The following is a 121,999-nucleotide window of genomic DNA, read 5'->3' as shown; positions in this document are numbered from 1 at the left end:
TCTGTAAGTTATTAGTGGCCAATTTTGTATTTCTATTGTTTAGATACTTTTCTGGTACTTAATAGGTTATTTTAACTCTCTCAAACAAAAAGGTTGTTTGTGATCTAAGTCAAGCTAATGTTGCTAGCTTTTGTTTAGTATGTGGTTGTACAATATCTTATAAGTCAATGTGAACACAGCTTTTACTGAACTTAGGTCGTCAGGTTGTACATACAGGTTGTTAAAAGTAAAACAGTAGCTTTTGTTTTACTGTGGAGCTTTGATTTAAGGCTTGCTGAGTTCATGCTCTACTAAATCTAACTAAAGAGGAAAGAGTCGACCTGTTATATTTTTACAGATATTTTGAACAGTATTTTGAACTACTTGTGAATCTGTGCACTGAAACTGCAATTAACTGCAGTATATTCCCCAACCACATGGTGGCAAACTGAATCATTTAAAGATGTAATGTTGTGATTCTTATATCTTGAACTCTGATCACTTCAAGTATTTAAATTCACAGCAATGAGTCTTGGTTTGTTAAATAATGTATTTTATTGAAATTTGCTTGTATGTTCACAGTTTTACAATCAAAAGAGAGGTCTTCAGTAAAGACACTAAGAAGAAAACTGTGTCCTGTTATTCCTGGAACCACCTTCTCTTACTGTTTAGCTCGCTGCATTGGCTGAGTAGCCATACACTCAACCGAGGGCAGAAGACACACACATGTACACACACACAGACACACACATGCACAAACACACACACATACACACACACAGACAGACATGCACATACTACTACTTTTTTTAGGTATATACATAAACACGCAATACAGCCAAATTACTCCACGTCATTTATTTTTGTGGAAAGCCAGTGCAGGCCTGAGCGGCGGTCATATTTTGTACCGCCATGCGGTACATCTAGTTTTGGTAAGACTTCAGAGGGGGTGCTATAATTTTTCACTTCAATAATTTTAATAACCTGCATATATTGCATTTTATTTATTTAACTTTCCATTTTACCTTAAAACTATACATATACAGGGTCACATTTTACTGTGTGCATAGTTATTAAACACTATCATTTTTGATGAAAACTTTTATTATTAGGCTACCTTATTAGCTCTTTGAATCAATAACGTTTTATTTAAACCTGCCGGCTGACAGTCCAATAGACATATAGGCGTCCTTTTGTTATGTATGAATGCAACTGTAAGTGTTAAGTAGGTATCTGGACTGTATTGACTGGTTCTGACTTAATTGGGTTCATCACAGGGCATCAGTAAGAATGCACAAAAGTCCAAGCACAGTTGTTTTAATAGAAAGTTCAAGCCATCTGACATACTCAGTGCGGTGCATTAACAGGTGTACATGTGATATAAGGTGTTGTTTTTTTAAGGTATTTTTTATACAAAATAGGTATCTGTTTTTTTTTTTTTGGGTTAGGTTTTAGGTTTTTTTTTGTCCAAACAATGAAAGTCAGTGTGGTGAGAGTGGGGTCCAATGTTCTTTAAGCAATGTTTTTCAAAATATTTTATTTTGGTCGAGTAAGTGTTGACAGAAGTTTCATTTTGGGATCAACCATTCCTTTAAGTTGCTCTGGTATCTCAATAGCATTTGAAGACAATGACTTACAGTCATAAAACCAACTGTAGGCTACATTGTTCATCTAGGTGTCAGGTATGTGACAGTAGTGAAATACATAGCAATATTTGCATATGATTTAGCAGTTTATTGTCATAAATATCAAAAATATTAAAGGTGTGCATCATACATGAGACCTGGGTGAACAATGTACAGTTGGTTTTATGACTGTAAGTCATTGTCTTTAAATGCTATTGAAGTTAGAAACGTTTATGCCAATGTCGCATGTAATTTTGAGACGGTCCCTAAATATGCGAATATCGAACGTCCAACGTCAAACCAACTTCATGCCAGTTTACACAACAGCATGCACTTTGTTAAATCGCCCTGCAAAAACATATCCGCCAAGAACATAATGTGATTAATAAAAGTAACATTATGCATTGCATACATGTGCAGAGCTATAGAGGTAAAATATATAATTCAACACAGACTGCATTGTAAATCAGGAATTACTTTTAAATGTTATTTGTCACATTAAAACATTGACTGTTTTTTTTTTTTTTTTTAAAACGTAAACCTTTATTTGAAAATAATGCAACAACGCCCTCTACTGTCTATAATGAGTCATTAAAAGCCTACAACTGCGTTGTGTACAGTTCATCTGACAAACAAACCATTAAAATTGAACGTAAATATTCAAATCCAAAGTAAGGATTATAAGGAATAATAATTGCAATAGTTTATGTGATTTGGCACTGACTGTGGTGGAGCAGCTAAGTAAGTTTTGTTATGTGAATAATTTAAAACAATTCTGTGATACAAGCCTCTTTTAAAAAAATATCTATTCTCAATTTTTCAGTTATGTTCCTTTGTAAAACACTCATATTACTAAAAGCACCCCTGCAAAACCGCTGCAATGGTTTATTCCACTGTTGTTTTGACTTGGCAGAGAAAGTCTAATAGGGGAGAAGGGCCACTCAATAAACTTCCGATTGCAGTTCCACTCTTATGAGGGCGCTCACATGACGAGTGCAGAATGAATGGAGGTCTATGGAGCTATACCGCATCAAAATCCACTTTTCTTAGGATATAATTTTTTGTCTAGTAATTTGAATGTTGTTTTCGAAAGGGGATGCAAAGAAATTACACATTGCTTGGTGTTAGATTTTTTAGAGTCACTTATTTGCTTTAAAAAGTCTTTCAAAATGTCAATGACGTCAGAATGCTGACGTCATTAGCAGAATGCTAGCGTGTTATGGGCAACAACAACTCAACCTGTAAGAAATCGAAAAGAAAGTACTCGTTCATTCAACTTTCGATCTATAACCCATGTTGAACTTGCAAAACCTACAATCAAATCTGAGATTTCTCAACGGCAATCGTGTAAGGGAGACAAATTTAGCCGTCTAGCCCCATTGACTCCCATTCATTTTGCACTCATGGCGAGCGCCGCCAGTGGAACTCTGATTGAAACTACAACCAATAGGACTTAATAGGGCGTTGGAGTGAACAGGCTTGGACTTGGTGACGGACTTGGTCAGTTTAGAATGGGATCCATTCCAAGTGTCTCAGCCAAGGATAGAATAAAGGGTGAGTATCAAAGCTAATCCTTAGTCGCAACAGCACGCGTGAAGATAATTGGTAGGTAGCAGTGGCGATTTGTTTAAGACTGCAAGGGATGCTCGGCTTCCCCTATAATGTCAAAAAAATGAACGGTCAAATATGCCATTGTATTAACATTTTATTGACTAAAATGCGTTAGAAAACGTTAATCTCAAAGACGAGTTCGTTCATAATCAGTTACATACAGCAGGTCTGCTGACTCGATTTCCTTCTCATACATTCCCGTAGCGTCGCAGTGCATTTCCCCGTTGAAGCCCAGCTTCCATTGAGTTCTATGGGGCTGCTTCGAACAGTTTTTTTCAGTGCTTCGAAACTAGACGGTCATTGGATAAATGCTGCGATTATGTCCCGCCCATGGAAGCTCAGCTTCTCTGGGGGTGAACGGAGAGTGGGCTGGCCTGGACTCCGGGCTTCCGCGTGATGATTGGAGGGTCTGTCGAAAGGCTGTGTCTCCTTTTGATTGACAGCGATTTCATACAATAAAAAGTCGCTGATGTTGAAGCTGTTCGAGCTCAGTCCCATCGCGGATTTTTCAAAGACAAACTGCTGCAACCTATTTCTTGGTATTTGCTTGTCGAAATTGCTAGCCAATTTTCAATAATGGTGTGTTTAATGAGCTCCAGTAATCCGCAGTGATGGGCAACGGCAAACTCAGTTTATTCATCAGATTGTGTAAGTTACACATTGTGTAAGTAACTTTAAAGCTAACTCTATTCTTCACCCAGTTCACCGGCCACTTACTTTCATGTATTTCGGGAGAAGTGGATGAATTCACGTGCTGTAAATCCAACAGATCCGATTCTCTGAACAGTGGCACAAACTAACATGACGGGACGGCACATATAGCTCAACTAACGCGATCGTTTTAAAGGTGTTTAAACAACATAACACTTCCACTTGCATATATTTGACAATCGGAATATCAAATATTTCATGCCATAGCTAACTTTATTTATTTATTTATTTATTTATAACTTTATAAATTTGTGAATATTTTGAATAAAAAAATTAAATAAAAGCAGATCATTGTCATTCAGCGCGCTGCGGTGTGTCACGTGACAAGCAATGACGCGTCACCATGGAAACAATAAAGCGATCAGTTTTAAATAATGATCGCCTTGAAAACTCACAGGGGTCAGCCAGAATATTTTAAATTTACGTTTAAAAGGGTTAAATATGAATACACAGCCTGTGTTTTTTTATAATACATTTCACACAATTATACATTTATACCTTTATTATATTATTACTTATTGTATTTTTTATATTATTATTATTATTAGGGCTAATCTTAATCTTTGTCTATTTTAACTTTGGGTTTTTTGAGTTTAAATGTTTATTAGCATACATAATTCCCACACACTACATGGTTGTGTAGTGTGTATTACTTGTTTAGACCTATAGTCTGTTCTTTTTAAAAATATTTTTTAGTGCTATTTTTTTCTAAATAAAAAATGACCTTTTATTTATTAGTTATTACATATAACTGAAAATAATCGTGGTAGCACGTTACTATTTATATCAGCAACTCATTAATACTGTCCAATTCGCAACTTTATAAACTCTAAAAACTCACAACAGTCTGAGAAGAACAAACATTAAGCGGCACGCCAGTCTCATGCCGGAATTATGAAAACTGAAAAGAATATATTTACGATATAAGATGCAACTATAACACACACACACACACACACACACACACACATACATACATAAAAGATAAGAATTATGCTGTGTCCTACTAACAAAAGACAATATAGCCTACTTTAGACGTTATTAGTTTTTTTTTTTAAGTTAAAATTATAGTTTATTATCCATTTGTTTTGTTATGTCATAAATTATTAACAGTATAAATTGAACACAGCTTAGCATTTGAACATTTGATTTAATTGAAAAATCTTTTTTTTATATTGACCATTTCACAACTTAACAGTTTTTTTTTTTTTTTTTGTCATAGAACATACACAAAACAATTCTATACTGGACTGAAAAAAAGATTCATTTAAATAAAATGTTTTTTATTTTACTTTTTTCTCTTAAATAGCAGAAGCATCACACTATAGCTGTATCTGCTCCAAATAAATAAATAAAAGTAATTAAATAAAATACAAAATCAAACCAAAGAAAATAAATAAAAATAAACCGTTTCTTTATATATATTTTTTTATTCATGAGGATAGCGCACTTTGGGCATTTCTGTGTATTAACAGGCCGTGCAAAAACCCTGCCTGGCATGTTATGTACGGTGCTGGACTGGTGGCTGATAGGGTCCCAGTAGTCATAGGCTATAGCATGGTCGCGACCCCTGGGACGGTAAATGTTGCACTAGAGGTTGATGGCATTCTGCACGATGAGGGACGCTGCTTCCATTTGAAAACTTCTAAATTATTTTAATAATCATCTCTCTGTAAAACTGTGGCTATGCAGTAGAGACAGTGGAAATGTAATGTTGGTCTGCAGCCCAATCCACATCTGTGAGATGTGAAATATAAAGAAAAAAAATAGTAAACAAACACAGTTCCTGGAGGTCCAGAGAGCTACTCCAACCCTACTCAAACAATCCCTGTTGTGTGTTTGAATGTTTAATGGGATGCGTTCAAAGATATATATATATATATATATATATATATATATATATATATATTATATATATATAAAATTGTTAGATATAGGCTATATAACTGAAGTGTTTGTGTCCATTGTTTGTCTAAACTTTTGACTTCGATGAAGATGAATTAACATTTCAATTCATCAAATCATGCAGAAAATCAACTAATTCCAAAGGGAATACTATTAACAGGTAGCACACGGCCCAAAAAAGAGAGAAAATAAATAAATAAAGACTTAATTATTTGTTCTTATTTTATTACTGACTGCTTATCTTAATGTTTTAAATTAGGCTAGTAGTTTTTGGTGTATCAAAATTGGAATTGAGAATTGTGATATTTCACTGGTATCTAAACATTTGAACTGCTGACCCAATCCTCAGCACTGAGCCCTGCTGAAGCAGCTCTAAATATGCGCTGTGCTAATAAATGAAGGATAAAATATGATAGAGAAATAGAATGAACAGTGAAATACACAAAAGCTCATACAATACATTTCAACAGGCTTAATTAAGCTTGAAAATAACTGAAGAGAAATATATATTTGCTAAACAAATTAAGCCAACTAATATGATTCAAATTATTTTGATTTCTCCACCCAATAAATTTAAAAATTACAATGCAATGAAAATACAAGAATCAGCATTGGCAAGTACCAAAAATATCCTATATTGTCCTCATTATGGAAAAAGTGGTATCAGTGCATCTCAATAGTGTTTACGCAGATTTTTGGGGGGATTAAAATGCCTTTGTACATTGTTGGAGATATACAGTATACAGTATATTGAAAACTGTCATATGATGCTTAAGCAGTGCTGTGTTAAAAAAAGGAAGTTTGTAAATCCTGTTAAAATGATCACACAATCCATGTTTATATGGTCACGATCCAAACCGTAAAAGTGACACTGAAGCAGTGTCAAATGCAGCACTAAAAATATGCAAAAGCTTTTGTAAAACAGTAAAAAAAAAAAAAAATCCCCAACTGTGGCTATACTTCAAAAGTGTGTGTAAAATGATAAAACGTCTGTAAAAAATAAAAAAAAAAAAAATTTATATATAAAAATATATATATTAGGACCACCCATTGGCCCAATGACGGATTCCAACGGCCTGGGCGAAAGAATAATGGGTGTATGTCTTTTCAGCGCTCCAGTGAAGTTCACTTAATTTATTAGAATTTAGTTTCAATATTACTTTAGCTCTATGCTTATTCTGACTCCAATTTCAAATGATGATCAAATTTAGATTGGGTTTCTGATTAGAAAATAATCATAAATATTGATTATGAATTAATTTAGATCTTTGATTATTCTGAGCATCTCATAATTTCAAATATTCGTTCATTAAGGACCCAGTGTCGCTTTGAGACGTCACGTCGCAAATGTGTGGTCACGATCACAAACTAGCCAGTCTGAAATAGTCAGAGCAGAGGGTGCAGTGCAACTATTTTACCCTAAGCGGCCGCTCACTGCTGACTCATAACAAAGGTGTAATTTTTTTAACAACGTGCTAAGTCAGTGATAGTCAGAAATCGTACTTGGTTACCTAATGTAACCTCGGTTCTCTCTAGAAGAGGGAACGAGTATTGCGTAAGTTGCTTACGCTATGGGTAAAGTCATCTTTTCTCGAGATATGAAGCCAAAAAATTATCCTTAATTTTTGTATTTGGGTCAATGACGTGATGCCTAAATTTTCTGTCCGATTGCATTTTTTCTGGCAAAAACGTGTTTAAATGCATAAAAAGATACTGTATATTAGTAGTACCTCTCCCATGTATGTACTCACTTTAACTTTTCAAAAACCTTTACTTTTTTTGTTATTTAAAGTGTCAAAACATCATGTGGTGCGACCGTCCGGCCATAACTTCTGTTTTGAAAACGTCTTTGAAATGATTCTGAATTTATTCAAATTTATTTTCTGCACTATTTGGCATGATTTCCAAAATGTTTTGTAATCCTTTAAAAAAATTCAAAGCATTTGTATTTATATTTCCATCATAATATACAAACAAACTTTGTCCGATGATGTCCATTTTATGAAATATCATGTGGTGCGACCATCAAGGAACTACCATTTTGGGACTTTTATGTTGAAAACCATTCATATACCAATTTACCAAGGACCCATGGAAGCAGCAAGCAGGTTTGTAATTCTCTCAAATTGGAAACAAAATAAACTTTTGTAATGGTTGGTATGTAGTTGCCATATTTGGATGTCATGTGGTATAAAATTTTTAATATTAAAGTTATTTCTACAAATATATATTTTTATTATAAATTTCATAGTGACCTTTTTTGGGAAGCTAGCTTGTTTTGTTTAGGTGGCCAATTCTGTGCCTGTAAATTTTGACTGAATTTGAAAATATCATGTGGTGCGACCAAATATCATGTGGTCCGACCACTGCAGACTGTTTTCCATGATAGATATGTCCTAGATTGGCAGTTTTATGCTTTTATATTCAATTGACGGTTTATATATAAAAAGTACTTTACTTTAGTATCATTTGGAATAGATTTTTATGCAATTTGGGATTTTTTAAATATATTTCAGACAGTTTATGTTTACTCTTTGTACAATATGAGAAAAATGCAACAAAAAAATTAGAGCATGTAATTTCAGTTTAGTAATAACGCATTTATTAGTAGTTTATTTATTATTGCCTATTTATTTATTTAAAACTATTTTAATCTATTTTACCAGATGCCACTGCCAAGCGAAAAAATTACGACCCTGCAGCAAGGGCGGAGTAGGCTACCATGATAGGAGAAGAGTGAAATATTATTACCGTTTAAAATATCTGTTTTCTACGTGAATATATAGTGAACTGTAATCAAAACAATAATCCTGTGATCAAAGCTGAATTTTCAGCATCATTAATCCAGTGTCACATGATCCTTCAGAAATCATTCTAATATGTAATCCTGGACCACAAAACCACTCAATGGTTCAATGTCACATGGGTCAATTTTTTGAACTTGAGATTTATACATAATATGAAAGCTGAATAAATAAGCTTTCCATTGATGTATGATTTGTTAGAATAGAACAGTATTTGGCCGATACAACTGAAAATTTGGAATCTGAGGGTGCTACAAAATCGAAATGAGAAAATCGGCTTTAAAGTTGTTCATTTATGTTTGCGATATTGCTATATTCACTCACAAAAATAAATGTTTTATACATTTACAAAAAATGAAACATTATCTTTATTTAATATCCTAATGATTTTTGTAATAAAAGAAAAATCGATAATTTTGACCCATACAATGTATTGTACATACAATTGCTATTGCCACAAATACCCTGTGCGACTTGTGACTGGTTTTATGATCCAGGGTCACTAATGATTTGCTGCTCAAGAAACATTTCTGATAATTATCAATGTTCATATTGTTGTGGAAACGGTGATACATTTTATATGTCAGGATTATGTGATGAATAGAAAGTTCAAAAGAACAGCATTTATTATAAATAAAAAACCCTACCTAATTACTTCTTGTGGCCTGCATATTCACAATGAGTACAAATAGCGATGCAGATTAACACTAGGCGATTTCCTAGGCAGATATTGACTTATATATTAAGGACTATATTAGGGGGAAGCACAGGCGAAGCACAGTGATATCTCTGCGCCCAAGTAGCAGTGCATCGCCTGTGCTTCCCCCTAATATAGTCCCAAGTCAATATCTGCATAGGAAATCGCCTAGTGTTAATCTGCATTGCTATTTGTACTCATTGTGAATACGCAGGCCACAAGAAGTAATTAGGTGGGGTTTTTTTATTTTTTTATATCACTTTTACTCAGAAAATGCTAGCTGGCAAAAAAGGATTCCATTCATTATGTTAAGCTAAGCTAGCGCTGACCCTGTCAAACTAAAACAATGCATGCACTGAGACAAAAATGCATTTGCCCACCTATCTAAATGTAGGAAAGAAGGTGAATAAGCCCTATTTCAAAAAACGGTGGAGTGTTCCTTTAAAAAAAACGATTGACCCCAAATGTTACCTGTATACAATACTTTTATGAAATAATTTATATCTATAACATTATTATTTGTTAGAAAGAAATTCTAAGTCAAGTTAAATTAAATGGTGCACTTGTTTTTGTGATGTGATTTTTATTAAAAAAAATTTTTATAAAATGTTTATGTTCAGGAAAATTCTGTGAAATTTGTATAAAATCTGGTTTAAATCTAATTTTTTTTGTATAAAATGTATTGTTCATTGATCTCTTTAAATAGATTTTTAACTATATAAGGTCTTCGTGTCATTTGGAGCGGCCACTCATCATGTAGTGCGACCAATAAAAGCAATCACTATATTAAATTTAAAATAAAATATCTTATTTCTGTGGCTGAAATATGAATCACTGATACAGTATGCTTTAGTAAATTATATTTTTAAAACATTTTTATCAGTTTTATGTGATTTACAGGAAAAATAAGTCTGTTAACTAGATTTAAGAAGGCAACTCAGAAATTATAGAACAAAAAATGAGATCATTATTTACAAAAACTCAGAAATGCAAACACTTGGTTTCTAAACACTTTAATTACTAAGAACTTGTAAAAAAATGTTTAAGCATGTTAAGGAAATTAATTAATTTTACGATAAATCATGGTCACACCACATGACATTTTTTAAGGCTAAGGACAATTCATCTAGATGAAAAAAACACTAAAATCACTTAAATTATTTTTTTTAAATGAATTTAGGTGTACACAACATCCTTAATGTTTGAACAATTGCAACAGGTATTTTTTTTTTTTGTATTTTAAAATTGGCCTGTCGAAAATCCTTATACGTCATTGACCCATTTATTGTCAAAGCAGTGCAGCAGCCAGCAGACCTATAGCAGGCTATCTAGCATGCTCATTGGCTGCCCTGCGGCAACTGCAGCAGCCTACCGCTGAGCCCTGCGTGACGTCATGCCCAATGAGGGCGCCCTCATGTGTCACAGCCCGCCAGAATGGGGATGGCTTAGCGTATAAAAGGACGGGTTTGGGGGCTGTTTCCCTGGTTTTCATCGACTGAAGCGAAATAAGCTCATGGCGCGAGCATGGCAGGTTACACAACACTCGTTCCCTCTTCTAGAGAGAACCGAGGTTACATTAGGTAACCGAGTACGTTCTCTTACAAGAGGTTCTCTCGTATTGCGTAAGTTGCTTACGCTACGGGAACCCCTTGTCAATGCCATGCGCGCCAAGCATCCACAACATAAGTCCCAGGGGAAAGCCCGGGGGACGCAGATAAGTGGGAATCAGGCGACCAACAACGCGATCCAGCACATGTACATAAGCACACCGTAGGGGATACAGAGCGGCGCTGCCGGTCCATATGGAAAGAATATCAACCCCTGTAGTGCAGCTCAACCAGGAGAGCTAAAGTCGCGTGAGAGAAGCCTGCGCACGAACAATCTGGGCAGAACATACACTCAACTTAGACTGACAAAAGTCTAGCCTGCAAGGCGGGAACTTCCAGGTTATAAAACCTAACAAATGTAAAGGGAGAGGCCCAGCCCGCCGCCATACAAATGTCATGAATAGAAATCTCGCTGGACCAAGCCCACGATGAGGCCATGCCTCTAGTGGAATGAGCCCTGACGCCCAGCGTCCACTATCCATCTGGACAGGCTATGTTTCGAGGCGGCGAGACCCCTGGTGAACGAAAGGACCTGAAGGCAGACCATTTAGACGCGTAGAGCCTTCTCGTAGAGGGAGCTCTAGAATGCGTGATCGTTTTCACAACCCCTTCTGGCAAGACAACGGGTATCCGGTGATTATCCATACACGCAGAGACCAGCGCTCTGGATGAGGATGCCAAATCGAGCCGCCGGCTTGAGAGAGGAGATCCCTTCTCACCGGAATCGGCCATGGGGCTAAGTCTGACAGCCGCATTAGCTCTGGGAACCAAGTTTGGTTCTCCCATCGCAGGGCTATGAGGAGCACCGAGTGGCGGGCTTCCCTGACTCTCCTGATGACCTGTGGTAACAGTGAGATTGGGGGGAAAGCATGCAGCTGGGCCAAGCTTGGGCCAGCGCGTCCTCATTCTTGGAAAAAAGCCTTGGGCAATGAGCGTTGTCTTTTGACGCAAATAGGTCGACTTTCGCTTTGCCGAAAAGGCGCCACAGCAGCTGGACTGTCTGAGGATGCAGGGACCATTCTCCTGGGGGAACGTTGTCCTTCGACAGTCTGTCTGGGCCGTTGTTCAGGTGGCCAGGCACATGCACGGCTCTGAGCGAGCGCAGAGAGTGCTGAGCCCAAATGAGGAGGCGTTCCGCCAGAGCGCTGAGATTTCTGGATCTGACACCGCCCTGGCGGTTCACGTAGGCCACCACTGACATGTTGTCCGTGTGGACCAGTACGTGGTTGCCCCGCAAGTATGGGAGGAAGTGCTTCAGTGCCTTCTCGACCGCTGTGAAGGCGTTTCTCCCGGTCTGACCGTTGGCCAAAGAGCAGTCTGCCCTCGAAGAGAGCGCCCCAACCTAGGTTGTAGGCGTCTGTTGAGAAAACCGTCCGGTACGAGACAGCTCCCAATGTCACTCCCAGCTGGTATCATTCGGCCGCTATCCAGGGCTCCAGAGCTGAAACGCAGCCCTGAGTCACTCTGATTCGCAGACCGCCGGAAGCCCAGGTTCGGTGAGGCACTCTAGCATTCAGCCAGCGTTGTAGCGGGCGCATACGCAGTAAGCCCAGCTGAAGCACTGCTGCAGCTGAAGCCATACAGCCCAGCATCCTCTGAAACGTTTTCAGGGGAACAACGCTGCCTTTCTGGAAAGACGCAGCCCGGTGTCGAACACGGCGCGCGCGTTGTCGACAAGCGGGCCGTCATAGCCACAGAGTCCAGCTCTATACCCAGAAAAGAGACTGTCTGACTGGGCCATAATGACCTCTTGGTCCGATTGACCGTGAGACCCGAGTTTTCCAGATGGCTGAGAAGCATCGTTCTGTGAGATAGTATCTCTGACTGTGCCAGAATCAACCAATAGTCCAAATAGTTCAGTATTCGCATACCCTGATTTCTTAGGGGAGCGAGAGCCATGTCCATGCACTTCGTAAATGTACGGGTTGCTAAAGACAGGCCGAACGGGAGGACGGTGTATTGATATACCTGACCATCAAAGGCGAATCTCAAGAATGGCCTGTGACGGGGTATTATCTGAATCTGAAAGTAAGCGTCTTTTAGATCGAGAGAGATAAACCAGTCCCTCGGGCGAATTTGCGCGAGGATTTGTCTGGTTGTGAGCATTTTGAATGGTCGCCTCATGAGAGCTTTGTTCAAATATCTCAGATCTAAAATAGGTCATAGGTCTGAGAGCTCTGTCCTTCTTGGGCACGAGGAAGTAACGGCTGTAAAAGCCTGACTCGCTTAAGGAAGGAGGTACTGGTTCTATGGCCCCCTTGCATCCCATACAGAAAAAAAAATATTGAAATACACTACTGGTCAAAAGTTTTAGATCGGTACGATTTTTTATGTTTTTAAAAGAAGTCTTTTCTGCTCACCAAGGCTGCATTTATTTTATAAAAAACAATAAAAACAATAAGTATCATTGTGAAATATTATGAAAATATAAAATGACTGTTTTCTACTTCAATTATTTTAAAATATAATTTATTCCTCAGATGAAAGCTGAATTTTCAACATCATTACTCCAGTCTTCAATGTCACATGATCCTTCAGAAATCATTCTAATATGCTGATTTTATGCTCAAAAAACATTCATTATTATTTTCAATGTTGAAAACAGTTGTGTACATTTTTATTTTTTTTATTTTTTTGATGAATAGAAAGTTCAAAAGAACAGCATTTATTTAAAATAGAATATTTTCTAACATTATAAATGTCTTTACTGTAACGTTTGATCAGTTTAACCCTCAGACGGTCTTCGTTTCGGAGTCACATCCTGGGCCTTCCCGGTCAGAAGTGACCGGAGGCCTAAAAATGAAACTTCCTCCATCCCAGTAAAACCAATGCAATTTATTTTTGTTCGATAATATTTATTCTTTTTAATTTTGTATTTTGAGATCATTTTATTGAATTTATTAATATTTATGCAATATTTATGGTCTATTTTTGCCATTGAAATTAATTTAAAAAAAATATATAAATATATGTTTTTTTATTTTTATTTATTTATGCAGTATTTTAGTTTAATATAGAGTCTAGGTCTTCCAAAAAAAAATGTTTGAAGCAGATTAGCACCATCTGGTGAGAGTATGGAGAGAAAGCGTAGAACCATGGTGTAACCACTAGATGGCATCTACAGTTCTCTATGGAGAGGCATGTGAATTCCCCAGCTGTTTATGGACACATTTACCTTTTTTTTTTACAGAATTTGTAACAAAAAAATGCAATTCATTCAATTATAACACTTTATGTAAAATAATATATTTTTTTTATTATTATTTTTTATTTATTTATTTTTGTCAATTTCCCAGAGAGCGCAGATCACGTGGCGGTCTCTGTAGCTGAGCGGGGCTCTGCGGGTTCGCTTTCTGTATGTAAGAAAGCTGGCCGCGAGCTCGCGACGCACGCGGGGATTCCACCGACTTGCATTCATGAACAGGATCGCATTCCGGTGGTCTCTGCGGGCGGCGCATTTCGGCGCGACCCGAACGAGAGAGGCGGAAGCGTGGTCTGTGATGGAAAAGGCTAGTCGAGCCCGCAGGGTCGACATTAAGCCACAGGAAATGCGAGGCATTTTTGTAAGAAGAAGAGAGAGTGTGTGTCGCAGCGGCGAACATACACTGGCAGAAAAAGGATATTGACGCGGCACGCGGGATAGCAGGCACAAATGGCTGAAGGCGGCGAGAATCGTCCGGCTTCCTCAGACACAGTCTTCTGCTTGCTAGTCGCTTGCTTCGACGGCGGCTTAATGATTTCTGAAAAATGCAGAATAAATCAAGATGTAACATTTATTTGTCAGGTAAAAATGTATCATGCCAATTACACAAGTGATTAAAAGCCAATTCAGAAATAATAAATACATGACATCAGTTACTCAAAGATGACTCTAAAAGTATGCAATGCATTCCTGACAGAGACACACAGTGGTGTGTGAGTGTTTTCCAACAGAAAAACAGCACTGTATGGGGGATGATCCTGGTAAAGGGTCCCAAAGACCGCTCTGTCACCTAGCCTTAAATACCCAGACCAGAACAAAAGGGTTAAACAAATATTGTTTAGAGTTGTTTTGGGTCAATTCCTGTTCCCCAGGGGGTAGCACCAGGTTTTGAGGGAGAGGGGAGAATTATCAGATATCTTGAAGAGATATCACCCAAAGAGGAGAACAGAATTCTCTCAAGATTTCAATCTTTCTCATAATACTAATGACTGCAATTAAATTAAGACCATTTTACCAATCACACTGAGATATTTAAAATGATACCATACATGAAAAGGAAAAACAATAGATTCACAAGATACATCATGATATATAGACAATCTCAGTGAACTTTTAGTGACTTGAGGAGGGAGAGGGGGGATGCATATAAACAAGGAGATAAGTTTGGACAAGACAATTGCTTTATTGCAGGGTGAGTTTTGTCTTAGCAGGAAAATGAGTTCTTACATATACATATATATATATATATATATATATGTGTGTGTGTGTGTGTGTGTGTGTGTGTATAAAATGAAATTCATGTTTTGTGTTTCTGTTTTAAAAAGGAGAAGGACAACAGGAACATTTGCAAATTAAAGATCAAACAGATCAAATTAAACTCACTGGCAAGATGTCGAGGAGAAGAGGAAGCATTGAAAGATTACCTCCTGGAAGTAAGTAATGAGTAATTCATGCTATAATTTATCCAACTATTCATCCATCTATCTATACATTAAAATGTTTGTCATACATGTCATTTACAGTGTCTGGAGGAGGACAAAGAAATGAGAAGGAGGGGTGGGGAATATCAACAGCAGTAGGAGCACTAGGAGCAGCTGGAGTAACAGCATTCATAGCAGCAAGAGTAGCAGGACCACCAGCAGCAGGATTAGGAGCAGCAGCAATAGCAGCAAGAGTAGCAGGACCAGCAGCAGGAGTCGGAGTTTTAGTAATATTAGCAGGAAGGGCAAGTCAGTATTTAAATAAAGTAAATAAAAGAGAACCCTCAAAAAAAGATTAGATTTTTTTTAATTTTGCTGTTTTACCAGTCAATGAAAATGATCTAAGGAAAAAAGCGCTGCTCATTAGCGCTGCTCATTAATCTCTGACTGTTCAGCAAAACAAAATGTTATTTGCAATTTCCCCACATTACGGACAGAACTAGAGTTTGACTACTCACACATGGAAAATATGACTATAACATACAGCACGACTTCACTATCCAGCTAGACTCATCATCAATCACCCCATCAAGGTCGGTCAGAAATCTTGGGGTAACGTTTGATGACCAGCTGACTTTCACAGATCACATTTCAAAAACAGCTCGATCATGCAGGTTTGCACTGCACAACATCAGGAAGATCAGGCCTTTCCTTACTGAGCATGCAACACAACTCCTCGTCCAGGCCCTGGTCATTTCTAGGCTTGACTACTGCAATGCTCTTCTGGCTGGACTTCCATCATGTGCAACTAAACCTCTTCAAATGATCCAGAATGCTGCAGCTCGTCTTGTCTTCAACGAGCCCAAAAGGGCCCACGTCACTCCTCTGTTCATCTCACTGCACTGGCTACCACTCGCTGCTCGCATCAAGTTCAAGGCATTGGCGCTTGCTTACAGATCTATCACAGGCTCAGCTCCCTCCTACTTTCACTCACTCTTACGAGTCTACATCCCTACCAGACGCCTACGATCGGTCAACGAACGACGTCTCGTGGTTCCATCACAGAAAGCCACAAAATCTCTTTCCAGAACATTCTCATTCACAGTTCCATGCTGGTGGAACGCTCTCCCGACCCTCATCCGGAATGCAGAATCCCTGAAAACATTCAAAAGACAACTGAAAACCCATCTCTTCCGTGAGCACTTAACCTCCAAAAAAAAAAAAAAAAAACCTTCCCTTTCCCTTTAAAAAACCTCGCTTATCGGGCTTATGCTACTCTGAATAATGCCTGAACTTCGTATTTTGAGCACTTCTTGCGTTGTTTTTGTCTCTTCATGATGACTCGCTTAACTTAGTCCTAATCTGTAAGTCACTTTGGATAAAAGCGTCTGCTAAATGACTTAATGTAAAAACATTGTAGTGTAATAACATGCACATGAGAACTGTTTTAGCGTGGAATGCCGTGATGAGTTTAACACTCGCAACGTGGGTCACAGCACATATCTGAACCAGAGGAAGTGTGACAGACTGGAACATGTATTCTATGTATTCATTTAAAACATCTACATTTACGTTAATGTTTATAAAATGTGTGGACAAACATGTAATTTTTGTGTGATGTGTGATCAATTAGATTGGCACAATAAAGTGTTCAATCAATTAGTTGTGTTTTGTCGAGCACTAGGGGGATTGATTAACGAAAACAGCCAAACAGGAAGAAGATTAATCTATGAGTAATCTTCCTCCCACTTTTCAGGTATAAAGTTCAATTAGCCTTTCTGTTCATACTGTGTAAAATAATGTTGTGTAGTGTTACATCCCGAGACGTATTTTATTGATATGTGACTTGTGTTTGTTTTCTTTTGTTTTTGTCTTTCCCCATGTCCAGAGAACTTTATTGTGTTCTGTTGCTGACAAGTGCTTATCTTTGGTTCAATTGTGCATTTAGTTGAAGATTTACACATTTGTTCAGAATTTAAGATTTCCTTTTAAGGAAACTTGTAGGGAGGTGGGTGCCATTTTGTTTGAAACTTCTTTTCTCCTGGTTACGTGTAGTCAGTGAGATAGGTGTCAGGGCCGTGCACAGACATTTTGAGGGGCAGTGGCCTAAACCAAAAAAGGGGCACTAAGGGGGTGGTTGCTTGTTAACACAAATTATCCAGTTATTACAAAATATTCAATTAAAAGAGAAGACAGCACATGCTCAAATACATTTTAGACTTTATAGTAGATGTTTTGATAGAACATCACAATTACACATTGCTGATAATAACAGAAACCATTTGCTGTTTTACATTTTTATATTTACCTGTTCCATTTACAGCAACACTTTTTTATTTGGTACCATGTCCTGAAAGATCTTGATAACCTAATTTTTTTATGATTCACAATTACACATTGGTGATAATAAAAGAAACTATTTACCGGTTTACATTTTGGTATTTACCTTTTCCTTTTACAGCAAAACTTGTCTACAAAGTGTGCCAACAACAGAAAATTTAGTTATTTGTATTAGATCTGATCGAGAGTACAATGATTTGATTAGACAAGCAACTAATTCTAAGAACGTGGATATGTTGTACAAGTTGTTAGCACTAGTAGAAGACCAAGAGCAAAACATTACCATAATAAAAAAATAAAAAACCCCAAATGACTAATTTCGCAGATTTCGCAACCACTGTCTTGCATAGCCTACCTGTTAGAGGAACACTCCACTGTTTTTTGAAATGGGGCTTATTCACCTTCTTTCCTACATTTAGATAGGTGGGCAAATGCATTTTTGTCTCAGTGTATGCATTGTTTTAGTTTGACAGGGTCGGCGCTAGCTTAGCTTAGCACAATGAATGGAATCCTTTGTTGCCAGCTAGCATGTCCTGAGTAAAAGTGATTAAAAAAACCCCACCTAATTACTTCTTGTGGCCCGCGTATTCACAAAGAGTACAAATAGCGATGCAGATTAACACTAGGCGATTTCCTAGGCAGATATTGACTTGGGACTATATTAGGGGGAAGCACAGGCGAAGCTCTGCTACTTGGGCGCAGAGATATCACGTAGCACCTGAAATCCCCCAACTTCCGTCAACATACCGGCGTGAATAGTAGCTGGCTATTTTTCCTACAGTACATGAATGGAGATGAACATGGCTGATTTTGTGAGAGACGAAGAGGGTGACTTCTCAGACAGTCAAGAGCCAGAACCATACCTCTATGTTTTCAGAAGATGAGCTGCGTGCTTTGGAAATAGAACGACAGGCGGAGGTTGCGATCGCTCAACAGCCCGAGGACGTGAGGATGAGAGCCAACACGAACTGGTGGTGTGAATGTGGGGGAATATGCCAATCTATCCCGACTGAAATAGTGTCTGGGCTGTGGCGAGTGGGACAAGTTACTGCCATCGATGACCAGGCTCAACGCGTCAGATCAAGATGAGCGTGCCTGCAGTTGTGTCACAGCTACCGAGGATTTCACAACGTTGATCCATCCTGCAGTAACGTTACTCGATTTTTTTTTTCCGGTGTGATAAATTGAACTGGAAAAAACGCCCCACGCTGAATGGACCAAATGGACAGCTGTCCACAGAGTAAGTGATTATTTTAAACATGACGCATGTATAGATCGACCCATATTATACCTGTATTCACATTCACATATTATACCACATATTCACATTTTATGTGTTGCGTGATATCTCTGCGCCCAAGTAACAGTGCTTCGCCTGTGCGGTGGGGGTGGGGAATAGGGGCACCTCATTCGATGAGGGCAGAGGGGCAGTGGCTCTAGCCACCGGGCCACCCCCCTGTGCACGGCCCTGATAGGTGTAAGACTTAAGAAATTAGAAAATGGTTTAATGTGAACAATTATCATACAACACTATACATATCTGGTATCATTTGGAATGTCTCAGTGTGACTGGTACAAAGGTCTCATCCCCAAAGAAGTAAAACAAAATGTAATGAGTTTAGAGATAACTTGCACACAAAGGAGGGTGTGTCTTCCAGGCAAATGACATCCTGCTCTCAAAAGGTGTAAACTCTGAATGCAAATTCCCAGTGTTGGCAAATGTTTCAATGTGAAAGAAGTTTCTGTCTCGGTCTGTGTATTCAAAGCACAAGCACGAGAGGCTCAGGGTGATTTGTAATGAGATCGACCCATATGTAGCCTATTTCCCGAGTCATAGCCTACATCTTTTACTCTTTATCTCTGAGAAATTGATGATATGGTATTGATTATCTTTGAATTGATTATGTAATTGGCATGATACCTTTACCTGACAGAATCAAATTGTAAACATTTGATTTTATTCTGACTTGCTCTGAAATTGTTTTCCCAAGATTAAACGGATTTGTATGTTACCTCAAATCTGTGTCAGATTAGTGAAGACTAATATTAGACACTAATTCAAGTGTACTTGGTTTGTAAAGACAAGAAGTGAGTTTCCGTTAAGGGCAGCAAAAGTGCTTCTTGACATTGGTTAAATTTGGCTGTGTCTTACCTCTGTTTTAACTTAATGTTACTTTAGATAAGTGTACGTGGGAAACCACCGCATGGCCAATCCAAAGCTATTATAAGACACGTAAAATTAGTTGACTTATATCTTCATTCTTCTTTTCAAAAAGAGGATAAAGTGCACATGAAGTCAGTACATGTACCAAAAGGCCATCCAAAATTCACGCCTCCAGTTGAGGTCAGGAAAAAAGTTTACACCTACCTCTTGGATGATAGAAAGAGGTGGCATGCATCGTGTCTCGCACCCGTGTCGACTAATGCAATGGATAATGGACTGAGCACCAACGTTGAGAACTTGATTCGATCTCATGTTCCATTGTCTGGAAATCCAGTGTCTTTTTATGCTTGTCCACAGGAGAAACTTTAAAGACGTCACGTGAGCCAGGTTAGCTAAAGGACTATATCTATTAGTCACAGAAAGTGACATGGACTTTTGCACACACTCACATTCAAGTACTGAATAGTAGTTGAGTAGTTTTGTTCATATTATTTAAATGTGTTGCTTAGTGTATACTTCATCATATTCATGTGCAATTGTTAATACATTACTGGTTTGATGTTCTTTATTTCTATTTTAAGTCCATTTTTGGCTTCAGAAAGAATTCCTTTAACTAAGAGGGGAATACTTGATGTCCTTACATTAATTCACCACTAGATGGCACTCGAACTTCTTGAGTTAGATTTACATGTGAAGTAAGAAAAGAGTGAGAGAAAATGCTGTTTTATGAAAATGTACAGTTATACGTTTCTTTCAATTGGTTTCAATTTCTTTAAATGATTCCAAGAATTTGTAAATTCAGATATAATATACGCACCTCTCTTAACTTTTGATAACCACATTATCAACGCTTTTATAACCTCCAAATTGGACTACTGTAACTCCTTATAGCGGCTTACCCACCAAAGCTATACATCGCCTTCAAATGGTGCAAAACTCTGCTGCTCGAGCCCTTACATATAATAAAAAATCTGCACATAATCATACTCAATGCTTGTGGTCAAAGCGAGATTTCATGACATCCTGACGGGCTGAAACACACTTCTGCAGTTGTTCACTCTGCTGAAGTGGACTGAGGCAAATATTAGACTGTGGGTCCGGGGCTGGTGTCATTTTTAAAGGGGGGGTGGAATGCTATTTCATGCATACTGAGTTTTTTACACTGTTAAAGAGTTAATTTCAAAAATTAAATTGTACGTTTGAAGGAGTATTTCTGTGCCAAAAATTGTCCTTCCGGTTTGTCACAAGTTTCGGAAAGTTTTTTTCGAGTATGGGTCTGCGTGACGTCAGTTGGGGCGGAATTTCCTTATATGGGTCCTAAGGGCACTTCTCCCGGAATAGAGCGGGTGCATCTGTAGACCAGAGCAAGAGAGCGAAAGCAGTACGCCATCAAAGCGCTCTGCTCGGCTTTTGGAGGTCAATGTCACCAAAGAAGTGTGTTTTTGGTTGCCAGGGCAAGACGACCCTGCACAGATTCCCAAAGAACCCAGCGTTAAGGGACCAGTGGATGGAGTGTTTTTTCAGAGCATCATCAACAGAGTTGTGCAAGACTGTTTGTTCCCTGCATTTCGACGATGATTGTTTTATAAAAAAAGCCCAGATCGACGGATTTGCAGATCGTTTAATGCTTAAGATCGAGCAGTCACAATGATAAAGGTTTGCAGTCGCAGGCGGTGAGTAAAACTGCTTCAAATGTCTGTGTTGTTAGCTCGGCACGTTAGCACAGCTTTAGCGTCGCCCACACGGCCCGCCTCCAGCCGCTCGTTTTTTCCGGAAAGACTCGGTACAGCCTCTCTTTATTTTATAAATATAATAAAACTAAAGACTTTTTGGAGACATGAAGGATGCAATACTACTCTATAGGTACTCAAGACTAGCAGGAGATTGAGTGAAAATGAGCATTTCACCCCCCCTTAAATTAAAGTCTGCAAACTGGGTCTGTCCCAGACTGAAATTGTCCACCCTCACTCGATTCAACTGTCCTAGCAAACTTTTGCCCAATTTCAACTTAACCTTTTATTTCCAAGATGTTGGAAAAGATAGTGCTCTTACAACTTCAATGTTTTCGAACTGATAATCTGATTTTTGAAGAATTTCAATCTGGGTTTAAGGCAAGACATATAGTACTGAAACTGCCCTATTAAGAGATCTTAAGGGGTGGTACCTTTTTTTTGTCCATACAATTGTGGCATAAGGGATACACTTAATAGGGCTTAAGCCCAGGCAGTTTGCAGACTACACCACGATGGGACTGTCACCCAAAGAATTAACTAATTTGTTCAACCAAGGCACTCAAGTTCGTGGATGGATAGCCAGAGACAGTGGTCCAGTACAAAAATAGAATTTATTTTCACTTCAACAATGATTGAGATTTCACAACAAACATGCACTGTACACCAAATCAAACAAAACACACACTCAATATTCACTCCACTCACTATACTCTATTCGCAACGCACACATACGAGGGAGGAGGGCAATAGGGCGGAATCTTACCAGTGGGAGGCTAGTGGCTCGAGCAATGAGCATCCATGAAAAACACCCCAATCACACGTGTCAAATTTCATACACACAGCAAGAGATATGACCACACTTGGTGAACACGCAGCCACAGCACACCAAGGGACCCGCCAACGCAAGGGGCACTGCTCCCACTGGCAGTTCTCAGCACCTGGACAATGAACAGACACATAGAAATTAAACAATTACAATACACAAGGTCTAACAAGCCACCCGTTCTAAGGCCCAAGGTGATACTGGGGTCAGCAATATGAACAGAGACTCAGTCACAATAAATCAAAAATAAACAATTAAACGTGAACAGATCACATAAAAAAAACCCAAACAAAAATCAAAATTAGGCCAATCCTCTTGGATATCAACAGCAAGAAAAGGCCTCCATACAAGAGTTAAAAGCAATAAACACAAAAACCAATCAAAATGGTGTCAGTCCAAACACACTCAAACACTGATTCACAACAAAGACAGGAAGAATGATCAAACAGTGTTAAACAGGCAGCGATGTAACACGCTAGCCAGCCGCCTGATAACTTGAGCTAATAATTGAGTTCAATACTCCTTGGTCCAGTGTGAAAAGGCAGCCGGGTACGACAAAAATCCGTGAACATGTAACGTGAAGAATATAAGCAAAGCAGCAGATGTTCAGCGCCGATGTAGCCAACTGGCGGCCGCACCCCCGGTTAAATAGCACTCCCTAAAATGCACAGAATGTCCATTTACGAATATGTCCCACATTAACCATTCAACTATTACTCAGTATAGCAACATATACTTAACAGCGTTGCGTCACAGGCTCCGAGCTCTGATTGCTGATAGCAGGGCGCACACTCAGCTGGTGAAAGGGCTGCTGCCACACCGGGGATTCTATAGCACAAAACACTCCCTATAAGCCCACGTTATAAAGTTAACGAGTAGAAAGAAACGAAACTAACCATACCTGCGGCGCTACGGTAGACAGATAACCAGGCAGATATCAGGTCGCTGCAGGCAAGGGCGTAGATTTGGTTTGAACATTGGGGGGGTTGAAGTTTGGGTATGCCTCCTGATATTGTGATCATGGTATAAATATTGGGGGGGTTGTAATGCATAGATTTAAATATTGGGGGGGTTAAAGTTTCTTATAAACTTCATCTTAATTCCGTCACCATTGCGTGGCTTCATTTGTCAGGTAGTTTGAGGCAAAACTTGTGCTAATATTAGTTTAACGACCTATATGTAATATTTGCAATAGTCTATCTCACTTGTGTATTATAAGAAATATCACTCTATAAAGCCCACAAGCATTAGATAAGGCAATGGGGTTTCACTTTTATGTGTTTTTGCTGTCATGAAAGCTATGTCTACAAAGGTTTTAACCAAATTTGAGTTTCCAGAAATATGATTTCTGAAGTATTTTGTATGCATGGCTTGATGTGTCATATTTTGCAGTGTTAACAATGCACTTAATGCACCGAGTTCAGCAGTGGGTGTCCACGGTGAGGAGGAGCCAGGGGCAACAGCAGCAGCAGCAGGGAGAGGATGGACAGGCTGTTTTCTCTTCTTGAGAGAATGATTGAAAAATATATTTTTTTTCTACATATTCTTGTTTAACTTTTTTTCACTTTTATTTTTTAAAAGTGTGATGGGTGCGTAGCTGACCTCACATAATTAACTCTTCCATGATTTAAATTGGTTATTTTGAAGTTTAATTTTAACATGGTTTGTTACTTTATTTAAATCCCCTTAGTATAGGAAACAAACACAGATACGTTAACAAGTTAAGTTTATTAAAGTTTGAATGTACAGAAGAGTGCACACTTCTTAGATTCTTCTTTGCTGTTTAACTCTACGTGAGTCCTAGATACCTCTGGTCCATGGAGTGAACGGCCACATTCCCTGTGTCAGCAAAGAAAGGGAGAGGTGGGGATCCAGCCTCCAAACATATGCTGTTCCAGAGGAAGTTGGACTGTACCATCATGATCCGATCAGAGAGGGATCTTTTATTTCATTTCATTCAGTTTCATTTTTGGTTTGTTTGTCTGGAGTAGTTTTTGTATTGTGCTTAAAGTATTTGATTGTATTATGTTAGGTACGATACAGTGGATATTTTGTTGTAAATATTATTGTTAATTGGGGAAAGTTTTATTTGATATTTATCTTTATTTTTGTTTGGTAGAGGCTAAAGGAGTTTGTCTAGCAGTGGTGAATATCAGAGGGGAGTCAGATTTGCCCAGCCATAGACATCATGATCTGCTGACCTTAGTGGTTTTTGGTTTGTTTTTATTTTATTTTGTAACAGGGGAGATTTATTTATTTTCTAAGCTAATTTTTGTTAGTTTCAGTTTAACTTCCATCTTAAGTCTTTGATTTTTATATGGACTTTATTTTGGAAATTATTTTCATTACATCTGCCCCTGTTTATAGTGGTGCGCTAATTTTCCCATCAAGTTTGTTTTTATAAATCACAACTTGTGCGTGGGAAGCGCCTCTTTCAGTGCCTGTTTTGTGCATAAGCAATGATTATAAATGAGGCCCCAGGGGTAATTTATTGCACCTTCCCCAAAAAAGTGCATAGGATCCTTACTAATGTGCACCCGAATGCCAAAACTATTCAGACTTATAAAACCGTTCGTACGCCAGAACCTGCGCAGAATTCACTTTATAAATCCCAGTCAGCGAAATATTGTGCGCACATGCATCTCCTCCCCGAAATAACCATATATGGAGCTTACAACGCCTAGTTTTACTATGCATATCATTTGCATATGATTATTCATCCACGTGATAACATGTTTAACAAGACATTAGGAAAATGTGAAATATGGATGGGCCGTCACAACTATTTTTCTCCAGGATGCAGGTACTCTCATTTAAAGACATCAAGAAATCAGAATTAACAATTTTTACATTATTAATACACTTTTATTGTTTCTATTGTGAAAGACTCAGCAGTGGACATCATCAAAAAGTTGCTTGGCTGATGTCACCAAGCACTGTTGTTTGCTGTATTACAGTTCAGTCCAGCTTGAGAGATCAGATTCTCCAGAGCCCAGCTGTGTGTCCATGAAGAGTGACTGGTCAATGGATCATCCACCCGAACTTAAGGATGGAGAGACACGGCCGAATTTAAGGTGGAACCTTTTTTTTCTGCACTGATATTGGGGCAACGTGAAATTTTGGAAATCGGTTTAAATGTGATTGGTTAAACAGAAATGAGAGTACTGCACTGCAATTAGTAACTGAAAGTATTATCAAATTATCCACAATAATTAACAAATATACAGTGGGTGAATAATATGTGTAACTTCATAACTTTCTAATTCTGTGACGTTCTGCAAGAGCAGATTCCACGTGGACCTGCTCATGGGTTCTCATCATAAATGATAAATACAGTAATTAAAAGATTTAAATATAACCTCAGATTTAAGATACCTTAGTTAGGACACAGTGTAATGCACATTATATGTAATTGATTTCAAATGTATCACAGATTAAGTTAAAATAAAATGCAGTAAGTTGACATTAAGAGTGATTTTTGGAACAATTTAAGTGGGACTTTAATACAACTTTATATGCACAATATGCATTCATAATTGCTTCTAATGTCTTTAAAATAGTTAAAGTGCACTGCTCAATGTATGGACAAGAAATTAATGTGAACTAAAATATACTTTAATGTCAGTTAACAATACACTTAAAGGATTAGTTCACTTTCAAATAAAAAAATTACATGATAATTTAGTCACCGCCATGTCATCCATGTCTTTCTTTCTTCAGTCGAAAATAAATTTAGGTTTTTGAGGAAAACATTCCAGGATTTTTCTCCATATAATGGACTTAAATGGCGACCAATGATTTAAAGCTTCAAATGTCAGTCTCAATGCAGCTTGAAAGCAGTGGCGGCTGCTGGTCTTTCAAAGAGAGGAAGCTCATTTTCGGCCTACATCATAAAACTTGTCCATTTATTTATGCGTAAATTCTACGTTCCTTTTCAAGAAAATGCTCTGTGACCCTGTTGTACCAACTAGGCGTCTTTTCCAGTGACTTGACCAGTGTCCTCTCAATGGCCAGCAGAGTTAAATATAATTGTATAAATGTGATAATATAATAAAGGTATAAATAATAATATAATAAAGTATAATAATACTACTACTAATAATATATTTAATTATTTTAATAATTATTTTTTAATTATTACTAATAATAATATAAAATATAATAAGTAATAATGTAATAAAGGTATAAATGTAGAATTGTGTGAAATGTATTATGAAAATTGGCTAGCAATTTCGACAAGCAAATACCAAGAAATAGGTTTCAGCAGTTTGTCTTTCAACTACATTTGAAAAATCCGCGATGGGACTGAGCTTGAATAGCTTCAGCATCAACGACTTTTTATTGTATGAAATCTATAGGCTAAAACACATACACAGAAGAAAGGCTAAAACAATACTACTTAATACACCCTAAGCATGCTCACACACATTGTTGTAGATACAGATGTTTGAAATAAAAGATGGTAACAAAATGTTTATTCCAAATCTCCTCTGTATAACATTTTCAGGGTTCACAATAATTGTGGCACAATTGTCATGTTATAATAGTGATTTTATGTCTAAATATGAATGCAAAAGCAAAACTTGAGAAAATAACTTTATTAGTAAGTAGAATTTACAATTATAATCGTTGGTTTGCACAGTAATCTCCACTAAAAAAAACAGCAATTTTTCCACAGCAACTTCATTAAGCAGGCTTAAACACACACAAAAACATTATTTTAAAAAGAAAAATTGGAATATATATTGGGAAAATATATGTTAATGCTCTATATAAGCATTACACATTACTTTGCAAACTAATTATATAAAACTATTACTAAAAAAACAAGTAATAAAAACTCAGTGAGTGTTTTAGCGCAATTTTCTGACGTCATGGGATCACAACACTAAGAGATAGTAAATCTTTTTAGGTTTTTTTTTTTTTTTTTTTGTGCGTTCCCGAGATTAGACCTTCCTTAACATAATGCCGAAAACCCGAAGTCTCTAGGTGGTCTGGTTGAGGAGGAGATAGAAGTGCAAGATTGGTGCGCACAGACAGAACAGAAATCATGAGTTAACAATCGCAATTTTGTCCGTTGGAAAATTGCGCTAAAAAATAATCAAAATGCTGGAAACTGATTTTTTTTTTTTTTTTTATTCTGCGGGTGTCTCTAGTGGACAACAGTAACATTACAGCCTTAATATTTCAGTTGAAATGAGTGATTGTTTAGAATTTACTGTGAGCTTTCTAGACATCAGAAATCCACAAAACCTGACATTGTTATTTTTTCAAAATGACCTGTTCTCCATATGTAGGCTACACAGTTTTGTGAAGTTTCTACTTTGTGCACAATATGCACAAATTGTCTTGTTTCTCATAATCTTTGATGATTGTTGTTTTGATGTTACATTACTCACAATGGGCCATGCCAGATAACTATAAAAAAAAGTTAATTCGATCAAAATTATTTTGATAACTTTTTGCCATGAGGGTCCCAAGATAATGCATGTCAAGTTTTAACTTTATAGCAAATTGGACAAACAGCCTACGAGAAGTTTGAAAAAGATGTTTCAAATAATTTCAAATATTTAATGAACAATCTGACTGACAGCAGTGGTTCTTGAGGCAAAGTTGTTCAGAATGAGGAGATTTAACCTTCAAACGTTTTGGCATCCCGTCGTGAGCGTGAATCACAGATCGAAATTCTTGCCATGAAAAACTTTTTGCCATGAGGATCTAGATGTCATTCTAGGTGTCAACATGTCAAGTTTCGAGTGAATCAGACAAACGGCGTCGAAAAAGTACATTTTTCTGAAAATTAAAAAATGGCGGAAAAATTTAAATGGTGGAATTGAAATCTGAGATATGTTTTGTTCGTTGATCCGAAATTCCAATGATTTCACTAAATTGAGATCTACCATCTGGGCCAGGTTTCAAGTATCTAGAGGCCTTACGGTTTTGCACAATCAGTTTTCCGGTGGAAGAATAAATATAAAAATCTTAACAATTACAACAGGGTTTCCGCATATTGTGCTTGAACCCCTAAAAATAAAGCTTTTCTGCAATCAACAAAGTCAAATCTTCTAACAAACAATTGTTTTGAAACCACAGAGATATATCAGAATAACCCTGTAAGATCACTTTTCAAAGCGTAACCACAACACACTTATACAGCAAGTCCCAGAGAATGCCTGGACTGATTAAATGTATACTTAAATGCAATGAAATTCGCACTGGATATAAGGATTTGATATAAGGCAAAAAATGTAATCAAGCACTTTCAATATCAGCTGGAATGATCTCACATACTTAAAATTCAGGAAAACAGTGCATATAGGCTAGTTGATCTGATGACCAAAGAGAGAGGAAAAAAAAGGGAGTGAGCATATACCTGAGATACCTAGTTATTACTTTTCCTGTTTCCTGTGGCACAAAAAGAAAAACTTTTTTTTAAATGTGACAGATTAAATCCTTGATATGCATAATTCTTGCATACATATGCCAGGTTATTACTGCTTTGGACAATGCCTTCCTTTAGACAGCTCCATTGCTTCCTGCAATAAGACAGAAGTTGTTAGCCATGAGAACAATTTGCTTGCAATTTGTGACATTTTAAGCAAATCTTGATCTAGTTGTAGTCTCAAACTACTTATAGGATTGTGTGCTATATATTTTACGAATATTTTACAATTAACCTTAAATATAAATATACTGTATAATCAATCACATTTACATTGTACTTTATGATTCAAAACTCATAGTCATTGTACCAAACATCTTTTTTGAGCATCTCTGTTGAAACTGGTGATGACCAAACTACAGCAAGAAAAGTTCACTTTTGTGCAGTGTTGCCACAAATGGACCACTGCTGTGGTATATAAATATATAATAATTGCACATAATGTAATATGTTATCAATAAAATGTTAATGTAATTTCTCAAAACAAAATCTTATTTTATTTTTTATTTTATCCACATAAATAGGCTATTGTATAAGAAAGGTATTACTTCATAAACACTAGCAACTTGTAATAATGGATAAATAAATTAATGTTTACAATAATTATTTTCTGTCTACATAATCATGAGCACAAATCTTTTTTTTTTTGTTAAAATTAAATTATTTTTTATGTCTTAAAGGTGCAATGTGTAATCATTCTAACGATCTATTGACAGAAATGCAATATAAGATCCATAACTATGTTTTCAGTGGTGTATAAAGACCTTACTTAATGAACCGTTATGTTTTTATTACCTTAGAATGAGTCATTTATATCTACATAACCGCCGGCACCCCCTTCTATGAAAGTCGATATATTGTGACGTCATGTTTCTACCGTAGCCTACAGTGAACAAACAGCGCTACAGAGCGTGTTTCGTCACTAACTTGAATGAGAAGCAGAAAAAGACGCAGTAGCTTCTCCTTCAAGTTTGCAAAGGGAGGGATAGGCCGTGAGTGACTGGCTGTTTGCAATTCGCAAACCTCACCACTAGATGCCGCTAAAAAATACACACTGCACCTTTAATCTAATTACCTGAGCTTGTGGATATTGTTTTTCTCAACATGAATGTGTGAAATAACATGAACACGATAACCATATGCACCCTCAAGTGTAGGCTGTATATACATTCTGTATGATAAATGGCGCAGTCTACTTAGCTTTTTTTTTTTTCTCGCCAAATATTCAAATACAATATTTTTGAAAAATGCACATCCCCAGTAAATACAGAGGATTTATGAAAGGAATGATAGGAAAAGATGTGTATGGAGAAGAATGATCTGTATAATATCCTATCATCCGTGAAACATGATGGATGCAGTGTTATGACATGGGCATTATTGATTGGGGTTGGAGCTAAACTCTGCCTGATAGCTCTCTAGGAGCTGGGTTGGCTACCCCATCTTAAATGGTTCATGTAATATATTTTTGTTAAACCCCTTAAATAATAATAATAAATACAGGAATATTTAAATCTACTGCATTTAATATTCAAAAACTAAAATAAAAATGCATCAATGTTTGTTGTGCCTTAAAAAGAATAATTGTTTTGTTATAGAAACTATTACAATTTGACAATGTTTTTGGTGAGTTCATAATGTAATACATTTCCCACAATTTAAAAATCATTATTAATTTGAGCTCCAATAACTAAAAATGATTACATTACAAAACTAAAATTATTACTTTACAAACCTCTTATTCCATCATGTGCCATTATCATTGCTGCTTTGTTATTACATTATGAGCCATATCTTGCACCCAGCGCAATTGACTTTGTACACCGCATGTATCATTCCTATTTTGCACCCGCGCACAGCGGACTTTTCCCTCCACAGACGCACGCCGGTAAACTAGGAGGCGTGTTCCGGCACAAACGTATTTTGCAGGTTTAGAAAACAATTCTGCCACTGACCAGGAAAAACCTAGTCTAAAGTCAGTGGTGCCTTTCGCATGTTATTCATATGCTATTTTAAGGGCGCATGCTTGGCCATAATCAATGTAGCGTGTGCACAACGCGCTTACACTCTGATTCTCTCATCTACACAGAAACAGCAGTTTTCATTTTTGCAAATCATACATTATTACAATAGATAGATAGATAGATAGATAGATAGTTTATTATAAAAGCATAAATCTAGCTTACACATTTACCCAAATTATCATACGTAATGTTGTTTTTGGCGGCCTGTTTTCATTTTAGTTTTAGTCTAGTCTTTGTGTCAAGCTGTCGTTTTAGTTTTTACTCTTTTTAGTCTAGTCTAGTTTTAGTCGACGAAAACTGATGACATTTTAGTCTAGTTTTAGTCAATGAAAATTGTATTTTAGTCTCTTTTTAGTAATGCAATTCTATTTAACCCAGTCAATATAGTATTTCAAAGGTTATCTTATTATATTTAGGGCTGTGACGGTGGCATTTTTTTTTACCACTGCGGTGGTAATGGACCAACTACCGGCAGTGGTTGGGTTTAAAAAAAAAAAAAACAAAACTTGTTTTATATTTCCACACAAAGACGCGTGATATAGCCTACCACTCTGCGCTTTGAGAGGAATGTGGGACACGAGCAGGAAAGAGACCATCGATCTCTTTTCTGATATCTTCATGGTTTCTACTTGATGTAAATTGGTCTGAAGAGCGAATTTTATCCTCCACAAGGGCGAGATATTTAGGCTATGTTTGAGATTGTGAAACTAAAAATCACCCGCGCGTGTGAAACGCGCTTTACAACTAAACTTGACGCGCCTTACCATGTCTAATAACAAACACAAACTGTGTTAAAAAGAATCTGACGTGCAAATACAAATGTAGGCTATCTGTCCTACAGCGTTTTTCTATTTTACCACAGTAAAGAATATGAATATAATAGGCCTTATTAAAAGCGAACCAATGAAGAAACGTTTATAATCCCCTTAGAAAATGGGTGAGACGTGAGTGAAGATTTGGGAAAAGAAACAAGAGATTGCATGCAGGGATGAGTCACGATTTTTGAATATTCAAATTAGTTTATTTAATTATAGAATATAGAATAAGTTGTGCGATTATTCTCTAAAATAAAATCTCCATGTTCTGGTGCTGATGCGGTGACGCGTTCATGTAACCAGAGGGTGACGCTGCCAATAACATACAGCTGTCGCAAAGAACCAGCAAAAGTAATGATTATGAATGTGTCAAATATATCAGTGAGACATTTTAATGGAATAACTAATGGAATAATATTGTTAAACTCGCTGATAATCGGGTGACCAGATCGCAAACCAGAATTTAAAGCCGACAAAGCTATGGGTTCACGCACAACTCTCTCATTCGTCGTGACGTTATAACATTTCGTCTCGTCTCGTTTTGTTCAACGAAAATTAAGAGACATTTTAGCATAGTTTTTATTTTGTAAACTACATTTAGTCTCGTTTTTATTCGTCAACAATATTGCATACGTTTATACATTTATTTTAGTCATCGTCACATAACCAGCATTTACGTTGCGTCTCGTCTCGTTTTCGTCAGGTGATAAAGGTTTGTTGACGACAATATTTCGTCATAATTTTCATTGACGAAAGCAACACTAATCATATGCCTGTTTAACCGAAGCTAATTTGGCTGTGTTTCTCCATCCCCAATGTCACTTCTCTGTGTTTTACGGCCGTGACGAGAACGTCGGTCTCCTCGGCTGTGAACCGCTCCTGGCGTGCGTCTGGCAAATCCGCCGTTATAATAGCATCCGCCATGGAACAAGCGCGTCTGCTCTTAAAGGGAATGTGAAATGACGCTCTGATTGGTTTATTTCACGTTACGCCCAAACCACACCTATGAATAATGAAGCTACTTCAGACCAACCCATTTTAGATTTGCGTCGGGCGCAAGAGTCATTTATCCCGCCGGTATAATAGCAACAGCGCCCAAGACCCGCCCACAAAGTTTGCGCTTGATACTTGCGTTTCAGATCGTTAAAATAGGGCCCTATGAGTTGCTACACAACACTTAAAGCACATTACTTTAGAAAACATGATCAGCAGCTTTTTCTGCTGTTCCTGCACTGTTAACAGCTTACCTCCATTGAGTGCTTTTTGTTCATGTCCATTCTCGTTTCCGGCTGGGAAATCCAAAGAGGAATACAAAAAAAGAAATAAACACAGAAAGCTCATTAATAAGATATGTATCTTCCTACAGTATAGATGCTTCTACTGACAACAGATATTTTATATATCTTAGCTACTTAAATTAACAGTGTTACAGAAAACACAATGTAACAGAGCTACAGAAAACACTGCTTCCATTTATATTTTATATGGGGATAAATCTGGGGTAAATCAGGAATGATTTAGGGGTGGAGTTTGGGGGGTTAGTGCGCAGATGAGGAGGAGGGAGGGTCTAGCTAGCCACCGTTTTGTTTGACAATACTTTAAACGTCAACAAGAAGTGACATCACCCAACATCACTAATGGCTCGTTTCCACTGAGCGGGACGGTACGGTACGGTACGGAACGGTACGCATTTATTTGCGTTTCCACTATCAAAAGTTGTGAATGGTACCAAAATGCCGAACCGTACCGTACCACTTTTTAGGTACCCTTCCATTGGGGTACCTAGCACAGTGGAACGGTACTAAAAGGTGGAGCTAGACTCACTGCAGGACGTTGATTGGTTGACAGAGAATCGTCACTTGCGCGTGCTACAAGAGGAATGACAACATTTTTTAATATACAGTTTAATATAATACTACTGTTACTGTATCACGAAATGTAATTTTAAGAGTTTTTCAGGCGAGAATGTAGTTGTTTAAAGCTCAAATCTGTGGTTTATTTATAAAGATGATTTTTTTTCCCCCGGTTGTGAGATCCATGCGTTCAGCGGGGCTCGGCGCTAATGTTTCCCGGCTGGATGAGCCTTTCCTCGGCTAGTTCTTCTGACGTTCGTCGCTGACTCTGACGGTAGTGGTTAAACATAAGATATAATTCGTCTTGTGTAGACCTAACGGGCGATCTTTGCTCTCGTGAATATATAATGAGTTCCCTGTTAATCGTTTTGGCTGAGGGCTAAGTTTCGTTTCATATTAACGTTATTTGTGTTTAACTTTACTTGTAATGTTAGACTAGAGCGCTGCATTTGGATATTTGACTGAATTGTTTGCTTTATTTCTTATTGTATAGCTTCTTGTACCTTTTACTTAAACTTTTATATAGGCTATTATTGATAAAACTGAAATTTTACAAAAAGAAATATGGTTTCTTGTCATTTTTTATTACAAGATTATCACTGATGTTTATTGCAACATTTGTACAAATGCATATATTGCCTGGAATGTTTTTTTTTTTTTTTTTTAAATAGAGGTAACGTTAGGGTTGTGTTTTAAATTTCGTTTTGTTATAAATAGAATAACGTATAACGTGCAGTGAATAATCAATATGCGTTGCGCATGAACCACATTTGTGTCCCTATAATGTTTAATTTATTTAAATGAAAACGAAAAGAGGCAGAGTGGTGTTTTATAACATATTTCGTTTTATTGTTGCTTAAAATGTACATACAGAGTAAGTTAACAGAGATAACCGGAGTAGCAGAGCGAGCTGAGTGACGCTTTTAAGAACGCGCTGTACCAGTGCGTACTTGATATTGAGAAAAGCCTAATGTCGGCGCTTGTCTTCTTGTGACAAACATGTCGAGGAGCAAGAACAAGATCTGCTGTATGTCATCCATTGTAGTTTACTATGTTCTTCTTCGCGCGAAAATGACGTCGATCGAAACACCACGCCTATCAAGTAAGGGTACTGTTGGCAGTGGAAACGCTAGCCAGATCATGGTTAACAGACCCGAACCGTACCGTACTGTCCCGTACCGTACCGCTCAGTGGAAACGAGGCATTAGAGCACCTTTAATTTGAGGTCCAATAACTAAAAATTATTACATTACAAAACAAAAATTATTACTTTACAAACCTCTTATTCCATTATGTGCCATTATCATTGTTGCTTTTTTATTACATTATGAGTTGCTACACAACACTTAAAGCACATTACTTTAGAAAACATGATCAGCAGCTTTTTCTGCTGTTCCTGCACTGTTAACAGCTTACCTCCATTGGGTGCATGTCCATTGCCTGGGAAATCCAAAGAGGAATACAAAAAAAGAAATAAACACAGAAAGCTCATTAATAAGATATGTATCTTCCTACAGTATAGATGCTTCTACTGACAACAGATATTTTATATATCTTAGCTATACTGTACTTAAATTAACAGTGTTACAGAAAACACAATGTAACAGAGCTACAGAAAACACTGCTTCCATTTATATTTTATATGGGGATAAATCTGGGGTGGCAATGTTTTTTCTAAGGGTGTCAGTTGTCACTCTGTGCCACCCTGGTAGATCCATCCAAACATTTCAGTAGCTGGTTTTCAAAGCCTGTGACTGTTATAAATAAAACAGCTTCACTAATGAAATCTACATTATATTTCTCAGCAATGAGGTGATAACTTCGCTGTAATTAAGCCAACAAGCGTCACTATTAGGTTGGTTTCTCTCTCTCTCTCTTTGGTTAATTCATTCGAATTCATTAAAAAAAAAAAAAAAAAAATTATATATATATATTACAGGGCTACTTTAGTTCACTTCAGAATTTTGAGCTTTCTGAGCTGCAAAACATTCATGAGTCATGCAGCTGTTATCTTGTCCATGCTGGCAAATAATCATGACCACCCAAAATTAATTATATAAATAATTTGAATAGCACAGCCATTCAAAACCAGGGTCTACGATTGTGTATAGTAAAATGATAAAAAAGTAAAATGCCCAAAAATTATTTTGGCCGGGAATTAATGTAAATACAGATATTGGATACCAGTCCTGTCTAAAGTGAATGTAAACAGGCAGGCCAAAACATCAGATATGGTCAAAAGATCGGATCTGTGCATTAAGACTTGCAGTGTAAATGCAGCCTAAGTTTGCTTAAGAGCATATTGTATGCAAGTCCACATGTCATACTAAAAAGAATCTATGCTTCTAACCACAGGTCAAGAGCTGTAGTTTCAACCACAAATCTATGTGATGCTGTTTGCAAATATTCATTGGAACTATGGTTTTGGGAAACACCAAATCGTTGAATTATGTTGCTATCTTGCAACCATAGTTGGCTGACGATGCTTTTGGGAAACGCACCCAAGAATGTTCATCATTATTAGCAGAAAACATTCCCTGTCAAAATATAGTCACTATGCATTTTAAACGGCAATCTGTTCAATTCGTGTCAGATGTTTTGGCCAATGCGCAGCCCATCAAAAACATTGGGGAATCCAGCAGTAGAAGCATCCACTACAGGACCTCTAGTGATACAATTGTTGTATGTGTGAACACCCCATAATACTTATCTAAAGGGAAATACTGATTTGCTCCACTTCAGTCCTCTCTGAAAGCTTACCTGGGAGAAAAGGTTTCTCTGCCCCATTAACATAAATCTCTTCTGGTATTGCATTTAAAGTCCTCTGATTTGATAAACCTAGAGAGGATTACAAATAAAGATGATAAATACAGTTACTATCTACATGCATTGCTGTCAGAGGCAGAGATAAACAAGTGAAGTCTGGTCAGCACAAATAATTAATATAGACTATTTCAAGATTTTGGTCCTGTCAGTTGAAGAAAGTTTATCAGAGAAAATTATTAAAAAGATTGTGCCCAGAATCTGTATTTATGTTGTAATTCTCACCAATTCTTTTAGTCTTGAAAAGGTAAATGCCGAGCGCTGCAATAAGAACAACTGCACCAACAGCTCCAATCGCAATTCCAACAACCAGGAAAGAGCCTTCATTGCAGTCTTTGCATTTTCCATCTGCAAAAAAATAAATAAAAATAATAATAAATGGACAAAGTTACTGTATGTAAAGTCTAAATGTCTACTACATTTAAAAAAAATATAATTCCATTGTTGATAAAATAGTTATTTTAAGGTGTCATAAAACACTAAACTACATTTTCTGAGATTTTAAAAGGTTTTTGTGTAGCACATTAATGGATGTTAACATTTTCGTCTGTAATTTTAATTGTAATAGAATCCTTATCTAGGCACTATTTTTGACTTTCAGGTTTAAAATCTTCATAGTGTCAATGTCATAGGTTGTGATATTTTCTCTCATTATGGTGTACTGATAATTATTCATGAGACATTTGTGCACTTATCCTATGAGAGACACATCTATGGATCACAAGTGTTTGTTTTCACTTTGTAAGTGTTTCTATGTGGCATAATTTCTCTTTCATAGACCCCGAGTCTCAGACACAAACGTGATCCATCCATTCTGTGAGTGTAACCCTCGGTAAACACTGAAGGTGTCATAATGCTCACAAACACTGAGATGTAACTCTAATTTCACTAAGCTAATTGGTCACTAAAAACTTACACATCATGCTTTCAAGTTGTTTCAAGTAGGCACTTCCACCAGTGTTTCCTCGGAGGAAAGAGCCCTACTCTAATGATTAAATACTTTCACTTTACGTACCCCATTTGACAATAATTGGTTCTTTGAGAGTTTTGTGGGACACAAAACAGTCATATTCTGCTTTTTCATCCTCCTTGATTTCCACACGCTTCCTCAACTGGAAGGTTCCATCATGGTTTGGTCTGATGTTTGTGGATTCAATCTCATTCTCAGGCAGGGATGTGCGATATTTTCTTATGGTCAACATCACATCTTTGGGGTAGAAACCAGTGGCCATACAGGTGAGTTTCAGCTTAGATTTGTCACTGGTAGACTTTTTCGCAAACACATGAACCTTTGGAGGAGCTGCAGACACAGATTATCAATCAGTTATATCTCTATGACAGCTGCAGATAATCAACAATACTCTACATTTACTCACAGTCCTTTTTGAGCTCCTGTTCTCCATATTCTCTGAATTTGTTGAGCCAGTCCACACACTCTTTCTCCAGGTAGCCCTTGGTGTACTGGTTCAGGATGGCCACATTATCCCATTTCCTCTTGGTTGGAAGAGCTTCAACAACTGGGGCAACCCACTGAGAGTCCTTATCATCAAAAGACAGGAAGTTATCGCCATCATAACTGTACTCATCAATGCCTTTGGAAAACGTAGTTTCCTCTCCCTCTTGAACAATTTCACACCCATGTCTCCATTGAAGAACATGAACATCTGAAAGGGACAGAAAACAAAATGTTTTTCAGATGATAATAACAATATAATATGAAAATTATATGTATATGCAGGTAAATATGTATCAATATTTCTCACCTGAATTATTGTCTTTCATACGGTCCATCAGAATTTTGACATTCACATTAAACCACTGTTCTTTGCTCTTTCTTGACTGGGTGCCTTTTTCCCAGTAATCCGCCTGCATTTTCTCTTTCATCCAGGGCTGTTTGGGAATCTTTCTCTTTTCGTTGCTATTGTAATAGTCAATCTGTCTGTCATCTAGAAGACCCATAGCTGTGAATTCATAGATGCCTGGCAGATTGACAGGTTTGGACAAGGCTGTGTAAATGTAGTACAGGGAGTGTTTGTCTGTAAACCAAATGAAAAAAAATAGACTGCATTAAACAAGTGTATGTGATAAAATTAGTTTCTGAAGGAGAGAACAGATCAAATATGAGGTGAGTTAGGCACACGCAGAACAGTCTCAAAACATTTCAGTTCAGAAAAAACTAAACAGGCTAAATCTTTTGTAATTAAAAAAACAACAACCTATAATTAGCTGAAGGCCATTTAATAAAAATGTGTGCCTACTTGGATCTGAAATAGTTTAACTATTTTAAGGTTACTTTTTGGTATATCCAGATTGTATTCTGTTGAAAAATGAATTTGAGGCGGCTAATCCTGGTATCGATCATATGAACAGTAATATTATAACTAGGCCGCTGCCATGTTGATCGATGTCAAATTATGGGAAGTAAGCTTTTTTATTTGACAAAACTCGTAGCCTATATACTTCATTATATAGGCTAAGGATACACTTTTAAATTCCATGTACTATGTAACATAAATTCGTAATCAAATTTTAATTCTGTTGCTCAAATGCATTTTTTAGACCGGATGCGTAAAATGTTACTTTCACTTTCTCCAACAAACGCAGCAAAATGTAATCATTTAACGTTACCCGTTTCAACTGAAGACGAAGTCCCACAAAGAAAGAAAAAGCAAAGCAGAGCAAAACTTTTTGTCAGGACACCCGTTTCCATGATTTATAATCTTCTGATTATGCTATATACTTCCACTGATGTTTACTGTGTCGGTCTGAACTCAAGAGCTTTCAACGACTGTAATCATCTGATTGTAGAAAATGGCGGTGATGGGTTATTTCCTGGTTATTTCTAACTGCGTCATGAAAGCTTCGACGAATCTTTTGTTTCGATTCTCCTCCTTCTTCTTCTCTTGATTAATGGCGGATTGCAAACGACTTTTAGGTGCATACCGCCACCTACTCTACAGGAGTGTGTAACATCATGCTATTTCTTTAAAGGGATACTCCACTTTAAAATGAAAATTCTGTCATCATATACTCACCCTCATGTTGTTTCAAACCTGTATGAATTTCTTTCTTCTGCGTAACAGAAAGGAAGATATTTAGAAGAATATCAGTAACCAGACAGTTTCTGGTCCCATTGACTTCCATAGTAGGAAAAAAATATACTATGGAAGTCAATGAAACCAGAAACTGTCTGGTTACTGATAGTCTTCTAAATATCTTCCTTTCTGTTCACCAGAAGAAAGAAATTCATAAAGGACTGAAACAACATGAGGGTGAGTATATGATGACAGAATTTTCATTTTAAAGTGAACTATTCATTTAAGTGTTCTCATATTCTACCAAACAACCCTGTGTCTTTAAGAAATTTAAAAAGTGCAGTTCTGGTAATTCTTATCCCTTCTCCCTCTCCTTCTGTTCCCAGTATCCCCATCAGATTCCACTTCTGCCCTGCTTCCTAAATCTTGAAACACCTGTCTTTCCACCTCATATAATATACAGTGCAATGAGAGTGCAGATAAACTAGCAAAAGATGCAATACAGCAGGAAAGAACAGTTCCAATTCCACTTGGAAAAGGAGAAGGAAAATCAGTGATTATTTTCTGAAGGAGAGAACAGATCAAATATGAGGTGAGTTAGGCACACGCAGAACAGTCTCAAAACATTTCAGTTACAGAAAAAACTAAACAGGCAATTAAGGCTTAAATCTTTTGTAATTAAAAAAACCCGACCTATATACTTAGCTGAAGGCCATTTAATAAAAATGTGTGCCTACTTGGATCTGAAATAGTTTAACTATTTTAAGGTTACTTTTTGGTATATCCAGATTGAATTCTGTTGAAAAATGTATTTGAGGCGGCTAATCCTGGTATCGATCATATGAACAGTAATATTATAACTAGGCCGCTGCCATGTTGATCGATGTCAAACTATGGAAAGTACGCTTTTTTATTTGACAAAACTCGTAGCCTATACTTAATTATATAGGCTAAGTATATATACACTTTTAAATTCCATGTACTATGTAACATAAATTCGTAATCAAATTTCAATTCTGTTGCTCCAATGCGTAAAATGTTACTTTCACTTTCTCCAACAAACGCAGCAAAATGTAATAATTTAACGTTACCCGTTTCAACTGAAGACGAAGTCCCACAAAGAAAGAAAAAGCAAAGCAGAGCAAAACTTTTTGTCAGGACACCCGTTTCCATGATTTATAATCTTCTTATTATGCTATATACTTCCACTGATGTTTACCGTGTCGGTCTGAACTCGAGAGCTTTCAACGACTGTAATCATCTGATAGCAGAAAATGGCGGTGATGGGTTATTTCCTGGTTATTTCTAACTGCGTCATGAAAGCTTCGAAACCTTTACGAATCTTAAGTTTCGACTGTATAACAATGAAGGTCTTATGTTGACCTACTCTGAATTCCTTTCTAAATATAATATTCCAGTTACTCCTAAGGACTTTGCTGTGGTTATGGATGCTGTTCCCTCTGGTCTAAACATGCTTCTTAAAAACACCTGTCCTCTGCTCTCTCCATACTCGTTAGATCCTGCTGATACTGAAGTAGGCCGTATCTGTTTCTCTCTTTCCTGTATGAAAAATAACAATCGTTGTGTACGGGCTTTGCTCCAAAGGGATATTGTCTCCAGACCTGCTATTATATCATTTTGGAATGGTTATGCTGATAATCTGTTATGGAATAATATCTGGAAACTTCCTCACAAATATTTAATCACAAACAAAATCAAAGAAATTTCACTTAAACTCATTTATAAATATTACCCATGTAATTATTACCTTGTGAACAGATTTAATTGTGATATTGATACAGTTTGTACATTTTGTGATCTACATGATTTGTCCTCATACCATTTGTTTTTGGTCAGATTTCTGTTCCTTTATTAAGGCTCATGTCATGCCCAGCTTTCAACTGTGCTTTAAAAATGTATTATTTGTTTTTTTTCGCTTATGACAAATCCTTTCATAAGGAATATTACTTAATTAATCTGCTGCTTCTGTTAGCGAAATTTAGTATTCATAAGAGTAAATTTGGAGGAAACAAGCCTTTATTTTTCATTTTAAGAGCAGAAATTTTACAATACCTAAACACAATATTGGGTTTGAAAAATAAGAAAGCTGCAAAGTGTGTCTCAATGTAAACACTTTAAAAAATGTATTTAACTTGTAAATTTGTCGCTGTTTATGTATGTATTTTATGTTTGTTTATCTGCTTTACTCGTTGTACCCCCCCCCCCCCTACCCCCCCCCCCCCCCCGACTGTAATTGTAATTCTTAAAATCAATAAAATAAAAAAATAAAAAAATAAAAAAAATCTTAAGTATCGACAGAGAATGTCTAATAGGAAGAGAATTGGCACTCTCCGCTTACTTCCGGTTTCTGGACTGGCTGCAGTAACACGTCTCTGTCCATGCGAGGGCGCTCGTAGGCGAGTGCAGAATGAATGGAGGTCTATGGCGAAAAACCCTCAAAATCCACTTTTCTCAGGATATAATTTTTTGTCTAGTAATTTGAATGTTGTATTCGAAAGGAGATGCAAAGAAATTACACATTGCTGGGTGTTAGATTTTTTAGAGTCTCTTATTTGGTTTAAAAAGTATTTTAAAATGTCAATGACGTCAGAATGCTAGCGTGTTATGGGCAACAACAACTCAACCTGTAAGAAATCGAAAGGACATAAGTACTCGTTCATTCAACTTTCGACCTATAACCCATGTTGAACTTGCAAAACCTACAATAAAATCTGAGATTTCTCAACGGCAATCGGGTGAAAGAGACAAATTTAGCCGTCTAGCCCCATAGACTCCCATTCAGTCTGCACTCGCCCGCGATCACCTCCAGTGGAATTCTAATGGAACTGCAACCAAGATTGATACAATGGGGCTAATAGGAAGTGCCAAGGCTCTCCGTAGACGGGCTCTGGTATCGATTCTAATTCTTCTTCTCTTGATTAATGGCGGATTGCAAACAGCTTTTAGGTGCATACCACCACCTACTGCACAGGAGTGTGTAACATCATGCTATTTAAGTGTTCTCATATTCTACCCAACAACCCTGTGTCTTTAAGAAATTTAAAAAGTGCAGTTCTGGTGATTCTTATCCCTTCTCCCTCTCCTTCTGTTCCCAGTATCCCCATCAGATTCCACTTCTGCCCTGCTTCCTGAATCCCATCTTTAAACACCTGTCTTTCCACCTCATATAATATACAGTGCAAGTGCAGATAAACTAGCAAAACATGCATTACAGCAGGAAATAACAGTTCCAATTCCACTTGGAAAAGGAGAAGGAAAATCAGTGATTAGAAAGAAAAGTATAGAAATATGGCAGAAATGGTGGGAAGAAGACACGAAAGGAAGGGGATATCATAAAATACAAAAATCTGTCAGTATTAAAAAATATAAGGAAAGGACTAGGCGGGAGGAAATTATAATGACAAGACTGAGAGTGGACCACACAGGATTGAATGTGGATTTTTTTTTTTTATATTTCAGATTGAGTTTTTAGCTACTCCTCCTAAGTGGTTTATTTTATTCATACCAAACTTTTTCAACACGATGAAAATACATTAAGCAAAAATTATGCAAAAAAAATGTAGGCCTATTTTATCCAAAACTGTAAAAGGTTAGGTTATAGCCTAAAAATAAAGCATTTATAAATTATTTTATGACAAACATATTACTGTATTACTAAGTGAACTCATTTATAGTTATAAACTCAAATAATAATAATAATAATAATAATTTTAGGCTACATATTTAGAAGACGCTTTTGTCCAAAACTTACAAAAAAGGAACAAAGCAATTCATCAGATATCAGTCATTATACAGGTTAAACAATAATAATGAACTGCTAAGATTATAAACCATGTAATTCGTTTTAAATAGTATCTTAACTATTTTTATATACACTCTACAGACAATAGAATAAAAAGAAGAACGTAGACAACAATACATGAAATGTTGTCTAATTTGGACTTTTTATTCTCATAAAAGCTTCTCCAAGGCTCCTCATCGGTTGTCTACTGTGTTCAGTTTTCTTTAACGTAATTAGTCACTTGTGTGATCAGTGTTCAAGCAAAGAAAACAATATGTAAATATCAAGTAATATTTATAGAAATAGCCTATATGCATTCATTCATAATAGGCATTTCGTATATATTCACACAACAGTAGTAAGCAGCACAGCATTATTTAGGTTTACTTTGTTGCAAACCAGTTTAATAATCGCATCTGTTTCCTGGTGCTATACAATCTGGCACAGTCAAGTTCATGTAAAATCGACTAGGACTTATTTTTTTGCTTTTACAAAGTTGTCTGTCAGATTTTCCCAAATCTTTGTGGAAGATTACATTGTTATTCTTCTCAATGTCTGCAAAATCTTCAAGGAATTGTGAAAGTTGGATCATATGTTGGTACAAATGTATCTTGCCCGGCCAGGGCTGTAGTGCCGCTGACATGTTGATCGATGTCAAATTATGGTAAGTAAGCTTTTTTATTTGACAAAACTCGTAGCCTATATAACGTTACTTAATTATATAGGTTAAGTATAGATACACTTTTAAATTCCATGTACTATGTAACATAAATTCGTAATCAAATTTCAATTCTGTTGCTCCAATGCGTAAAATGTTACTTTCACTTTCTCCAACAAACGCAGCAAAATGTAATAATTTAACGTTACCCGTTTCAACTGAAGACGAAGTCCCACAAAGAAAGAAAAAGCAAAGCAGAGCAAAACTTTTTGTCAAGACACCCGTTTCCATGATTTATAATCTTCTGATTAGGCTATATACTTCCACTGATGTTTACTGTGTCGGTCTAACTCAAGAGCTTTCAACGACTGTAATCATCCGATTGTAGAAAATGGCGGCGATGGGCGATTTCTAACTGCGTCATGAAAGCTTCGAAACCTTTACGAATTTTTTTTGGTTTTATTTCAATCACCCCAAGAGAGTTTGCAATTGTTATGGATGCCATCCCATCTGGTATTTTAACTCTCTTAAAAGGGGCTGGAAAACCAGATTGCATACCAGATTTGGACCATAAACTGACCTCAGTTTGTAATATTTGTTTCGCAACTACAACGAGGATTAATAATCTTAATATTCGGTCTTTATTCCAGAGAGATGTCACCAGTACCCCTAATGTTGTTCCCTAATGGTCTAACTTTGTTGACAACCTGAACTGGGGTAATATATGGATCCTTCCTTACAAATACCTCCTTACAAATAAAGTAAGAGAAATCTCTTTCAAAATCATACATAGATATTATCATTCTAAGCATTATCTCCTTAGATTTAAGCTTGACATATGTGTTAACTGTTCTTTATGTGGAATATGTCCAGAAACAATGGTACACCTGTTCTGGCAATGTCCCTACACCATCACTTTCTGGAAAGATATGTCCGGATACATTACTATTAAACTTGTTACTGATTTTTGTTTGTTGTGGGAGGATGTATTGTTTGGTTTCCATGATAATAAAAGTAAAAAACAGAAAGAAATATACCTAATTAATCTATTGATCATTTTAGGGAAATATCATATTCACAAAGCAAAATGTAGTAATTCTAAACCTTCTTTTATTGCTTTTGGTAAGGAGACGGAACAGTACATCAAATCCATGATTCAAAAAATAAGAAGGCTGCTAAAACCATTCAAGTTAAAATATGCAGATTAGTGTGTTGAAAGAGAAAACAAAATAAATAACATAAAATGCCCACTATACAGTGTGTATATATATATATATATATATATATATATATAGTGCTCTGCATTATAGGATATGAAATCTCTTAGGCCTTGTCTTTCTCTAAGTTTGAAAGAAACAATAGTTCTGTTAGACACTGACCTGGAATTGGAAAATAAAGCTGCATTGGAGTACAGTGTGATGTTTTCTCTGAGCTTATTTAATTGGAAATATTTTGAAATCATAATCAATAATGTTACAATAATACGGTTTGGTATGATGTTTATATAATGTTTACTTATGGTCCAGATCCTTAATAAATTATTTGGGGCCCTTCATAGGAAAAAATTAGGCCATAGGTGTTTAGGTTCTAACAATAAAAGTCTTTATAGGAACAGAAAAGTAAAAGTAAAAAAATATATATTTGAAAGAAATATGTGTATGAATTTAATGAGGTAAAAATAAAACTACACTGACAGAGTATATCAACTGAATTTAAATGTATTTTTTAAGCAAGTCATTTTAAATGAGGCAAACTGACAGGGAAATATAAGATTGAAAAGATTTGTTATAAGAATTGATCTATAGTGGCCAACTGTAGTGTATTAGCAATCTTCTGACTGTTGAAATGGTTAAAAGTTAATAATATGCTGTTACCCAGATCATTCAATAGCTAGTGTTTCACTATAAACATGGTTGAAGTTTGATGTAAATCATATAAGCAACACTCAATGTAATTGGTGGTATGGGTAATGCAAAACACAAAGTATTGTTTGGTATTGTAGAGAAGTTAGGGAGACAGTGTGATGTAAAGGTTTTTTTATTTGTAAAATATTTAGAAAGTTAAAATTATATAAGCAAAACAATAAGATAAGGAAAACATGTTAAACATAGGCCTATATATAAAAAGTGTAAAGAAGAGCTAAGTCCAAGTCCAAAAAAAGCAAACAAAACAAAAGTTAAATATGTAAGTTTTTAAAAACGTGCACATTCAAAAGTAAAATGTGAAAGTGACACACATCCTTGTCCTCCACTGGAAGAGCAGATTGTGTGGGTCTGCAAAAGAAAAGAGGAAGTTATAATAGTTTCCGTGGAGACATATAGTGTAATAAACAAAAACTGTAATGATATGAACCACAGAAATTAGAATATTTGACCATCTTTGCAAAAGTGTTTTGTTGAACTTAGCATGTCTGCATTTTCAACAGTTTGTGTGGCGGTATCAGATAGGTCTGTGAAAAAAGAGGATGTTATCATTGTTTTGACTAGTGTAGTAAAAAAAATTATATAACAGAAGACAGATTGTGTTACCATCTTTGCAAAAGCCTTTGGTTGCTGCTAAAAGCTCAGCTGATCCTTGAGCTTCTGAGAGCTTTGTTTTTGTTTCGATTAGTTCTGTTCTTAGAGTTTGTACAGTCTGTTGAAGTGCAAGTTGTTGTTTTTGCCACCGTGACATGATGGTCATTAAATCTGTAGCAAGGGTGCAAAGTTGTTGGCCCGTTTCTCTAGGGTTGACTGTGGGGTCATGGCACTTGTACTATTGAAAGAGTAAAGAATTTGAGTTAACATCGGTATGGTTTGTGTAATTGAAAATATGATGTAGTAGAAATCAAAGCAAAATAATAAAGGCACAAAATGTTACAGCCTTTCACAGTCTTACAGCAAGTAGTTGAAGGCGGTCATGGACGTAGCCTCAGTGTGGTGGATTTTGGGAATCTTAGAGGGTGAAGTGTAGTCTGCCATAATCTGAAACGGTAAATATATCTGTGTATTTAAAAATAGATACAATGAATAAGCAAACAATACAAGCATGTAATAGTAGAAATATGTGTTGCAGTATAATACGCAAATAAAGCTATTTTGAGACTATTTTTTGAGTTTTTTCTATTATTTATATATAATAAACTAAAAAATAAAAATAGTCGATCGTGTAGCCTAATAGGCCTGAAACTTTTTTGAAAACGTTGTAAATGCCTTTAGAAAAAAAAAGATAAAGATTTAAAAGTTTCTATAAAGAAATAGAGCGCTATTAAAAAAATAGAGCGCTAGAGAATCAAAGTGAGAAAAGCTACAGGGTCAGACGGTATTTGCTCAAGACTGCTCAGGGACTGTGCAGACCAGCTTTGTCAGATGGTTCTGTACATTATTAACCGGAGCCTTTGTCTGGAGAAAGTTATTGTTCTGTGGAAAACCTTCAGTGTGGTTCCAGTAACGAATATTGCACATCTGAGGGAGCCTAACCACTTCAGACCTGTTGCGTTAACTTCTCACTTGATGAAAATCATGGAGAGGCTGATATTGAACCATCTACGACCCCTGGTGAGGCTGAAGATAGACCCCCTGCAGTTTGCATACAAATGGGTGGACGATGCTGTCATCTACTTGCTGCACAGTTCCCTCTTGCACCTTGAGGAGCCCAGACGCACTGTAAGGGTTATGTTCTTTGACTTTTCCAGTGCCTTTAATACAATACAACCGTCGCTGCTCAAAGGGAAGTTGGAGGAGGCGGGGGTTGACAGTCAGCTGACTGCGTGGACCATCGACTACCTCAAAAACAGACCAAATTCTGTGAGGCTTCATGGCTGTGTGTCTGAAAAGGTGTTCTGCAGCTTAGGGGCTCCTCAGGGGACAGTGCTCTCTCCTTTCTTGTTTACCCTATAGTACATCAGACTTCTATTATAACACTAGCAGTTGTCATATCCAGAAGTTCTCAGATGACACAGCTATTGTCGCATGAGTATCGGATGGGAATGACCTGGAGTGTAAGAAAGTGATCAAGGACTTTGTTGACTGCCGTGAATTTAATCACCTTCACATCAATGCTACCAAAACAAAACAGTAGGAAGGCCTCATATATACCGGTAAACATCCAGGGGCTGGACATTGAGAGGGTGAACGTGTACAAGTATTTGGGTGTTCATAGAAATAATAAATTGGACTGTGGTCAGACAACACGAGTGCTCTGTATAGGAAGGGCCAAAGTAACCTCCATTTGTTGAGGAGACTGGGGTCCTTTGGGGTGTGTAGGACACTACTGAAAACTTTTTATGATACGACAGTTGCATCTGTAATTTTTTATACTGTGGTCTGCTGGAGTGCTGGAATCACAGAGAGGGATAAGAAAAGGCTCGACAAAATGATTAGGAGGGCCAGCTCTATCGTGGACTGTCCTCTGGAATCTCTGGAGTCCTCTGGGAGAGAGGATGATGTTGGCTAAGCTATTGAACATCCTGAACAACCCCTCCCACCTCCATACACAAATTACCCATAGCAGATCTATACAGGTGGAGCTGCGGAAGGTGGAGGCTTTCTGAATGTGCGCTGCACTGCTAAGGAAAATGCTATCCAAGTATATGAAGGTTGAGCAGTGAGCTCATTGGCTATTGATGCAGTATAAACCACTCAGCTGCACCCTATAGAGCGCCTTATAGATAACTATGTGATTATGAACAGGTGAGTAAAAGGACCTATAAGCCTGCACCATCTAGAGTTTCATGCCAGAACTTTGTATTTAATAACACACACTACACAACATATGTGTGTGTATTGTGTGTTATTAAATATGAAGAACATACATACAGTACGAAATACAGTAATTGTTGTTAAGTCTGGTGTGTGTCACCCTTCACCGTGGCATCTGGCACGAACTCTGGCAGCAGCCAGACAACTTTTCAAACCTATTAGAAAATAATGCAACATCGCCCCCTTCTGGCTATAATGAGTCATTAATACTAATAAAAACAAGCAATTAAAAATAGACGTAAATACTCAAATCCAAAGTAAGGATTATAGTAAGGAATATTTTAATAATTGCAATTGTTTATGTGGCTCTGTGGTTGAGCAGCTACGTAGGCTAAGTTTTATAATGCGAATAATTTCAAACATTTCTGTGATAAGCCTCTTAAAAAAATCTAAATTAATTTCCAAAACAACTTTTAGATTTTTACTTTTGGTTATTTAGTTTAGTTATGTCCTTGTGGTAAAACACTGACAGTCAGAATTATTAGTGAAAGCTCCCCTCTGAAGCTGCAATGGTTTATTCCTCTGTTGTTATGACTTGGCCACGTCCAAATCGAATGTGAAAGTTTATCTTTGTTAGTAGCCATTTTTGTAGCCTACCAAAAAGAACTGCGTCACACTGTTAAGATGGAATAAAGAGTGAGTATCAAAGCTCTTTCTTAGTCACAACAGCACGAGTGAAGATTGCTTGTAGCCTATGATGGAACATACATTGGAAAATTGTGGTGAGCCTCCATTGTACACAATCAATCGCTGTTACAGCTCTTGGTAACTTGAGTACTGAGGCTGATGACAGTTATCGAAATATATTGCACCTAATCTTAATCTTGTCCATTTTAATTTGGGGTTTTTGAGTTTAAATCAGTTTATTAGCATTCATAATTAATTACATGTTGTTGTGTAGCATACCCTCTATTTTTATTTTTTTTTCACGCTGTTTTTTAGAGGCCGCACATTTAAACTAAAACTATGCAAACTATTTTCAGTTGTTTCTTTCTGCATTTGCTGTAAGGTTAGTTTGCAATTACGTATGATGTTCGAACTGTCCTTTGATACAGCATCCTTTCATTGACCATATTCTCCAAATTTTACACGTATACACATAACACTTTCATAATTGCATAATATAACACCATTTCCAGTTAAGTTGGGTCATTTTGTAAAATGCGTTAGATTAGAGACAGTGTATAGATACATTGAATTGAATGGGACTACACATTTATGATCATTTTACCTACTGCATGAAGTAAAATGGTATATCAATTCATTCCGTTATATCTTTCATAACATAACTGAGAATCATCTTTATCAAATTTTGGTTAAAAAAATCCTGAAACCTAAAAATTGATTGATGGATGAAAACAAACAAAAAACAAACATGGTTTTGTCTATATTGTACATGTCTTTTCAAGTTGTCCTGCAGTTGGACATAGCATGACATTCAAAAATGTGTTTTCCTCCCATTTGTTTCTTATGCTTTAAACAATGTAATTAATTCAAAAAACGTTTTTTTCTGGCTCTCAGGAGGATGTATAATGGGATGTGTTCTGAATGAGTTCAGTTGACCTAATAACAACATTTATTACAACATTCAGTTTCATAAAATTCCAGGTAGCTACATTTCTAGTTGAATTACTGTGGTAGTGTGTCTTAATCAGTGTTTCTGTCATTTCTATTCATAGTCAGTGGAGGAGATCAGATGTATATCAGATGCACGAGTGCAGCTCCATGAGGACAGAATGAGTCATGTACAAAAAAATGAACATGGAGATTTTTCTCCAGGATGCAGGTACTCTCAATAAAGACATACAATTAAAAAAGACTCAGCAATGCATCCAAATATAAAAAATTGCTTTGCCTCTCAAACAACTTAACTTTTTATCTGATGTCACCAAGCCCTGTTGTTTGCTGTATTACAGTTCAGTCCAGCAGAAGAGAACAGATTCTCCAAACCCTAGCGATGTGTCCATGAAGAGTGACTGGTCTATGGATCATCCACCCCACCTTAAGGGTGAAGAAACACAGCCAAATCTCAGGTGTTCATTTTGATTTCAGTATGTACTAAAATTGTTACATTGTCTATATTGTGGTTTATTCATTTATGGTGTGTTGATTTTATTAATAATTATAATAAGTAAAAAAAAAAGATTCTGCACATCATCAAGATATATAAATCTAAAGTTTCTTTGCCTCTGAAACGACTTCAATTTTCAGCTGATGTCACCAAGCACTATTATTTGCTGTATTACAGTTCAGTCCAGCTGGAGAGATCAGATTCTCCAAACCCTACCGATGTGTCCATGAAGAGTGACTGGTCTATGAATCATCCACCCCACCTTAAGGGTGAAAAAACACAGCCAAATCTCAGGTGTTACTTTTAATTTCAGTATATACTCAAAGTGTTACACTGTCTATATTGTAGTTTATTAATTTGAGTATTATTGCTTTTATTACTAATAATTAGTATTAACATTTTCCATCTAATACTCTAGTTCAGTGGTTCCCAATTCCAGTCCTCGTGACCCACTGCTCTGCACATTTTGTATGTCTCTCTTATCTGACACACTCAGTTCAGTTCATGGAGTCTCTCCTAATGAGCTGATGATCTGGTTCAGGTGTGTTAAATAAGGGAGACATACAAAATGTGCTGAGCAGCGGGTCACGAGGACTGGAATTGAGAACCACTGATCTAGTTCATTAACCTCACTGTATCAACTGTTTATGGCCAAGCTACATAGAAATTGGGCACATTTAATGTGTGTTTATAATCATTTTATCAGCACTCGAAACTATCAATTTTTTATTTCTAATAAAATAACAGCATCTAAATTGTAGTATCAATTCAAAATATGAAAGTATCTGATTATTTACCCTCTTCATGCTGTTTAAGGCGAATCCTGCAATCCAGACCAGATGTTACTGAACCCATCTGGAGGAAAATGAAATATGACGAGTCTATGAATCAACAACAAGACTTTAATGAAAGCATGCATCCTGGCGACAGGTATTGTACAAGATTTTAATGCTGCAAAGATACATCATATAGTTTATCATCAATGATATGATCAATAATTGAAATCAATAATTCATTACACTTCAACTGCTTTAAAACGTGGACCACTTAGACTTGTGTAATAATGTGGTATTTTAATTTTACAGCCATGAAGTCCTCAACACATTTAGATCAAGTCTGAGGAAGAGGTTTGAGCGTCTGTATGAGGGAACAGCACAGCAGGGAAACCCAACACTTCTGAACGAGATTTACACAGAGCTCTACATCACAGAGAGTGAGAGTGGAGAGATCAGTAATGAACATGAGGTGAGACAGATTGAGACACAATCCAGAAGAGCAGCAACAGAGGACACACCGATCAAATGCAATGACATCTTTAGACCTTTACCTGGACAAGACAAACCCATCAGAACTGTGCTGACAAAGGGAGTCGCTGGCATTGGAAAAACAGTCTCTGTGCAGAAGTTCATCCTGGACTGGGCTGAAGAGAAAGAGAACCAGGACGTCCAGCTCATATTTTCACTTCCTTTCAGAGAGATCAACTTGATGAAGGACAAAACACTCAGTCTTTCAGATCTTCTTCATGTCTTTTTCCCTGAAAGCAAAGAAATTGAAATATCCAGTGACAAATATAAAGTGTTGTTCATCTTTGATGGTCTGGATGAGTGTCGTCTTCCCTTAAACTTTCACAACAATGAGATTCTACGGGATCAGACCAAAGAGACCTCGTTGGACGTGCTGCTGACGAACCTCATTGTGGGGAATCTGCTTCCCTCTGCTCTCATCTGGATCACCTCCAGACCAGCAGCCGCCGATCTCGTCCCCTCTGAGTGTGTGCATCGAGTGACAGAGGTACGAGGCTTCAATGATCCACAGAAGGAGGAATACTTCAGGAAGAGAGTCAGTGATCAGAGTCTGGCCAATATAATCATCACACACCTGAAGTCATCAAGGAGCCTCTACATCATGTGCCACATCCCAGTGTTCTGCTGGATCTCAGCCACTGTTCTGGAGAAGATGTTGAGCGAAGCAGAGACTGGAGAGATTCCCAAGACTCTCACTCAGATGTACACACACTTCCTGATCCTTCAGACCAACATCAAACATGAGAAGGACTATGAGAAGAACGTGACAGATGAAGACCTGATCTTCAAACTGGGGAAACTGGCTTTTCAGCAGCTTGAGAAAGGCAATGTGATCTTCTATGAGGAAGACCTGAGAGAGTGTGGCATTGATGTGACAGAAGCATCAGTTTACTCAGGATTGTGCACTCAGATCTTCAGAGAGGAGTTTGGCTTGTATCAGAAGAAAGTCTTCTGCTTTGTTCATCTGAGTGTTCAGGAACATTTAGCAGCTCTATATGTGCACCTCTTTTATAAAAAAAATAGCTCACAGGTTTTCTCTAGGGAGTTTTCTGACTTATCCATGTTTCTGAAGTATACTTTATCAGATGTACATCAGAGAGCTGTGGATGAGGCTCTAAAGAGTAAAAATGGACATCTGGACCTTTTCCTGCGGTTCCTTCTGGGTCTGTCAGTGGAGTCTCATCAAATTCTCTTTCAAGGACTAATGACACTGACAAGAGGCAACTTTGACAGTAATGAGAAAACAATTGAGTACATCAAGGAGAAGATCAGGATCATTGACTCTCCAGAGAAATCTATCAATCTTTTCCACTGTCTCAATGAACTGGGTGATCGCTCAATAGTGGAGGAAATGCAACAGTTTCTGAAATCTGGAAAATTATGTGAGGCTAAACTCTCCTGTTCACAGTGGTCAGCTTTAGTCTTTGTGTTATTGACATCAGAGCATGATATGGATACATTTGAACCAAACAGTTTAATTGGAAAAGGAAATTCTTCAGATGAAGTAGTTCTGAAGCTGCTGTCTGTGGTTAAAGAATTAAAATCAGTTAAGTAAGTAAATCTAAAAGCAATCACTGCAATGGTTCATTTTATGAAACTGGTGACTTTTTTTAGTTTGATGAGTTTGATTTAAAGTATTTTTTCTACATTCTATAGAAGAAAATGTTTTTAAGTGTTGATTAATTGCATTCTGCCATCTAGTGATGCACATTTTGGGAAATTCTTAACCGATTAAGCAGAATTAGTTAAAATTAGTTATCTTAAAATATCTTAGTTAATATAAAATTAATAATCCCTAAATAAAGTGATGATCAGAAATCTAAATTAATAGGAAGTTACAGGATGATTGTTGATGTGTTCAAATAAATTAATTTCTCAAGTAAATGATTTTTTAGCAACTTCAGATTAAAAGTGCAAAAAACATAACGTTTTGTTCTGTACAGGTTGAGTCACTGTGGCGTCACAGATGAAGGTTGTGCTGCTCTGGCTTCAGCTCTGAGATCAAACCCCTCACACCTGAGAGAACTGGATCTGACTGATAATAAACTAGGCGTTAGAGGTGTGGATTTGCTCTCTGCTGGACTGAAGGATCCACATTGTAAACTGGAGATATTGTGGTAATATCACTGGGTTCTCGTTTAATTTTTAAATCACAGTAGTGCATTTGAATAAAATGCATGAAATTATATTAATTGGGTAGTTCACCTCAAAATTAGAATTCTGTCATTTACTCACCTAGCCTGGGTGCCAGTCCGAACCCCGCCCACAACATTTTTTGGTCGGGAAGTTCGGTCTGGACTCAATCCATTGAGGAGTAATTATGCTCGGCTCCCAGAAGGCCGAGCCAATCAAATTGCTAGGGCGGGCTTTAATCGATGATGGACAGATGATCTGCGGTTACGTAATCACCCACATCACCAATGAGCGCTTGGGTTGAGTTGGTTTTCAACAAAGATGACTGCAGCTGGAGAACTGAGATGTTAAGATTCCGCTATCGCGTCTGTTATAAAAGAAATCGACAGCGCATTCATTTTAAAAGACGAACAGAGAACCGCAATCAAGGCATTTGTTGATCAGAAAGATGTGTTTGCCGTCCTTCCTACGCAGTGGCGCCTCCAGAAATTTTTCATGGGGGTGGCCAGATGGGGCCACTTAAAATCTTGGGGTGGCACACCAAAACTATAAACCATAATTTCAGAATTTTTTTCTACTGTTGTAGTAAACCGGCCTGTAGAAAACTATCAGAAAGACTTAAGGAAACTCCTACTGATATACTATATGATGGTTTATTGTGTTATATTTAATGTTACTAATGATATAATGTGCATAGACTAATAACAGTACAGTTAACATTTTGAGGTGCACAACAATTCTGTTTTATTTTGCAATTATATTTGGCATAAGGTGTACATTTATTGCAAACAAAACAGTTACTGGGGAAAAGCAGATACTGGCAGATACAAATATATTATATTTATATATTAATGTCAAGAATTCAGAAGTGTATATATTTATATACCCTACACTACAAAGAAATAATATACAATTAAATTATGCTTATTTTAAATGTATTGAGCAGGCTAGGTATAAAAAATATAGGCTTTTAATAATCTTTCAGTGCGCAAAACCATGATAATATGAAACGCTTCAAAACAGAACGCACAAAGCGCGTATGCGCATCGCGGGTGCAGAATGATGTGCTCAAAGCAACATGGAGTCTCAGTGTGCAGCGCTGCGCTGAACAAGTGAGCATTTATAAGTTCACGGCACAAAGCAAAGAAATGTCGAGCGCACAAATCCTAGTGTCTATCTGTCCAACAGTTTATTGATAATTTGTTTCATAGTTTTAAATTCCATTTATTGTGCGTTTGATGCCGATTCATCATAGTCCTTGTGATGTGTGTGATCTAACAAGCACACGGTAGTGAGTCGTTTAAAAACAGCAACAAACTCCAACAAAATAAAGTCATTTTATACAAATCCACAGCCTTTTATCTACAGATCATGCATTATAATGTGAATATATCATATTGAAGAGAGTTTTACCGTGCATCCAACCGGAAGAGGCGCGCACGCTGTTTGAATACTGAATGGAGAATGATTGACAGCCACAGAGGAACGAGTTTCCATAAACTTTAATGATGTAAATAGACTTCTGTCCCTCACATTAAGCTATGGAATGACTTCAGATGACTTTGTCACCCAAACTGACGCGGTAGTCTTCGTCTTCTTTCTTAACTTCTTTTGAAATTGTTGACCGACGGGCACGCGCTGAGCTGTTGCTGTCTGAGCGGGCAACAGCGGCATGGACGGAGGGGCGGGGGTTATTTTTTTACAGTCTATGGGCGGGGGAGTACTGGCTACTGTGTGCGATCGAAGGTCTAGAGCGGCCTGCCTGGCTGTGCAGGGATGAAATGCATAACTGATGCTACTAAAATTTATACTGGCCAGCGGGGTGGCCAGTGGGGTGGCCAGGAGTCGGCCAAGGGTGGCCACCCCCTGGTGGCGCCATTGTTCCTACGGGATTCGGCAAAAGTTTAATTTATCAGCTGACTCCGATGGTCGCTAAGAAGATGGGACGCAATGAAAATCCTGTGGTCATTGTGGTTTCTCCTTTGGTCGCACTCATGGAGTGCTTTATTATTACTTTACTCATTACTTTACTACTTCTTCCTGCGTTTGTGCAGTTGAGCTGTGTTGACAACTATGCATCGCTCACTGCGTTGCTCTGATTGGTTGTAGGTCTATCCAATTGAGTGCGGAGTTTGTTTGTTTTCCTGGTTCGGTTAAGACTATTTTTTACAGTCTATGGTTAAGACACGCCTCATAATCAAAGCCCTATGGAGCAGTATCAGATTCACATTCTGCCTAGAATATGAGTATGACGAAGTCAGGCTACTACTCACCATCATGTCATCCCAAATTTGTATGGCTTTTTATTTTATTTTTAGGAACTATCCATTAATCTTCAAAACCCTTTCTCAGTTCTTAATTCTATTTTTTCAATTAGAAGAGTACTGCAGATATAGTAAAATCTTGTTTTTGTGTTCTGGACTGAGAGTGAAGAGTGTCATTGTTCCTTGTACAGGCTGAGGAAGTGTGGCGTCACAGATGAAGGTTGTGCTGCTCTGGCTTCATTTCTGAGATCAAACCCCGAACACCTGAGAGAACTGGATCTGTCTTGGAATGAACTAGGAGATTCTGGAGTGCTTGAGCTATTGTCTGGATTGGTGAAGTCTAACTGTATAATAGAGATACTCAGGTGAGATCGTCTCTCTCACACACAATGTGTGTACTGTATGTCGCCTCTCATGCTCACAGTTGTGTAAGCCCGTATAAATCGGCCCAAAGGCAGTTTTCCGATAATGGGTGAAGGTCTCTGCGCGCTACTGTCTTTCCGCGTGGCAATTAGTAAAGTAATTCGATTCCATTTAAGCTTTTATCTGACTCCATTTTATCACAACCTCAAATTTAAGTTAGATTGCCAATTGGTTATTGGTCAATTATATAATAGTTTAGCAATACATTTGATTGTTCTATTTAACTCTTTAATTATGTTTTACCCGTTGAAATTAGGAAACTATGTCGCTCAGGGGTCCTCACGTATTCTGTTTAAACGCAGGTCTCACGTACACAAGCTCGTCAGTTTTGGTCACCAAACAGAGGTAATTGCTATACCTGAGATCGGTCACATTCACGCTTACACAATCAAAGATACTTTGGTATAGCCCCCATGGAACTGCATTCACTTGAATTTAATTTAACGTTTACTTCAGTAGAGGTATGGCCACTACTACAGATAAGTCAACCAACTTTACTTCTCTTATAATAGCTTTGGATTGGCCATGCCGTGATTTCCCACGTACACTTATCTAAAGTAACATTAAATCAAAACAGAGGTAAGACACACCCATATTTAGGTTGGTCAAGAAGCACTTTTGCTGCCCTAAACGGAAATTCACTTCTTGTCTTTGCAAACCAAGTACACTTGAATTAGCGCCAAATATTAGTCGTCACTAATCTGACGCAAAACTTGCGGGAACATACGAATCCGTTTAATCTACTTGGGAAAACAATTTCAGCGTCAGTCAGAATAAAACCGTCACCGTCCAGACTTACTTACAGAAGTTGATTTACATGGGGGCACACCCACAGCAGTTAACAAGATAACTCTCCACACCTTATTACCTTTTTGGTTTACTTCTGTGGGAATGAGACCTTTGTACCAGTCGCACTGAGACATTTCAAATGATACCAAGCATGTATAATACTATATGATAATTGTTCATATTAAAACATATATTTTTGGGTGAATTCAGGTAGGGATGGGTGAAGGGAATGATGTGTAAATTGGGAGGTGATCAACTCAAGTGTGATCGTGTGGGGATAGTAATATAGCAAGAGAGTTCAAATGTTCATTTCCTTTGTTTTCTCATAGAGTAGCCCTCTCTTCCAGTTTTTCCAGTCTTACAGTTGGATTTACAAAAACTAAACTTAGAAATTGTGTGCACTGCCACACAACCTCTACCTCTCACATACACACTTTTTTTACTGGTGAGATCAAAGCAATGAAGTGAAAAGAATGATCTTAAACTCTGCCTGATGTAGCCTGATGATGAAATTATGGTGTCATTGTTCTCTACAGGTTGCATGATTGTGGCATCACAGATGGAGGTTGTGCTGCTCTGACTTCAGCTCTGAGATCAAACCCCTCACACCTGAGAGAACTGGATCTGACTGATAATAAACTGGGAGATTTGGGTGTGAATCTTCTTTCTGATGGACTGAAAGATCCTCACTGTAATCTGGAGATACTGAAGTAAGATCATCTCTATGGTCCCTTTTACACCTGCCATCAACAGGTTTTTTTCTGATTGGATCACAATTGTATAGCATTTGAAAACATCATAATGTGTGTTAGGTGCATTTACACCTGGTTTATGATAGGATCCTTTAAAATCTGTATAAGTTAATGCTGATTTCATGCATTGTATCACATGACCTGATAGGTGGCAGTGGGCAAATGTGTACTTGCATTTTTAACAATTGTTGCTTAAAACAAAAAGGGATCTTTGGTATCTTTATTGCATTCAGTATCAATGCTGAGAATGCTTCATTTTCTAAAATGGTTTCCTGTCTACTCTTGAACACAAATGTATTGTTTTGTACAGGTTGCGTCACTGTGGCGTCACAGATGAAGGTTGTGCTGCTCTGGCTTCAGCTCTGAGATCAAAGCCCTCACCTCTGAGACAACTCAATCTGTCTATTAATGATGTAGGAGATAAAGGGGTGACTCTTCTCTGTGCCGGACTTAAACATCCTCACTGTAAACTGGAGATACTGAAGTATGATAACCTCTCTGATAGTCACACATTATTCTTTAATACACTGTAGTGACTCTAAAGATGTGTTTCCATTGAAATTACTCGGAACGATTCGTCCCAGGAACTTTTTTCCCTTTCCATCGCAGTCTAAATTACCGTGAAGAGTATTGAGATTAGTCTGGTGACGTAGGACTGCGCACAACTTTCCAGCTCCCACTGGATTTCGTCCTCCACAAGCTTAATAAATCTTGAACCTCGTCGTCGGTCCATTAGTTGTATTTTTAAACTCCAATGTTGATTCAAATAGCAAACAACTCCTACTGCATGCACTTTGAAAAAGTACTACCTCGCATATAAGGACTTTCTGAGGGGGAAATTTTACCTGGAACTTCATTTAGACCCTGGTCCCTGCAGTTAAAACACACAGAGTACCACCCCAAAGTCTCTAGTTCCTGGAGAAAGTTCCTGCGGTGGAAACGCGGCTTAAATCATATATGATGACTGAGGAGGAATCAGATTTTATTCTTATCAACCAAATTTATATTCTAAATCTTCTACCTTTTCAGATTAACAGGGCATTTATACACAAACAAGCCCACACTAGTACTATACTAGAGTATGTTGTTCTCTCCACAGGTTGAGCAGGTGTGGCGTCACAGATGAAAGTTGTGCTGCTCTGACTTCAGCTCTGAGATCAAACCCTGAACACCTGAGAGAACTGAGTCTGTTTGCTAATAACTTCTCAGATTCAGCCGTGAAGATGCTCAGTGATCTTAAGAATGAATGTAAATTGGAGACACGAATGTGAGTAACAGACATGGGAATGACGCATGTCTTTACCTTTAAATCTCATGTGCGGGGTTTATGTAAATTTTAGGGTTAGATATCAGTCGTTTTTGTTGTAGTCCTTAAAAAAGCGATTACTTTAAGCAAATATCTTCCTTTGCTTTGAACTTTGAGTGTCTTAACTTTGCAGATGTTGTTTATGCTCAAACAGCAACATTACACACTAACTAAAGTTAGAAAATGAAATCATAATCAACCACCCCTTTAATTTGTACCTGACATTGTTCAAAAAGTGTGGTACAAGGTTATTTAATTTTTCACTTGGTTTTGAGTTCTGCTTATGTGAGAAGAAACATACTATTGCTTTATCTTTATTAATATTTAAAAATGTAAATATTTGACTGTGTCAGCTGTAGATAACATGGTCTCTTTAAATGCATTTTAAAATGTATTCAAACAAAAAACAGTTAGCTGAAATTGTAGTATTTATCAAATGTATGCAGTCTTGCAATTTAATATAACCATCAGTGGCTATATAAATTGTGATATAATATAACCCCAATTCAGTAACCTTGTCATAATCTAAACAAAAACCATTTGGGAAATAAGAAAAGAAAAAAAAAAATACTGCATGGAAACAAGAAGAAAACATGGTAACCAGTCTGGCAGTCAGTTGGGATCTTCTTATAAAAATAGAAGAAAGTGCAAAAGTTAAGTAAACGTCTTTGGTAAATGCTTTAGCATTATAGCATCTCTCTCTCTCTCTCTCTCTCTCTCTCTCTCTCTCTCTCTCTCTCTCTCTCTCTCTCTCTCTCTCTCTCTCTCTCTCTCTCTCTCTCATACAGAGTATTTATTAAATATTTTCTAATGTTCTAATGTTACAGTAAACTGTAATTAAAAATCTTAGTAACACTTCACAATAGGGTTCCATTAATTGACATTAAATGCATTTACTAACCATTTGCAAAACACTGTAGTTTTTATTCATCTTTGTTCATGTTAGTTAATAACATTACATTGTTCACTGTTAGTAAATGTTTGTTCAGGACCATTACATAATTGACATTACATTTTTTTTTTTTTTTTATATTGACAACTGACATTAAATAAATAAAACATAAATGCTTCTAAAGCATTTCTTTTTTATTTAATTGATGTTAACTATGGAACCTTATTGTAAAGTGTTACCATTATTTTAATAAAAAAAATGTAATAAACATTATTAATGTCTTTACTGTCTTTACAACATTTATTGCATTTACAATGCAAGGCGGAGCATACCTAAATCTTTAGTCACACCTAGGGTTGCCACCTTGAATTTGGCAAAAAAAAAAAGGACATCCATTCATGACAAAAAAAATCCCAAAACAATTGCATCAAGGTCTTCAAGGACACAAATAAAGAATAAGGAACTGATAATTTCAACACTACAACTTGACAGCTCAACAATAAACCAAAAAAACATAAGTATGTGACCTTGCAACAGAACACATTTTTATATTATTTTAAATTTATTTGATTATTTTATTTATTTCTAAAGAACTTGCCAGGATATGTCGGTGCTTTAACTAGTCATTCTGAACCAGTAATCACTTTTTTGACAATTCTGCAGCTGTTACCTGGATGGGATGAATTTTTTGCTGTTGTTGTATAATATCAAGAAAATGCAATTACCTGCCTCCTTGTTTATTGTAGATGCCTTTTTGTTACACATATTTAGCCAATGTATTGGATATAATGCATTGCATTCAATGTTGTTATTTATTTTGTTTGTAAAAGATGGCTTATATTGTTTTGGCATAGATGTACAGTAATTGGTTATGTATGTATATGTGACTGTGCCAACCCATGTTAAGAGGAGCAGAAAAGTGCGATTATGTATGCGCTAGACTCCTATAACTTTAAATGAACTCAGCCATCTTAGCTGAGTTTACTGGAGTTCAAGGACATGAAGAGGTGGACCACTTACACCTGCCTGGAGAAGGATCTGGGAAACTTTGGAGGAGTTTGAAGGAGTGACAACCCAACGCCCGTTGTAAACAACAGAAGTATAAAAGACTGATGAACTGTTTGCCTCTTGGGATACTGATACGCCAGTGCCCCCGACGCCTAGAAGCCCAGAGCTGAGGACAAGCAACCCCAAGCAGAAGATAAGAAGCCCAGAGCTTACTACACCTTTGATTCAAAACGTGCTTATTGTATTGTATACTTAAACGATGAAGTTTTATTTGCCTTTATATTGTTGTTTATTCTAAAAAGAAAAGTAACCAATTAAAATAAATTTAATTGATTACAAAATCTGCCTACTGAGACTTAGATTTATGATGCTGGAAGACTTTTAATGAGAACATACCACAGGGGAGTCTTCTGACCAAATTGTAAGTACCTTTTGAATGCTTATTGTTTAGGTCAGATTTTACTTTCTGATATTATTTATTTAATAATAAATAAATAGGTAAAAGGTGTTAAGAATAAAGTACACACCGTAAAACAGTATTATAGCCTACAATTTTTTTGTGTGTGTATTCATTGATATTAATCTATTACTAGCTTTTTTCCCAAGCGCATTGAAGTGTATGTATTAAAATGGATCTAAAATATGTAATAAACAATTCTTATTTTGTATTTGGTTCAGTTTGTTTATTATAATATAAGTTAATGGTAATCATATAACAACATGAAATTAATTTAAACAAAATAAAATTGAAATTTGGTTCCTGGAGGCACCCACAGTGGTTCCACACAGTGCTTCATATAGCCTAAGAGTTCCTCAGGAAACCTGTGTGGTTCCTCAGAGAACCAACCCTTTTTAAAGGGTGCCTAGAGGATCTACAGACGGTTCCACCGGTGTGGCAAAGTGAAGAACCCCAAAAGGTTCCTCCAGGCACCTTAAAACGTAGTAATGTATAATAAATTTAGTTTATATATATGTGTGTGTTTAAATATATAGTGAGTAGACTCTGTATGTTGGAGCTATTTAGTAATGTGTTTAGATTTCATTATGATAAATTTATTTATTTTTTGATTTAATTATGATTAAATTTCTGTTAGTGTTTTGTTAGTTTATTCTTTGTTTTGTTCGTTTCAAGCACGCTAGGGGGCACTATGGGTTATTTAGCTAAGCGCACGGCAGGAACTAGTATGCACCAGGTTAGGCACATGGTTTTTTACCGGAGCGGGAGAGGCACATGAATTTTGCTTTGTTCTGTGTTTGCTCGACTTCAGTTAAAAAATAAACCACGTTTTGTTGAATTTGAAATACTTGTTTGGACCTGATGTTTTTCCCACCCGCGTACACCAAAACCCACGGTGCATCAGTGGCCTTTTGATTTTGTTTGATTTGAACTTTGACTTAATTTTTTTTTTTTTTTTTTTTGTTACTTTGTTGACGAACGGCCACTACACTGTATTTATATTTATTTGGGGAGTTTACAGACCTTGTAACGGAGAGCCGAACAAACGGCGGAAGCTTTGATGAGAGGAGCCGTTACTTTCCCGATGACGTCGATCAGCTGAGCTTTGTTGCGCGCGAGCATCACTGAAGCGACGACAGCAGAGGAATAGCAGCAGTTTCGTGACAGAATACAACTTCTCTCCTCCTGGTTCTTCTTCATATTATTAATATTAATATTATTCAGTGTTGTTGTTTAAGGTTTAAATTACTTAATAAAATAGGCCTATACTAAATAAATGTAAGCTACCCAAGTGAAAAAGACGTATAGGCTACTGTTAAATGTATTAAAAATGCATTAAAGTATATTTGTATTGTAGCGTACTATTAAATGTATTAAAAATGTACTTCAGTGTTTTTTAGTAGACCTACAAATTGTAGGTCTACTAAAAAAACACTGAAGTACATTTTTAATACATTTAATAGTACGTCTTTTTCACCTGGGTATGTATACTGAATCAAACTTAAGTAGCCTATAATAATAATAATAATTAAAGCTGCAAGCAGCATTTATCGGGGTTCAAGCTATTAAGGCCTTTAAGGGTTTTTAAGCACAAAAACATCAAAAGTTATCAGGTTTTATTTAGCAAGCATGTAACCACTGACATAATAGATGGAAAAGACCATTTACAGCCAATACAGGCAATGTACCATAGGAAATATATGGTTTTAAAGCTTTTTAACAGTTATAGCGCCACCTATAGTCCGATCTCCATAAAATTTGGCATGCTTGTTAATGATGTTATGTCACATATGCTCACCAATTTTTGTGAAGTTCTGAGTTTTCATTTAGGATTTATAGGCTTTTTAGTGTATTTTGCTACGCCCATTTTATAAATGACCCTATTACAGCCATCCAAATGCAAAAGTTCAACTTTTTTTTGATAGTTTTTGATCTAGAGCGTCCAGAGAATTGTCCTAGACTGGTCTGGTTCCAATCGTGCGAAAAACCTAGGACTAGTTCGCAAAAGTAGGTTTTTAACATGTTTGCAAATATTTAATGAACGGTTTGATTGACAGCAATGGTCCTTGAGGCAAAGTTGTTCAGGATGAGGAGATCTATCAAATGATATGCATATTGTGTGGATATTTGTAACACCACGTGATTACAGAGCTGTAAAACTCGTTAGCGCCAACTAGTGGCCGATTTCTTTCAAAATTGTTACAGACCTCTATGGCCTTGAGTCGAACATGCCCATCGAGTTTCGTTCCGATCGGCCTCCGTTAACCTTGTCTAATAGGTGCTCAAACTTCATTGGCCGATGGCGGCCATCTTTTTCGAGATACGCCAATGTCCTCATACACATACATGGCACCTTGGACCAAGACACTGCATGCCAATTTTCAAGTCAATCGGACTAATGGTCAGGTGGTTATAGCCTGTTTTATGTTTTTTTCTTGTTATAGCGCCACCATGTGGCCAATTGCCGCGGTTTTTTTACTGTGACCTCAGATTGACCTCTTACACATGTGTACCAAGTTTGGTGAAGATACCTCATTTACTTCTGGAGTTATAGCCATTTTAGTAAAATAGGCCCCTCCCACAACGTACGTTTTGGCGCCCCTTACCGTCCGTGAGTCGAAATTTCAACTTTTTTTCGATAGTTTTTGATAATCAGACACTAGAGAACATTTCTGCACTGGTTTGGTTCCGATCGGGCGAAAAACCTAGGACTAGTTCGCAAAAGTATGTTTTTGACAAAATTCAAAATGGCGGAAAATCTATCATGGCGGAAATGAAATCGAAGATATACGTTTTGTTCGTCAGGCGTCCAGCTTTCCAATGATATAAGACACTTGAGTCTACGTCATACGGTCTACTAGTTATGAGCAGTTTTGCGCTTTTGGTTGCTATAGCGCCACCTATGGGCCAATCGGGGTCATACTTTGATAGGTTCTCCCCAAATTGAGGACTACCATTTGGCCAAGTTTCAAGGTTCCAGCTCTTACGGTTTGGTCTGCACGATGCGTTTTAGGGGAAAATAATAATAATAATAATAATAATAATTAAAGCTGCAAGCAGCATTTATCGGGGTTCAAGCATTTAAGGCCTTTAAGCACATAAGCATTTAAGACATTAAGATTTGTTTAGAAAGCTTTTAACCACTGAAATAATAGATGGAAAAGTCCATTTACAGCCAATACAGGCAAGCTTTTTAACAGTTATAGCGCCACCTATAGTCCGATCTCCATGATATTTTGCATGCTTGTTAATGATGTTGTGGCACATATGCTCACCAATTTTCGTGAAGTTCTGAGTTTTCGTTTAGGATTTATAGGCTTTTGAGTGCATTTTGCCACGCCCATTTTCTTTATGACCCAATTATACCCATGCGAAAAATGCAAAAGTTCAACTTTTTTTCGATAATTATTGATCTAGAGAGTCCAGAGAATTGTCCTAGACTGGTCTGGTTCTGATCGGGCGAAAAACCAGGGACTAGTTCGCAAAAGTAGGTTTTTAACATATTCATGAATATTTAATGAACAGTTTGATTGACAGTGATGGTTCTTGAGGCAAAGTTGTTCAGCATGAGCAGATCTATCAAATGATATGCATTTTGTGATGATAAGTGTAACACCACGTGATTACAGAGCCTTAAAACTCGTTAGCGCCAACTAGTGGCCGATTTCTTTCAAAATTCTTACAGACCTCTAGGGGCTTGAGCCGAACATGCCCATCGAGTTTCGCTCCGATCGGACTTCGTTAACGATGCTCAAACCTCATTGGCCAATGGCAGCCATGTTTTTCGAGATACGCCAATATCCTTTTAGACATACATGGCCCCTTGGGCCAAGACACTGCATACCAAATTTCAAGTCATTCGGAAAAACGGTCAGTTGTCTATATGTTTTTATTTGTTTTATAGCGCCACCATGTGGCCAATCGACGCAATTTTTTTACTGTGACCTCAGATTGACCTCTTACACATGTGTTCCAAGTTTGGTGAAGTTTACTTAATTACTTCTTGAGTTATAGCCATTTTAGTAAAATAGGCTCCTCCCACAACGTTAATTTTGCACCCCCTAGCGACCATTAATCGAAATTTCAACTTTTTTTCGATAATTATTGATCTTCAGACTCCAGAGAACAATTCCGCACTGGTTTGGTTCCGATCGGGCGAAAAACCAGGGACTAGTTCGCAAAAGTAGGTTTTTGACAAAATTCAAAATGGCGAAAAATCTATCATGGCGGAAATGAAATCGGAGATATACGTTTTTTTCTTCAGGAGCTCTGGATTTCAATGATATAAGACACTTGAAGCTACGCCTTACGGTCTGGGAGTTCTGAGCAGTTTTGCGCTTTTGATTGCTATAGCGCCACCTATGGGCCGATTGGGCTGAGTCCGTGTATCTGAGTAGCGAGCAATAGTACTACCATCTGGCAAAGTTTCAAGTCTCTAGGTCTTACGGTTTGGGCTGCACGATGCGTTTTATGGCGGAAAAATAATAATAATAAAAATCAGGACGATTACAATAGGGTTTCAGCACTTCGTGCTTGAACCCCTAATTAAAGCTGCAAGCAGCATTTAGCGGGGTTCAAGCATTTAGGGTCTTTAAGCACATAAGGCAGTTTAGTGAGTTGTCTGAGTTTTTGTTTAGGATTTACAGGCTTTTGAGTGTTTTTTGCCATAACCATTTTCTAAATGATCCTGTTATGGCTACCCAATGGGTAAAGTTTAAGTTTTTTATATAATTATTGATCTAGAGCTTCCAGAAAATTGTACTGCACTGGTATATTTCCGATCGGGCTAAAAACCGATGGCGGCATAGACATACATGGCACCTTGGACCAAGACACTGCATGCCAATTTTAAAGTCAATCGAACTAATGGTCAGGTGGTTATAGCCCTTTTCCTGTTTTTGTGATTATATGGCCTGATCTCCATTTTAAATAATTATTTTAAAGGTGCTGTAGAATGCATTGATATATTTTAAATTGTTCTCTGATATCTCTGAAACAGAAATGTCTTCAACAGTCAAGTAGTGGATAAAATCACTAATGTTACTTTCTGCTTGCGGTAGGGGTTGTAATGGAAATATAACATTAGTTGGAACTGCCCCCTTCTTCAGTATCAAACAATGAGCGAAACCTGCTTGATATTGTCCCACTCCCAGGTTAGAAAAACTGTCTGTGGTAAAATGGGCAGAGCAAACTAACAGCTTTGAATTAAAATGGTGAGGTATCCTGTTGTAAACATCAACCATGCCTGTTGACAGTTTTGTGGGAAGGGAATGAGAAGTTCTCAAATCTGCAGCACAGCCTCGAACATAACATTTATATCCATGATCTGCCATTTTCACTATTGTCCTTGCTTGCTTCTTCACAATACCTGCAGATCTTCTGATGATTCAGCTGTGCAGGTCCACGTTAACACTGCCTGGCCTAGAACATGGGCTGGCATATGCAAATTTGGGGGGTATAAATATTAATGATCCTGACTCCAACGTCACAGTCAGTGTTATGCTGGGATTCACTCATTTTTCAGCGGTCTTTTGCAAACAGGAGATTTACACATGAAGGAGGAAACAATGGTGTTTGAGGCTCACGGTATGTCAGTTCCATGTCCAGAACTCTTATCATTCAACTATGCCAAGATAAATACAGTTTTCAATTGTATGGCACTTTTAAAATAGATGATTAGTAATATAATGCTTACTTGTAGTCTGAAATGGCTTTAACAAAAGAAGAAAAATAGTCTTAGATTTCTGTTCACTCTAATCATGTACAAATAAAGTAGCACATTAAGATTACATTTATTTGAATGCATTAGTGAGTGTGTGATTGTGCTGTGTGTGCAGCGTATCAATACTAAAAGTGAAGGTGTAGTTGATATCTTTGGTGATAATATCTGTAGTAATCATAAAAAAATCAATTAAGAAATAAAGAATTAAAATTACAAATAATATTCTATTAAGATATGAGTTACAATAACATGATTTGCAATAGTAATAATATCAATAATATATGCACAATACACACAGATTAGACTATCAGGTCTGTGTCTTACAAAAACATTAGTATTGCAGCCAATGTGAGTCTGTGGGATTTATAAACAGACAAAATATGATTTGAAATGTTATTTTAATGATTTTATTAAGTTTAAACAATATTTCAAATGGAAAAAAAATGAAAAATAATATTTTAGTGAGCAGAATGAACCAATGAGTGGTCTTCATCTGGTGGTTAAAATGTAAATGAAAACAATAATACTTAAACAATAATACTTAATACACTAACCATGCTTGAACACACACATGCACACACATTTTGTTGTAGATGTAGATATTTAAAATAAAAGATGGGTAACAAAATGATAATTGCAAATCTCCTCTGTATAACACCATTTTCAGATTGAGGGGCAGAATTGTTCAAACTGAGAGCTCAGTACAAATGAAGTGATAAACTTTGACAAAACATGATTGTGTTATAATAGGTGATTTTCATGCAAGTAATTATATACTTTATACAAAAATTAATGCAAAAGCACAGGTGAAAATATTTTATTAAGTAGAATGTCCTGCAGAGGGCAGTAGAAGACCACTAATTGACTCACTTTCATTTGAAAGACTTTTTTATCCACCAGTAAAACAAAGCAGTTTCTCCATGTTCTTTCCATTAAGCATGCTTACACACACAGACACACACAAACACAAACACATCCACACACACATCCACACACACACACACACACACACACACACACACACACACACACACACACACACACACACAAAGATAAATATGTTTTCCATGTTTTTAGGATGTGATATTGTGAAAATATCTTTTAATGGTCTAACCATTTCACATATTTCTTTGTGATCTGTATTACCAGTCCGTAATAATAATAATAATAATAATATTTAATTGTCTATAGGCATTTCTTTATCTAATAATATAAAACTTCATAATAATCATAATAAAAAATTAAAAAATAAAATATATACAAATATCATAATAAAATAAAAAACATCATAATAAAAAAGATTGCTTTTTAAAGCATTTGTTTGTTTCCCAATACTGAAAGCGAATAAAAAGATCATGTGTAATCCTGCTGCTCCCTCCAGTGGACAACAGTGGTGTGTTTCTAGTGGTGCAACAGTTGAAGTGATTGATTGAATTAATGAATGAATGAATGGGAATTTGGTTTATCACTTTTATCTCCGGAACCAAAAGGCGAAAAATTCTGAAACCCAGAGCATAGATAGTGCTTGAGGAGTCTTGTTGAATGAGACCATCGCGGTGTTTTTGGGCGATTGGGACCGGGAGTTCTGATCGTTCAAAGGCATATATTTCAGGGCTTTTATCTCTGGAAGGCCCGAGGCCCGCGACGATACGTTTCGATCAAGAGAGGTCCTTACCATCAAAATTTGAGCGTGCAGCGTCTTTCCGTTTTCGAGTTATGAGTGAATTTGTACTGGGGGGGCGTGGCCTAAATGGCGGCCTCCGTTTTTACTTTCGTTTCAGGATTCCATTCCTTAATTTGACAGAATTGTCAATAGTAATACTTCAATAGATGAGTTTTGACAAAATGTGATTGTAAATGTTAAAATAATGATTTTATAAAGTCTAAATATGAATTATATAACAATATTAGGGAGTAGTATGATGAAATGACAGCAGGGGGCAGTACAATACCACTTATTGACTTAATATGCCATGTTATATCATTTTTACCTTTTTAACTGTTATAGAGGCAAATTTTGTCCGATCTGTCTGAAATTTTTCATGCTTCTTAAGAGCAGAACTTCTTAAGTTCTGACTTGTTTTTATTAAAGAGATATAGGCTTTCGGGGACACTTGGTAAAGGCCACATTTTGAAGTGAACCTATTATAGCTAACCAAATGAAGTAGTTCAACTTTTTCTGACAATTATTGATCTAGTGAGTACAGAGAATTGTATTGCACTAGTTTTGAACATTATGATATGAAAATTATATGATCAGAGATTTACAGACCATTTTACAGATCAGACCATTTACAGCCAATACAGGCAGTTTACCATAGGAAACATATGGTTTTAAAGCCTTTTAACTGTTATAGCGCCACATTTGGTCCGATCTCCAAAATTTTTTGCATGCTTGTTAATGATGATATGTCACATATGCTCACCAATTTTTGTGAAGTTCTGAGTTTTCATTTAGGATTTATAGGCTTTTGAGTGTATTTTGCAACGCCCATTTTATAAATGACCCTATTACAGCCACTCAAATGCAAAAGTTCAACTTTTTTTTGATAATTATTGATCTAGAGAGTCCAGAGAATTGTCCTAGACTGGTCTGGTTCAGATCGGGCGAAAAACCTAGGACTAGTTCGCAAAAGTAGGTTTTTAACATGTTTGCGAATATTTAATGAACGGTTTGATTGACAGCAATGGTTATAGAGGCAAAGTTGTTCAGCATGAGCAGATCTATCAAATGATATGCATTTTGTGACAATAAGTGTAACACCATGTGATTACAGAGCCATAAAACTCGTTAGCGCCAACTAGTGGCCGATTTCTTTCAAAATTTTTACAGACCTCTAGGGCCATGAGTCGAACATGCCCATCGAGTTTCGTTCCGATCGGCCTCCGTTAACCTTGTCTAATAGGTGCTCGACTTCATTGGCCAATGGCGGCCATGTTTTTTGAGATACGTCAATGTCCTCATAGACATACATGGCACCTTGGACCAAGACACTGCATACCAATTTTCAAGTCAATCAGACTAACGGTCAGGTGGTTATAGCCCTTTTCATGTTTTTTTCATGTTATAGCGCCACCTAGTGTTCAATCGTCGCTATTTTGTTACTGTGACCCCAGATTGAAATCCTACATATGTGTACCCAGTTTGGTGAAGCTATCTCATTTACTTTTTGAGTTATAGCCATTTTAGTAAAATAGGCTCCTCCCACAACGTTCATTTTGAGCCCCCTAGCGACTTTGAATCGAAATATCGACGTTATTTCGATAATTATTGATCTTCAGACTCCAGAGAACATTTCTGCACTGGTTTGGTTCCGATCGGACGAAAAACCACGGACTAGTTCGCAAAAGTAGATTTTTGACAAAATTCAAAATGGAGGAAAATCTATCATGACGGAAATGAAATCGGAGATATACGTTTTGTTCGTCAGGCGTCCAGCTTTCCAATGATATAAGACACTTGAGTCTATGACATACGGTCTAGGAGTTATGAGCAGTTTCGCGCTTTTGGTTGCTATAGCGCCACCTATAGGCCAATCGGGGTCATACTCTCTGAACCTTTCCTCGATTTTTGTACTACCATCTGACAAAGTTTCAAGTCTCCAGCACTTACGGTTTGGGCTGCACGATGCGTTTTAGCGGAGAAGAATAATAATAATAATAATAATTAAAGCTGCAAGCAGCATTTATCGGGGTTCAAGCATTTAAGGCCTTTAAGCACATAAGCATTTAAGACATTAAGATTTGTTTAGAAAGCTTTTAACCACTGAAATAATAGATGGAAAAGTCCATTTACAGCCAATACAGGCAAGCTTTTTAACAGTTATAGCGCCACCTATAGTCCGATCTCCATGATATTTTGCATGCTTGTTAATGATGTTGTGGCACATATGCTCACCAATTTTCGTGAAGTTCTGAGTTTTCGTTTAGGATTTATAGGCTTTTGAGTGCATTTTGCCACGCCCATTTTCTTTATGACCCAATTATACCCATGCGAAAAATGCAAAAGTTCAACTTTTTTTCGATAATTATTGATCTAGAGAGTCCAGAGAATTGTCCTAGACTGGTCTGGTTCTGATCGGGCAAAAAACCAGGGACTAGTTCGCAAAAGTAGGTTTTTAACATATTCATGAATATTTAATGAACAGTTTGATTGACAGTGATGGTTCTTGAGGCAAAGTTGTTCAGCATGAGCAGATCTATCAAATGATATGCATTTTGTGATGATAAGTGTAACACCACGTGATTACAGAGCCTTAAAACTCGTTAGCGCCAACTAGTGGCCGATTTCTTTCAAAATTCTTACAGACCTCTAGGGGCTTGAGCCGAACATGCCCATCGAGTTTCGCTCCGATCGGACTTCGTTAACGATGCTCAAACCTCATTGGCCAATGGCAGCCATGTTTTTCGAGATACGCCAATATCCTTTTAGACATACATGGCCCCTTGGGCCAAGACACTGCATACCAAATTTCAAGTCATTCGGAAAAACGGTCAGTTGTCTATATGTTTTTATTTGTTTTATAGCGCCACCATGTGGCCAATCGACGCAATTTTTTTACTGTGACCTCAGATTGACCTCTTACACATGTGTTCCAAGTTTGGTGAAGTTTACTTAATTACTTCTTGAGTTATAGCCATTTTAGTAAAATAGGCTCCTCCCACAACGTTAATTTTGCACCCCCTAGCGACCATTAATCGAAATTTCAACTTTTTTTCGATAATTATTGATCTTCAGACTCCAGAGAACAATTCCGCACTGGTTTGGTTCCGATCGGGCGAAAAACCAGGGACTAGTTCGCAAAAGTAGGTTTTTGACAAAATTCAAAATGGCGAAAAATCTATCATGGCGGAAATGAAATCGGAGATATACGTTTTTTTCTTCAGGAGCTCTGGATTTCAATGATATAAGACACTTGAAGCTACGCCTTACGGTCTGGGAGTTCTGAGCAGTTTTGCGCTTTTGATTGCTATAGCGCCACCTATGGGCCGATTGGGCTGAGTCCGTGTATCTGAGTAGCGAGCAATAGTACTACCATCTGGCAAAGTTTCAAGTCTCTAGGTCTTACGGTTTGGGCTGCACGATGCGTTTTATGGCGGAAAAATAATAATAATTAAAGCTGCAAGCAGCATTTAGCGGGGTTCAAGCATTTAGGGTCTTTAAGCACATAAGGCAGTTTAGTGAGTTGTCTGAGTTTTCGTTTAGGATTTACAGGCTTTTGAGTGTTTTTTGCCATACACATTTTCTAAATGATCCTATTATGGCTACCCAATGGGTAAAGTTTAAGTTTTTTATATAATTATTGATCTAGAGAGTCCAGAGAATTGTACTGCACTGATATATTTCCGATCGGGTGAAAAACATAGGACTAGTTCGCAAAAGTAGGTTTTTAACATAATCGCAAGTATTTAATGAACAAATTAATTGACAGCAGTAGTTTTTGAGGCAAAGTTGTTCAGTATGAGGAGATCTATCAAATGACATGCATCACGTGATTACAAAGCCGTAAAACCTGTTAGCGTCAACTAGTGGCCGATTTCTTTCAAAATTCTTACAGACCTCTAGGGCCACGAGTCGAACATGCCCACCGAGTTTCGTTCCGATCGACCATTGTTAACCTTGTCTAAGAGGTGCACAAACTTTATTGGCCTATGGCGGCATAGACATACATGGCACCTTGGACCAAAACATTGCATGCCAATTTTAAAGTCAATCAAACTAATGGTCAGGTGGTTATAGCCCTTTTCATGTTTTAGTGATGTTTGGCCTGATCTCCATTTTAAATAATTATTTTAAAGGTGCCGTAGAATGCATTGATATATTTTAAATTGTTCTATGATATCTCTGAAACAGAAATGTCTTCAACAGTCAAGTAGTGGATAAAATCACTAACGTTACTTTCTGCTTGCGGTAGGGGTTGTAATGGAAATATAACATTAGTTGGAACTGCCCCCTTCTTCAGTATCAAACGATGAGCGAAACCTGCTTGATATTGTCCCAGGTTAGAAAAACTGTCAGTGGTGAAATGGGCAGAGCAAACTAACAGCTTTGAATTAAAATGGTAAGGTATCCTGTTGTAAAAATCAACCATGCCTGTTGGCAGTTCTCTTTTGTGGGAAGGGAATGAAAAGTTCTGAAATCCGCAGCACAGCCTCGAACATAACATTTATATCCATGATCTGACATTTTCACTATTGTCCTTGCTTGCTTCTTCACAATACCTGCAGAACTTCTGATGATTCGGCTGTGCAGGTCCACGTTAACACTGCCTGGCCTAGAACATGGGCTGGTATATGCAAATTGGGGGGGTATAAATATGAATGATCCCGACTCCAACGTCACAGTCGGTGTTATGCTGTAATTCACTCATTTTTCAGCGGTCTTTTGCAAACAGGAGATTTACACATGAAGGAGGAAACAATGGTGTTTGAGGCTCACGGTATGTCAGTTCCTTGTCCAGAACTCTTACCATTCAACTATGCCAAGATAAATACAGTTTTCAATTGTATGGCACCTTTAAAATAGTTGATTAGTAATATAATGCTTACTTGTAGTCTGAAATGGCTTTAACAAAAGAAGAAAAATATTCTTAGATGTCTGTTCATTCTAATCATGTACAAATAAAGTAGCACAGTAAGATTACATTTATTTGAATGCATTAGTGGGTGTGTGATTGCGCTGTGTGTGCAGCTTATCAATATTAAAAGTGAAGGTGTAGTTGATATCTTTGTTGATAATATCTGTAGTAATCAGAAAAAAACAATTAAGAAATAAAGAATTAAAATGACAAATAATATTCTGTTAAGATATGAGTTACAATAACATGATTTGCAATAGTAATAATATCAATACTATATGCACAATACACAAAGATTAGACTCTCAGGTCTGTGTCTTTCAAAAACATTAGTATTGCAGCCAATGTGAGTCTGTGGGATTTATAAACAGACAAAATATGATTTGAAATGTTATTTTAATGATTTTATAAAGTTTAAACAATATTTCAAATGGAAACTAACTGGAAAATAATATTTTAGTAAGCAGAATGAAGCAATGAGTGGTCTTCTGGTGGTTAAAATGTAAATGAAAACAATAATACTTAAACAATAATACTTAATACAGTAACCATGCTTCAACACACACATGCAAACACATTTGGTTGTAGATGTAGATATTTTAAATTAAAGATAGGTAACAAAATGATAATTGCAAATCTCCTCCGTATAACACCATTTTCAGATTTCAAATTAATCACTGAGAAGCAGAATTGTTCAAACTGAGAGCTCAGTACAAATGAAGTGATAAACTGACAAAACATGATTGTGTTATAATAGGTGATTTTCATGCAAGCAATTTTATATAGTCTAAAAATGTATGCAAAAGCACAGGTAAAAATATTTTTATAAGTAGAATGTCCTGCAGAGGGCAGTAGAAGACCACTAATTGACTCACTTTCATTTGAAAGACTTTTTTATCCACCAGTAAAACAAAGCAGTTTTACCATGTTCTTTCCATTAAGCATGCTTACACACACAGACACACACACACAAAGACAAATATGTTTTCAATGTTTTTGGGATGTTATTGTGAAAATATCTTTTAATGGTCTAACCATTTTCACATATTTCTTTGTGATCTGTATTATCAGTAATAATAATAATAAATAGCTTTAAGCATTTGCTTGTTGGCCAAAGCTGAAAGCTGATAAAAAGATTAATACTATGTCTAATACTGCTGCTCCCTCTAGTTGACAACAGTGGAATTACAGCCTCCATCTTACAATTGAAGTGAATGAATGGGAATTAGTTTTTTCACTTATATCTCGGGAACCAGATGGCGAAAAATTCTAAACCTCAGAGCATAGATAGTGCTTGAGGAGCCCTGTTGAATGAGACCATCACAGTGTTTTTGGGCGATTGGGGCCGGGAGCTATGACCATTCAAAGGCATGTCTTTTGGAGCAGTTTTCTCTGGAATGCCGAGGGCAAATTACACCACATTTGAATCGAAGCTAGCCAAGGATGGGCCCTTTCCAATGAGCCCTCACACAAGGTTCGGGGTGATCTGGTTCGGGAGTTACGGCCGTTCAAAGTCGGGGGTCCCGCGGACTAGCGTTCCGTGGGGGGGGCGCGCTCCCGAGGCCCGCGACGCTACGTTTCGATCAAGAGCCCGGAGAGGTCCTTACCATCAAAATTTGAGCGCGCGGCCACTTTCCGTTTTCGAGTTATGAGTGAATTTGTACTGGGGGGGCGTGGCCTAAATGGCGGACAAGGTTTTACTTTCGTTTTCTAAATGTAAAACAATTGTCAATAGTAACACTCCAATAGATGCATTTTGACAAAATGTGATTGTAAATGTTAAAATAATGATTTTATAAAGTATAAATATGAATTATATAACAATATTAGGGCGTAGTATGATGAAATGACAGCAGGGGGCAGTACAATACCACTTATTGGCTTAATATGCCATGTTATATCATTTTTACCTTTTTAACTGTTATAGAGGCAAATTTTGTCCGATCTGTCTGAAATTTTTCATGCTTGTTAAGAGTAACATGTTCTGACTAGATCTGAAAGATATTTAAAAGATATAGGCTTTTGGGGACACTTGGTCAAGGCTACATATTAAAGTGACCCTATTATAGCCATCCAAATGAAGAAGTTATACTTTTTCTGATAATTATTGATCTAGAGAGTCCAGAGAATTGTACTGCACTAGATTTGAATATTATGATTTGAAAATTATAAGATCATAAATGGAAAACACCATTTACATCCAATACAGGCAATTTACCATAGAATATATATTGTTTTAAAGCTTTTTAACAGTTATAGCGCCACCTATGGTCCAATCTCCATAAAAATTCCCATGCTTCTTTAGCATGTTATGTCACATGTGCTCATCAATTTTTGTAAAGTTCTGAGTTTTTATTTATGATTTATAAACGTTTGAGTGTATTTTGACACGCCCATTTTCTAAATGATCATGTTATAGCCAAACAAAAGCAAAATTTTCTTCTTTTTTTCGATAATTATTGATCTAGAGAGTCCAGAGAATTGCCCTAGACTGGTCTGGTTCCGATCGGGCGAAAAACCTAGGACTAGTTCGCAAAAGTAGGTTTTTAACATGTTCACGAATATTTAATGAACGGTTTGATTGACAGCAATGGTTCTTGAGGCAAAGTTGTTCAGCATGAGTAGATCTATCAAATGATATGCATAATGTGACTATAAGTGTAACACCACGTGATTACAGAGCCATAAAACTCGTTAGCGCCAACTAGTGGCCGATTTCTTTCAAAAATTTTACAGACCTCTAGGGCCATGAGTCGAACATGCCCACCGAGTTTCGTTCCAATCGGCCTCCGTTAACCTTGTCTAATAGGTGCTCGACTTCATTGGCCAATGGCGGCCATGTTTTTTGAGATACGTCAATGTCCTCATAGACATACATGGCACCTTGGACCAAGACACTGCATACCAATTTTCAAGTCAATCAGACTAACAGTCAGGTGGTTATAGCCCTTTTCATGTTTCTTTCATGTTATAGCGCCACCTAGTGTTTAATCGTTGTGATTTTTTTACTGTGACCCCAGATTGAACTCCTACATATGTGTACCAAGTTTGGTGAAGCTATCTCATTTACTTTTTGAGTTATAGCCATTTTAGTAAAATAGGCTCCTCCCACAACGTTCATTTTGAGCCCCCTAGCGACTTTGAATCGAAATATCGACGTTTTTTCGATAATTATTGATCTTCAGACTCCAGAGAACATTTCTGCACTGGTTTGGTTCCGATCGGGCGAAAAACCTAGGACTAGTTTGCAAAAGTAGGTTTTTGACAAAATTCAAAATGGCGGAAAAATTTGCATACCGGAAATGAAATCGGAGATATAGGTTTTGTTCGCCATGAGGTCTGGATTCCATTGATATAAGACACTTGAGTCTAGGACATACGGTCTAGGAGTTATGACCAGTTTCGCGCGTTTGGTCGCTATAGCGCCACCTATGGGCCAATCGGGGTCATACTCTCTGAACCTTTCCTCGATTTTTGTACTACCATCTGACAAAGTTTCAAGTCTCCAGCACTTACGGTTTGGGCTGCACGATGCGTTTTAGCGGAGAAGAATAATAATAATAATAATAATAAAAATCAGTACAATTACAATAGGTGTTCAGCACTTCGTGCTTGAACCCCTAATCAGCACAATTACAATAGGGTTTCAGCACTTCGTGCTTGAACCCCTAATAATAAAAATCAGTACAATTACAATAGGGTTTCAGCACTTCGTGCTTGAACCCCTAATAAGAAGAGACATTTTGGACAGTTATAGCGCCACCTATTGTCCGATCTTCACGAAACTTGGCATGCTTCTTCACCATGGTCTGACACATCTGCTCATCGATTTTCGTGAAGTTTGGGGTTTTCCCTTAGGTTGTATAGGCTTTTGAGTGTTTTTTTGTCTCTCCCCTTTCCTAAATGACCCTGTTACAGCCAGGCCAATGCAAAAGTTCAACTTTTTTTCAATAATTATTGATCTAGAGAGTCCAGAGAACTGTGCTAGACTGGTCTGGTTCCGATTGGGCCAAAAACCAGGGACTAGTTCGCAAAAGTAGGTTTTTGACAAAATTGGCCATAACAATTTTTTTTTGCTCGTAGGTGAATTTGGAGATAGCCATTTTGCCCGTCTGGATCCAGGGATCACAGTGATGCTAAAATGGACAATCTAGGACAAACTGTCTAGGAGTTGTGAGCAATTTAGTAAATGTGGTCATTGTAGCGCCACCTATGGGCCAATCTGGGTCATACTTTGATAGGTTCTCCCCAAATTGAGGACTACCATTTGGCAAAGTTTCAAGGTTCCAGCTCTTACGGTTTGGTCTGCACGATGCGTTTTAGGGCGGAATAATAATAATAATAATAATTAAAGCTGCAAGCAGCATTTAGCGGGGTTCAAGCATTTAGGGTCTTTAAGCACATAAGGCAGTTTAGTGAGTTGTCTGAGTTTTTGTTTAGGATTTACAGGCTTTTGAGTGTTTTTTGCCATAACCATTTTCTAAATGATCCTGTTATGGCTACCCAATGGGTAAAGTTTAAGTTTTTTATATAATTATTGATCTAGAGCTTCCAGAAAATTGTACTGCACTGGTATATTTCCGATCGGGCTAAAAACCGATGGCGGCATAGACATACATGGCACCTTGGACCAAGACACTGCATGCCAATTTTAAAGTCAATCGAACTAATGGTCAGGTGGTTATAGCCCTTTTCCTGTTTTTGTGATTATATGGCCTGATCTCCATTTTAAATAATTATTTTAAAGGTGCTGTAGAATGCATTGATATATTTTAAATTGTTCTCTGATATCTCTGAAACAGAAATGTCTTCAACAGTCAAGTAGTGGATAAAATCACTAATGTTACTTTCTGCTTGCGGTAGGGGTTGTAATGGAAATATAACATTAGTTGGAACTGCCCCCTTCTTCAGTATCAAACAATGAGCGAAACCTGCTTGATATTGTCCCACTCCCAGGTTAGAAAAACTGTCTGTGGTAAAATGGGCAGAGCAAACTAACAGCTTTGAATTAAAATGGTGAGGTATCCTGTTGTAAACATCAACCATGCCTGTTGACAGTTTTGTGGGAAGGGAATGAAAAGTTCTCAAATCTGCAGCACAGCCTCGAACATAACATTTATATCCATGATCTGCCATTTTCACTATTGTCCTTGCTTGCTTCTTCACAATACCTGCAGATCTTCTGATGATTCAGCTGTGCAGGTCCACGTTAACACTGCCTGGCCTAGAACATGGGCTGGTATATGCAAATTTGGGGGGTATAAATATTAATGATCCTGACTCCAACGTCACAGTCAGTGTTATGCTGGGATTCACTCATTTTTCAGCGGTCTTTTGCAAACAGGAGATTTACACATGAAGGAGGAAACAATGGTGTTTGAGGCTCACGGTATGTCAGTTCCATGTCCAGAACTCTTATCATTCAACTATGCCAAGATAAATACAGTTTTCAATTGTATGGCACCTTTAAAATAGATGATTAGTAATATAATGCTTACTTGTAGTCTGAAATGGCTTTAACAAAAGAAGAAAAATAGTCTTAGATTTCTGTTCACTCTAATCATGTACAAATAAAGTAGCACATTAAGATTACATTTATTTGAGTGCATTAGTGAGTGTGTGATTGTGCTGTGTGTGCAGCGTATCAATACTAAAAGTGAAGGTGTAGTTGATATCTTTGGTGATAATATCTGTAGTAATCATAAAAAAATCAATTAAGAAATAAAGAATTAAAATTACAAATAATATTCTATTAAGATATGAGTTACAATAACATGATTTGCAATAGTAATAATATCAATAATATATGCACAATACACACAGATTAGACTATCAGGTCTGTGTCTTACAAAAACATTAGTATTGCAGCCAATGTGAGTCTGTGGGATTTATAAACAGACAAAATATGATTTGAAATGTTATTTTAATGATTTTATTAAGTTTAAACAATATTTCAAATGGAAAAAAAATGAAAAATAATATTTTAGTGAGCAGAATGAACCAATGAGTGGTCTTCATCTGGTGGTTAAAATGTAAATGAAAACAATAATACTTAAACAATAATACTTAATACACTAACCATGCTTGAACACACACATGCACACACATTTTGTTGTAGATGTAGATATTTAAAATAAAAGATAGGTAACAAAATGATAATTGCAAATCTCCTCTGTATAACACCATTTTCAGATTGAGGGGCAGAATTGTTCAAACTGAGAGCTCAGTACAAATGAAGTGATAAACTTTGACAAAACATGATTGTGTTATAATAGGTGATTTTCATGCAAGTAATTATATACTTTTTACAAAAATTAATGCAAAAGCACAGGTGAAAATATTTTATTAAGTAGAATGTCCTGCAGAGGGCAGTAGAAGACCACTAATTGACTCACTTTCATTTGAAAGACTTTTTTATCCACCAGTAAAACAAAGCAGTTTCTCCATGTTCTTTCCATTAAGCATGCTTACACACACAGACACACACAAACACAAACACATCCACACACACATCCACACACACACACACACACACACACACAAAGATAAATATGTTTTCCATGTTTTTAGGATGTGATATTGTGAAAATATATTTTAATGGTCTAACCATTTCACATATTTCTTTGTGATCTGTATTACCAGTCCGTAATAATAATAATAATAATAATATTTAATTGTCTATAGGCATTTCTTTATCTAATAATATAAAACTTCATAATAATCATAATAAAAAATTTAAAAATAAAATATATACAAATATCATAATAAAATAAAAAACATCATAATAAAAAAGATTGCTTTTTAAAGCATTTGTTTGTTTCCCAATACTGAAAGCGAATAAAAAGATCATGTGTAATCCTGCTGCTCCCTCCAGTGGACAACAGTGGTGTGTTTCTAGTGGTGCAACAGTTGAAGTGATTGATTGAATTAATGAATGAATGAATGGGAATTTGGTTTATCACTTATATCTCCGGAACCAAAAGGCGAAAAATTCTGAAACTCAGAGCATAGATAGTGCTTGAGGAGTCTTGTTGAATGAGACCATCGCGGTGTTTTTGGGCGATTGGGACCGGGAGTTCTGATCGTTCAAAGGCATATATTTCAGGGCTTTTATCTCTGGAAGGCCCGAGGCCCGCGACGATACGTTTCGATCAAGAGAGGTCCTTACCATCAAAATTTGAGCGTGCAGCGTCTTTCCGTTTTCGAGTTATGAGTGAATTTGTACTGGGGGGGCGTGGCCTAAATGGCGGCCTCCGTTTTTACTTTCGTTTCAGGATTCCATTCCTTAATTTGACAGAATTGTCAATAGTAATACTTCAATAGATGAGTTTTGACAAAATGTGATTGTAAATGTTAAAATAATGATTTTATAAAGTCTAAATATGAATTATATAACAATATTAGGGAGTAGTATGATGAAATGACAGCAGGGGGCAGTACAATACCACTTATTGACTTAATATGCCATGTTATATCATTTTTACCTTTTTAACTGTTATAGAGGCAAATTTTGTCCGATCTGTCTGAAATTTTTCATGCTTCTTAAGAGCAGAACTTCTTAAGTTCTGACTTGTTTTTATTAAAGAGATATAGGCTTTCGGGGACACTTGGTAAAGGCCACATTTTGAAGTGAACCTATTATAGCTAACCAAATGAAGTAGTTCAACTTTTTCTGACAATTATTGATCTAGTGAGTACAGAGAATTGTATTGCACTAGTTTTGAACATTATGATATGAAAATTATATGATCAGAGATTTACAGACCATTTTACAGATCAGACCATTTACAGCCAATACAGGCAGTTTACCATAGGAAACATATGGTTTTAAAGCCTTTTAACTGTTATAGCGCCACATTTGGTCCGATCTCCAAAAATTTTTGCATGCTTGTTAATGATGATATGTCACATATGCTCACCAATTTTTGTGAAGTTCTGAGTTTTCATTTAGGATTTATAGGCTTTTGAGTGTATTTTGCAACGCCCATTTTATAAATGACCCTATTACAGCCACTCAAATGCAAAAGTTCAACTTTTTTTTGATAATTATTGATCTAGAGAGTCCAGAGAATTGTCCTAGACTGGTCTGGTTCAGATCGGGCGAAAAACCTAGGACTAGTTCGCAAAAGTAGGTTTTTAACATGTTTGCGAATATTTAATGAACGGTTTGATTGACAGCAATGGTTATAGAGGCAAAGTTGTTCAGCATGAGCAGATCTATCAAATGATATGCATTTTGTGACAATAAGTGTAACACCATGTGATTACAGAGCCATAAAACTCGTTAGCGCCAACTAGTGGCCGATTTCTTTCAAAATTTTTACAGACCTCTAGGGCCATGAGTCGAACATGCCCATCGAGTTTCGTTCCGATCGGCCTCCGTTAACCTTGTCTAATAGGTGCTCGACTTCATTGGCCAATGGCGGCCATGTTTTTTGAGATACGTCAATGTCCTCATAGACATACATGGCACCTTGGACCAAGACACTGCATACCAATTTTCAAGTCAATCAGACTAACGGTCAGGTGGTTATAGCCCTTTTCATGTTTTTTTCATGTTATAGCGCCACCTAGTGTTCAATCGTCGCTATTTTGTTACTGTGACCCCAGATTGAAATCCTACATATGTGTACCCAGTTTGGTGAAGATATCTCATTTACTTTTTGAGTTATAGCCATTTTAGTAAAATAGGCTCCTCCCACAACGTTCATTTTGAGCCCCCTAGCGAATTTGAATCGAAATATCGACGTTATTTCGATAATTATTGATCTTCAGACTCCAGAGAACATTTCTGCACTGGTTTGGTTCCGATCGGACGAAAAACCACGGACTAGTTTGCAAAAGTAGATTTTTGACAAAATTCAAAATGGCGGAAAATCTATCATGACGGAAATGAAATCGGAGATATACGTTTTGTTCGTCAGGCGTCCAGCTTTCCAATGATATAAGACACTTGAGTCTACGACATACGGTCTAGGAGTTATGAGTAGTTTCGCGCTTTTGGTTGCTATAGCGCCACCTATAGGCCAATCGGGGTCATACTCTCTGACCCTTTCCTCGATTTTTGTACTACCATCTGACAAAGTTTCAAGTCTCCAGCACTTACGGTTTGGGCTGCACGATGCGTTTTAGCGGAGAAGAATAATAATAATAATAATAATAAAAATCAGTACAATTACAATAGGTGTTCAGCACTTCGTGCTTGAACCCCTAATAAAAATCAGGACGATTACAATAGGGTTTCAGCACTTCGTGCTTGAACCCCTAAAAATCAGTACAATTACAATAGGGTTTCAGCACTTCGTGCTTGAACCCCTAATTAAAGCTGCAAGCAGCATTTAGCGGGGTTCAAGCATTTAGGGTCTTTAAGCACATAAGGCAGTTTAGTGAGTTGTCTGAGTTTTCATTTAGGATTTACAGGCTTTTGAGTGTTTTTTGCCATACACATTTTCTAAATGATCCTATTATGGCTACCCAATGGGTAAAGTTTAAGTTTTTTATATAATTATTGTTCTAGAGAGTCCAGAGAATTGTACTGCACTGGTATATTTCCGATCGGGTGAAAAACATAGGACTAGTTCGCAAAAGTAGGTTTTTAACATAGTCGCAAGTATTTAATGAACAAATTAATTGACAGCAGTAGTTTTTGAGGCAAAGTTGTTCAGTATGAGGAGATCTATCAAATGACATGCATCACGTGATTACAAAGCCGTAAAACCTGTTAGCGTCAACTAGTGGCTGATTTCTTTCAAAATTCTTACAGACCTCTAGGGCCACGAGTCGAACATGCCCACCGAGTTTCGTTCCGATCGGCCTTCGTTAACCTTGTCTAAGAGGTGCACAAACTTTATTGGCCTAGAGCGGCATAGACATACATGGCACCTTGGACCAAGACACTGCATGCCAATTTTAAAGTCAATCGAACTAATGGTCAGGTGGTTATAGCCCTTTTCATGTTTTTGTGATGTTATGGCCTGATCTCCATTTTAAATAATTATTTTAAAGGTGCCGCAGAATGCATTGATATATTTTAAATTGTTCTCTGATATCTCTGAAACAGAAATGTCTTCAACAGTCAAGTAGTGGATAAAATCACTAATGTTACTTTCTGCTTGCGGTAGGGGTTGTAATGGAAATATAACATTAGTTGGAACTGCCCCCTTCTTCAGTATCAAACGATGAGCGAAACCTGCTTGATATTGTCCCAGGTTAGAAAAACTGTCAGTGGTGAAATGGGCAGAGCAAACTAACAGCTTTGAATTAAAATGGTAAGGTATCCTGTTGTAAAAATCAACCATGCCTGTTGGCAGTTCTCTTTTGTGGGAAGGGAATGAAAAGTTCTGAAATCCGCAGCACAGCCTCGAACATAACATTTATATCCATGATCTGACATTTTCACTATTGTCCTTGCTTGCTTCTTCACAATACCTGCAGAACTTCTGATGATTCGGCTGTGCAGGTCCACGTTAACACTGCCTGGCCTAGAACATGGGCTGGTATATGCAAATTGGGGGGGTATAAATATGAATGATCCCGACTCCAACGTCACAGTCGGTGTTATGCTGTAATTCACTCATTTTTCAGCGGTCTTTTGCAAACAGGAGATTTACACATGAAGGAGGAAACAATGGTGTTTGAGGCTCACGGTATGTCAGTTCCATGTCCAGAACTCTTACCATTCAACTATGCCAAGATAAATACAGTTTTCAATTGTATGGCACCTTTAAAATAGTTGATTAGTAATATAATGCTTACTTGTAGTCTGAAATGGCTTTAACAAAAGAAGAAAAATATTCTTAGATGTCTGTTCATTCTAATCATGTACAAATAAAGTAGCACAGTAAGATTACATTTATTTGAATGCATTAGTGGGTGTGTGATTGCGCTGTGTGTGCAGCTTATCAATATTAAAAGTGAAGGTGTAGTTGATATCTTTGTTGATAATATCTGTAGTAATCAGAAAAAAACAATTAAGAAATAAAGAATTAAAATTACAAATAATATTCTGTTAAGATATGAGTTACAATAACATGATTTGCAATAGTAATAATATCAATACTATATGCACAATACACAAAGATTAGACTATCAGGTCTGTGTCTTTCAAAAACATTAGTATTGCAGCCAATGTGAGTCTGTGGGATTTATAAACAGACAAAATATGATTTGAAATGTTATTTTAATGATTTTATAAAGTTTAAACAATATTTCAAATGGAAACTAACTGGGAAATAATATTTTAGTAAGCAGAATGAAGCAATGAGTGGTCTTCTGGTGGTTAAAATGTAAATGAAAACAATAATACTTAAACAATAATACTTAATACACTAACCATGCTTCAACACACACATGCAAACACATTTGGTTGTAGATGTAGATATTTTAAATAAAAGATAGGTAACAAAATGATAATTGCAAATCTCCTCTGTATAACACCATTTTCAGATTTCAAATTAATCACTGAGAGGCAGAATTGTTCAAACTGAGAGCTCAGTACAAATGAAGTGATAAACTGACAAAACATGATTGTGTTATAATAGGTGATTTTCATGCAAGCAATTTTATATAGTCTAAAAATGTATGCAAAAGCACAGGTAACAATATTTTTATAAGTAGAATGTCCTGCAGAGGGCAGTAGAAGACCACTAATTGACTCACTTTCATTTGAAAGACTTCTTTATCCACCAGTAAAACAAAGCAGTTTCTCCATGTTCTTTCCATTAAGCATGCTTACACACACAGACACACACACACACACACAAAGACAAATATGTTTTCAATGTTTTTGGGATGTTACTGTGATAATATCTTTTAATGGTCTAACCAATTCACATATTTCTTTGTGATCTGTATTATCAGTCCATAATAATAATAATAAATAGCTTTAAGCATTTGCTTGTTGGCCAAAGCTGAAAGCTGATAAAAAGACTGCTGCTCCCTCTAGTTGACAACAGTGGAATTACAGCCTCCATCTTACAATTGAAGTGAATGAATGGGAATTAGTTTTTTCACTTATATCTCGGGAACCAGATGGCGAAAAATTCTAAACCTCAGAGCATAGATCGTGCTTGAGGAGCCCTGTTGAATGAGACCATCACAGTGTTTTTGGGCGATTGGGGCCGGGAGCTTTGACCATTCAAAGGCATGTCTTTTGGAGCATTTTTCTCTGGAAAAACATGATTTTATAAAGTCTAAATATAAATTATATAACAATATTAGGGAGTAGTATGATGAAAAGACAGCAGGGGGCAGTACAATACCACTTATTGGCTTAATATGCCATGTTATATCATTTTTACCTTTTTAACTGTTATAGAGGCAAATTTTGTCCGATCTGTCTGAAATTTTTCATGCTTGTTAAGAGTAACATGTTCTGACTAGATCTGAAAGATATTTAAAAGATATAGGCTTTTGGGGACACTTGGTCAAGGCTACATATTGAAGTGACCCTATTATAGCCATCCAAATGAAGAAGTTATACTTTTTCTGATAATTATTGATCTAGGGAGTCCAGAGAATTGTACTGCACTAGATTTGAAGATTATGATTTGAAAATTATAAGATCATAAATGGAAAACACCATTTACAGCCAATACAGGCAATTTACCATAGAATACATATTGTTTTAAAGCTTTTTAACAGTTATAGCACCACCTATGGTCCAATCTCCATAAAAATTCCCATGCTTCTTTAGCATGTTATGTCACATGTGCTCATCAATTTTTGTAAAGTTCTGAGTTTTTATTTATGATTTATAAATGTTTGAGTGTATTTTGACACGCCCATTTTCTAAATGATCATGTTATAGCCAAACAAAAGCTAAATTTCTACTTTTTTTCGATAATTATTGATCTAGAGAGTCCAGAGAATTGCCCTAGACTGGTCTGGTTCCGATCGGGCGAAAAACCTAGGACTAGTTCGCAAAAGTAGGTTTTTAACATGTTCACGAATATTTAATGAACGGTTTGATTGACAGCAATGGTTCTTGAGGCAAAGTTGTTCAGCATGAGTAGATCTATCACATGATATGCATAATGTGACTATAAGTGTAACACCACGTGATTACAGAGCCATAAAACTCGTTAGCGCCAACTAGTGGCCGATTTCTTTCAAAATTCTTACAGACCTCTATGGCCATGAGCCGAACATGCCCATCGAGTTTCGTTCCGATCAGCCTCCGTTAACCTTGTCTAATAGGTGCTCAAACTTCATTGGCCGATGGCGGCCATGTTTTTTGAGATACGTCAATGTCCTCATAGGCATACATGGCACCTTGGACCAAGACACTGCATACCAATTTTCAAGTCAATCGGACAAACGGTCAGGTGGTTATAGCCCTTTTCATGTTTTTTTCAAGTTATAGCGCCACCTACTGTTCAATCGTCGCGATTTTTTCACTGTGACCTCAAATTGAACTATTACACATGTGTACCGAGTTTGGTGAAGATAACTCATTTATTTCTCGAGTTATAGCCGTTTTAGTAAAATAGGCTCCTCCCACAACGTACGTTTTGGCACCCCCTAGCGTCTGTGAATCGAAATTTCAACTTTTTTTTGATAATTATTGATATTCAGACTCAAGAGAACATTTCTGCCCTGGTTTGGTTCCAATCAGACGAAAAACCTAGGACTAGTTCGCAAAAGTAGGTTTTTGAGAAAATTCAAAATGGCGGAAAATTTTCCCAGGCGGAAATGAAATCGAAGATATACGTTTTGACCGTCTTGAGCCAAGGATTACAGTGATATAAGACACTTGATTCTATGACAAACCGTCTAGGAGTTATGGCTGATTTCATACTTTTGCTTGCTATAGCGCCACCTATTGGCCAATCGGGGTCATACTTTGATAGGTTCTCCCCAAATTGAGGACTACCATCTGGCTGAGTTTCAAGTCTCCAGCATTTACGGTTTGGGCTGCACGATGCGTTTTAGGGGAAAATAATAATAATAAAAATCAGAGCAATTACAATAGGGTTTCAGCACTTCGTGCTTGAACCCCTAATTAAAGCTGCAAGCAGCATTTATCGGGGTTCAAGCATTTAAGGCCTTTAAGCACATAAGCATTTAAGACATTAAGATTTATTTAGAAAGCTTTTAACCACTGAAATAATAGATTGAAAAGTCCATTTACAGCCAATACAGGCAATTTACCATAGGAAATATGTGGTTTTAAAGCTTTTTAACAGTTATAGTGCCACCTTTGGTCCGATGTCCATAAAATTTGGCATGCTTGTTAATGATGTTATGTGACATATGCTCACCAATTTTTGTGAAGTTTTGAGTTTTCATTTAGGATTTATAGGCTTTTTAGTGTATTTTGCCACGCCCATTTTATAAATGACCCTATTACAGCCATCCAAATGCAAAAGTTCCACTTTTTTTTGATAATTATTGATCTAGAGAGTCCAGAGAATTGTCCTAGACTGGTTTGGTTCCGATTGGGCAAAAAACCTAGGACTAGTTCGCAAAAGTAGGTTTTTAACATATTCATGAATAATTAATGAACAGTTTGATTGACAGCAATGGTTCTTGAGGCAAAGTTGTTCAGTATGAGGAGATCTATCAACTGATATGCATATTGTGTGGATGTATGCAACACCACGTGATTACAGAGCCGAAAAACTCGTTAGCGCCAACTAGTGGCCGATTTCTTTCAAAATTCTTACAGACCTCTTGGGCCATGAGTCGAACATGCCCATCGAGTTTCGTTCCGATCAGCCTCCGTTAACCTTGTCTAATAGGTGCTCAAACTTCATTGGCTGATGGCGGCCATGTTTTTTGAGATACGTCAATGTCCTCATAGGCATACATGGCACCTTGGACCAAGACACTGCATACCAATTTTCAAGTCAATCGGACAAACGGTCAGGTGGTTATAGCCCTTTTCATGTTTTTTTCAAGTTATAGCGCCACCTACTGTTCAATCGTCGCGATTTTTTTACTGTGACCTCAAATTGAACTATTACACATGTGTACCGAGTTTGGTGAAGATACCTCATTTATTTCTTGAGTTATAGCCGTTTTAGTAAAATAGGCTCCTCCCACAACGTACGTTTTGGCGCCCCCTAGCGACCGTGAATCGAAATTTCAACTTTTTTTCGATAATTATTGATATTCAGACTCCAGAGAACATTTCTGCACTGGTTTGGTTCCAATCGGACGAAAAACCTAGGACTAGTTCGCAAAAGTAGGTTTTTGAGAAAATTCAAAATGGCGGAAAAATTTCCCAGGCGGAAATGAAATCGGAGATATACGTTTTGACCTTCTTGAGCCAAGGATTACAGTGATATAAGACACTTGATTCTATGACAAACCGTCTAGGAGTTATGGCTGATTTCATACTTTTGCTTGCTATAGCGCCACCTATTGACCAATCGGGGTCATATTTTGATAGGTTCTCCCCAAATTGAGGACTACCATTTGGCTGAGTTTCAAGTCTCCAGCATTTACGGTTTGGGCTGCACGATGCGTTTTAGGGGAAAATAATAATAATAATTAAAGCTGCAAGCAGCATTTATCGGGGTTCAAGCAGTTAAGGCCTTTAAGGCATTTAGGCATTTAAGACATTAAGATTTATTTAGAAAGCTTTTAACCACTGAAATAATAGATTGAAAAGTCCATTTACAGCCAATACAGGCAATTTACCATAGGAAATATATGGTTTTAAAGCTGTTTAACAGTTATAGCGCCACCTATTGTCCGATCTCCATAAAATTTGGCATGCTTGTTAATGATGTTATGTCAGATATGCTCACCAATTTTTGTGAAGTTCTGAGTTTTCATTTAGGATTTATAGACTTTTTAATGTATTTTGCCACGCCCATTTTATAAATTACCCTATTACAGCCACCCAAATGGAAAAGTTCAACTTTTTTTTGATAATTATTGATCTAGAGAGTCCAGAGAATTGTCCTAGACTGGTCTGGTTCCGATCGGGCGAAAAACCTAGGACTAGTTCGCAAAAGTAAGTTTTAAACATATTCATGAATAATTAATGAACGGTTTGATTGACAGCAATGGTTCTTGAGGCAAAGTTGTTCAGGATGAGGAGATCTATCAAATGATATGCATATTGTGTGGATATTTGTAACACCACGTGATTACAGAGCCGTAAAACTCGTTAGCGCCAACTAGTGGCCGATTTCTTTCAAAATTCTTACAGACCTCTAGGGCCATGAGCCGAACATGCCCATTGAGTTTCGTTCCGGTCGACCTCCGTTAACCTTGTCTAATAGGTGCTCAAACTTCATTGGCCGATGGCGGCCATGTTTTTTGAGATACGCCAATGTCCTCATACATAAACATGGCACCTTGGACCAAGACACTGCATACCAATTTTCAAGTCAATCGGACTAACGGTCAGGTGGTTATAGCCTGTTTTATGTTTTTTTCATGTTATAGCGCCACCATGAGGCCAATCGTCGCGATTTTTTTACTGTGACCCCAGATTGAACTCTTACACATGTGCACCAAGTTTGGTGAAGATACCTCATTTACTTCGGGAGTTATAGCCATTTTAGTAAAATAGGCCCCTCCCACACATACGTTTTGCCGCCCCTTAGCGACCGTGAATCGAAATTTCAACTTTTTTTGATAATTATTGATATTCAGACTCCAGAGAACATTTCTGCACTGGTTTGGTTCCAATCGGGCGAAAAACCAGGGACTAGTTCGCAAAAGTAGGTTTTTGACAAAATTCAAAATGGCGGAAAAATTTGCATACCGGAAATGAAATCGGAGATATACATTTTGTTTGTCATGAGGTCCTGATTACATTGATATAAGACACTTGAGTCTACGACATACAGTCTAGGAGTTATGAGCAGTTTCGCGCTTTTGGTCGCTGTAGCGCCACCTATGGGCCGATTTGGCTAAGTGCGTGTATCTGAGTAGCGAGCAATACTACTACCATTTGACCAAGTATCACGTTTCTAGGCCTTACGGTTTTGGCTGCACGATGCGTTTTAGGGAAGAATAATAATAATAATAAAAATCAGGGCAATTACAATAGGGTTTCAGCACTTCGTGCTTGAACCCCTAAAAATCTGAGCAATTACAATAGGGTTTCAGCACTTCGTGCTTGAACCCCTAATAAAAATCAGTACAATTACAATAGGTGTTCAGCACTTCGTGCTTGAACCCCTAATAATAAAAATCAGTACAATTACAATAGGGTTTCAGCACTTCGTGCTTGAACCCCTAATAATAATAATAGGATACTAATAATCTTATTCTGGCCTCAATGAACCATTGGGTTCCTCCAGATGCTGGCTTTAACATAAGAGATCTTCCAGGAACCACTTAAATGTTAAAAGATCTTCCAATAACCCCTTTATCGCATTCAAGTTCCTCTATTTTCCCCCAAAGCACTTCGAGGTCTCATGGTAATAAAAAGGTGACTCCAGAATCTCTGAACTAAATATAAAGTGCTTAAAGGATCCCATAAGTTCCAGCAAGAACCTCAAAGATTGTCAATGCTCCTCCAGTAACCCTACTATAGGAGAAAGAGCTTTGATGCACCTAAATTACATTTTGAAGTTCCTTGAGTATCCAACAGGATATTTGAGACTCCTTTAGTTTTTACAGTGCATGACCCAGGAGAGGCTGAATGCACTGGCATTGCTGTCCATGGAAAAGTCAAGTCAAGTCAAGTCATCTTCATTTATATAGCGCTTTTAACAATGTAGATTGTTTCAAAGCAGCTTTACAGAGATAAACGTATAATTTATGGTAACAGAGATTGTTTTGGCTTTATAGCGGTTCTTTAGTAAAGTTATTTTCCAGCTAAGGTTAGTTATGATTGATTCGCTTCCGTCGCAACGATCATTTGTTATTAAATTAGGGGCCGCTAAGACGACACAATTCTCTCTACATAGACTTTAAACGCGAACCTGTGAGAAACGCTGATGGCGTTCACATGCGCATTTAGAATGGGTTCTATAGTCATGTGCGTTTGAATATATGTGCACAGGTTTGGAATTCCCTACAAGCCAAGCCTAAAAAAAGTACTTGTCTTTCCTTATAAAATTTGATAAAGAATTTTATTTTATTTTGTCGCTTTGGGGTAGGAACGCGAAACGAATTTTCCCGACAACGCCTTATCTGTAGAGTGGTAAAGGGATCCTCCATAGGGAGAGACTAGTTGGCACTTCAGCACTGCGTTGTCATCGGGTCCAGGCGAAGGTCCTTCGTCAGATCTGGATACGGCCCGGATCCGGCAGGCTGCAGGAAAACCTCGGGATAAACACAGACACTAAAAAATTAGCGTAGGTGCCATTCTTCTCATGATGTAACGAGTACATCAGGATTTATGGGAAGTGTTCCTGGTTCCAGCTGACCTAATCTATGCAGCCTAACATTGAACTATAGAAGTCTATAATGTATTATGTGAATGCTAGGTCAAAGAGATGTGTCTTTAATCTGGCTTTGAACTGACAGAGTGTGTCTGCTTCCCGGACAATGGTAGGAAGACTGTTCCAGAGTTTTGGTGCTAAATAGGAGAAAGATCTACCGGCAGCAGTTGATTTTGATATTCTAGGTATTATTAACTGGCCGGAATTTTGAGATCGCAATAGACGTGAAGGACTATAATGCGTTAAGAGCTCGCTCAAGTACTGCGGAGCTAAACCATTCAGTGCTTTGTACGTGATCAGCAATATTTTAAAATTGATGCGATGTTTAATAGGGAGCCAATGCAGTTTTGACAGAACTGGGCTAATATGGTCGTACTTCCTGGTTCTCGTAAGAACTCAAGCTGCTGCGTTTTGAACTAGCTGTAGTTTGTTTATTAAGCGTGCAGGGCAACCACCCAGTAGAGCATTACAATAATCTAGCCTTGAGGTCATGAACGCATGAATTAATTGTTCCGCATTTGTCATTGAGAGCATATGTCGTAATTTAGATATATTTTTAAGATGGAAAAATGCAGTTTTACAGATACTAGACACGTGACTTTCAAATGAAAGATTGGTATCAAAGAGCACACCCAGGTTCCTAACCGACGACGAAGACTTAACAGAGCAGCCATCGAGTGTTAGACAGTATTCTAGATTATTACGTGAGGAAGTTTTTTGTCCAATAATTAGAAACTCTGTTTTTTCAGAATTTAGAAGTAGGAAATTACGAGTCATCCAATTTTTTATATCCGCTATGCATTCCGTTAATTTTGTGAATTGATAAGTTTCGTTAGGTTTTGAAGAAATATACAGCTGAGTATCATCAGCATAACAGTGAAAGCTAATTCTATGTTTCCTAATGATATCTCCTAATGGTAGCATGTACAGAGTGAACAGCAGCGGTCCTAGTACTCAGCCTTGTGGTACGCCATACTGAACTTGTGATCGATGAGACATCTCATCATTTACTGCTACAAACTGATAACGGTCAGATAAGTATGATTTAAACCATGCTAGTGCATTTCCCCTAATGCCAACATAATGTTCGAGTCTATTTAAAAGAACGTTGTGGTCAATGGTGTCAAATGCAGCACTAAGATCGAGTAACACTAATAGAGAGATACAACCACGATCGGATGATAAGAGCAGATCATTTGTGACTCTAACGAGAGCCGTCTCAGTACTATGGTACGGTCTAAATCCTGACTGGAAATCCTCGCAGATATAATTTCTTTCAAGAAAGGAACACAGTTGTGAGGATACTGCCTTTTCTAATATCTTAGAAAAAGAGACTTGTTACTGAGATGACTGATTTTAAGGGATACTTCACCTCTGGAAAGATGAAAGTGTATTTAAAATGTGTTGGATTTGGAATTCGAATTTTATCTCTTAAGGACTGTAGGATAAGCCACACTCGCCCTGGATGGGCCTATCAGAACCCAGGAACTCAGTCAACCACAGTTATTTCCTTTGATGTCTTTACTGAAGCATGTTTGTGTGTGGTCTGTACAAAGATAAATAAAAATTACAATAAGTAAATAATACAGTTTCAAGATCCAATTATTTAACATTCTAATATAGTAAAAATAGTACAATCTGTGTGGAGAATACAATAGCTTCCCTATTAGCCATATTAGCATCTGAATAGGCCATTTAACTATAATCTCTAACTGCTTTCACTAAATCAACTCACACACTGACAATTTACTATAGACATCTTTCTTGAACATGAAAACGTTATCTCTCTCAACATAAAATATAATAGCATTATACTAAAGTGATTGCCTAACTCGACGGCAGATTGATATGATCATGTATGTAACGATCGTTAGTTAAACACGATCAAACACTCGAATTTAGTAACAATGACTTCAACAATCAACCATTATATGCAAGATTACAACATGAACTTTCTCCTAAGTGTATATTAATAAGAATTAACTCACTTTATAGGATGCACGCACACATATAACACTTCAACTTGGATCGGCTCGCATTTCTTCCTCACAGAACACTTTGCGTCACCAATTAAAAGGGCAAGAAGTCTTAAAGGGGCCACACACGCAAAGCCGTTTCTACAAAATGGGTCATTTATGTAGTAGAAATGTGAAATTATGAAAATTACGCGAGATTAACTGGTTTTGATGTATTAGAATATTGTGCAAAAGTTCATTTATTTCAGTAATCAGATATTCTAATTTTTCGAGTTTCACCATATTGTTTCTTTACGGTTTGCATAAATTCCATTCTGCTGTTCTCATATTTGATTTCAATGTCATTTGCTATAACAGGCATGAACTAATAAGTGAATTCTTAATTTGGTTGTAAAAATGTGCAATATTTCTATAACCACTTAGAAAGAATATGTTTAAATTGATTTTTTTTTATATATATAGAAGGGGTAACTACATAAATGTAGTGCATAAATGCAGTTTGGAATCCATATAATAAAGAAAGTGACAAAAAGTCTGTTTGGGCGTTTTAGTTTAAGTAGATGCTCCCTTATAGGTTTATTATAGCAACACCATGATTATTGATTACCATTTGTGTAACAGAAATACCAGAGTTAAACTGTTTTTTTTTTATTTATTTTTTTTTATAGCAAAACCATGGTTAATTTGTGTGTACTATGGCTTTTTGGAACAATAATCTGTATGATCAGTGAAGTTTAATAGCCGTAAATCTGTTGTGTTCTTCTGCATTCCAAAGCCTGCCAAAGCGTCACACTTCTCTGCACCAATAATCTGTTATAGCGTCACACCTCTCTACACCAATAACCTCATCTTTATTATAAACCAATAAACGTTAAGATGGGCGGGGCGGCACAGTGTTACTCCGCCCAAAAGTGACGTCACACTTTGATGTGGGCCGGGTTGGATGTCCACCGCAGGATGCAACGAGCTGTACTTGGGGCCACCACAGTTCAAATCAACATTATGGCCCTGTCCCAAATGGCGCACTTCATGCGGACTTTCGGTCTCGTGGACTTGAATTGCGCGTGCTCGCTAAGTCTACGAGTCCGTAGGCCGTCCCATTCAGCATTTTACCGCTCTGAAGTGTGCTCAGCAGCGCCCCCTTTGTACCCTTGAAGCGGTCTTCCGCGAAGCCCGCATAGAAGCAGGCTCCACGCACTTTAACTACCCAGGAATCCTTGCGAAAGGCCAATCAGACAACAGATGGGACGAGATTTCACTCACTGATAATTGTTGACATGGCTGAGAAGAAATATTACGGTTTTTATGACCTAAATGTACATTTTACCAGTTGTTACCTACAGTTTATACAAACATTATGGTCATCGACCAGTGGTTGATGTCTCAAACATAATAATAGCGCGTTTAATAATACGATCGTGTTATGATTCATTAAATAAATAGTACCGAATGTCAGGGCTTTACTGAGTCATATGTAAACATAGCCTAGTATGAATATTGAAACCTGTAAATTGAAAAAATTATGTTTAAATTATGTTTTAAAATTGTAATCTTAGTTCAAATGGAACATTATGTAGCCTATTATTATGTACAACTGTATACATCATTTAAATAAGCATGATATATATATTGTTTAATGCCCAGGTGATATGCACAATATCAAAATATAGAACTGTAAAATTAGGATGTGTAGTTGACATGCAGATAAGACATTGGAGCGCAAAAATGTGATTTCTCCTGTCCAACAACAACCAGGCCGTTATTTCCGGCGTGCCGATCGAGTCTGTCCCAAAAATACCTCTCAATGCGCCCTCGTGGACTCGCGCCAAGGGCCCTATAGGTCTGCACTACATGACGTCACCAAAGTGTGGACTCTGAGGAAGTCCACAAGTCCGGAGTGTGCCATTTGGGACAGGGCCCTGAAGCTGCAGACTCGGAGCCTGCTGCATCTACAGTCCCGCACCCAGAGTCCCGCATTCTCAGACCCCTCGTTTTTCGAGACAGCGCCTCCTGCTGTTCGGAAGATCGTATAACACCCTTATCCAAATGCCATTGAAAACATTAGGATGCAATATTACGGTCTCTTTTTATTTAAAGTTATCCAAATAAATATTTGCGTTCCCTGCTTAATGCATGTGCCAAAAAAAAAAAAAAAAATCATTGTGTTTTCAAACTAACTAATTACCCAGTATTTTTTTTTTTTTAACGTGGGTGTAATTGAAAGAAAATTACTGATGTAAGGGATACAAATACAGATTGAACTATCTTCTGAAAAATATTATGTGATATTATATTGCTACAATGTTTTAGTTTGTTTTTGTACAATGTTTCAAATTCCATTTTTTCTTTCAGTTCAACCTATAATGGTCTAATTAACATTATACCATGCTAACATTACAAAACCTGTTTTTTGATATTTTGAATGTGAAGCAAAACTCAAATAATAGACAAAACACCAATAATAAACAATTCTGTACTTTATTTAACAATCACCTTGATCACCATCATCTTGCTGTAAACAGGACAAAGCAAAGAAAAAAGGAAGAAAGAATTGTGTTAGTGACATTACTTTTCATCTTCAATTGCATTAAAAAAAACCTCCTCATTTATAAGTCGCTTTGGATAAAAGCGTCTGCTAAATGAATAAATGTAAAATATAATGTAAATGCATAAGGTAAAATAATTACTTTCTGGTAGGCAAATGTTGCTTATTTTCTCATTCTTTTTGCAATCACCCTGTCAAATTCCTCAACTTCACTAAAATAAAAGATGAATACCATTGTCAAAAATATTGTGTGATAATAAATAATATTTTTATTGTTTTATTATTGTAAATGGCTGGCAACAACTTCATATCACAGTTAAATTAATATTGATCCATTTTAATACTTACGTTTTATAAGAAATAATTTAAGTAGTCTACATAAATTATATAAAGTAAAATAATTACTCCGGAATTAATTAATTCAATTTATAGTTTTAGGAGAAAATGTCCGATAATTAAAAAAAGGTAAAAAGGTAAATCTGATTAAATAATTAATGATGACATTATTTGATATTAACACACTTAATGTATTTAATTGGTCTACTTTAATGTCAACTAATTTTAATCAAATTTTTACAATGGCTTGTCTACAAAAAGTCCAAGGTTAAAGGAGAACTCCGGGCAATTTTTAAGTTAATCTTGATCGTTAGACCTTTGTGAGTACTGTCTATAGAAAAAAAAACGAACCGGATCGGAGCTTGCAACACGGAGATATTACAGCTAATGCCCAGAGCTCCCACTCAGCTAAAACGGCAGTTATGGGGGCATATACGATAAAGAGTGTATTTGTGCCTCTTAACAGACACAAAATGCAATTAAAATGTCTGTCCAACATGAACAGGGCCCTTACATGACAACAAGATGCGTTTAGCAACCTAGCCATTGTTTAAATTCACCTAAATAGTGTTTTAGACGGCTAGCTCTCGCGCTGAAGTCCCGTGGGAACTCAGTTGTAGCCGGAAAAAGGTAAATAGCAGTGCGCAGGTGGGAGGAGCATAGTGTGTGACGAGTGATGATCGGTGTTGCTCACAAGTGAAGAAGAAATGGTTCGCGTTTGTGCCGTTCCGAATTGTGGCAACAGAATGCGAAAATACAAGAACTTATTTTCATCGTCTTCCTTTCCATGACCTCGAGATTCTGCAGTTGTGGCTAGTTGTACTTCACCGATCATCACTCGTCACACACTATGCTCCTCCCACCTGCGCACTGCTATTTACCTTTTTCCGGCTACAACTGAGTTCCCACGGGACTTCAGCTCGAGACTACAGCTAGCCGTCTAAAACACTATTTAAATGAATTTAAACAATGGATAGGTTGCTAAACGCATCTTGTTGTCATGAAAGGGCCCTGTTCATGTTGGACAGACATTTTAATTGCATTTTGTGTCTGTTAAGAGGCACAAATACACTCTTTATCGTATATGCCCCCATAACTGCCGTTTTAGCTGAGTGGGAGCTCTGGGCATTAGCTGTAATATCTCCGTGTTGCAAGCTCCGATCCGGTTCGTTTTTTTTTCTATAGACAGTACTCACAAAGGTCTAACGATCAAGATTAACTTAAAAATTGCCCGGAGTTCTCCTTTAAAGGCTAGCTATCAAAATATTTTCGGGGGGAAAAAGGCGAAAAAACATACAATAACGGCACAAATTTTGTTACAAACTATCTTCACAAATATTAAATAGACTCAGGGCCGGATCTACCATACGGGCAATCTGGGCACGTGCCCAGGGGCCCTTGCGCAGAGAGGGGCCCTCCGAGTTTTTTTTTTTTTTTTTTTTGTGCGCCACGTACGCTAGCTACATAAAAATAGTATACACAGGCTTGGCCTCGATCTTGATAATTATCCAATCAGAATAAAAAAAGTGTATATTACATTATATGATCTCTTATTCATGCAAATGCTATTAAACAACTAGCGACAAAAGTGTGACTGTGACACACATACAGAAAAACGCGCGCGCGCCAGTATCGTGCGCACAGACAGCACGCCAGAATACAGTTATCTTTCGAGCTTGACCTTACAATAACACACACAATTATGCCAAAATGTCCGTTCTGTCGAGTATCTTCATAACATAAGAGCTGTCTTAAGATGAATGTATAGAGTTAAGAGAATGAGGCGCGTGTGAGATCAGCGTCCCTGTCAGCTGTGGCTCGTCTTAAAGAGACAGCAGCAAATTAAGCTTTCTGTCAGTACAGTTAATCAAAGAACAAAAAGAACAGAGAAAATTACTCACTGCTGTTGACTAAAGTTTTTTTTTTTTTTGCTATAATAAGGATTAGTCTATATTTAATTTATAATTTATGCAGTGCAGTTTGATAACTTTATTCAATTTCGGTATATGTCCTAGGTCTACCTAGACAGGCACCAGTAAATATGACATTTATTTTTAACGCTTGTATTATTGAGACAAATATGAGCTTCAGTGCCCAGGGGCCCCTGGGGGTACTAATCCAGCCTTGAATAGACTATTCATATGTTGGTGTATCGATGAGCTATAAAGTAGTTTGATTAAAAAAGAAATCATTGAATAAAATTGTCCATACTCACGTTTCGACTTAATTCTTCAAATGTTTATCCGATCCAATTTGATAGGAGGCGCTGTCTTGAAAAACGAGGGGTCTGAGAATGCGGGACTCTGGGTGCGGGACTGTAGATGCAGCAGGCTCCGAGTCTGCAGCTTCATACTACCAAAGAGTATGATACTACTCGTTCAAATCGAAAGTGAAACCTATCTTTGTTGGGACTCGGGCGCCATTTTGTAGCCTACCAAAAAAGATCTGCGTCACATGTCCAAGAAAGAATAAAGACAAGAGTAAGTACCAAATCTCATCATTAGTCTAAAAAGCATTCTTGAAGATTGCTTTTAGTTTAGTACGTATGTTGGTACTAAAGCTTACCGGTAAACTGCGGTGATTCTTCTCCGTACAACATCGAGCGTGGTTACAGTTTTTGGTCGACGATATGAAGCAGTGACCTCGCTCTTATCGAATCATACTGCACGTAGTCTTAATCGTTGTCCATTTTAGCTTTGGGTTTTTGAGTTTAACTCTTGTCTATTAGCATACATACTTACATGTTTGTGTAGTGTGGGTTAGTCTATTTATGTATAATATTTTTATTTTTACGCGCTATTTTTTATTCAAAGGCCGCAAAAAGTAAAACTACGAACTATTGTCAGTTGTTTATTTCTGAATTTGCTGTAAGATTATTTTTGAAATGGTTACATGATGTCCGCAGTGCCTTTTTCCTATATTTGAAGCTGCTAAGTTTACCTAATGCTCAACACAGACTTATACCAAAGTTTCACACCACCACTTTTACTAGCTAGCCTACATTAACAAGAACTACAACAGTTGTTTTCTATGCCACCACCTCAGCAGGGAATGTAGGCTACTGTGACACATTGCATTTTTAATCACTAAACCACTTTTATTCTTCATCAGTACACTGTTATTTTCTGCTTGTTTAGTTGCTCCCCAAGACTAAATAAATAAAATGATTTTAAGTTAAAAATTAAATTAATATTTTACTTACTAGGCCTACATACAATTGAAAATAATCATGCTAGCACAGTAATTATAGTTATGTCTGCAATTAATTAATACTTTCCAATGTGGCTAACAGTCTTCATTCCCAGCTGCAGTACTTTATAAATGAATTTGGTCATACCAAGTCGATTCAAGTAACAACACAAAACAACTAACTTATGATTGTGGTTGATTATTTGGAAAATATGAACAAAAAGGTACCATAACAGGAACAGGAATTGGTGGACAGCTGGTGTTGTTGTTACAATTACAATTATAATTTATAAGTAACTTTAACATGTCTAATTCAGTAATTTCTAACTTAATGACTTCAGTTTAAGATTTTTCAAGTATTAGGACTTATGTCATCCTGTGTCCCTACACAAGTTTTGGGAAGTTAAGATTTTGAAAACCCCTTGTATGCAGTACAGTCCTTTCAGCAATATCTTGATCAAAATCAAAACAAATGCTTGTTTTAAAAAAAATAAAAATAAAATTTGTATTATCAAATCAAATCAAATCAAGTATATTTGTATAGCGCTTTTCACAATACAGATTGTATCAAAGCAGCTTCACAGTATTAAATTAAAATAAAATAATACAACAAAGTTTGTTTCTAGTGGAATTTATTGATTGACAGAATAAAATTAAATATCCCCAAAATATCCCCAACTGAGCAAGCCAAAGGCAACAGTGGCAAGGAACCGAAAAAACTCCATCAAGTGACCTAATGGTGTCCTAAAACTCATCATTATTATATGTATTTCTCAGTACTAGTAGACATTTTCAAAACTCTTCAGACTGTCAGTACAGCAGCAGAGTCTGAGGATTAATCTGTGGATCAATTCGTCATTGCTTTGATAAAAAAAGAAAAAAATGCTTTCGATGAGCATATTTTTCAGATTTTACACGTCTACATAACACTTTCAAAATTCCATAATATTTACAAAAAGAGAAATACTCAACTAATTGTCTAAAATAACACTAATTATTATTATTGTGACTCTGTGTTGGTTTAGTTTTGTGAGTCAGTGTTTTAGTGAAGGTGGAAGATCCAGCTATCCTGATACAATATGGATGACTCTCAGACATCCAGTGATGAAGAAACCAGGTACTCTTATTAAAGATAAGAAATAGTAGGCTAAATATTGATACACCAGTAAAATGCCACAGTGAAGTTAGGTATAAAGATATGCTGGTTTTATATTATTGTATAATTGTATAGTATTATCTCTCTCTCTCTTGTGTATAGTATTATAAATTGTTTGAGTACTTCAGGAACAAAAACTTGTAAAATATTATAATGTTATGCTGTAACCGTATGCTATATGCAGAATAATTAACTCTGGAACATTAAATTACTGAAAAAGATGTTAATGTGAACATAATGAGAAGCAAGTGGTCCTTGCCATTATTACATATTTATATAATAGAGAAAAAATGATATGTACAGTAAATGTTTATGTTTATAGTATGTGTGTTTTAAATCTAAAATGAGCAAAGATGAATTAAAACACTGACATTTTGGTACATGTGTGGGAACAGCTAGTACTTATGGTGGACAACAGGTGAACTGGTGTCCATTATAATGACCCTCACTCTTCTGTTATTTCATTCACAAACAATCATCACGTTTATCAGATTCAGAAATATCTGAGATCATGTATTTCCACAGGTACAGATATACTAATAGCAGAGCTTGTGTAATGTACAGTATGTTTTTTGCCTGAAATTGTAAATTCTTGTAATTTATATTAGTATGCTATTCCCATATTAAATATAAATTGGTAAGGATATCTTCACACAAATAAATGTTTAAATGTTTTCTCTTGAAAATGGAAGTGTATGTTTATTCATTAGTTTTGCTAATGTGCTATAAGTGTCTGATTTACTGACATTTTTGTGTCCCTGTATGTTTGGGCCCTAAATAAATAATTAAATAAGTGTTTACAGATTGAAGTGGTTCTTACTAGAGGTCAGTTTAATGATTGAGGGGATTTCTGTCACAGGTTGTTGTATATAATGTGTTTATTTAAATTTAATGTGATCTTAGAGGTGAACCAAATGTTACAGTTTAAATGTTACACTCCTCTCTTACAGTTTAGTCCAGCAGGAATCATCAGACTCACCAGAGCCCAGCTGTGTGTCTATGAAGAGTGACTGTTCTATGGATCATCCAATGCGTCTAAGTGCTCAAAAGAAATCATCAGACTCACCAGAGCCCAGCTGTGTGTCTATGAAGAGTGACTGTTCTATGGATCATCCAGTGCGTTTCAATGCTCAAAAGAAATCAGATTCACCAGAGCCCAGCTGTGTGTCTATGAAGAGTGACTGTTCTATGGATCATCCAATGCGTTTAAGTGCTCAAAAGAAATCATCAGACTCACCAGAGCCCAGCTGTGTGTCTATGAAGAGTGACTGTTCTATGGATCATCCAATGCGTCTAAGTGCTCAAAAGAAATCATCAGATTCACCAGAGCCCAGCTGTGTGTCTATGAAGAGTGACTGTTCTATGGATCATCCAATGCGTTTAAGTGCTCAAAAGAAATCATCAGATTCACCAGAGCCCAGCTGTGTGTCTATGAAGAGTGACTGTTCTATGGATCATCCAATGCGTTTAAGTGCTCAAAAGAAATCATCAGACTCACCAGAGCCCAGCTGTGTGTCTATGAAGAGTGACTGTTCTATGGATCATCCAATGCGTCTAAGTGCTCAAAAGAAATCATCAGATTCACCAGAGCCCAGCTGTGTGTCTATGAAGAGTGACTGTTCTATGGATCATCCAATGCGTTTAAGTGCTCAAAAGAAATCAGACTCACCAGAGCCCAGCTGTGTGTCTGTGAAGAGTGACTGTTCTATGGATCATCCAATGCGTCTAAGTGCTCAAAAGAAATCATCAGACTCACCAGAGCCCAGCTGTGTGTCTATGAAGAGTGACTGTTCTATGGATCATCCAATGCGTTTAAGTGCTCAAAAGAAATCATCAGACTCACCAGAGCCCAGCTGTGTGTCTATGAAGAGTGACTGTTCTATGGATCATCCAATGCGTCTAAGTGCTCAAAAGAAATCATCAGATTCACCAGAGCCCAGCTGTGTGTCTGTGAAGAGTGACTGTTCTATGGATCATCCAGTGCGTTTCAATGCTCAAAAGAAATCAGACTCACCAGAGCCCAGCTGTGTGTCTGTGAAGAGTGACTGTTCTATGGATCCACCACCACATCATAAATCATCTCCACTCTGGTACAGTATTTCTGCAGACATATAGTATCAGTATTATTTGCAAACACTAAGGAAAAGCTGCAAAAATTCACTGATGCTCAAGAAGACAAACACAAATAGGCCATTAAGAGCTGGGGATGTAAACTTTTGAAAAGCTTGAGATGTGTGAATTTTTCTTATTTTGTTTAAATGTGCCCGGATGATTTACATAAATAGTAATATAGAATGTTTCCCAGAAAAGAAAACCAAAAATATTTTTATTTTCAATTTAGCCCGATCATTTTATTCCAAAAGTTTTCATTTCTTAATGCATTGTGTTGGCTTATTAAGCATCAGTGAGTGTTTGCATCTTTTGTAAGAGTTGTGTATGAGTCCCTCAATTGTCCTTAGAAAAGATGGATTTCAAAATCCTAGTCTTTGTTGGAAGAACTCAAATGTGCAGAAGATGCTGGAAAACCAAATACTTTTTCTGAAGTATTTAAATACTCAAGTATTTTTCTGAAGATCAGTTTGCAGTTAAACTGCTCAGGACAAACAGGGGACTCATGAACAACTATCACAAAACTAAAAGACAGCTGTGGATCACCCAAGTAATGACACACAGTATTAAAGGGGTCCTATTATGCTTTTTAACTTTTTCAACTTTAGTTAGTGTGTAATGTTGCTGGTTGAGCATAAAAAAGATCTGCTAGATTACAAAGCTCAAAGTCCACTTCAAAGGGAGATATTTGATTGGTAAAACTTTACAATAAGGTTTATTAGTTAACATTAGATAATGTATTAACTAACATGAACTAACAATGAGCAATATATTTGGGTTACACTTTATTTTAAGGTGTCATTGTTACAGTGTAATTATATATTTAAGTACATTTGTAATATTAATTAACTACATGTACTTACTATAGGGATATGGTAGGATTACAGTTTGGTTGAGGGTTAATTGCATGTAATTATGCATAATTTACTGTCATTACTATGGTAAGTACATGTAACATATGTAACAAGAACACTGTAAAATAGTGTTACCTACATTTTTAACTGTATTAGTTAATGTAAGTTAATAAAAATACAGCTATTCATTGTTTGTGCATGTTAGTTAACAATGCATTAACTAATGTTAACAAATACAACTTTTGATTTTAATAATGTATTATGTTGAAATTAACATTGACTAAGGTTAATAAATGCTGATGAAGTATTGTTCATTCTTAGTTCATGTTAACTAAGGTAGTTAACTAATGTAATCTAATGAACCTTATTGTAAAGTGTTACCATTTTATTTAACAGAATTATAATATTAAAACATTAAAACCTCAACATTTGTCTGTGCGCTGCACATTTTACGGAGAGCAGATTCCAGAAGAGAGTACAATGCAGGCTATACACACAAAAGCTTTTCCTGAAAAAACATAGCCATTCCCATTTTGTCGGGACAATCTGTTGTTTATGGATCACTAATGTAATTAGTGGTGCTTGCTGAAAGCAAGGCATCACTATTGTTATTGCTCATACTTATTATTAATGGTGCTTGCCAAAGGCAAGGCATCATTAGTGTTCTCTTGCATACTTATTATTAGTGGTGCTTTTTTGAAAGCATCACTATTGTTATTGCTCATACTTATTATTAGTGGTGCTTTTTTGAAAGCATCACTATTGTTATTGCTCATACTTATTAAGTTGGCTTGAGAGAGCCAACTTACTGAAATCCTATTTAAACTTATTAAGTTGGCTTGAGAAAGCCAACATATTGAAATCCTATTTAAACTTATTAAGTTGGCTTGAGAAAGCCAACTTACTGATATTGTACTTAAACTTATTAAGTTGGCTTGAGAAAGCCAACATATTGAAATCCTATTTAAACTTATTAAGTTGGCTTGAGAGAGCCAACATATTGAAATCCTATTTAAACTTATTATTATTATTATTATTCTTCTGACCCTAAAAATTTCTGTATCAAACTCCTCCTAGAGCTTTAACTCTACATACTCCAAACTCGGCTCAGACACTCAAACTGATCTGACTCGAGTTGCTATATCTTTTCAGACTGATCGGACTTACGGTTTTCCTAAAAATGACGATCAAAACTCGAAAAAACTCATTCAAAAACTCCCATTGACTTACATTGGGAGTTCTAAAAAATTCAAACCGACGAAAATTCAAATCAAAATACCTTGAAGACTAAACCAAACTGCCGTTCTATATACTATATTAGCCAATGAGACTCATTTAAACTAATGAACTCTAAACTCAAAACGTGTGTGTGTGAGAGAGAGAGAGAGCGTGTGTGTCTATGTGTGAGTGTGTGTGTGTGTGTGTGTGTGTAAACTCAAATACTCGTACACACTCATTTAAACTTATAAACTCTTAACTCAAAAACGTGTACACTTATAAACTCTAAACTCATATAAACTCTGAGTGTGTGTGTGTGTGAGAGAGAGAGTGAGTGTGTGTCTATGTGCGTGAGTGTGTGTGTGTTTGTGTGTGTGTGTGTGTGTGTGTGTTAATGAGCTTGTCTGTGTGTGTGTGAGTGTGTGTGTGAGAGAGATAGTGTGTGTGTGTGAGAGAGAGTGAGAGTCTGTGCGTGCGTGCTTGTGTGTGTGTGTATGTCGAAAATTTAAATCTAAACACCTTGAAGACTAAACCAAACTGCCGTTCTATATACTATATGAGCCATTGAGACTCATTTAAACTAATGAACTCTAAACTCAAAACGTGTGTGTGTGTGTGTGTGTGTGAGAGAGAGAGCGTGTGTGTCTATGTGTGAGTGTGTGTGTGTGTGTGTGTGTGTGTGTGTGTGTGTGTGTGTAAACTCAAATACTCGTACACACTCATTTAAACTTATAAACTCTTAACTCAAAAACTTGTACACTTATAAACTCTAAACTCATATAAACTCTGAGTGTGTGTGTGTGTGTGTGAGAGAGAGAGTGTGTGTGTATGTGTGTGAGTGTGTGTGTGTGTGTGTGTGTGTTAATGAGCTTGTCTGTGTGTGTGTGAGTGAGTTAGTGAGTGTGTGTGTGAGAGAGATAGTGTGTGTGTGTGAGAGAGAGTGAGAGTCTGTGCGTGCGTGCTTGTGTGTGTGTGTATGTCGAAAATTTAAATCTAAACACCTTGAAGACTAAACCAAACTGCCGTTCTATATACTATATGAGCCATTGAGACTCATTTAAACTAATGAACTCTAAATTCAAAACGTGTGTGTGTGTGTGTGTGTGTGTGTGTGTGTGTGTGTGAGAGAGAGAGAGAGCGTGTGTGTCTATGTGTGAGTGTGTGTGTGTGTGTAAACTCAAAAACTCGTACACACTCATTTAAACTTATAAACTCTTAACTCAAAAACTTGTACACTTGTAAACTCTAAACTCATATAAACTCTGAGTGTGTGTGTGTGTGTGAGAGAGAGTGTGTGTCTATGTGCGTGAGTGTGTGTGTGTGTTAATGAGCTTGTCTGTGTGTGTGTGAGTGAGTTAGTGAGCGTGTGTGTGAGAGAGATAGTGTGTGTGTGAGAGAGAGAGAGAGTGAGAGTCTGTGCGTGCGTGCTTGTGTGTGTGTGTATGTCGAAAATTTAAATCTAAACACCTTGAAGACTAAACCAAACTGCCGTTCTATATACTATATGAGCCATTGAGACTCATTTAAACTAATGAACTCTAAACTCATACACTTATAATTAGAATAAGTGTATGAGATTAACTAATTAACTTATAAACTCATGAATTCATAGACTTATAAACTATTAAACTCATAAATTAATAAACTCTGAACTCTTAAACTCATTTAAACTTATAAACTCTAAACTCATTTAAACTTATAAACTCAAAACTCAAAATCTCATACACTTATAAACTCTAAACTCATAAACTCTTGTGTGCGTGTGTGTGTGTGTGTCTGAGTGAGTGTGTGAGCGAGTTAGTGTGTGTGTGTGTGTGTGTGTGTGTGTTTATCTATCTATTAACTTATCTATCTATCTGTCATAAACTTCAAACTACTGTAAACTACTTTAAACTTCAAACCACTTTAAACTTCTTACGTTTAAAGCTCCCAGCTCCCAAGCAACTCCATAGCAACCAAACTTGAGTACCCTAGCAACCGTTTTGCAAGACCTATATCTCTGTATCAGAACATCGTATAGAGATTAGGTTTGGCTCTTTTGACTCATGCTAGCAAACAGCACTTCCAACATGCTACACATGCTAGCAGTGAATAGCTACATGCTAATAGCGATTAGTTAAGTGCTAAATCATGCCAAGATCATGCAAACAACTATATCAAAACTCCATAGTAACCATCTGTGACAACTACCAACCACCTAGCAACACCATAGTAACCACCCAGAACACCCTAGCAACCGCCTAGCAACCACCCAGAATACCTTAGCAACACCATAGCAACCACCCAGAACACCCTAGCAACCGCCTAACAACACCCTAGCAACCGCCTAGCAACCACCCAGAATACCTTAGCAACCGCCTAGCAACACCATAGCAACTACCCAGAACACCCTAGCAACCGCCTAGCAACCACCCAGAATACCTTAGCAACACCATAGCAACCACCCAGAACACCCTAGCAACCGCCTAACAACACCCTAGCAACCGCCTAGCAACCACCCAGAATACCTTAGCAACCGCCTAGCAACACCATAGCAACTACCCAGAACACCCTAGCAACCGCCTAGCAACACCCTAGCAACCGCCTAGCAACCACCCAGAACACCCTAGCAACTGCCTAGCAACACCATAACAACCACCCAGAACACCCTAGCAACCGCCTAGCAACACCATAACAACCACCCAGAATACCCTAGCAACCACCTAGCAACCACCCAGAATACCTTAGCAACCGCCTAGCAACACCATAGCAACCACCCAGAACACCCTAGCAACCGCCTAACAACACCCTAGCAACCGCCTAGCAACCAACCAGAACACCCTAGCAACCGCCTAGCAACCACCCAGAACACCCTAGCAACCACCCAAAATACCCTAGCAACCGCCTAGCAACCACCCAAAAGACCCTAGCAACCACCAGAAATATCCTAGCAACCGCCTAGCAACCACTCAGAATACCCTAGCAACCGCCTAGCAAAAAACTTTCTGGTCCAAACTTTCTCAAGCCAACTTAAAGTTTGTCTCGACGAACTTTCGCATCTAGTTATTATTATTCTTCTGACCCTAAAAAAATCTATATCAAACTCCTCCTAGAGCTTTAACTCTACATACTCCAAACTCGGCTCGGACACTCAGACTGATCTGACTCGGTATGCTATATCTTTTCAGACTGATCGGACTTACGGTTTTCCTAAAAATGACGATCAAAACTCGAAAAAACTCATTCAAAAACTCCATTGACTTACATTGGGGAGTTCTAAAAAATTCAAACCGACAAAAATTTAAATCTAAACACCTTGAAGACTAAACCAAACTGCCGTTCTATATACTATATGAGCCATTGAGACTAATTTAAACTAAAAAACTCTAAACTATAAACACTTATAAACTAATTAACTTATAAACTCATGAATTCATAAACTTATGAACTCAAACTCATAAAATTAATAAACTCTGAACTCTTAATCTCATTTAAACTTATAAACTCTAAACTGATTTAAACTTATAAACTCAAAACTCAAGAACTCATACACTTATAAACTCATCAATTTATACACTTATAAACTCTAAACTCAGACACACACACTGAGTTTATGAGTGAGTGTGTGAGCGAGTTAGAGTGTGTGTGTGTGTGTGTGTGTGTGTTTATCTAACTTATTTATCTATCTGTCAAACTTCAAACTACTGTAAACTACTGTAAACTTCAAACCACTATAAACTTCTTAAGTTTAAATCTTCCAGCTCCCAAGCAACTCCATAGCAACCAAACTCGAGTACCCTAGCAACCGTTTTGTAAGACCTATATCTCTGTATCAGAACATCGTATAGAGATGAGGTTTGGCTCTTTTGACTCATGCTAGCAAACAGCACTTCCAACATACTACACATGCTAGCAGTGAATAGCTACATGCTAGTAGTGATTAGTTAAGTGTTAAATCATGCCAAGATCATGCTAAGAACTCTATAAAAACTCCATAGTAACCATCTGTGACAACTACCAGCCACCTAGTAACACCATATCAACCGCCCTGAATACCTTAGCAACCGCCTAGCAACCACCCAGAACAGCCTAGCAACCACCCATAACACCCTAGCAACCACCTAGCAACCACCCTAGCAACCACCCAAAAGACCCTAGCAACCGCCTAGCAACCACCCAAAAGACCCTAGCAACCACCCAAAATACCCTAGCAACCGCCTAGCAACCACCCAAAAGACCCTAGCAACCACCGAAATATCCTAGCAACTGCCTAGCAACCATCCAAAAGACCCTAGCAACTACCCAAAATATCCTAGCAACTGCCTAGCAACTACCCAAAAGACCCTAGCAACCACCCAGAACACCCTAGCAACCACCCAGAACACCCTAGCAACCACCCAAAAGACCCTAGCAACCACCCAAAACACCCTAGCAACGCCTAGCAACCACCCATAACACCCTAGCAACCACCTAGCAACCACCCTAGCAACCACCCAAAAGACCCTAGCAACCGCCTAGCAACCACCCAAAAGACCCTAGCAACCACCCAAAATACCCTAGCAACCGCCTAGCAACGACCCAAAAGACCCTAGCAACCACCGAAATATCCTAGCAACTGCCTAGCAACCATCCAAAAGACCCTAGCAACTACCCAAAATATCCTAGCAACTGCCTAGCAACTACCCAAAAGACCCTAGCAACCACCCAGAACACCCTAGCAACCACCCAGAACACCCTAGCAACCACCCAAAAGACCCTAGCAACCACCCAAAACACCCTAGCAACGCCTAGCAACCACCCAAAAGACCCTAGCAACCACCGAGAACACCCTAGCAACCACCCAAAATACCCTAGCAACCACCCAAAAGACCCTAGCAACCACCCAAAACACCCTAGCAACCGCCTAGCAACCACCCAAAAGACCCTAGCAACCACCCAAAATATCCTAGCAACCACCCAAACCACCCTAGCAACCGCCTAGCAACCACCCAAAAGACCCTAGCAACCACCCAAAACATCCTAGCAACCACCTAGCAACCACCCAAAAGACCCTAGCAACCACCTAGCAACCACCCAAAAGACCCTAGCAACCACCTAAAATATCCTAGCAACCGCCTAGCAACCACCCAAAAGACCCTAGCAACCATCAGAAATATCCTAGCAACCGCCTAGCAACCACCCAGAATACCCTAGCAACCACCCAAAACAGCCTAGCAACCAACCAGAAAACCCTAGCAACCGCCTAGCAACCACCCAGAATACCCTAGCAACCACCCAAAATACCCTAGCAACCACCCAGAACACCCTAGAAACCGCCCAAAATACCATAGCAACACCATAGCAACCACCCATAACATCCTAGCAACTGCCTAGCAAAAAACGTTCTGCTCCAAACTTTTCTCAAGCCAACTTAAAGTTTGTCTCGACGAACTTTCGCATCTAGTTATTATTATTCTTCTGACCCTAAAAAAATCTATATCAAACTCCTCCTAGAGCTTTAACTCTACATACTCCAAACTCGGCTCAGACACTCAAACTGATCTGACTCGGTATGCTATATCTTTTCAGACTGATCGGACTTACGGTTTTCCTAAAAATGACGATCAAAACTCGAAAAAACTCATTCAAAAACTCCCATTGACTTACATTGGGGAGTTCTAAAAAATTCAAACCGACAAAAATTTAAATCTAAACACCTTGAAGACTAAACCAAACTGCCGTTCTATATACTATATGAGCCATTGAGACTCATTTAAACTAATAAACTATAAACTATAAACACTTATAAACTAATTAACTTATAAACTCATGAATTCATAAACTTATGAACTCTTAAACTCATTTAAACTTATAAACTCTAAACTGATTTAAACTTATAAACTCAAAACTCAAGAACTCATACACTTATTAACTCATCAATTTATACACTTATAAACTCTAAACTCAGACACACACACTGAGTTTATGAGTGAGTGTGTGAGCGAGTTAGTGGGTGTGTGTGTGTGTGTGTGTCTGTGTTTGTGTGTTTGTTTGTGTGTGTGTGTGTGTGTGTGTGTGTCTAACTTATTTATCTATCTCTCAAACTTCAAACTACTGTAAACTACTGTAAACTTAAAACCACTATAAACTTCTTAAGTTTAAATCTTCCAGCTCCCAAGCAACTCCATAGCAACCAAACTCGAGTACCCTAGCAACCGTTTTGTAAGACCTCTATCTCTGTATCAGAACATCGTATAGAGATGAGGTTTGGCTCTTTTGACTCGTGCTAGCAAACAGCACTTCCAACATGCTACATATGCTAGCAGTGAATAGCTACATGCTAATAGCGATTAGTTAAGTGTTAAATCATGCCAAGATCATGCTAAGAACTCTATAAAAACTCTATAGTAACCATCTGTGACAACTACCAACCACCTAGTAACACCATATCAACCGCCCTGAATACCATAGCAACCCCCCAGAACACCCTAGCAACCGCCTAGCAACCACCCAAAAGACCCTAGCAACCACCCAGAACACCGTAGCAACCACCCAAAATACCCTAGCAACCACCCAAAACACCCTAGCAACCGCCTAGCAACCACCCAAAAGACCCTAGCAACCACCCAAAACACCCTAGCAACCGCCTAGCAACCACCCAAAAGACCCTAGCAACCACCCAAAATATCCTAGCAACCGCCTAGCAACCACCCAAAAGACCCTAGCAACCACCAGAAATATCCTAGCAACCGCCTAGCAACCACCCAGAACACCCTAGCAACCACCCAAAATACCTTAGCAACCGCCTAGCAACACCATAGCAACCACCCATAACACCCTAGCAACCGCCTAGCAACCACCCAAAAGACTCTAGCAACCACCCAAAATATCCTAGCAACCACCCAAAACACCCTAGCAACCGCCTAGCAACCACCCAAAAGACCCTAGCAACCACCCAAAACAGCCTAGCAACCACCCAGAACACCCTAGCCACCACCTAGCAACCACCCAGAATACCTTAGCAACGCCTAGCAACACCATAGCAACCACCCATAACACCCTTGCAACTGCCTAGCAACCACCCAGAACACCCTAGCAACCACCCAAAATACCTTAGCAACCGCCTAGCAACACCATAGCAACCACCCATAACACCCTAGCAACCGCCTAGCAACCACCCAAAAGACTCTAGCAACCACCCAAAATATCCTAGCAACCGCCTAGCAACCACCCAAAACACCCTAGCAACCGCCTAGCAACCACCCAAAAGACCCTAGCAACCACCTAAAATATCCTAGCAACCACCCAGAACACCCTAGCAACCACCTAGCAACCGCCTAGCAACCACACAAAACACCCTAGCAACCACCCAAAACACCCTAGCAACCGCCTAGCAACCACCCAGAATACCTTAGCAACCGCCTAGCAACACCATAGCGACCACCCATAACATCATAACAACCGCCTAGCAAAAAACTTTCCGGTCCAAACTTTCTCAAGCCAACTTAAAGTTTGTCTCGACGAACTTTCGCATCTAGTTATTATTATTCTTCTTCTTCTGACCCTTAAAATTTACAATTTGAATGCAGCCTAGAGCTTTAATTCTACATACTCCAAACTCGGCTCAGACACTCAGACTGTTCTGACTCGGTATGCTATATCTTTTCTAACTGATCGGACTTACGGTTTTCCTAAAAATGACGATCAAAACTCGGAAAAAACCATTTGAATTAAAATTGCGGAATGTTCAGGTTTTTTAAACTGCCAAACTGCCAAAAATTCAAATTTAAATCCCTTGAAACCCTAAACTAAATCAAACTGCCAAAAATTCAAATCTAAACTCCTTGAAACCCTAGACTAAATCAAACTGCCATTCTATATCATATAAAAGCCATTGAGACTAATTTAAACTAATAAACTCATCTATCTATCTACTTCAAACTATTTTAAACTTCAAACTACTTTAAACTTCAAACTAAATTAAACTTTAAACTAATTAAAACTTTTTAAACGTCAAACTTATATAAACTTTAAACTTCAAACTACTGAATTTACTTCATTTTAACTTATAAACTCTAAACGCATGTAAACTCTGAGTGTGTAAGTGTTATCGAGTTAGTGTGTGTGTGTGAGTGTATGTGAGTTAATGTATGTGTGTGTGTGTGTGTAACCGCCTAGAACACCATAGCAACCACTGAGAACACCCTAGCAACCGCCTAGCAACCACCCAGAACACCCTAGCAACCACCCAAAATAATACCTTTGCAACCACCTAGCAACCACCCAGGACACCATAGCAACCACCCAGAACACCCTAGCAACCACCCAGAATACCGTAGCAACCACTCAAAACACCCTAGCAACTGCCTAACAACCACCCAGAAAACCTTAACAACCACCCAAAATACCTTAGAACACCCTAGCAACACCATAGCAACCACTCAGAACACCCTAGCAACCACCCAAAATAACTTAGAACACCCTAGCAACACCATAGCAACCACTCAGAACACCCTAGGAACCACTCAAAATACCTTAGGACACCCTAGCAACACCATAGCAACCACTTAGAACACCCTAGCAACACCATAGCAACCACCCAGAACACCCTAGCAACCACCCAAAATACCTTAGAACACCATAGCAACCACTCAGAACACCCTAGCAACCACCCAAAATACCTTAGAAAACCCTAGTAACACCATAGCAACCACTCAGAACACCCTAGCAACCACCCAAAATACCTTAGGACACCCTAGCAACACCATAGCAACCACTCAGAACACCCTAGCAACTGCCTAACAACCACCCAGAACACCCTAGAAACCACCCAAAATACCTTAGAACACCCTAGCAACACCATAGCAACCACTCAGAACACCGTAGCAACTGCCTAACAACCACCCAGAACACCCTAGCAACCACCCAAAATGCCTTAGAACACCCTAGCAACACCATAGCAACCACTCAGAACACCGTAGCAACTGCCTAACAACCACCTTGAACACCCTAGCAACCACCCAAAATAACTTAGAACACCCTAGCAACACCATAGCAACCACTCAGAACACCCTAGGAACCACCCAAAATACCTTAGGACACCCTAGCAACACCATAGCAACCACTCAGAACACCCTAGCAACCACCCAAAATACATTAGAACACCCTAGCAACACCATAGCAACCACTCAGAACACCCTAGCAACCACCCAAAATACCTTAGAACACCCTAGCAACACCATAGCAACCACCCAGAACACCCTAGCAACCACCCAAAATACCTTAGAACACCATAGCAACCACTCAGAACACCCTAGCAACCACCCAAAATACCTTAGGACACCCTAGCAACACCATAGCAACCACTCAGAACACCCTAGCAACCACCCAAAATACCTTAGAAAACCCTAGTAACACCATAGCAACCACTCAGAACACCCTAGCAACCACCCAAAATACCTTAGGACACCCTAGCAACACCATAGCAACCACTCAGAACACCCTAGGAACCACCCAAAATACCTTAGGACACCCTAGCAACACCATAGCAACCACTCAGAACACCGTAGCAACTGCCTAACAACCACCCAGAACACCCTAGCAACCACCCAAAATACCATAGAACACCCTAGCAACACCATAGCAACCACTCAGAACACCCTAGGAACCACCAAAAATACCTTAGGAACCACCCAGAACACCCTAGCAACCTTTGCGGTCCAAACTTTCTCAAGCCAACTTAAAGTTTGTCTCGACGAACTTTCGCATCTAGTTAGTGGTGCTTTTTTGAAAGCATCACTATTGTTATTGCTCATACTTATTATTTTTAGTGGTGCTTGCTGAAAGCAAGGCATCACTATTGTTCTCTTGCATACTTATTAATGGTGCTTGCCAAAGGCAAGGCATCATTAGTGTTCTCTTGCATACTTATTATTATTAATGGTGCTTGCCAAAGGCAAGGCATCATTAGTGTTCTCTTGCATACTTATTATTATTAGTGGTGCTTGCTGAAAGCAAGGCATCACTATTGTTCTCTTGCATACTTATTATTAGTGGTGCTTTTTTGAAAGCATCACTATTGTTATTGCTCATACTTATTATTATTCTTTTACTTCTTTTTATTATTCTGGACAAAAGTTTGGCGCGTAATGCGCCCCGCACCGTTTGTCACAGACCCCTGAGTGAGGCGTCAAATCGAGCGGCTCATTGAGGAGAGGTGTGCTATGACTTTTCTAAGCGATCGGGTGTACGATGTTCGCACAGCGGACGAAAAAGCGGCCAAAAAAGTCCCATTGACTTTACATTGGGAGTTCTAAAAATATTTGAATCCCAACCGACGTTTTCACACACACAGACTCCAAAGGGCCTGACACCCCTGCGTCTCTCCCTCTCTCTCTCCCTCAGAGGATTTATATTATCAAGCAGCCAATAAGTAATGGCCTAAAATCTTCATAGCCACACCCTAGCAACCAGTTTCAGCACCCTAGCAACCACTAAGAGCTCCCTAGCAACCACCCTAAACCAAAAAAAAACATTTTTTTAAATTTTTTGTATTTTTTAAAGCAATTTTACTCTCGTGGCCTTGCGATATCGCTCCATGCTTGTGCCTATTCGGCCATAGGGTTAGTACTGAAGGCACTCGTTATTAAATATTTTAAGAACTCTATAAAAACTCCATAGTAACCATATTTGACAACTACCAATCACCTAGTAACACCATAGCAACTAACAAAAATACCTTAGCAACCACCCTGAACACCCTAGCAACGTCTAGAAATGCTCTAGTAACCACCAAAAAACTCTAGCAACCACCCAGAAAACCCTAGCAACTGCCTAGCAACCACCCAGAACACCTAGCAACTGCCTAGCAACCACCCAGAACACCTAACAACTGCCTAGCAACCACCCAGAACACCCTAGCAACTGCCTAGCAATGCCCTAGCATCCACCCAGAATACCATAGCAACTGCCTAGCAACACCATAGCAACCACCCAGAACACCCTAGCAACCACCTAGCAACGCCCTAGCAACCACCAAGAATACCCTAGCAACTGCCTAGCAACCTTAGCAACTGCCTAGCAACACCATAGCAACCACCCAGAACACCCTAGCAACCACCTGGCAACAGCATCTTGCTAAAAACATGCTAGCAACATGCTAATAATGCTAGCATCATGCTAGCAACATGCTAATCAAGCTAGCATCATGCTGGCAACATGCTAATCAAGCTAGCATAATGCTAGCATCATGCTAATCATGGTAGCATCATGCTAACAACATGCTAATCAAGCTAGCATCATGCTAGCAACATGCTAATCAAGCTAGCAACATGCTAATCATGTTAGCATTATGCTAATCATGCTAGCATTATGCTAGCAACATGCTAATCAAGCTAGCATCATGCTAATCTTGCTAGCATAATGCTAGCAACATGCTAATCATGTTAGCATCTAGCTAAAAACATGCTAGCAAAATGCTAATCATGCTAGCATCTTGTTAAAAGCATGCTAGCAACATGCTAATCATGCTAGCATCATCCAACCAACATGCTAATCATGCTAGCAACATGCTAATCCTGCTAGCATCATTCTAACAACATGTTAATCATAGTAAATCATGCTGGAATGTGGTAAATCGTAGTAAATCATCTTAGAAACATGGTAAATCGTGGTAAATAATGATAAAACGTGGTATATCATGGTATCACAACATGTTAATTGTGTTAGCATCTGCCCAGTGGCGAGTTTTGCCACTGCAAGCACCACTTCACATTTTCTTCAGGAAATGTACATTCTAGTTATTATTCTTATTATTCTGGACAAAGTTTGGCGCGTAACTCGCCCCGCACCGTTTGTCTCAGACCCCTGAGTGAGGTGTCAAATCGACCGGCTCATTGAGGAGAGGTGTGGTATGACTTTTATAAGCGATCGGGGGTGCGGTGTTCACCCCAGGGGCGAAAAAGCGGCCAAAAAAGTCCCATTGACTTAACATTGCGACAAACTTTGACCACACGTAGCTCTGAGCGAGGATTTCGCAGAAACGTGTGATTTGCCACATTTGAAGAGGCTGACAGGCTCTGTAAGAACATACCTCACAATGGGGTAAAAGTTGCACCCCTGGGGGGCAGGAGATGCCCAAAGTTGCCCCATTGACTTACTATGGGGAAGGAACGTCCCGTGAAACACACATGCTTTTCCTACTATGGTAAATTGCATAGGGACTTTGTATTGAACGTAGCTCTGGATCACAGTGTCATAGAGACAAGGGGGAGGGCTCATTTTACTCAGATGACCAATCAGTCTCTCAGGATCATTGTGAAGCTATCAAGCCACGCCCTAGCAACCATTTAGAGCCCCTTAGCAACAAGTTCCATAGACTTCCATTGAAAGAGTTCAAAGAGATATCTCCGGAATGAATTGTCATAGAAACATGGGGCTGGTCTCATTTGACTCGGGGCAGCAAACAGCCAATCATGAATCACCTCAACACTTCCAAGCCCCTCCCTAGCAACCATTGTCGAGCACCTTAGCAACCAAAATCCAAAGAGGGATATCTTCCATTCTGAATGTCACAGAGGCATGGGAGTTGGTTTATCATAGTGACAAGAAGCCTTTGGAGTTTCATGATTGGCAGCTGACAAGCCACTCCCTAGCAACCAAACAGAGTACCCTAGCAACCAAAATCCAAAGAGGGATATCTTCCATTCTGAATGTCGCAGAGGCATGGGAGTTGGTTTATATCATTCATAGTGACAAGAAGCCTTTGGAGTTTCATGATTGGCAGCTGACAAGCCACTCCCTAGCAACCAAACAGAGTACCCTAGCAACCAAAATCCAAAGAGGCATATCTTCCATTCTGAATGTCGCAGAGGCATGGGAGTTGGTTTATATCATTAATAGTGACAAGAAGCCTTTGGAGTTTCATCATTGGCAGCTGCCAAGCCACTCCATAGCAACCAAACAGAGTACCCTAGCAACCAAAATCCAAAGAAGGATATCTCCCATTCTGAATAATGCAGAGGCATGGGAGTTGGTTTATATCATTCGTAGTGACAAGAAGCCTTTGGAGTTTCATGATTGGCAGCTGACAAGCCACTCCCTAGCAACCAAACAGAGTACCCTAGCAACCAAAATCCAAAGAGGGATATCTTCCATTCTGAATGTCACAGAGGCATGGGAGTTGGTTTATATCATTCATAGTGACAAGAAGCCTTTGGAGTTTCATGATTGGCAGCTGACAAGCCACACCCTAGCAACCAAACAGAGTACCCTAGCAACCAAAATTCAAAGAGGGATATCTTCCATTCTGAATGTCACAGATAAATGGGAGTTGGTTTATATCATTCATAGTGACAAGAAGCCTTTGGAGTTTCATGATTGGCAGCTGACAAGCCACACCCTAGCAACCAAACAGAGTACCCTAGCAACCAAAATTCAAAGAGGGATATCTTCCATTCTGAATGTCACAGATAAATGGGAGTTGGTTTATATCATTCATAGTGACAAGAAGCCTTTGCAGTTTCATAAATGGCAGCTGCCAAGCCACTCCATAGCAACCAAACAGAGTACCCTAGCAACCAAAATCCAAAGAAGGATAGCTCCCATTCTGAATAATGCAGAGGCATGGGAGTTGGTTTATATCATTCGTAGTGACAAGAAGCCTTTGGAGTTTCATGATTGGCAGCTGACAAGCCACTCCCTAGCAACCAAACAGAGTACCCTAGCAACCAAAATCCAAAGAGGGATATCTTCCATTCTGAATGTCACAGAGGCATGGGAGTTGGTTTATATCATTCATAGTGACAAGAAGCCTTTGGAATTGCATCATTGGCAGCTGCCAAGTAACTCCATAGCAACCAAACAGAGTACCATAGCAACCAAAATCCAAAGAGGCATATCTTCCATTCTGAATGTCACAGAGGCATGGGAGTTGGATTATATCATTCATACTGACAAGAAGCCTTTGGAATTTCATCATTGGCAGCTGACAAGCCACTCCCTAGCAACCAAACAGAGTACCCTAGCAACCAAAATCCAAAGAGGGACATCTTCCATTCTGAATGTCACAGAGGCATGGGAGTTGGATTATATCATTCATACTGACAAGCAGCCTTTGGAATTTCATGATTGGCAGCTGCCAAGCTACTCCCTAGCAACCAAACAGAGTACCCTAGCAACCATTTAGCAAAACGCATATCTCTGCATCAGAACATCGTATAGAGATGGGAGTTGGTTTATAGCATTCATACTGACAAGATGCCTTTGCAGTTTCATCATTAGCAGCTGCCAAGCAACTCCATAGCAACCAAACAGAGTACCCTACCAACCATTTTACAAGACCTACATCTCTGCATCAGAATATTGTATAGAGATGGGGGTTGGCTCATTAGTTTCAGTTGGAAAACAGTCTGTAAATATCACCATGGTAACTGTGTATTCACACCCTAGCATCCATTTAGAGCCACCTAGCAACCATATTGCAACATATAGACGCCATATTTCAGCTCCACAACATCGTACAGACATGGTTGTTGGCTCGTATGCAATTATGTACAGCACCCTAGCAACCGCTTAGCAACCACCCAGAATACCTTGGAAACCGCCTAGAACACCATAGCAACCGCCTAGTAAAACCCTAGCAACCGTGCCGAATTTTGCCACTGCAAGCACCACTCACATTTTCTTCAGGAAATGTACATTCTAGTTATGTCTTATTATTTGTAGTTGTGTTTTCTATTAACAGTTCCAGTTAAAAGCTTTATGTAGTTGCTATGATGTAAACGAAGGGAAAAGCTTTGCCTCCGCTAGCCTGCTAACTAACATTACAGTGTTGATGTAGTGTTTACTTTAGCTTTTGTATGCTTTCACCACCCCTTTGGAAAATTATCCATGATTTTGTGATTGATTACTGTTTGTATTACCAGAGTTTTCCAAAAAATATGATTAAATGGATAACATCGTATTTATGATCAGAAACACACACAACAAAAAAAAATACCATTCTGAAACATCCTGTGAAATCCGTGCTTGCAAAATCCATACATGAAATCGGTTCAGCACGATCCTCTTGTTCATTCAAAGTCTGAATCGGGTTTGAAATTGACACCATCATTAATATTTACAACTGAGTAGAGCTTGCGGTTATGAAGGGGCGTGAACACCAAGCAGTGCCAATCACAACACACTGGGCCAGCTAACCAATCACAGCCCATTTCATATTTCGGAAGGAGGGGTTTCATCAAAAAAGGCCCGTTCGAGAGAAATTGTCACAATTCTGCAAGAGATAGGACCCAAATGCAAATGAGCAGACAAGGGTTATTTATTAACAAGACTGAAGACTTGAGACAGCAGGGAAAGTGAAGCGTGAACCACAGTTCCGGTGACCACGGAGACCATCAGGAAGATAGCGATGACGTGAGTACAATAGAGGCAGCTCCAAAGGAAAGACCAGGCAGGAACACAAGGAACTCGTAGCTTGATGTAGATCTCAGATGTAGCACCAGTCTTGATGCCAAGTAGAGGCTCAAAGAACCAGAGGTTCTGTAACCCAAACAAGGGTTAGATAGCTGCACCAGTCAGGCAGTTAAGAGTCAGTGGCCAGGGAGCTCAGGATACAGGAACACACAAGACAGACAAGATATAGCAACAATTAAGAGAACCAAAATTAAACTAAGACCAATGACTAGAGAAACAAAAAGTAAAGAAATAAAAATAACTAAAGCAAACAAAATGAAGAGTAAAAAACTAAGATCCTAATAATAAAAAAACTGGAATTGCAAAAGAAAAGCAAGACT

At 37.7% G+C, this 121,999-nt stretch overlaps 3 protein-coding genes and 1 long non-coding RNA gene across 14 annotated transcripts in view; 3 read left to right on the top strand and 1 right to left on the bottom strand.

Moving 5' to 3' along the window:
- The first annotated feature begins 2,570 nt into the window (after positions 1 to 2,570).
- LOC311077165 lies at positions 2,571 to 17,159 on the top strand. Its single transcript, XR_014604777.1, has 3 exons — positions 2,571 to 3,158; positions 15,467 to 15,574; positions 15,665 to 17,159. It is a non-coding gene; the product is annotated as an uncharacterized lncRNA (long non-coding RNA).
- A 10,046-nt stretch (positions 17,160 to 27,205) lies between these two features.
- On the bottom strand, positions 27,206 to 44,455 carry LOC311077169 (H-2 class I histocompatibility antigen, Q10 alpha chain-like). Of its 4 annotated transcripts, none has more exons than XM_084138979.1 (9): positions 44,284 to 44,455; positions 38,343 to 38,615; positions 37,956 to 38,243; positions 37,595 to 37,879; positions 36,805 to 36,927; positions 36,517 to 36,594; positions 35,173 to 35,196; positions 33,151 to 33,192; positions 27,206 to 29,158 (listed from the first exon to the last, which is right to left on the bottom strand). In XM_084138979.1, exons 1-9 carry the CDS (start codon positions 44,363 to 44,365, stop codon positions 29,139 to 29,141), a joined length of 1,215 nt encoding a protein of 404 aa, XP_083995105.1. In that variant the 5' UTR covers positions 44,366 to 44,455; the 3' UTR covers positions 27,206 to 29,138. The 4 variants fall into 4 exon arrangements, with proteins under 4 accessions (XP_083995105.1, XP_083995104.1, XP_083995107.1 ...); XM_084138978.1 differs by lacking the exon at positions 44,284 to 44,455 and adding an exon at positions 39,208 to 39,452; XM_084138981.1 differs by lacking the exon at positions 33,151 to 33,192.
- Positions 43,070 to 60,632, top strand: LOC311077167 (NACHT, LRR and PYD domains-containing protein 3-like). Of its 7 annotated transcripts, none has more exons than XM_084138974.1 (12): positions 43,070 to 44,080; positions 44,725 to 44,835; positions 50,493 to 50,599; positions 50,730 to 50,846; positions 51,062 to 51,178; positions 51,701 to 51,814; positions 51,970 to 53,739; positions 54,132 to 54,305; positions 56,777 to 56,950; positions 58,334 to 58,507; positions 58,860 to 59,033; positions 59,649 to 60,632. In XM_084138974.1, exons 3-12 carry the CDS (start codon positions 50,550 to 50,552, stop codon positions 59,818 to 59,820), a joined length of 3,036 nt encoding a protein of 1,011 aa, XP_083995100.1. In that variant the 5' UTR covers positions 43,070 to 44,080; positions 44,725 to 44,835; positions 50,493 to 50,549; the 3' UTR covers positions 59,821 to 60,632. The 7 variants fall into 7 exon arrangements, with proteins under 7 accessions (XP_083995100.1, XP_083995099.1, XP_083995102.1 ...); XM_084138973.1 differs by lacking the exon at positions 43,070 to 44,080 and adding an exon at positions 44,460 to 44,587; XM_084138976.1 differs by lacking the exon at positions 43,070 to 44,080 and having other exon boundaries at positions 44,546 to 44,791.
- Positions 60,633 to 100,124: 39,492 nt separating this feature from the next.
- The window catches only part of LOC311077166 (NACHT, LRR and PYD domains-containing protein 12-like), a 51,277-nt gene continuing 29,402 nt past the window's right edge, over positions 100,125 to 121,999 (top strand). The window contains exons 1-3 of one of the 2 annotated variants that reach the window (XM_084138969.1): positions 100,125 to 100,201; positions 101,936 to 102,027; positions 103,017 to 104,156. In XM_084138969.1, the coding sequence (XP_083995095.1) occupies positions 101,990 to 102,027; positions 103,017 to 104,156 (1,178 nt within the window). In that variant the 5' untranslated portion in view covers positions 100,125 to 100,201; positions 101,936 to 101,989. The remainder of the gene's footprint in view (positions 100,202 to 101,935; positions 102,028 to 103,016; positions 104,157 to 121,999) is intronic. The other variant, XM_084138970.1, reaches the window with a different exon arrangement.

The sequence above is a fragment of the Abramis brama genome (assembly GCF_963993115.1).
Source record: "Abramis brama genome assembly, contig: SCAFFOLD_75, whole genome shotgun sequence".
In the NCBI taxonomy this organism is placed as follows: domain Eukaryota; kingdom Metazoa; phylum Chordata; class Actinopteri; order Cypriniformes; family Leuciscidae; genus Abramis; species Abramis brama.
The sequence above is the reverse complement of the archived record's forward strand: the minus strand, read 5'-3'. Positions and strand labels throughout refer to the sequence as shown.

What these genes read in the sequence shown, in the direction of transcription:
- LOC311077169 (XM_084138979.1), bottom strand. Translation starts at nt 44,365, where the DNA reads ATGGAAACGGGTGTCTTGACAAAAAGTTTTGCTCTGCTTTGCTTTTTC. An exon ending in TATGAAAGACAATAATTCAG is followed by an intron (nt 38,244 to 38,342) that starts GTGAGAAATATT and finishes TGTCCCTTTCAG; the next exon opens with ATGTTCATGTTCTTCAATGG. An exon ending in ACAGGAGCTCAAAAAGGACT is followed by an intron (nt 37,880 to 37,955) that starts GTGAGTAAATGT and finishes CTGTGTCTGCAG; the next exon opens with CTCCTCCAAAGGTTCATGTG.
- LOC311077167 (XM_084138971.1), top strand. Translation starts at nt 50,362, where the DNA reads ATGAGTTCAGTTGACCTAATAACAACATTTATTACAACATTCAGTTTC. An exon ending in AAAGAATTAAAATCAGTTAA is followed by an intron (nt 53,740 to 54,131) that starts GTAAGTAAATCT and finishes TGTTCTGTACAG; the next exon opens with GTTGAGTCACTGTGGCGTCA. An exon ending in TGTATAATAGAGATACTCAG is followed by an intron (nt 56,951 to 58,333) that starts GTGAGATCGTCT and finishes TGTTCTCTACAG; the next exon opens with GTTGCATGATTGTGGCATCA.